The sequence below is a fragment of the Coptis chinensis genome, chromosome 9 (genome assembly GCF_015680905.1).
Source record: "Coptis chinensis isolate HL-2020 chromosome 9, ASM1568090v1, whole genome shotgun sequence".
NCBI lineage: Eukaryota > Viridiplantae > Streptophyta > Magnoliopsida > Ranunculales > Ranunculaceae > Coptis > Coptis chinensis.
This window is the reverse complement of record NC_141464.1, coordinates 79,945,649-80,089,827: the sequence shown is the minus strand read 5'-3', so window position 1 is coordinate 80,089,827 and position 144,179 is coordinate 79,945,649. Positions and strand designations below refer to the sequence as shown.

Here is a 144,179-nt window from a genome sequence, read left to right as displayed (position 1 = left end):
CGAACCACAGGTTCAAATCCAATTGGGCAACGCTCTAGTAGTCACAATTACCTCCAAGATGATTTTTGTGATGCATGTGCTTTCTAAATACTATCATGCTATTATATACATGAAATCAAACTAAACTTAAAACAAATAAATATTTAGGTGCGTGGAGCCCTTAAGTAAAATACGTTGTTTAGAACTTTAGATAGGATGGACATAGTTGCGCCGGCGGTATACGTAGTTTAGAACTTTAGGTAAACTCCGTGGGAAGCTCTTCCTAATTTTTAGAAGTGGTCTTCTTTTTAAAAAAAAAAAAAAAACGTTTAGAACTTTAGATAGGTTACTTAAGTGGCGGTCCATTTGTTGTTGGGTCGCCCACTCGCCCTCAGTAAAATTGGTGGGTCAATATGACCAACTAATTTATAAAGAATCACTTCTATTTATACCCTCATCCGGCTCAGACAGTGACACGTGTCAATTTTCTTGCTAAAACAAGTGAAAATCTCTTTTTTGTTGGTTTATGCATTGTTCTAAAAAACGCTAAGCGGTAGTCAGGTGGTAAGAGAGCACCTAGCGCCTATGCCTTCTAGGCAGTGCCTAGACGGGCTAGGCGCTAGGTGATTTTTTTTTTCTAATATATATAGTAATACACACCTATACTACAAGAAATGAATAAAGTCATTTACCATAACTCAAAAAATAAACACAAACAAAAATACTTATTACAAAAATGTGTAATAGTTGAAGAATATCAACTTCATATAAAAACATACTCTTTGTTATAGTGTCATATAATTTACATTAGACTTTAGTCTTTTAAACTCATTCAAATCTTAAGCCTACACAGGCCTTTAATTTTCGACATTTAATCATTCAAAAAAAAATAATAATAAATTGACTGGACCGCCTAGCTCGCCTAATCGGTCCACCAATTTTTTAAACAACTTGGGCCTAGGCGAGTCGGTTGGGCACCGCCTAGCGCCTAGGCAGCCGCCTAGACTGATTTTTAGAACAGTGGGTTTATGTAATAGAGGTTGGATCAGGATTTGAGTCTGCAACCCATATTCTCTTAATCCGAGCCCAGCACTACTCGGGCCTGAAAAATACAACCCGGTATTTCAAAATATATTTGTCGATCTCAATTTCCATTTTCTAGCTGCCTTAAGGTTTCTGGGATTGTAAAATTTCTTGTACACAGTCACAGCAACATACACTACAAGAATGAAGAATCAATAAGAACATACACCACGTTAATGGCCACAGTATGTAATCATAACTGCGATTCTGTTAGGAATGAAGAATAATAGACTACTGCAATAGGAAGAACTTTTCTTTTAGTATGTCGGTCCCTTTGGAATTTAACAAAAAACACCCTAAACCCTAAACCCTAAACCAAATGTCTGGTATCGTATAAAGACATAATCTTTGTTATTCATATTCGACAATGCATTATTATTGCAATATTTTACATCCAACCTGATCCACCTGACTTAACACATTTAAATGTAATTTCCCTTAAGCAATAGGTGACCTCGTATCCACGTCCATGTTCCCTTGTTTAAACACTAGATATTACCCGTGCCTTCGACACGAATTGTTATGAAGTGCTTAATTATTATGTTGTTTGTGCTTTAATCTTGGTACATCTAAATTTCTTCAAATGTGTGGCCTATATATACGGGAGTTTGTTGACATTTTATTTTAAAGTAATACTGCATGTTGGTTGACATACTTACCTGTCGGTGTTTATTTGGAGGATGCCCAATGATGCATAATAGTATGTGGTGATGAATGCAATTATTAAAATATTATAGATCTTGCTATATTTATAAAACCCAATTTGAAGTCATGAATTTATGGCAATTACGTTAAATTGGGTTAGCTTGTCAAAACCACACACGCATTCTGGTAAATATGTTAGTCGGGACCTTTTCTTCACTGTTTTTTCCAATATTGACAATTGACTTTAGGGAGCTTCAGAAATGTAGTTGTATAGTGTTAAGACTGCTTGATGGCTTGTAGTGCCCTTGTCGAGAGTGGATATGTGCTTATAAACTGGGAATTTGTCTTAATTGGAAGTAAAAACTTTATTACATGCCTCACTGGGTAGTTTGGAAAGATCATCCATTTTGAAAACATACCATTATATGCCAATTGAGAGAAGAACGCATTCAATTGAGACATTCAAACTATAACTAAGGAGGAAAAAAAAACATAAAACACAAAGATTGTGAATGAATTAATGGATACAATTGAGTTGAGGATAGATGGTTGTATTTTTTTAATTTTTTTTTATGTTATTTTTTTTGTATGAACATGAAGCCAGTATTGGTAGAGCTAAAATATCTATCTAATAAAAAGCAATGGTGTGGGCCCACAGGGCCTCCATCCAATGGTTGTCATTATTTTTTACCAAGTTGTGACATGGCATAATCAACCGCTCCTAAGGAGTATGCTTTCTTACATCCAATACTCGGACCTACTGGATTTTCATTCCTCATATTCTTGAAGCAAAACATTTATGCCCTATTCTTCTTCCTGCCGCCGTCACTCCCTCACCAACTGCTGAGCACCAACCACCAGTAGTCGTGCCTCCACAGCCAATGCTTCATCTTTGTTAGGTTCCACAAGGGTCCCCAATGCCTTCAAAATGTCTTTCTTTCTCAAAGAATGCATCTAAAACCGAGCCTGATAAATTTTTCTCCCATCTGCTTTTCCAATAAATCTCGTACACTCTATAATCCAGCAAGAGTGGGCTCAAAAGGTTCTATCACCTTAGTTGCTTACCACTTTCAGAGGCAACTCTGCTCCCACAAACCAGCAAGAGGCAACTCTGCAACTCTGCTCGCACAAACCAGCAAGAGGCAACTCTACAACTTTGCTCGCACAACGCACAAAGGAATTTCCTCAAAAGGTTATTACCTGATTGCGCCACTCCTTTTTTTTTCTTTCAGAGCTCACTCTCAATGGCTAAAGCAAAGAATACCTTCCAGACTTTATCGAAGTCAATGTCTACCAAATGTTTTTGGATACATCTGCTCTATTTTTCTATTCAGGCTAAAGCAAATGTTTTTTCACTTTCTTTTACTTTTATATACATGTGTCATGATCAAGAACATACCCAACAAATTCACGTATGAGTTTACTCAATTTGTCTGTTTTTCTTGTTTAATCTGGGAGAGATTGGTTAGTGTTTTATGGTTAGTGTTGATGTGTTTATATACACTTTTACTTTTATATACACTTTTATATACATGGGAGAGATTGTCGTAGGGTTATGGTTAGTGTTGATGTGGTTAAAAAGGGCTACTGTCTTTTTCCTTCAAATGGATCGGATGGGTCTCTTTCTGTTTTTTTTTTTTTTTCAATCTCCCTTTTGAAAAGGTTTCGCCAGCTTTCAATCTGAGATCTCTTGGTTCCATTTTCCCTTGAAGGTTAATATTTTTTGGTGTCATTTTTCTTTTGCTCAAATTCAAAACACTTGTGTTTTTTCATTTTTTGTTTTGGTGTAAAGTTGGGGTTGGGGGGCGGGGAATGGGGAAGACGACCTCCACTACCCCACTAGTTTTATATATGTGGCATGGACCAAAATATCGCCGATATATATCGGTATTTTGGTACACCGATATCGATATTTCCGATATATATCTACCAAATATAGAACCTTTTTTTCTTGATACATATCAGAATTTCCGATATAAAACTTTATATCGCCGAGATAATTAATATATCCGATATTTACGATATATATCGTTTGACTTTTTGATTTCCAATATATTTCTGATATTTTTGATATTATATTTCCGATATTTTAAATAGTTTGGACCAATGACCAAAATATCGTCGATATATCCGATATATCGCCGATATATATTGGTATTTTGGTACACCAATATCGATATTTTCGACATATATCCACCGAATATAGAACCCTTTTTCCCCGATATATATCGGAATTTCCGATATAAAATTTTATATCGCCGATATAATCGATATATCCGATATTTACGATATATATCGGTTGACTTTTTGACCAATTTTTAATATAAATCCGATATTTCCAATATGTTTCTGATATTTTAAATAGTTTGGACTGGTCATCAAAAAAATAGATATATCCGATATATATCGGTTTTTGGGTATACCGATATATTCATCGATATCGATATTTTGGGCCTTGGTTTGGACTGGTCACAAAAAAAATAGATATATCCGATATATATCGGTTTTTGGGTACACCGATATATTAACCAATATCGATATTTTGGTCCTTGATATGTGGTCCTTTCGGCTTTTAGGCTCCTCCCACTTACAATGTTGACTTGTACAAGATTCAAAAATCACCAAGATTTTTAGAGAAACTTCTGTCCTTCAAAAATGCATGAGGATATTGGATTGTCTTCCACATGCTCTTCTTTGGGGTCCACCTTCTTTTAAACTCGAACAAATGGTGAGTTGTTTTTTGTCTAGCTTGAAGATTGGATTGACTTTTGAGTATAGTAATCAAAGTTCTACTATGTGTATGCTGAAATGTTAAATGCAATGTTAAATATGTATGTATCCCTTATAGAGTGGACTTCCAACTAATAATTATTCGGAAAATATTCTTTAACGTAATGTGTGATTATTTTGTTTTATCAAACCTGTTCAACCCTTTGTAGTTTGGGACTTCAACTCATTATACTCACCGGTTCTCCAAAAAGTCTCATGGGCGCATAGGAGCTAGAGTTGGAAGGTAAGCAAAGAAACCTTTTAGAACCTTTAAACGGTCAACATTTATGTTAGATCTCCTAAAGTTTGAAATGTATTTTTTGTCTTTGGTTAAAAAAAATGAAACTTTGAGTTGGAGAAAAGCAAAATAAGAGCAGATGACACCCTGAATAGTGTCCTGTGTGTAGTTATATGTTTTTAGTACTCAATTTAGTCGTATTTTAAATGTGTTAATTCTATTGTTTTAAAATATAGGGGGTTAGATGTCACTCAATTAATCTAAGTAAAACTCTTTCTTTCTTATGGAGGGAAAATTTTCCACCGTAAGCAATGTGATGATTGAAATTTAAAAGAGAGAGAAACAAGAATTCTCGATGGGTCGTTATGATGAAGCAAGTAACTTACATGGGATGTTGATGGACTTTTTCCGAAAAAATTTGCCCGTGCTTAAGCCCAAGTGCCAACTAGCCTACATTAATTGAGCTTACAACCCGGTGGAGTCAGTGCTACTGTTCTATATAAGTTAAGAAGCTTACCCCTGTGGAGGAATGTGACCGTGGGTTTGGATAGGGGCCACAGTAATTCCACTCTACTCCTTGGGGGGTGTCTCATGGTGGAGACATAGGTGTTAATACTATTCGATTGCAATATAAGAGATGATGGTTATGAACAAGAAAAATTCTTTTCGTTTTATCTATGATTGTTCGGATAGAACATGTACTAATCAATTTACTGATTTAGTGTGTTTTTAAGTTGCCTTTAGGTTTTGATTAAGCTGATCAAGTACATAATCACTGCTGCTTTGTCTTTTTTTTTAGGCACCATTTTTTGTTGCAGATTTTCCTCTCAATGGTATGTTATCCCTACCCATCCTTTTTATGTTTGTTTCTACAAATTTTATTGAGTATCTAGCTATTTCTATTTGTTTCTACAGGATCCCATAGATAAGGGTAAACGTCCAATGGACCCTTGCAAGAAAAACAATAATTATGTTCCAGTTCAAGATGGACTCTACCTTCAGCCACCTACTTCTCAACGACCTGCTCGCTCCCAGGTATTACAATCAACAATATACGTTATTGATAACTTCTATTAACATACTTTGAGTTACCCAAATTATATTAACACTCTTATTAGTTTCACATCATGTTTTTGAACTCTCTTTCAAATATTTATAGCTTCCTACGCAACCAATTCTTGACAAAGGAAAACGCCCTATGGACTCCTTTAAGGAACCTTCAAACCAAAACAAACATGTCTTTGTTGCCCCCCAAGATAGGCTCAATCTTCAACCGCCTCTTGGCTTCCAGGTATTTCTTGCTTGCATTGTCTTATGCTAAGTTGCATTGCCTTATTTATTTTTCTACACTGTTGCTTATGTATATTGCATTGTCTTATTTCTTCTTTTGCTTTATAAATGTGCAGCGCCCATCAGATAGTGTTCCTCTATCTCATCTCCCGCCATCCGGTTATCATGTAAGATGAGCTTTAATTAAAATGTAATGCTATAATTGCTCATGCATTGTCCAAAACGTGTTTTTGTACACTATAATTGTAGTAAATTCACTGCAAGTTAATGCCTGCTTATATGTATACTATTTACCCACTAACTGTGTTTCATGTGGTCATCCATCTATTCATTTATAATTTGCTTTTGTTTTTGGGTCTTCGATTACTTATTATCCTTGACTACTTTATTCATATATTTACATTCCACTAATACTAACTGCCATATTTGCTATTCGATTGATTATACTTATAATTTGGTGCAGATAACAAATAGAATGCTAGGACAGCGTGCTCGAAGGGAAAGAGAAAGGAGCACTAAACTAATTAGCAACTCAAACTTCACCATCCAAGGTGCATAAGTAGTCACACGTCATGTCATTGACCACCAACTAATGGGTTCAACATTGAATGGCTCTCCTTCACTTCCACAGACTCCACTTCAAACACTTCTCCCGCCATCCGGTTCTCATGTAAGATGAGCTTTAATTAAAATAATACTATGATTGCTCATGCATTGTCCAAAAGGTGTTTTTGTCCACTATAATTGTAGTAAATTCACTACTATTTAATAACTTCCATTTAATGTCTGCTTATATGTATAATATTTACCCACCAACTGTGTTGCATGTGGTCATCCATCTATTCATTTATAATTTGCCTTTGAGTCTTCGATCACTTATTACCTTTCACTACTTTCTTCATATCTTTACATTTCGTGTTTTCTAATTTTAATACTAATAATTGCCATCTTTGCTATTATCCATGCATTCCTCTTTCTCCCAATCTATTCGGTTGATTATACTTATAATTAGGTGCAGATAACAAATAGAATACTAGGATAGTGTGCTCGAAGGGAAAGAGAAAGGAGCACTAAACTAATTGGCATCACAAACTTTACCATCCAAGGTGCACAAGGTTCAACATTGAATGGTTCTCATTCACTTCCACAAACTCCACTTCAAGCTGACAAGCATCAAACACATAATAGTCCAGTTACACCTCATGCAACACCATACCGACGTCTTTCTTCTTCAGAGTCTCTTCGGAAATCTCTATCATTCCTTAATCCCGTAAGGATATTTACGCTCCCCGAAGAACGTGTCACATCAAGTACCCATGCTGATTCATAGGATCAAAATAACACGTGAGTACTTCACTTAGCAGTTTTCCTTAATCAAAATCTATATATAACTCACATTGCAAGTTTAAGTTTCATTGCGATTACATGTATCTTTTCTCGCTTCCTCATCCTTTACCTCATGCAATTCCACATTCAACCAATGAGAACTTTGTACCAACACCGTCTCACCAAAATGCAAGGTTAGTACGTGGTTTATTACATCTTTCTCTTGGTTCTTTGTGGTTTGGTTATCATAAGATCCTACCTAACATCACAAGGTTCTTCAAGACGCTGTGAATCGCGGGTTTTCTACCTCATCTTTTGTCCATCCAATATCACATTCGACAAATGCGTTTCGTGATCATCATCAACTAACCGAAATTCACGGTATACTTCTTCACACTTATTGAAATTGGAATACCAAAAAAATGGCACCTTTGTCTAAATATATACAATTATTTCTCTTGTAGACAACAACCATTTGGGGATCCTGCGCACAATATTGTGAGGAGGTTCACAATAATGGTTTTGACCGGCCCAATTTACGCTAATAATGCCGACATAAGTGATGATGAAGACAAAGTTGACAATATTGTTTCTAACCATCCGATTGAACAAGGAAGACACTCTTCGGGGAGAATGGATGTTCAGTGTCCATTTTGTAGTGCACTCCATTGGATGGATGAAGCGACTAAAAGATTCACCATTATCACGCCCTCGATTAGGGACTTGTTGTTTGCAAGGGAAAGTCAAATTGCCACCACTACGCCATTACCTCCAGCCCTTAAAGCTTTTATATGATGGAAATGATCGCAAGTCAAAGTCATTTCGAAGTACATGAGACAATACAACCAAGCTTTCGTGATTTTTACGAGCCTTGGAGGAAATGAGCGTGTCTTTATTGGACGAGGTCCAAGGCCTTTTACTATACATGGGATTCGTCATAGAACTGGATCTCTAATTCCCGATAATCGGGCGGCAGCCAACTTACTCTCGGCTTTTACATATATGATCCCAGTCTGCATTGGATATACATCAACTTCAGAATCCCCATTTGAACACGATGTTTCAAGATAATTCATGCAACTATGCTCCAAAGATAATTGTTTTCTGCTACTTTTCGCCACGATACGATGTTCTTAGATCTGCCTCTCTTCAACATGGTGAGAACTTCAATGTACCCGCTTATTTGCATTACTGTGCTACTAGAGACAGACGTCGTTTACAACTTGCCAACCATTGGATGAGATTGTTGTCATTTTACCCGGGATGGCAAGCGGAATAATATGAGGGATATTGTGATATATCTTAAAGGAGGGCAAGAATTCATGCAGATCGGTGAATGTCATCCAAACCTTTACTTGCCTTTGCATTATGTGTTAATGTTTCCTTACGGAGGGCTTGGGTGGTCACCGATATGAGGCGTTCAAATACTAATGACCCGATTGACACGGATGGATTTCTACTCTTATCGGATATTTGAACGCGGAGAATATTTCGCAATCTTACACGGGCACAAACCGTTTCAAGACTTTTTGGTGGATGGATGGGCGTTGGATCGAACGTAACAAAATGAGATATTATAGGTTCTGACAAAGACAAGCTTCGGGCTGAACTTTATCAAGGTATCATCGATGTTGCGGTGAAGCTTTTCGACCCAAACCAGATTGGAAGACGAAAGTGATCTTACCAAAGATCTTGTGTCGGCCCCTAGGCACATGTTCAAATTTTTCGTGATTCAATGGCCATCACACATTACAATAAGCATCGATATATTTCTCACAATGACCGCAAATCCATGCTTGGGGACGAAGTTGTTGAGGCATTGTCCGAGCACCAACCGCAACTCATCGACCGAGGTCGTGGGCCCGTCTTTGAACTAAAGCAAAGGGCCTTGATGAAGGAAATTAAAAATAAAGGTGTGCTTGGTAATCGCCGTTGCACATGTCTACACCATTGAGTTCCGAAAAGGCGGGTTGCCCCATATGCAAGCACTTATATATCTTCGACATTCCAACAAGATCCGTGATACCGCTTCAAGTTGATCGATTGTATGCGAGTTTCTCGATCCAGAAACCTAACTCGAAGTTATTTCGACCCCTCACATGTATGGTTCATGGTCCATGTGGACTAAATAATCCTAACTCTCGTGCATGGTAAATGGTAGATGCAAGCATCACTATCCCCGGACTTTTGCGATGCTACCACCATGGATAAAGATGGATATCCTATCTACCGTCCGCCGTGACAATGGTAGATCATATATTAATGAGGGGCATACGGTTGATAACAGGGGATGTTGTTCCTTATAATCCTTATCTTTCTAAGATGTTCAACTGCCATATTAATGTCAAAGTTTGTGCTGGGATCCATTGTGTTAAATACATTCACAAGTATATATTTAAAGGGCATGACATGACAACAATAGTGTTGAATGAGTTGGATGAGATCCAACAATACTTGGATGCGAGATACATTGGCCCACCGGAAGCAGTTTGGAGATTATTAAGTTTCCATCTACATGAGGAGATTCCCACAGTTGTGCGCTTGGCACTTCATCTCCCTGGAATGCACCGCGTAGTTTATAAAGCTGATGAACCAATACATGATATACTATCAAGGGCGGAGCACCAAATGTCAACTTTGATTGCCTTCTTTGATTGTTGTGCATCAGATTTAAGAGCAAGAAGCCTCACTTATCAAGAGTTCCCCAAATACTATGGAACAAACAATCTCGGACTTGGACAAGAAGGATCTGAGGGAAAATTTGCTATTGGTAGAATGTATTTCGCCATCCCTAATTTCGGTGGCGATTTTTACTAACGCTTACTTCTAACCGTTGTAAAAGGACCTCAATCATTTGATGATCTGAAAAGGATTGGTAATGGTCCTCCCTTCCAACTTTTTAAAGATGCATGTGTTGACGTGAACTTCGGAAGATGACAAATGAATGGGTGCAATGTCTAGGGGGAAGCTTCACCATGCAGATGGATATCATCTTCGCCTAACTATTTTGTGTTATTCTTGCAGAGTGCAATCCTTTGCAACCCCAAACATTGTGGAATGATTTTGGGAAAATATATGTGATGACCTTCCACATAAGCTTCGCGACAATGTTCAACATTCCGAACCTACCCCTTTGAAGTGCAAGATTATGGTTTATTTCTCTTAAATGAGATTTTGATAGAGTCAGGGCCAATCGGCTAATTTCCCTCTAATGCCGTTGCCTTTGTTAACTACAAGATGGAACTTAGTTGTTGCAAACCGACTCATATGGGACCAGCGACAATTTCAGTTTGATCCTCAAAATGCAAAAGCATATGGCAACAGGGTTCTCCTAAATGTAGAGCAACGCTTTTCATATCAAACAATGATAGATTCCGTTTCCCAAAATCTAGGGAAACTCTTCTTTTTGAATGGAGCAGCAGGAACAAGCAAAACTTTTGTTTACAACACAATCGCTGCTACGTGTCGTGCTGAGGGGCATATTGTTATTATGGTCGCTTCATCTGGAATAGCTTCATTACTATTGGTCGCGGCGGTCGATCGTCTTGCTCACTCGACCTTCGTGATCCCACTAGATATTCTTGATACCCTGTTTTGTGGGTTTAGTAAGAATTCAATGCATGCCGAATTATTCAAAGGAAGCTAAACTTATTATTTGGGATGAAGTCCCAATGCAAAATAAGTTTTGTGTGGGCAGTTGATTCGCGACATTGCCGGGATACCGCGACAATAATAAACCTTTTGGTGGAATAACAGTTGTACTTGGTGGTGACTTCCGTCAATGCCTTCCAGTTATACCCAAAGGGGTTCAAGAACATATTGTGCATGCTTCCTTGTGGTCTTCCTTCCTCTGGAGTCACATTCATGTTCTAACTCTTGTCCAAAACATGCGATTGGAAAATGGAAACTCTGCAAATATTGCGTTCGCAAATTTCTTAATGGAGGTACCAAACTGTGTATTTTCCTTTGTACTATTTTTCTTAATATTGATATTCATTTACATCATTCTTTGTACTATTTTTATTCGTACTAATATTCATTACTATTTTCTGGTTAATTAGATAGGAAGTGACCCAAGCGAGACAGTTGAACTACCATCAACAATTCATCGATGTGCAAATCTTCAGGATCTCATTTCTACTACATATCCTCAGCTAAATCAACCTACCACAATTACACCGGAATATTTAACTGAGCGCACAATTCTATCTGCACGCAATGATGATGTCAATGATATTAATGCAGCAGCTTTAAATATGTTCCCAGGGGAAAGTGCTCTCTTTCTAGCTGCAGACAAGATGGCAGACAAGGATGCAACGAATCCAGCCAATATTAATCAATACCCAAATGAGTACCTAAACTCACTTAATCCAGCTGGTCTACCACCGTTTCATCTCAACCTAAAAGTTGGTTGTCCTATAATGTTGTTGCGAAATATTGCTCCCAAAGATGGATTATGCAATGGAACCCGATTGATGGTGGTCCACTGTCGACCTCACGTTCTTTTCGCAAGAATTTTGACTAGTGAAAAAGCGGGTAATCATGCATTTATTCCAAGAATATCTTTGTCACCGTCGTCTTCTGATTTTCCTTTTCATATGACAAGAAGACAGTTTCCTGTGCGTGTTGCTTATGCAATGACTATAAATAAGTCACAAGGACAATCGGTGAAGTATGTGGGGATTGACCTTCGCACTGAAGTTTTCAACCACGGTCAATTATATGTCGCACTATCAAGGTGCACTTCTTCAGACAGAATCAGTATTCTCCTCCCTCCAAATTCGGAAAGTCACACCCCAAATTTTGTTTACCCAGAAGTCTTACTATAATCCGTAAGTTCTTTTCATTTATAGTCACGTATTAAGTAGTTACTCATTAAATTTATAGTCATCAAATTGATACATTTGTATTTGCTCTTACTTGGTTAATTTGATTCGTTCAAATTATGTAGGTTTTGCGAATTGGTGTGTAATTACATTTTGTCAGTATTGCGTTGAAGAACTTTTTGCGAACCTTGGTTAGTTTTTTCCCCCTAATTTCTTCTTTTTGATCTTACAACACCTGAATACATAGTTCTATACAAATCTATTTCAATTCCTACTAAATGGTGACGTCTGTTTATATGGTATTTAGCTGAACGAGGAAATTTCAATTCTCATATCTTCAAACTTAGTGATCTCTGCTGATTCTCAGGTATGTTCCTTTTCATTTTTTCATTTTTCTTTCCCTGGTCTTTCTCTACTTATTGTGTTGTTTAATTTTTTCATCCGTGAACGTGGTGATGGGACCTTGGCCAATCACTATAACTTAGTGATCTCTGCTGATTCTCAAGTCAAGTGAAACAGGTAACATCTCTTCTCTTATAATTCAATCTCTTTGATTTTCCATGTAAAGATTCAGTTCGTTTTAAAATCGTTTAGCCAGAGATGAATTAATTGTTTTCTTCTATGTAAAGGTTTAGTCTGAGCTTCTTCTGGTGTTGTTACAAGTATTTATTTTCTTATTTATTAAGGGTTCTATTTTTTGGTTTTGGGTTTGTCGAAAAGTATTAATTTTGATTGATTTGAGCTTTGATTTGGTTCTGCTGTTTTTATAGGTATTTTAGTGCAGGTAGCATTTCGGTGGCTATTATTTGTTCTTTGATTTATTAGTGTTGTTACAGAAAGTCACGTTTATGGAACTACCCCAATGGAAACTTTAGGAAATATGGTATATGTATACATTGTAAATATCATTTGTTAAGGGTGTAGACCTTTTGATAGTTATGGGACTCGAATATGTGTATTTTACTTGTGTTTTCGGTAATTACTTTGTACGAGGTGCTTTGATGATCTGGCATTATTTAGACATTCAAATACTTTGGCGTACTAAGTCATAATGTTGAAGTGCTCTCATTTTTGTAAGCCAATTATTTGACTGCTCTGTCATCTGTTGAGACGGTTAAGTAACTGGATTAACCAATGAGAAATATATGATTGTGATTTTCAGGTTATGACATGTTTATATTTATGAAATGTCAAAAATACAGAGGAGATGCTGCCAAAATTTTACTATAAAAACCACGTGTCATAGGTTTGTAATTGTTTGAGTTTTGGGGCGTTACATATTTGCTTGTTCCAAAACTTAAAAAGAGTCTAGAGGTGAATACAATCGTTCATTGTTTCACTTCTAAATTGTCAATTTCTTCTTCCCTTCATTATATATAGTATTTTCTACTCACTCTATTTAACGAATTTAAAACAGATAATTACATACTTCTTCGATGAAGTTTCCTTAAGGCTTGGGATTTATGATAATGACCTTGACATTGGCGAATAAGGATGGGGTTTCTGGAAGAGTTATGATTGTCAACAATGTTATCTGTACTTTCGCTACTTTTTTTTGTACTTGGCGTACTTTTGTGGGTGCTCTTTTGGTATGCTGCTTTTGATGTCCTCATTCAAACCACTTGTGGGGAGTCCGATTATGTATATGTTTCTCATATTGTTCTTATTTCATTTGGTTTAATTGGTGTTCTTCTATGTTTGAGTCCATTTAGATGAATGAGTCTAGAGCATCCGTGCAAATCACTACCGGATTTATTGAATGAGAATTGTCTTCTGACCTTTTAACATGATCCAAAACATTGGAAAGTCATAAAATAATGGGGAGGTTCTATCCAAATTACCCCTTAGGTGGTTCAAGTTAGTTTGATGTCGAGTTTCTCAACCTAATAATCATTCTTGACCATAAATGGAACAATAGCCAGTATAATAGAATCAAAACGGGGGAGGGGGGTGTGTTCAAGTTTAGGCTGCTTCTACAAAGTTAGCGTCGCAGGCGACTCTATCAGTGTCGTACGACACGGGCATACCCTAGTGATGCAATAAATTGTATGGAAACGTAAGCATTGATATCAGTCGTATCTTATGGATTGTTGCAAAAATTGGAAACTGAAGAATGCTAAGCATTGTGCTTGATATTGTTATTTGTAAGAAGTATCGTGTGTCTCATACCTTACAGCATAAGAGAAATGACGCAAAGTATTATAGTAACAAAAGTATATAGTATGTCAATATATTATACAATAGAAATAATATATAGTATGGGAAAATTCACAAAAGAAATAAGATAGCAAGATATGTAGGTCATCTTGTTTTTTAGTCTGTCATTCTTACATACCATTTGTTCTCAACACTCAGTTATCCAGGGTAGAAGTAGTTTTTGTTAAAACAAATGGTTCCAAGGAGTGTAGTATCGTAACGTAGTTCCTTGTATTTTAGCTAACATAAGATGAATGTTAACAAATGCGTACAGTTAGTATTCCCTTTCCTCAATTTTTTTTTAAGACGTTCTGCTCGGTGCTGACCTCATCTACATGTTGAGTCTTCCATTGGGCTGAGCTAATTTTAAAGGCAAGGACATCTTGTGCTTCAATGTGCAAAGAAAGCTTTGAAGTCACATGAGAAATTGGCCACAAAGCATAAATACCATCATTGGATGAGGTGTATGTTTTTGGATTTAGAATAACTTTAGGAATTGGTCATAACTTGAACCAAAAAATCTATTTTCATTTAAGTTACGCTACCTAGGTAGGAAAGGACGGAAGGCAAAGTGACCACACGCTATATAAATAGCTAGCATAATATCCTTACTGAAGTCTCTCATTTGTAAAAAAAATAAGCCACAAAATAAAAGCTCAATGCCTACGTACCATTGGATAAGACAATGGAAATTGCTTAATTTCATTATTGGGGCATCGCAAATCACTACACTATAATTCTATTGGAATGCACTTGAATATGATATCAATTTATTTCTTGAATGGGGAGAAAATATACAAATGGAGTTCACAAACATAGTTCCATAGACAGTTAAGTACATAGACTTCCTTACAAAGTTAAGTACATTCTTGTGAAATAATCTAATTGAATGTCTTGTACGGATGTTTAGCTGCTTGTCGTGCATCTTGCATTAAGTATATTTAAACTCTTAAAGTAGTATGTGTGTGGACCCTCATAAATGGTCTGCATGGAATTATCTGATCCTCCTATTCTTGGGCTTCGTTGTACCAATTGTGGGTATTGAGACTTCCAACTCGTTGGCATGCTCAACAGCACATCGTCTCTATGGACCAGCTGGGCATGTCCTCTAGACATGGCACCCAGACTCGACCTTTCATATCTGCAGGGTTTAGCCCAGGTTCGTAGCCAGGGCATAGAATGCTCAGCAGCACAACGTCTCAATAGACCAGCTGGGCATGATATCTGGACATGACACCTAGACTGGACCCTTCATATCTGCAGGCTTTAGCCCAGGTTCGTAGCCAGGGCACATAATGCTCAGCAGCACAACGTCTCAATAGACCAGCTGGGCATGATCTCTGCACATAACACCCAGACTGGACCCTTCATATCTGCAGGCTTAGCCCTGGTTTGTAGCCAGGTCACATCATGGCATGTGGGCCAAGCCTCACTATAAGCCCGTAATCACCTGAAAACAAGGACCAGCTGGATCTCACAGAATCTAGAGATTTTGACTCTATCCAATGTAACTGAAAACTAGGGATAGATTTTGACTCTATCCAATGTAACTAAAAACTAGGGATAGATTTTGACTCTATCCAATGTAACTAAAAACTAGGGATAAGAATCCATATCCAGAGATTCTATAGTTTTTCGGATGGTTACATATTGAAGAGTTTTTCAGCAACAGAACTACATTGAAAGTTCTATACTCCGTAGACTTTTAGAGACTTGATCCCTCTGGGGTATGTAGGCAGCCACTGAACTAAAAAGTGGTTCAGTCTCAACATCTCAAACAAACCAATTCATCATTACTTAAATATTCTGGGCATAATTTTATAGGTGGTGATATTTAGAAGGTCAGTTTCTCAAGAGTGTTTTGGTAGATCTGTAGCTTACAATTTTTGCCCCGACATCTTTTGGCACTGTCTGTGGGGAATGAACCCACGACTACGTTCTTCTCTTTTATTATATTGAATATCACAATCAATGGCTGCTAGTAGACCCAAAAGAAATCAAAAGGTGGTTGACACCAGTCAGGCTCCAGAAATTGCATAAAACCTTCCTCCTAATACTAAGACAGCACAGCACACAGTTGATGACGAGGCTCATGCTCAACATCAGCATACGCGTCAAATTCCCCCACAGAATTTGGATGCCCAGCATGAAGAAGAAGATTTGGTGGAGAACCTACGAATTACTGTTCCAGTAGGGGAACAAGATGCAGCTAAGGATACTCAAGTCGTCACACACAGAGACGGATTTGCATCTACTGGGGCAAGACCATCGATGCTGCCTTAGCGTCTGTAGAAACGCCTTGGGCCTAGGTCAGGTGTTATTTCCACCCAATCTGGACCATCCATATTGCCTAGGTGTTTGCAAGGCTGCCTTGGGCCTGGATCGGGCCCTCAGGATTTGAGCCACAATGCTCACCCATCTGATGAAGAAACTCAATGTCTATGTTGCTTAGGCTGACCAGAGAAAACGATCAACTTAGGAGAAATTACGACAAAAGGCCTAGGGAAGAAAACTCTCAGCAGGAATCTTTCGTACCAAGGGAGAGCAGGTCTCAAAAGAGGAGGCATCATCCAAGGAGCCACGCCTCCAGCCGCACCCAAAACCATAGAACTCCAATTATGGAGCGTTTAGGTGGTACTGACGCTGTATTAGGACGGGTTTGTAGCCCACAGCGTCACCGAAGCAGATCAGTATCAAGACGTTCCCAGTACTCCAAGGAACAATCAATATCAAGACGTTCCCAATACTCCAAGGAACGATCAGTGTCAGTTTTTGAATATTCCTCTTCGGATCAAATCGATCTAAAGCGTGACATGCAACGCTCTTGCAGTCCGGTACCATAGAGAGGACAATACAAACCAGCTCGAGGTAACATAAGATTTGATCGTAGTCCTAGAGGTTCAGATTCCTTAGAATCTGGATACAATGGTTCGAGGAACACTCGCCAAAGGACTAATGGAGGTTATCAGAGAGCTGGAGATAGAAGAGGTAGACAACAATGGGCCAGAAGCCACATAATCAGAGCCCTCCATAATTTTGTGGGTGGTTACGCTCGAACTAGAGAGCTAAACCCACGCAGGGCTGAAGCAAATTTCAGACGATATAGGCACGACTCTATTGAGCCAGGCTGGAGTTTGAAAGGAGAAACCGTACCCACAGAGTCAGCACGAACAATGTCACTGCAGGAAAATAGTGACAACTTGAATGAGCAGCGAGTCCAAGAACTCATTAGAAATGCCATGGATTCCAAAGCTACTCGGGAAGATAAGCAACATAAACTAGCAATCAAAGGACCTGAAGAATCTCTTTTTATAGATGAAATCAGAGATTACATTTCACCTGGTTCTTTCAAACAACCTTCAGTTCCAACCTACGATGATGTAGATGGTTGTCCAGATGAGCACTTGATAAAGTACAGATCGTCTATGTGTCTTTTTAACAACAATGATACGTTGATGTGCATAGTGTTCCAAGCTACCCTTATCGGAGAAGCTTTGACATGGTTTAACGAGCTCCGCCCTCGTTCAATCCATACATTTCCACAGCTCGCTGATAAATTTTCAAAACATTATCGCTACAACAGGAAGACCATCAAAGGTTCTGGAACTCTTTTCAACCTCTACATGGAGAAAGGAGAAAGCATTCGATACCTTATCAAAAAACTCAGGGTGCTGCTTAAGGAGGTTAATAATGTCCCAGATGACGTTGTTGCGCAAGCTTTCAAAAATGCTCTTCCTTTTGATAAGTCTGGTATGTACAACTCACTAACTCTGAAGCCTCTAGAAATGGTTCAGGATTTGCAGGTGCGAGCAGATAGGTACGCTACTGTTCAAAGATATTGAAGCTAGAACTTTGCGCACAGAGGAATGAAATGCTTCAGACACTTTCCGAACGCCGTGGTAAGGGTTTTGGAGTCTGTGGAGGGGAAACCAATCACTTGGCATCTAAAGATAGTTATGATTTGGACGGTGATAGTTTTAGTAGTAATCTTCAGGCAGTAGAATATTGCGAGGCTTCTTTGTTCCAAAACGGATGCATGTGCTTGAGGTGTTGAGGATGTGTTAATACAAGGAGGACGACCTATTGCCTTTTTCAACAAAGCCTTAGGGACTAAGGCGTTAAGCTTCTCGACTTACAATAGAGAATTACTAGTCATCGTGATGGCGGTTAGCAAATGGAGATCTCACCTTTATGGGCATCCCTTTGTCATACATGAGCATTCGTTATATATATAGTCAAGTTCTGCAAAACAAAATTAATCCAAAAAATTTATCTTTAGATATATATTATAGATATACCCTCTTGGCTCTATTTTCCAAGCCTTCCCAGAGTCTCCAATTTTTTGTAAACTCTAATACTAATTACGAAAAAAAAAATGAATTCCAAATTAGGAGTTTCCATTATTCATGTAATGGGGGTTCAACAAGAAGTCCCACAAAAACACTATTTCTCAAATTTTTTTTTTTTAAATTAGAAATTTTAGCTAGATAAACCCTAGAATACTAATTACGAAAAAAAAAATGAATTTCAAATTAGGAGTTTCCATTATTCATGTAATGGGGCTTCAACAAAGAGTCCCACAAAAACACTCTTTCTCAATTTTTCTTTTAAATTAAAAATTTTAGTTGGATAAACCCTAGAAAACCCACATAGAAACTAACCCCAAAGAAACAAAACCCCCCATATCAAAGAGTTACAAGATTTTTTTTTTTTTTTTTTTTTTTTTTTGCAACTAAAAATTATTGTTAACAAAGTTTGATCAATTATAAACGAGTTTCGAGTACCCAACTTTTAAGTTATAACAGTAATAGGTAATACGGTTATAGAAGTTAAGCAGTATGCTGGAGAGACATTCAACCTAGACAGTGTTCACTATTTAAATATTAAAGCCGAGTTCAATAACATAGATAATCATGTTTGTGACATGGTGATTTCACTGTCCTGATACTTATATCATATTTCACTGGTGATTTCAATAACTATTTAAATATTTTCAGCAGCAATATCATGTTTTATATCCTCAATGTCAAGGGAAAATGTCAATCATGTGTTTTTATATGATGACAACCAGATACGATAATAATGAAAATAACTAATGATTGTTATGAGAAAATGATAACTTCTAAGACATGTAGACCTTGTAAAACATATATTAGGTAAAATACGAAACATCATTATTCTCAAATATATAGAAGGCCCAAATCTCTTTGTACTGTATAGACTATCGATACTAATCTTATGTTACTATGTAGTGATAGTCCATAACCTATTAAAATATTAGACCAAAAAGAGAACAATCACGTCACATAATGCTCCAAGAATGTTTAGATTTGTGTGTAAGGCTTTTATTTTGGATCAGTGAGAAAGGGAAGGGTTTCTTGGAAGATCACTCTATCAGTGACATGAGCAAGCTAAGTAGGTGATGCAACTGCATTGAACTAACTTCAAAGAATAATTAATGGGAAATCAGAAATTGGATGTGAATGCATCGATCTAACCTCTAAGAATAATTAACAGGAAATTGAAAACTAAAAGCAAACGTATCAAACTAAACTAAAAGCATAATTAACGCCAAATCAGAAAATGGACCCAACTGCTTGGAATTAACCTCAAAAAAATAATTAATGGGAAATCAGAAACTGGATGCAAATGTATTGAACTAACCTCACAAAATAATTAACGAGAAATCAGAAATTGGATGCAATTGTATTGAAATATCCTTATAGAATAATTAACAGAAAATAAAAAACTGGGTAAAAATGCATTGAACTAACCTCGAAGAATAATTAACGTAAAATTGAAAACTAGATGCAAATTAATGAATCGAACTAACCTCACAGAATAGTCAACGAAAAATCGACAACAATATGCAAATGCATTGAACTAATATCAAAGGATAATTAACGTGAAATTGGAAACTGGATACAACCGCATTGAACTAACCTCAAAAAATAAATAACATTAAATCAAAAACTTGATGCAATTGCATCAAATTAACCTAAAAAAATAATTAATTGGATATTGGAAACTGGATGCAATTGCATAGAACTAACAACAAAGAATAATTAACGGGAGATCGAAAACTGGATGCAAATACATTGTACTAACCTAAAAGAATAATTAACAAAAAATCAGAAATCAGAAATTCTTTGATGATCATACTTAGTGAATCATGTATAATATTTTTTTTTATGTCAAGTTTGCAAAGAAACTACAGAAGAATCAATAGAAGTTGGTATTACACACCACCTTGAAATCTTGAATAACTAATGGGAAATCACAAACTGTATGCAAATGCATCTAACTAATCTCAAAAAATAATTAACAGAAAATCAAAAAATTAATGGATGCAACTGCATTGAACAAATCTAAAAGAATGATTAACGAGAAATAAAAAAACCATGTGTAACTGCATTGAACTAACTTCAAATAATAATTAACGGAAAATTAGAAACTTGATGCGAATGCATCAATTTAACCTCAAAGAATAATTAAAGAAAAATAAAAAATTGTATGCAAATGCATCAAACTAACTTCAAAGCATAATTAACGGAAAATCACAAACTATACGCAATTGCATGGAACTAACCTTAATGAATAATTAATAAGAAATTGGAAACTAGATGCATCGAACTAACCTCAAAGAATATTTAACGGAGAATTAAAAACTAGATGCAAATGAATTGAACTATTCTAAATAATAACTAACGGGGAATTGGCAATATGATGCAAATACATTGAACTAACCTCAAAGAATAATTAACGGAAAATCCGAAATATGATGGAAATATAATGAACTAACCTTAAATAATAATTAACTAGAAATTTTTTTATGATCCAACATTGTGAATCATGTATTTATATGATATTTTTTAAAGCCATGATTGCAAGGTAACAACAGAAGGATTAATAGAATTTGATATTACTAATCGAAAATCGAAAACTTGATGCAATTACATCCAACTAACCTCTAAAAATAATTAAGGGAAAATTGGCAACTAGATGCAAATACATTTAACAAACCTCAAAGAGTAATTAATGGAAAATATATATATATATATATATATTTTTTTTGCTAAAGATAATTGTATTGATTAAGAAAATATTACAAGTTTCAAAAAAGAGTTAAAGTTAATATAGGTATCATGTCTTTATTTCGACAGATAGCTAATTTACAAATCTATAATATATATGTAGGTCATATTATTGTCTTCTATCCTGTATAGAAAATTAGGAGTACCAACCCACCATTTGTTTCCCCCTTTGCCAAGGTGACAACAATTTTAGAGCAAATGTCTACTCCAAAGTTACCTCTTGACATATGTTGGTGATTAGAATCCAATCGGTTAGATGCTTGACTTTTTTCCATGCCGCTCGCACTCACCAATGCATTTGATTGGCTGTTATTAAATGACTTCATTGCAGCAGTGGAATCCGACTCCACCCATATATACTTCCATCACAGTTTCACTACCTTGCTAATGCATCCAACTAACCTCTAAAAGTAATTAACGGGAAATCAGAAAATAGATACAACTGCATTGAACTAATCTCAAAGAATAATTAACGGGAAATCAAAAATTGAATGCAAATGCATGGAACTAACCTAAAAATATGATTAACGGCAAATTAAAAACTGGATGAAATTGCATTTATCTAACTTTAAAAGATAATTAATGAGAAATCAGAAATTAGATGTAAATGCATTGAACTAACATCCGATCAAAGAATAACTAATGAGAAATCGTAAACAGGATGTGAATGCATCAATCTAACCTCAAAGTTAAGAATAATTAACTGGAAATCATAAATTGAATGCAAATGCATAAAAGTAACCTAAAAGAATGATTAACGATAAATTGAAAACTAATTATAACTGCATATAACTAACTTCAAAAGATAATTAGCGGGAAATAGGAAAATTTGATGCAAATGTATTAAAAAAAACTAACGGAAAATCGGAAACTGGATGTGAATGTATCAATCTAACCTCAAAAAAAGATTAACGGAAAATTAGAAACTGATAGCAAATGCATCAAATTAATCTCAAAGCATAATTAACGAGAAATCGAAAATTGGACGCAACTGCATGGAACTAACCTCAAAGAATAATTAACGGGAAATCATAAACTGGGTGTAAATGCGTCATATTAACCTCAAAAAATAATTAACTAGAAATCGGAAACTGGATGCAAATGCATCAGACTAACCTCAAAGAATAATTAACAGGAAATCAGAAACTTGATGCAAGTGCATCGAACTAACTTCAAAGCATAATTAATGGAAAATTGTAAACTAGATGCAACCGCATGGAACTATAATGATAAGTACAAGAGTTTTTATGGAATATTCACAAATCTACATGCAACCAAACTCGAGGACGAAGTTTCTTTCAGCTTGGAGAGAGTATGATGCATGGGCATAAAAACTTCAAATTATATTATTAGTAGTCTTATATAATTTATTAGTAGAGTTTCTTATTTGTTCTAGATCTAGGTTAATTAGTAAGGTTTCTATTTTGGTTTCTAAATAGAATTAGAAACATTGGTTATTATATAAAGGCAGCTAGGCCTTCATTGTTAGATGATTGTTATTAAATATTTATTCTAAAGAATTTGTTCTTCATGATTGAAGGTTTATTCTAACCGCAAATAATATAAAATAATATAATTAACGGGGAATCGGAAACTTGATGCAAATGCAATGAACTAACCTTAAAAAATATTTAGCGGAAAATCATAAACTAAATGCAAATTGATCGAACTATCCCCAAAGAATAATTAACTGGAAATTGGCAACATGATATAAATGCATCGAACTTACCTCAAGAAATAATTAACGGGAATTCGAAAACTGGATGCAAATGCATCGAACTAACCTCAAAACATAGTTGTATCATATATAATGAGAATATCTTGACAAGTATAGTTTTGTATTTAAAATGGTGTTTATCGTAATGTTTTGCTATTCAATTAGCGTCAATGTGATCTTTGCCTCCTTGGGCATTCTCCCAAAACTTCAAACAAACTTATATTACTAATTAAACAACAACAAAAAAGTCGGTGAGTTTTATCAAGTGTAGATTCTTTCTTTTTTTTTGAAAGTGGGATTTTCATATTGCAAGAAATTTAGATGAGTAGTCAATATAATATTTATATCTCATAGTTATGCATAGTTGCTAATACTTTTATAACGGCACCCGTTTGTATGACGGGTTCGAAAGCTAGTATATGCTTATAATGGTATCTTATAATCAACTATACACTTTTGTAAGCTCATATGCATTAGTATATCATCTAAAATTCTGGTAATGCATATCCACATTTCAAAGTTTATACTTATGAACATCGTATTGGCTTATCAGGCATCACCAGAAGTAGCTGGGAATACCGATAGTCGAAGTAGCTAGGAATAGAGATAGTCGCTTATTTATATATTGGACGGTAAGCACGAAATTACTACTACCGTACCAATAACAATATCAAACAAATTACTATCCCTACTTCTTATCTGTTTTACAAATAAATAGAATGACGATAAGAAGATGGTTCGTTGCTACAATCACCAATGCCCTGGATTCGTACAAGTTCACCCGAGCATGGGGCCTGGTAGCAAGATTATTGAGATATCAACATTTGGTGGAAGTCAATATGAAATTGAGGTTTCGATTTTTCAGGTAATGTCTTCGATCTATGTATAAATTATCTGTTGTTCTTCACTTGGTATATTGATTAAGAAGTTAATTATTTATCTCTAAACAAATTATTTGTCAAGTTTATATTAAAAAAAAACATACCATGTAATATCTTAGGGTATAAGTTTATTGCAATGCAATCGTATGTTTATTATTCGCAAAAATAGAACAAGAAAATCATTATATAATTTTTAATTAAAATATTATACCTTTGGTAGCATATCCTTGAGGGGAATGTATTAATGTAGGGTAAAATTGTACAATACATCCATGTTGGTGATGCTATTCGTATTGTCAAATGGAATACCAGGTTATGCAAATTTTGCTAGACAATGTATTTGAGGTCTTTTTATTGGTTCACCTTTTCTAAACAAGCTGAAATACTTCAATTTTTATTCATTCAGTTGTTGCATTTCATGTATTAATATTTCTTTTGTTTTGTTTGTGTTCCTTCTTCTTATTTTGTGATAGGATAATGCCACTGGAAATTGGTGGGTTACATATAATGGAACAATACATTTGGGCTATTGGCTCAAGTCTATAGTTCCAGACTTAAATGGCGGTGCTTCAACAGTTGGATTGGTGGGGAAGAGACACTACTCCTAATGGTGACTTTAAAAAGGCTTAATTGCTTTTTCCGAAAGATCCATACTATCGATGCAACAAATCGTTATGTCGAACCTAATAAGAGGATGTGGATTACTAATGACAGACCCAAGTGTTATGCTATTCAAAATTATCACCATACGAGTGCAAGGGGGGTTCACATTCATGTTTGGTGGACCAGAAGGAAAGTGTGAGGTGTAAAAATAAATAAGTTTTCCTAACAATCAATAAATAAGACAATTTTTTGGTAAGTGCCCTATTAAGATGTTTCCTTTAAAAAAAAGAACTTCAAAAATTGTACTGAACTATTAGGGTCCTGTTACTGCCAGACTCCAATTTGTGTTGGGTAGACCCCAAGTTGGGTCGAGTTGGGCCGGGGTCTGCCCATTGTGTTGGGCACAATTTGGACTCGTACACCCCCCAACCAAATATCCAAGAAACCGGAAAACCGGCTACCACCTTTATCCTTCAAATTTCTCTCACCAAAATCAAACCCACGATCTCGATCAAACTCGACCTCAATCAAGATCAAATCCACCAATTAGCTGATCAAACCCACCAATTAGTTATCTTTCAATTACTATTGGTAAGCTCGATCTTTTTTTCAATTGCCGTTCAAATGCCAAAAAAACAGAGAAATCTTTTTGCCAAGTTCAGTCATAACCAACAATATTATGGAACTTGGGTAAGACCATCCACAGAAACCTACCTATGGTTAAGATCAACTGCAATGGGATCAGTAGCTCATAATTCAGGTAATGGTGGGTGGAAGGAGGCATGAAGGATCATCAAAGGTGTTCAATTTTGTGCTAAAGCTGGTCGTCATGTAGAGTTACCAACTTTCTGGAGAAACACAAAGCTATTGTGCGAGGTATAAGGTGAGGCATTACAAAAATGTAGAATCAATTAGGATGAGTTGGAGAGAAATGATGACATTGATATCTCTCTCTGGAGAAAAAAAAAAAAAAAAAAAAAAAAACAACTAGAGCTGATCAGATCGACTTAGGCAAGAAGTCATCTAATCAATAGCCATTTAGTTGTACAAAGAATTTATAAGGTTGTATAACACCACGTTACCCACAGAATAAAGAAGAATATGTCGTTAAGTTGTTCTAAAATGATTTATAGCAACTACTATGTAGCACTCAATTGTACATTTCTCAAATATGGTTTACCATTTACCTCAACAACTTCTGTTCCACCATTCTGTATGCGATCTGTTAGATAGTTAATTTCTTCTGCAGTGAAAGAGCACGGAGGTTTCACCTGCGTAAACGGATAACTAGTCAATGAGAGTTCAAACACATCCATCTAAGGGTGGTCGTGGCTTGAAGACATATGCGCTGATGAGACCATTGACACGTTTGGTTCAGATTCATTATCCCCTCTAATTCAAGTCTTCTGAAGGCCTGAGGCATTTTGAATTTATAAATTGCAAAAAAATATAAAAAATGTACGGACTGAAGGTATGACAACAGTATATCTCCACTCAGTGTATCTTTTCACACAATTTCCAAATTTTCTTTAACTATCATGTTTGAAACAAAGTTATTCTATCTAACCTGTGATAAAAGAGGTAAAATGGTTACTCCCGCATAGGGGTGATAAAAGGGCGGCTAGGCCCGCCCTCAAATCCATAAAAGCCCCTCATGATTGAGTAGAGTCAGCCAGCCTTATTTGATATTGAGGGGCGGGTCGAGTAGTGGTCAAGCATGAAAACTCGAGCCCTTAACTCGCCCTCGGCCCTCATTTTTGGGCCAAATGAGGGGCGGTCGGGCCCGGTCTAATTATACTTCACTAGTTTACTATTTTTATAACACCCCGTGTTTTATTTCTTTGTTTTCCTAATAATAATAATGATAAAGATAATAATGAAAATAGATAATGATAAAAACGGATATAGGATATCCAAATAGCTTTGGACGGATAAAAGCCCGTAGATAAATGGATAAGTATTGTCCTTGTTTTTGGGGAGTTTTTCACGTAGAGTTTTTGGGAAAACACAAATGAGGGTTTTAAAAAAAAAAAAAATGGGAGTTTGATGAAGGAAGGAAATGAAGGTTTTCCCGGTAATTTGGTTGATAATCGAGAGAGAGCTGGTGAGTAGCTATTTTGCTATTTCACCAAACTTATGGTTTTCTCGTGGTATTGATAATCGTTCATTATCCGTTGTATTGGACTTCGTGGTCATCCTGTTTTATTAAACTTTATTGAAATTTCGGATTTGTAATTAATGAACTGTCTCTTGTCTTTGTTGAATCTGTGGAGCTCGTTCAAACTTTGAACAAAGGCCAATGGCGTCGACCTCACGAAAATCATCCAACATAGTTTTAACTCTTTGTTTTTTGTGTGGGTTTTAAACTCCTATGGTTATGTAGTGTTGGGTATATTGTATTGAAGGTGGATTGTTGATTGGATGATTGGGTGAGGTGGGTTCAATTTTGGAGGTCCGTCGGCCGAGAAACGATTTTATGGCGTCGCCCGTCCGGTTATTAATTCGGCTTGAATGGGTTATTGTTGTTTTGTTTGGGTGATGTCAAGGTGTTGCCAAAGCTTTGAGGGAAGCTTTAATGGCGCCGAACGCCATTACTGAGATACTGAGAATTTGTTTTTTTATTGTGATTTTCGTGTTTGAACTGTGTTTGTGGTATTGTGGGTTGATGGGATGATGTTTGGTGGTAGTGGGGATGGTTGGGGCTGTCGATTTGAGCTTGGAACAAGCTATAATGGAGGCCGAAATTCCAGATCTAGATTTAGGAATAGTTTTTGGTTTCTATGATTTTCGGTTTTCGCTTTTGTTAAAGTCGGTTGGTTTTTTATTTGGTATAAAACCGATTTGATGGAAGAGGAGAATGGTGGCCGGCGGTTTTTGGTGGCTGCTGGTGGTAGTAGCTAGGGAGAAGATGAACAGTGATTTCGGTGTGGGCTTGGGCCTTATCTGTTTGGCTGGGCCATAAACTTTATATGTTATGTTAGGCCCGATTCTATTTTAAGTTTTAGGCCCGATTCTATTTTAAAGTTTTTGGGCCCGATTTTGGTTGTTTTGTTTGGGCCCAATTTAATTAAGTTTTGGGACCAGTTCTAATATTAGTCTATGGGCCCGTTTCATTTGAAATTGTGGACCAAATTCGATCCCAAAGTTTTTGGGCCATTCTTAATATTGTTTTGGGGCGACCCATCTGACTTAAAATGGATCTATTTGGGTCTTCCAATTTTTAGACTTTCGGGTTCTAAGTTTTGGGCTTGGCCAGTTGGGTCCGAACCATTACCTTCGTCATGAGCCCTTGAGCCATGCACCTTTGACTTTGACCATGATGAGTTGACTTTGACCATGATGAGTTGACTTTGACAAGAGTTGACTTTTGACAAGGGTTGACTTTGACCAGTTAACCCAATTTGACATTTTAACTCGGATTATGATTTGGGTTATTAAGATAGATCTAGGGCTATTAGCATACTTGACTTTAGGCTAAGACCTCTATATTTACGTGTGTATGTGTATTAACTACTATGTGATTGTGCAGTATTTTATGATATACAACGTTATGACACTTAGACATCAATCCAATTAATAACGTGTAAACCAAAAATACATGAATCAAGATACTACTTCGTTCTCGGAAATAATACATGCAATCAAGTTCAATAATGCGTAAACAAAATTACCCCCTCTTTTAGAACTCTCCACGCCTAAAATTTCATAATTGAGTTTTATGACTATTGATGTCATATGTTAGGTGGGCATTTATTGAATGTGTCATAAATGGCCCGTTAGCGTTATATAGGGGTATTCATTGAATGTGCCATGAATGACCGGGTATTCATTGAATGTGCCATGAATGACCCAGATTGTTTGGACTGCCCTAGAGAGGAACTAAGGTATTCGCCTTATGGATTAGTTGTATTCCTTGAGTGTCTGAGGAATGTAAGGTTGGGTATTCCTTGAATGTGGCGGGGAATGACCTAAGGTACATAGGTTGTGAAATATGTGTATAAGAAAAGTAATTGATTAATTAATAAGAGAAATTAATTTGATTATGCGAGTGTGTTTTAAGGTTTACTTTTGAATACCTATAGGATATCGACAAATGTTAGAAGTTCTAACTTTCTTTTCTGCGGGAGGGTAGGACTTAATAACATTTTGTGCGTGGACGCAATGGTCCTACCCTTATACAAAGAAATGGATATCGGTAAGTTTTAATTAAATGATTTAGTTATTAAAACGAGTGATTTGAATGAGTGAAAATAAATGGAAGTCTTGCTTTGGGAAGAAGCTATGCGGTTGAAATGACGGAACTACCCGCCTTCCAAGCCGTGAATGCTTAAGTTATGGGAAAAATATAAAGTGATTGGTTGGAAAATTAAAGTATGATAATGTTTATATGTGGTTAGTCTACTCATACCAAAGCCAAATTCCATTTTTTGACCCCATGTTTGCTTTGTTTTGGCAACGTGGGTGTGTTCTTGGGAACATAGGTGGAAGGCAGTGGAACCATGGCGTGTGATTGGGATTCTCGCCTGGAGCAGTCTGGGAGTTTAGTTTATTAGGTCTGATCTTTTGGAAGGATGTAATAACGTAGGTTACATTTTTATATGACATGAGAATACGATGTTGGAAATTTTTATTCTTAAAGTTTGTTTATGTTTGTATTGGGATGGAAGAAACTTCTGAATAAAGTGATAGTTGAGAAATTTGGAGATTTTTGTTGTTAAGTTGATCCTGTTGTGATGTGGGTTTTAGGTTTTGACATGTGTTGTATCACCCCGTCATAGCCTGGGTTTTTAGACAATTGAACATAATGATGTTTGAGATATTTATATTTCAAATATTCATTATTTTTAATTATTTAGAAAATCGGGCTGTGACAATTTTTTTTGTAATTTTTTTTTTTTTTTTTTTTTTTTTTTTTTTTTTTTTTGTAATTGATTTAATGATATGTATATAAGTATACAAAACTAATTCTTATATCTTTAGAAAAAAATAGATAGAGATGGTGGAAGAGATGATATTCTTAAAATATCTACATTTTTTAATACTTAACTATGTTGTTAGGTTGGATTTGCTTTTATGTATGACTTATATACATATCATTAAATCAATTACAAAAGTGGATATATTATATTATGTTATAATTTATCCCCTATTGAAAACTAATTTAATAATTTTTTTTATACAATTTAGATAATTATAGTATAATACATAAATATAATGTAAAATAACAAGAAAATATGGTTTTCTTTTAGGGTTTACACAAATATATAGTATAATACATAAATTATCACCTCTATTTTGGGTTTACACAAAATAATCATAATTCACTTTTCTTTTTATATTTGAACTCTTTTACTCAAATTACAAAATACCTCATATGATATGTGGTAAACTACTATTATTAAACATCATTTGTAGTGAAAATATTTAGTTCAAATAGGGATAATTGTGGTACCTTACATATATAATGTAAAAAAATAAAATATATCTTATCGGAAAAAAAAAAACCGAGGCCAAGTGAGGGCTTGGAAGGAACCAAATCTTGGGCGGGCCTATGCTCCAGAACCTAGACCCTAGCCCGCCCCTAACAAGCATGAGGGCCGGGCCAGCCCGCCCCTCAAATCTGTGAGGGCCAACTTTTGAGGGTTTTGACGCGCATTTTTGAGGGTCGGGTCGGGCCGGGTTGAGGGCCTGAGGGCCAAATTATCACCCCTACTCCCGCATGACCTCCAACGACTGGAACATTAACTTCCCTGGGATCAATGCCAAAAAATGACTTTGCTATTTTTTTGCCACACCGTCCAAGAGGCAAAAAAACAACAAAGTCATTTTTTTTTCCAAGTTTTAGTCTCAAACGATATGGCCACACCGTTTGAGACTAAGTACAAACGGTGTGGCCACACCGTTCAAATGCCAAAAAAATAGAGAAATCTTTTTGCCAAGTTCAAATCTCAAATGACATGGCCACACCGTTTGGGGCCTAGTCCAAACGGTGTGTCCATGCCGTTTCAGACTAATTACAAACAACATGGCCACACCGTTTGGGACCTAGTTCAAACGGTGTGGCCACACCGTTCAAGAGGCAAAAAAACAGCAAAGTCATTTTTTTTTCCAAATCGTTCAAGTCACAAAAAAACAGACAAATCGTTTTTTCCAAATTCAAATCCCAAACGACATGGCCACATCGTTTTGGACACAGTCTAGACGGTGTGACGAGACCGTTTGGTGTGAAATACAAACGACCTAGCCGCGTCGTTTAATTACTACATGCATAATTATTACATGTATAATCACTGTACACATCAATAATTCCTACATGCAAAATTATTACATGCATAATTACTACATGCATAATTATTACATGTATAATCACTATACACATCAATAATTCCTAGATGCATAATTATTACATGCATAATTACTACATTCATAATTACGTTTAATTTAGATTTACCTTATTCTTATTAAATGCATTATCATCTATTCCTCTATTTTCTTCACTTTGAACTTGTTCTACATTTTTTTCTTGAATGAGGTCACTTGGAACTTGTTCTATATTTTATTCTTGAATGGGGTCATGATGCATTACATTTTCTTCGTCATCTTCATGTTCTAAAATGGGGTTGGGCTCTTCTATTAGTGTTTAGTGTTAGGGTTTAAGGGTTTAAGAATTTATGGTTTTTTATGGTCGAAGAGAAGAGAATATAAGAGAAGGGCTGAAAAGGTTGCAACAAATCAAATTCACTTTGGTTTGGAGTCTGCCCAACACAAAACAACTTTTGGGACCAATGACACATTTGTAATAAGTGTTTTAGTTTTTGGGGTCTGCCCAACACAATATGGGGTCCGGCAGTAACAAGTACCAACTATTAAGGTTTCTTCAAACACCTTGTCTCAAAAAAATATATACAAAAGAAAATATAATGTATGTTTGGTATCGACAAGGTTTAATATAAAGAAAATTTAATATACGTTTGGAAAATATAAAGAAGAATAGCGAAAAGAAACTTTCACAAAAAAAAAACGGGTCCAAAAAACAAAAGACGTGTTATTATTATTATTGTTTTAAATCCTTTTGCCCCTATTTGGAAATACCCGGATTAATTTGGGTACATTATTGGATTGAGTTAGTTATTGGGTATGGCAAAACTTTAAGATAGTTATGAGGTACGGGAGTGTTTCTATGGGTGTGTCCAAGATCACCCTAAAATTATTTGTTTGTTTAAAGTTGTTTATTTGTTTCTTCAATTACAAATTTATCTGTTTAAAATTGTTACCCCTAACGTAACTAGCTAGTTACTACTCGTGATAGAGAAGGCTCCGTTGTTGAATTATTCTCTCAAATGGCTTTGAAGTTTATGAGACTGATCGAAAGGGGGAGAAAATAGTGTATATTTAATTTGTTTGCCCAGTTAAACTTTGGATCTTAAGGGGAGTAGGGGACAGATGCAGGATGCAGTGAGCATGTTTTGATATATATGCTTCCTGACATCTTAAAATGACTTGTTATAACTGTTACTATAACAACAAACATACCCATTTCTAAAATATTGGTCTAATTTCATGTCCCAAAACTCTGCTGAGACTCAAACTATTCTACCTTTTGGCAGTGCACATTCTTAAGGGCAGTGCACATTATTCTTGAGAATCATGTTGCCAGTGCCAATACTAGTTTTCATGGGTAAAATAACTCCTGACTGAGGGAATCCTTAACAACCCAAGCAGAATTCTCAACTACAACCAATTGATTTATGCTATACTTATAGTGTATCAGACATACTCTTGTTCTTTCTCAAATGCAAATTAAGAGAACTTCACATTTACTACACCAAAATCTATGACATACAGTGAACTAAATTGTTGGAATTTATCTTCTCTGATACACTAATGCCTCATCTGTTGGGCAAATTACCGTCAAATCTTAAGCCTCAGAATTCTCACTGGTAAAAGTTTCATAATTCATAATTGGTAAACTGCAAGGCCTATTCTTGTCATTCTTTCTAGGAAAAAACTATAACATATACATAAACAGATAAACAACAAAGATGCATCTCCAATTCTCCACAACTTAAAGTGAAAAGCTGGCATAGTATTCATATATTAAAAAGTACTGTCACCAAAACTATTACATGCCTTTCTACAACCATATATTGACACAGCACATTACACTCACTACTACAAGTAGTGGCAGATGAGTATTACTTATAAACCTACATACAAGTTCAATTGGTTGTGTACCCCTCTCTTTATGGGAGAGGTTGCAAGTTCAAATCCCACCAAGTGTTGGTTGAAATTTCTTTTTTGTGTAATTATGTGATGTTGCTACGTTGGGTGGATCAAGGAGTGAAAGTGGGGCATCAGCGAGAGCCTTCGGGCTAGGTTCTCTTTGGGGTTTATGAGCCTTCGGGCAATGTAAGCCTTCGGGCTAGGGTCTTTCAATGTAACCGGTGTGGGGGCACATTGGCGAGAGCCTTCGGGCTAGGGTCTTTCAATGTAACCGGTGTGGGGCACATCGGCGAGAGCCTTCGGGCTAGGTTCCCTTCGGACAATGTAAGCCTTCGGACTATGGTCTTTCAATATAACCGGTGTGGGTCTGCCTTAACTCTCTAAATATTTCAAAAAAAAATCCTACATACAACCAACACTCCAAAAGAACCATACCAAATCCATTATTATGGCAAACATTCGTTGGCAGTGAAGGATCACAACAACCTTTCCCTTTGTCAGCAACACAAGAATTCTTAACTCCTATCTGAGCAAACACATTCTGTTTCACCATTTTAGGATACGTAATTTTAGACGCTTGGGAAAGAACACTGAATCCGTTATAGTGAAGACAAAGCACAGCGTCTTTCAACATCAATATTAAAGAAGCAGAAGAAGTTTGAGGAATTAGATTGGAGGATGACTGTAAAGAAACACTAGGATGTGTTGAAGTAGGGAGAGACAACGAGTTAATATTTTGTTCACTGTTACATGAAAGCAAATTTTAACTTTCAAGAACTGAAACTACATCTTGTCTGCTTTGAATCACAAACTTTACTATTTTGTGCATTCCTTATCGAGGGACAAGTATATGTCCAATTGTAAAAAAATGTTTGTCAGGAAGGCATATACAGCAATATATAACGGCAGTTGGTCATGACAAGAAGTACCAACTTTTCTGTTCATTAAACAATGACTATACGTCTACCCCTCAAGTACTTGCACTTTTACCAGTTTACACGACACATTCCAAAGAAATACAATGCTGCACATGGTCAATTATGTAAACATATTAAGTAAACTCTCACACAAATTGACATAATTATCAAACAGCGAAGAGCGTATATGCATCATCAGAATTATCAGAAAAAAAAGTATATGCATCATCAGACAGAAGCCCAAATCAGCTCCTTAAAGACCACCAGTCATCAGCTCCCTTCGTTAAGCCAAGAATTACAACAATTGTAGCAAGAACAGCCTGCATAAACCAAAGCACATGTTAAGAACAATTATGTCGCTTCAGTAATTCCACAAGACTAACTTAAGATGCAAAAAAGAATGAAAAATAAACTCAATTATTAGAGATTGTAGCTTGTGTTATTTGAGTGGCAGCATATTACAATCGGTTTTTTGCGCCATATTTTCTTCTCACAAAGATCAATATTTAAAAATTAAACTATTACAAAATTTCTTTCCCCATTAGATAAATCCCGAAAAACACAGCAGAAGTAGAGACCATAAATATATGGAAATTCACTCAACATTGTTACGTCAAACATGACAAGGTTAGAAAATGTTACAATGAACTAATTCTTGGTCATGGTGTTTTACATGAGAATGAGATCATCTTGCCCAAAAATCAAAGCTAAAACAATGTCATATTGTAAATACAAAATGAACACTGTCTGCACCTTTAAAATACCTGACTCTAAGTAGTAGAACTAGCTAGTGCCACCACCACCACCACCACCATTTCAAATGACATGCATGTTGGGATATTTGGCCTTTACAAAGCCAATGAACGTTTATTAATTATACATGATAATGTTTAATTAAATACATGAATCTTATTATTATGCATATGGGTGAACTAATATTATATGATAAAACTATAAGTTCCATAGGTAATAGAATTAGAACAATCAAGCATATGAAGAGTCATGTGCGGGAGATTTGATTGTATCTATTTACCTAGAATACTCACAGTTAGGGGTGAAGTCGGACGCTTCACTTATAAGACTGTAATATACATAACTGCTATATGATAGGATGATGATATCTCAATCATTTGAGTATGACTCTAAGTTTGTATATTGGTGTAGTCACATGACTGATACTGAGGGGATCAAAGTGAGAACACACTATAAATTCACTGTTAAAGTTAGTGTGCAAATCTCACTTTACCAATTAATCCCTAGACTTGAGGAATTGTGAAAATTCATTGTGTCTCAAATTTATTACTTTGAGACGTTAAAAAGTAATGTCTATTCATAGACTAGACTTAACGTTTTGGGTAATAAATGTAGGACGTCTTGAATCACGAATTCTAATAAATGATCCACCACTCTACGGAGTTATGTATTAGGAAATTGTGACATAACTAATTGAGCTCAAAACTTAGGCCGGTATAAGAAATAGTTTCTTAATGCTCAATTGATGTTAAATATCAAATTTGGTCAATTAGACATGGGTGTGACAGTGAAGAACAAATTCCCAATGGTCTAATTGTGAATACAAGATAGGTGGAGGGACTTAGATATAATTAATGGTAGGAAAGGACTTTCTTGAAAGTTTCAAGGGCCTTATTGTAAATATGGATTTGTTAATGAGCACTTTCCATATTAAAGAGATATATATTAAAAGGGTTTTAATATATCAAGTACAAGTACTTGTATGACAAGGACTTGTCTTCTTAAGATAAGACTTGGAATCCTAAGTGGATCCCACTACACACATCTACGAATTCTCAAAGTTTCTCTATATAAGAGAATGACTTTTTAGAGAAAGAGATCATTAGTCTTTCCAGGAAAAGTACAAGTAAAAGTAGGAGAAAAGCAAAAGTATTTTGTGGTGTGTTGTGTGGTGAATACTATTAGAAGGCTGAAGACTACATGATTTGGATTCAGTTTTGGAAAGTTTCTATTTACTGTCAATCTCCAATTTCGGCGGCTTTGAAGGTATTTTTCCTTTAATTATTTTTTGATCAATACTACATTAGCATGTTAAAGATGTAGGATTAAAGTAATCCAACAACGCGCTCCACAGAAAGGACACGCATTTTGACCTCTTCGCAGCCAGCTCTTTATGCAACAGAAGTGGAAACTGTGATGACAATTTGCTAGTTTGGAGATTGCTTCCCACGCCGAGAATTCAAACAAGCATATGGAGTAATGCATTAACCAAAATGAGAGCTCTTCATTCTAATGATAAAGGATCGGAAGGCCAGTAAACATCTTCATGACCCTTCCATAGAGCCGCTTCATTCTCCGGAATCCCAATGCCACCAAAGTAATGATCAGAACAAGTAGCACAATTGCTATCCTAAAATCTAATGGGTTTTCAAAGAATGTAAACGACTAGAATAGAATGTATGCGACTTTGAAAATGAAGTGGAGCCATACTCCTAGGGGTTAGCAATACTCCAAATAATTAAGCAGATAACTCATGAATCAAATTTTTGAAAGTCTAAACATTTAATAGTTCCGAACCTTTCAATAATTCAGAATAATTCACGGTGAACATATAAAACACGAATTCCGAATTATTCAAAAATTTATTTCAAAAATACTTCATATAAAAAAAAAATTGAAAAAAAAATTCTTGTAAAGATGAGTAGCATAAAGAAATATAAATAAAAAACAAAAAATAGAGGAGAAAAAAAATATGGGATTGACCATGACTTAAAAACTTTTGTATATTTATGAAAGACATTATTTTTTCTTTTTGCAGATCAAATGATCGAGTAAACTAACATAAAGACATGAATAATATGTCGTTTCTAATTATTATTTTCCGATACAATTTACAAATCTACATTCTAAAATATATATAAATAGAGAAGAGAGAGACATATTGACAAATATATATTATAATTGTACTAGAGTAAAATTAGTGGAACATAATAATAAGTATAACATTTTACTCTAATTATATATTTGTAATATATAGTTATAAATAGAACATTATAAGTAAAACATTTTACTCTAGTTATAATATATAATTATAAGTAAAATTATAAGTAGAACATTATAATATAGTTAGAGTAAAATTATAATAAGTTGAGAAAAATTAGTGAAACATTTTAATTATATTGAAATCCGAATTTTACTCCGAATTTTCGTATTCCGAATTTTAATTTGGTACAAGAATTTTCGAATTCTCCTAATTTTTGAAATCCGAATTTTTATTTCAAAAAGTTTAATACTCGTATAAAACATACTACGTACTATTAACGTATTGCGAATTTTTGACCAAATTGTTGACCGAATGTTTCTAACATGTAAACGAATGAAATTCGAATTATTCTTGTACCAAATAACTCCCATATTTCGAATTGTTAACAAGGTATGAACGTAAAAAACATGAATTACCGAATTATTCAAAAATTTATTTAAAAAATACTTCATATAAAAAAAAAATTAAAAGCCAAATTCTTGTAAGGATGAGTAGCATAAAGAACCATAAATAAGAAACAAAAAATAGAGGAGAAAAAAAAATATGGGATTGACCATCACTTAAAAGTTTTTGTATATCTATGAAAGACATTATTTTTTCTTTTTGCAAATCAAATGATCGAGTAAACTAACATAAAGACATGAATGTGTTGTTTCTAATTATTATTTTCTGATACAATTTACAAATCTACATTCTAAAAGAGATGTAAATATAGAAGAGAGAGACATATTGACAAATATATATTATAATTATACTAGAGTAAAATTAGTTGAACATTATAATAAGTACATCGTAAGTTTGGTCCTCTTGAAGTAGTTGAGAAGATCAACGCCAATGCCTATCATCTCTGTTTACCTAGTCATATCCGGACTTCGGATGTTTTCAATGTTCGACATCTCATACCATTTTTGTGGTGATTAGATTCGACGATGAGGATGATTTAAATTCGAGGACGAATTCCTTCCATCCAGGAGGGAATGATGCAGTACAGGTTCTTGCTGATAAGTACCTAGATGCACATGATGGTGTCGTGAAAGTCTATGAGTGTTGTTAGTGGAGCTGCGAGGGTGTGAGGGCCTTCTTTTAGCCCGACGAAGTGCATGCTTCACAGGCTTTTCTTTGGGCTTTTATGAAAACAGTCTTTTGTTTCGTTTGTTTTCTGTAGAATTGGTTCGGTGAACTCACTGCTTGTTTGTTTTAGGTTTAGAACACCTATTTAAAGGCTTAGGAGAATTGTGACAAGATTTTTAGAGATTTTATTAAATTTATTCCATCGTTTCTTGGTTAAAGAGCGATTATTTGATTGTTCGTGAGCTAACACACTTAGTATTATATTAGATAGTTATGATTTGCACTTTTGGGGATATTTAGTTAGACTACATGTTTTGTTGTGTCAATTATTGGTAGTGACAAGAATAATGAATTAAGTATTGCATTAAGCATTACTACAATTCTCAATAGCCCATTGTTGTTTCCACTTCAAAGGTAAATCTGAAAGCATAAATATTCTCTCACAACATTATTTTTACTGGGTTTTTGACAAGTTTCTTACATTTTTTTTGTAGGGAGGGAATGAGGGATCAATGGTGAAAGAAGGAGCTTTCAGTCTAACTCCACAAAGTTGAAGGAAGTTTGATCGATCAAGTCAGCCCTATGTTGGAGTTATCCCTCACATGAGGATGAGGATGAAAGAGAGAAATAGTATTGTTCGTGTGTAGAGGTCGAAGCGCCCGTGCGTTCAGATTGGTCATGACCAAGGCGCGCCCGCGCCCTTGCCGTGAAAAAGAATATAGTTTTTTTTTCAGCCTCTCACGAAACAATGTTACTGAACTTTTGAGGGCGCACACGCTAGAATTGGCATTGCCAAGAGCGCACCCACGCCCATGCCTAAACTTACAGTTTATATTTCTACAGTAACCACGAAATTGTAAAGTTTATTATAAAAACAAAACAAGGTTTTGGAAAACCTAAGTCACGAATTGAAACCCAATTTTGAGAGCAATCAAAATTGAGAGAGAACCCTTGCAAAGAGAAAAACTTGTAAGGAGAAATGAGTGATCTAGTAAGGTGGAGAGACTTTAGAGGAGTGATTGTAATCTTTATTCCCACACTTATAAAATGATTAGCTCTTGTGGAAGTAGGCATCATTGGCCGAACCACGTTACATCATGTGTTGTAGTATATTTTACTTTATTTGCATTATTATTATTTGTTTGTGATAGTTGTTTAGAAAGTTGGGCATGCTAGGCTAGGGATGTCCATCTTGCCCAAAACCTGAACAAAATACCCACATCGAACTCTGCTCGAACTCGACAAAACCCGAACCCAGACCAAAATACATAGGGTAGGGTTTGGTCACACTCTCTAAACCCGAACCGACCCGAGCCGATAATTTACCCCTAAACCTGTTAAAAAGGCTAAAAAATCCAAAATCGAACCCGGACCGAAATCGAACCCCAAATCCGGTTTCAATTGCATACTACTAATCTCATATAAAAGAATGAGTTACATAAATATTTGGATTATGATCTCATTCATGTTTTACAATGATGAGTTATTTAATATATTGGATTATGGAAAATTTTATATCGGAATTTCTAATTTTTTCAGTAATTGCACGTGATCATGTGTCTATAGTTCATTCCGATCGAGTCTATCTATTTTTAAATCACATCAAATAATTATGTCTGAGTATATGTGATAATTACTTCCAAGTTTTATTTTGTTTGAAGGATTGATGGATAGCTGAAGAAAGAATAAAATGTAGATATATATTTCAAATAAAGTTTCTTATTGTCTTCTTTCTTCATTTATATCGGGTTTTATCCTACCCGAAACCCGAACCCGAGCCCAATGGGTACCCGAAATATAAGGTTAGGGTAGGGTTTGATCACACTTCTCAACAAAATACCCGACTCCGAACCCAACCCGCTAAAAACCGGTTCGGGTTCGGTAGCCTGATACCCGTTCAAAACCGAAAAGTCGGGTTTGGGCCGGGTCGGGTACCCATTTGGACATCCCTATGCTAGGCTGGTTGTAGTGAAAGTTTAGCTTTTTGTCTGGAGCTTGTAGTTAGTCCAATTGCAAGTTATCTTAGTAGTGGGGATTGATTGGTGTCATTATCCCCAATAAGTGGTATCAAGAGCCAGGTTAAATTAATCTAGGTTGTTATCCAAGAGGCTCTTGAAGGTACATACAAAGAGAAGTGGTTGAAGGTCATGTATGATGAGATGGATTCTTTGCATAAGAATTACACTTATGACTTAGTTGAGAAACCGAAAGAAAGAAAAATTCTCAAGAATAAGTGGATCTACAAAGTCAAGCATGAGAAGAATAATCCACATCCAAGGTACAAAGATTGCCTTGTTGTGAAGAGATTTGGTCAAAGAAAAGGTATTGACTTTGATAAATTTTTCTCTCCTGTGGTTAAGATGACTTCTATCAGGGTGGTATTGGGTATGACCGCAAGTATGAAATTAGAGTTGAGCAACTAGATGTCAAGATAGCTTTTCTTCATGAAGACCTTGAAGAAGATGTCTACATGGACAAGCCAGAGGGGTTGGAGGTCAAAGGCAAGGAGCACCTAGTATGCAAGCCGAAAAAAAGAGTTTGTATGGGTTGAAGCAAGCACCAAGACAATGGTACATAAAGTTTGATTCCTTTATAGTGAAACATGGCTACATGAAGTCCGCTTCCGATCATTGTGTGTTTGTTTAGAAATTTCCAGATGGGGATTTCATAGTGCTCTTGTTGTATGTGGATGATATGTTGATAGTTGGCCACAACATCAACAAGGTATCCAAGCTGAAGAAAGACTTGAGTAAGTCCTTTGAGATGAAGGATTTAGGTCAAGCAAAGTAGATACTTGGTATGCGGATCACTCGTGACAGAAAGAGTGAGAAGTGGTGGCTTTCTAATAAAAGCTACATTGAGAAGGTGTTGAAGATATTCAACATGGATCAAGTGAAGCCAGTCAGTTGTCTGCTTTGTGGCCAGTTCCGCGTGACCAAAGATATGTGTCCAAAGGGTGAGCATGACTAGAGTCAAATGAAAAAGATTCCTTATACATCCGCAGTGGGTAGCTTGATGTACGCAATGGTGTGTAAAAGACCGAATATTGCTTTTGCCGTTGGTGTTGTAAGTCGATTTCTGTCAAATCCAGGTAAAGAGCATTGGGAAGATGTTAAGTGGATATTGAAATATCTCAAGGGCACTTCTAAAGCGTGTTTGTGTTTTGGTGGAAGTAAGACCTTGCTTGAAGGCTATACTGATGCAGACATGGCAGGTGATGTTGACTCTATGAAGTCCACCTCCGGTTATCTGTTTACTTTTGCAGGGGGGGGCAGTTTCTTGGCAATCTAAGTTGCAAAAGTGTGTTGCCCTCTCCACTACAGAGGCAGAGTATATTGCAGCCACTGAGTATTGCAAAGAGATGTTATAGATGAAGAGGTTCTTCGATTAACTAGGGCTAAAGCAGAAACAGTTTGTAGTTCTATGTGTGATCGGCGCCATCCATTTAAGCAAGAACTGAAGTTTTCATTCTAAATCCAAGCACATACATATGCGTATCATTAGATTAGAGAAGTTCTCAAGACAAGCATTTGAGCATTGAGAAGATCCATAACCGACATGAACGAATCGGATATGATGAGCAAAGTCTTACCGAAAAGGTAAGTTTGATGTTTGTTGTGCTATCGCCGGAATGGTAGCACACTTCTCCTGTTGATTTGGGAATGCATGGAGGTATCCACCCTCGCTATTCGGGAGGGGAAGATTGTTGGAGTTATCCCTCACATGAGGATGAGGATGAAGAAAAGAAACAATACTATTCGCGGTGAAGAGGCCGAGCGCCGTGACTAGATTGGGTTGCGGACCAAAGCGCCCGCTTACCGTGAAAAAGAAGATAGTTTTTTTTCAGCCTCTCACGAAACAATGTTATTGGACTTTTGAGGGCACACGCGCTTGAATTGGCCTTGCCGAGAGCGCGCCCGTGCCCATGCCTAAACTTACATTTTCTATTTCTACAGTAACCGTGAAATTGTAAAGTTTAGTATAAAAACAAAACAAGATTTTGGAAAACCTAAGTCACGAATTGAAACCCAATTTTGACAGCAATCAAAATTGATAGAGAACCCTTGCAAAGAGAAAAGCTTGTAAGGAGAGATGAGTGATCTAGTAAGGTGGAGAGACTTGAGAGGAATGATTGTAATCTTCATTCCCACACTTATAAAAGGATTAGCTCTTGTGGAAGTAGGCATCATTGGCTGAAACACGTTACATCTTGTGTTGTGGTATGTTTTACTTTCTTTGCATTATTATTATTTGTGTTGTGATAGTTGTTTAGAGAGTTGGGCATGCTAGGTTGGTTGTAGTGAAAGTTTAGATTTTTGTCTGGAGATTGTAGTTGGTCCAAGTGCAAGTTATCTTAGTAGTGGGGATCAATTGGTATCGTTGTCCCCAACACCCTACTGGTATGTTTCATAATGCTGATCGATTTATAGAGGTTAATATGCTGAATCATTTGTTTTTTGGAACAAATGTGAACCCCATGTTGAAAAACTTAATAACGTTACATAATAAGTTGACATAAGTTGAGGTTTTAAGATGATGATATATGATGGGATGGGTTTTTGAGTATAGAGTAAGAGATTGTTGTGCAAGAACCATTTTTGTTTCTCTAGCGAAAGAGAAAGGTTCTGTTGCATGTTTGTTGAGATAACAAGCAGGTTCTCTAGAGTCTAGACTATATCGTCTCGCCAACTCGATTTCGTGTGCGGGTGTGTTCGTATGCGTGTGTGTGCAAGTAGCTGTGGGCTACAATTTTTGAATAATTTGCAGCAGAACCTGAATCAATGATAACTGAGGAAATGATCATGACTTCAAGAAATGAATTTGATTCATACTGTCTTATGTGCATGTACGGGCGTACGGCTAAGTGCTAACCACACTTAAAAACAAATGGTAATTTTCTTTGTACTTATATGTGCATGCCTGTAATTCTGTATATGATTGTTTTGTGCCACAGAGCTTCATCCATAGAGTAATAAGAGATTGAAATTACTAAGTGAGATATGCATGCTGACACAAATTATAAGAGAGACAAGAGTAGTCCTAGTTTTACAGATTCAGAAGCCTCAACTGTCTTTGAAAGCCCTATTGCCATAAAATCAAATGTCCACCAAAATTTCGAAGCAGCCAAGTCTGACTCATTTTCTGTTCCTAATCTGATGAAAAAACTAGATCGTGAGATTTACGGGAGTGTTACCAAAGATACTGAAGCTAGAACTTTGCGCACGGAGGAATGAAATGCTTCAGACACTTTCCGAACGCCGTGGTAAGGGTTTTGGAGTCTGTGGATGGGGAAACCAGTCACTTGCCATCTAAAGATAGTTATGATTTGGACGGTGACAGTTTTAGTAGTAATCTTCAGGCAGTAGAATATTGCGAGGCTTCTTTGTTCCAAAACTTTGTTCCAAAATGGATGCATGTGCTTGAGGTGTTGGGGATGTGTTAATGGAAGGAGGACGACCTATTGCCTTTTTCAGCAAAGCCTTAGGGACTAACCGACTAAGGCGTTAGCTTCTCGACTTACAATAGAGAATTACTAGTCATCGTGATGGCAGTTAGCAAATGGAGATCTCACCTTTCTAGGCATCCCTTTGTCATACATACATATCAAAAGCATAAAGTACTTTATGGAACAAAGGATCACTACTCTAATGCAACAATAAAATTGTGTTCTTGTTATGGAGAAGAAGTTTGGGGAGAAAAAGAGGTTACGGCCTTGTATCACTTCAGTATCATATGAAAATAAGAGTTTACAATAATAGGAACTTCTGAAAAAGTTCAGGTCGATGTCCCTTAGAACTCTAAGAAACGGTGGCTCAACAAAGTATTGGGGTTTGAATCTGCACTTGAATGCATCCGAGAAAAGATGGATGTGATGGACTTGGAAGATGATTCAATAGATGCTCAAATTCTGAACTCCATGGCCGTGACAAATGAACACTTCAAGATGGCCCTTGGGACAATCAATGAGTCTGCGTTGCATGGAACAGTAAGTATACTTACGAAATGATTTTCAACTACACGTTCTATTTGCCTATTTGGATATATCTACTTTCTCTTTGGGACTTTTCTCAGTATCAACTTGACTTTTGCTTTTCGTTTCTCAGGTTGTTGAGGTGCCCAATGTCAACTGGAAAGATATTGGAGGTCTTAAATGAGATCTCAGGTCAAACATGCAAATCATGTAAATATGCTTATACTATTGTAAAATCTAATGGTCCACTCTATTTGTCTTTGTTGGTGTAGGATACTTAAAAGGAGACGAGGATAAGCGTGAAATCAAGATGTTGATGATCAAGTGTCTGAGATTTTGAAGAGTCAATGAAATATGCTATGAGTGGAAGTGATGACCAGGCCTATGAACAAACATTGCAACAATTAAGAGGCTTTGGGATTGAGTTTAGCTAGATTTGCCCAGGCCCGTCGACACTTTCTGGGCTATCGTTAAAAGTCCAATTAGGAAACCAATTAGGAAACTGACTACAAATTCGATCTCTTTTTTCTGAATAAATTGATTCCTCAACTTTTGTATTGCTATTGTCGATTAGAATGAGTTACGACAGTGATGATGATGATGATATTTTCCCGAGTGACTACAGTGAAACAAACACGAACACGAACCCAGAAGACGAAGAAGAAGTAGTCATTTACAAGAATAAGTTTGGAGATGGTGAATTTGATTCCGAATGGGATTCGGATGATGATGGAAACAAGTATGAGAAACCCGAAGGTGAGAATTGGGTGAAGGAGATGGATAGGCTTAATAGATTTTTTGCGGATCCAACTAATAATAATGTTATTATATGGGATACCATTAACCAGGGGCGGCTCAAGGCAATCGGGGGCCTAAGCAAAGTTCCAATAAAACGGTTACATCTTATAGATCGATATGATTTATTTACGTTATTTCACATGAATGCAAATGCTTAGTTTATTTAACAAAAAATTTAGAAGATAACAATTATTGTAAAAATTGATCATAACATTTTATTTTTTTCTTTCTTGAATAGTCTCCTCTACAAATATTTTTTTTTATAACAAAAAATTTAGAAGATAATAATTATTGTAAAAATTGATGCTAACATTTTTTTTTTCTTGAATAGTCTCTCCTACAAGCTTTTTTTTTTTTTATAACAAAAAATTTAGAAGATAACAATTATTGTCAAAATTGATCTTAACATTTTATTTATTTTTTCTTGAATAGTCTCTCCACAAAAAAATTTTAATTGAATTTTATTGATAAAAAGAACATAAATACAAAGTGAAGTAGAAACATAGGAGTGTTGTGAGGGAGATCCTCACATACATAGATATTTAAGACAAAACACCATAAATACATGAGGAAGAGTGGAAGAATAAAAAAAATGTCCTACACCTATATCATCGTAGCAGATTATGACCAAACAACAATGTCACAAACTTGAAATTTCAATAGATTTATTTAACAAATAATTACACAAGAGAGAGAGAGAGAGAGAGAGAGAGAAAATTCTACATCAAATTAAACAATATAGAAAAACCAAATAAGGCAAAAGAATGATAGAAATAATATTGAAGTGTGGCTCCAATTTGATAAATTGTCATAGAGTGTTGAAGAAGTTTAATTAGTTATGGAGACGTACCTGTTTATTTATTGGAGAAGGCGAAAACGCTAAGGAAACGAAGGAATTTAATGCGATTTTCTAATTTCCAATTTTCCAATATAAAACCGTTTATCTAACAAATTAAAATAAATGAAAAACAAATAGCGAGTTTTTTTTTTCACAATAAAACAATAATAGACTTATGACTGTAGGTGGGTTAAGATATATTAGGCCCCTTGGACTGCGGGCCCTAAGTGGCTGCTTATTTTGCTATAGGGTAGAACCGGCACTGCCATTAACAAGATGTTCAGAGCCACTGCTGGTCGAAAGGGAAAGGGGATGCTTGAGGAGATAGAACAACTAACATTGTTGGCACATTTTGGAAAAACTCCTGTCCAAAAACTTGAAATTCTTGTATATGTTATTTCGGTGGTTCAGCTTAAACTGCTTCCTTGTGGACATGTGCATGTCGCTATGTTGAAAAATTGTGTGCAAAACATGCTTGTCGTAATGGATATCCTTGAAGATAATCTCAACATTGTGTTAGATGATTCTTTGGAATTTATGATAGAAACAAGTGATAGGGGGGAGTGGTTCATGTTTAGAGGCGAAACTTACCTGAATTATATGCTCAACCTCTTTTTGAATACTCTATTACTCTAAAATCTGTTAAACCTTTTTTTCTCCAGCCTATAAGGAGATGCTCCGCTGTGACCCAGTTTTCTTTCTTCTTTCTCAAACTGTGTTAGACTACTTACAACAACGGAGAAATGATTTTGGGGCAGCTGCAATTGTTGCATTTAGAATGCTACAAGTTTTGTACTATAAGCCCCACCAGGCTTATGACGCGATGAGGAAACATGTACAACAATCAGGAGATGTGTATTGGTGGGCAACAACTTGTGTTAATTTCAAGCATGTGTAGGGGGCGGCTCAAGGTAATCGAGGGATCTAAGCAAAGTTTCAATAAAATCGTTACATTATTTACGTTATTTCATATGAATGCAAACACTTAGTTTATTTAACAAAAAATTTAGAATATAACAATTATTGTAAAAATTGATTCTAACATTTTCTTTTTTCTTTTTTGAATAGTCTCCTCCACAAACATTTTTTTTTTATAACAAAAAATTTAGAAGATAACAATTATTGTAAAAATTGATCATAATTTTTTTTTTCTTTCTTGAATAGTTTCTCCCACAAACATTTTTTTTTATAACAAAAAATTTAGAAGATAACAATTATTTTTTAATTGTTATCTTCTAAATTTTTTTTATTGATACTAAGTGTCTCTCCACAATTTTTTTTAATTGAATTTTATTGATAAAAAGAACATAAATACAAAGTGAAGTAGAAACATAGGTGTGTTGTGAGGGAGATCCTCACATACAGAGAGATCTAAAACAAAACACCATAAAATAAATACATGAAGAAGAGTGGAAGAATAAAAAAATGTCCTACACCTATAACATCATAGCAGATTATGACCAAACAACAATGTCACAAACTTGAAATTTCAATAGATTTATTTAACAAATAATTACACAAGAAAGAGGGAGAATTCTACACCAAATTAAATAATATAGAAAAATCAAATAAGGCAAAAGAGTGATAGAAATAATATTGAAGTGTGGCTGCAATTTGATAAATGTAACCCTCAATATGTTTAATGCGATTTTCTAATTTTATTGGAAAAGGCGAAAACCCTAGGGAAACGAAGGGGTTTAATACGATTTTCTAATTTTCAATTTTTCAATGTAAAACCGTTTATCTAATGGATTAAAATAAATGAAAAACAAATAGTGAGTTTTTTTTTCACAATAAAACAATAATAGAGTTAGTACGGTAGATGGGCTAGGATATACTAGCTCTTGGACTGGGTAGAACCGGCACTGCTAGTCACAGCTACCATTCTGAGTTATATGCTGATGGAAATGTAAAGGAGCTACTTTATCAATGTGTCTCAGATAGTAGGTTCCAGGGAAAGACTCGAAAGCAGGTAGACTACTGCCCTTATTACATTTTTTCAGTACCTAGCATACTATCTACTCTGTTGCTTGATCCTGATGAAGATCACATTGGTCAATCAAAGTGTCCAGTAATTCTTCGTGTTAGATCTTAGACTCTTTACTTTTTGACAAATCAGGTCACATATGCGATACACTACATGGTCTAGATATATCAGTTTTGAGTGAAAGTGTTGGAATTTTATTGATTTCCCAATGATTTAAATTCTGTGACTATTGTCTTTGTCATATGGAGAACATATTGTATGGTTAGATTTTCTCCTACAGGTTTCATCTCCCATAGCAGGGAGTATAAACTGGCAGTAAGAATGGGAAGTAAATTTATGCCAATCCTTATTGCAGTGTGTTTTTTAGGCTCTATATAGTGCTTGTTATCCTTGTGTGACACAAACACACTTAGTTCAATTTGATTTCTTAATCTAGCTTTCTGTGGTTAGGTGTCCAATTATTTGTGCCTTCCAAATATTATCTATAAGGTGTTTGTACTTTATTTTTGTATGAAGATGGGCTGTCATGTTGTAATACTTAAGACCTTGTACTTAGATTGTTTGAAGAGTTGTTGGATAGTGTAGTTATTGAGTTTTAATCCAACATTGTAGGGATAGATGGTTTTAAAAGAGTTAATTTGTATTCCTGCTTATTAGAAGTTGAAATTGTTGTTGTTGCTGGCTAGGATTTTGAGTTTCTGATTCTATTGCTCTGTTGATAATTTCCAAAACAATTTGGTTTCCCTATATCTTTATCTGATTCTATTATCAATCTTCTTGCTTTAACCAGGAAATTATGGAAAGGAGGAGGCAGATGCCTTACCACATGCACATAAATCTTGAGCTCTTGGATGCTGTCCATCTGATATGTGCTATGCTTCTGGAAGTTCCTAATATGGCAGTGACAGTTGGTGATGCCAAAGGGAAAGTTATAAGCAAGACATTCCGTAAGCTGCTTGAGGAGAGTCAGAGACGAATTTTACGCCCTCCCGTGAAAATGTTCGTGATTGCATAATGGTTGCCTCTTCGGCCCTTAGCAAGGGAGATTTCCAGACATCCTTCAATGTCATCCAGTCTTTCGGTTTCTGGAGTTTCCTCGGGGATCGGGATAATGATGTCCTTGAGATGCTGAAGTCCAAGATCAAAGAAGAGGCTATGAGAATATGCCAGTTCACTTATTCTCCGTGTTATAGTTCAGCGAGCGTGGACCAGCCTACAACCACACTCAACTTATCCAAATACTATAGAGCATGGCATGGTGAGCAAGATGATGATCATATTGAGGAGCCTTGTGCAAACTGGGACCAGCATACCCGTCACACTTCTACAAAGCTACCGGCTTTGTTACATAGTTGACTAAACAGTTACCAGTACTTGATGAAAGTAATTGTAAAGACTTTGAAGCCAGGACGTGGAGAATTGGATGCAATGCCCCCATGTCTTGGGGATGGTTGACACGTAATTTTTGTCGTTATAATCAGTATATATATTGTGCGTTCTCTTTCTTTTGTATCTTTTTGAGTTTTATGCATGATGCACTGATGCATGGGTAGTGTTTCATTTTTGGGAGAATGATTTCATGAAAGATAACATTATGAGTTTTTTGTAATCCAAAAATGTGTTTGTTACAGTGCTTATGCTCTACTGCACTAAAATTTGAAATTACTTGCCATGATCATTTTCTATTTTGAAAGTAGAAATCCCTCTTCTCGCATTTAAATAGTTGTACAAAATACTTTTTGTTGCACTACTTGGTACAAGATTGGAGTTTCCTGCTGATATAATATTAAGTGAAAAACCTGTAGGGCTCATGGAAATATGATTTAAAATATTAACTGAAAAAATATAAATAGGGCTTCCTATTTTATGTATTTGTATTTCCATGGAATCACAATTTTCAGAGAGAGAGACCCGCTATACAGTATTTTCCGCATGAAGGGTGGTCAGCAATCACTCTCTGTTTAGGCTGAGCCACCTTTTTCTGGTAATTATGTTGGACATCTAATATATTTTGAATTGGATGATATTTACCACCTTCATTCTTCCGGTCTTGCCTCTGGGTGTTATACTTTTGTGCTTTTCTATTGCTTAAAATTTATGAACTTGATACACTGATGATCAATAAACAACTGTTATTTTTTTATTTAACATTATGTTGCTATTATATTAGAATGAGGCATAGGCGATTTGGAGAACTATAATGATTTGAAAGCTTGGTATTTGGTTTGTCTGTAACAGTCGAACGTCAAAAGTGATACAAGTAGTCAATTATTATTGATAGTTATATGAGTAAAATTGTATTGTTGTTAATAGAGAGAAAAGAGAAAAAGAGTATACGACCTTATTACTTCTGGCTTTGTATCACTTCAATATATTTATATATATGAAAAATAAGAGTTTACATTAATAGAAACTTCCCAGAATATTCAGGAGATGTCCTCTTAGAACTCGAACAATATGTACTATGTATAACAACGACTGCTCTTCGGGAAAAAGGTTGCAAGTAAAACAAATGACTCTGCTTAGTGATGGGACAACGACAGCATAGGTTCTTGTCCGAGAAATCTTTAAATTAGGGTTGTTGATTGTTACATCCGGTGCAAATTTAGAGAAGACTAAGAAAGTAAGTGATAAGACTATACAGGGTCTACTGGCAGATTTAGAGAAGAAAGCAAAGCCCATTGAAGGTCGCGTGGTGTTTTGTAGTAAAGAAGACTAAGAAAGTAAGTGATAAGACTATACAGTACGTCTTTTCATATTATTTGGATGGTGTAATAAAGATTTAGTTTCTTTATATCTAAATCTAATCCCATTGCACTTATTACTGTTATCTGAACGGTCCACTGTGCTAGTATCTGTGTTTCATTGATCATTTTCTCCCTGGTGCATTTCAGCTGTTGCCACTATCTCTGCTGGCAATCATGAGACTATTTCTTGATTGCTGATGTTGTTGACTGGATGGTGTTTTGTGTATTGACCCTTCATCATCCTTGGTGACAACAGTTGACGTTGAAGGAGTGGAGGTTTGTATCTTTGCACGGCGTCCTTGCCTATAAGTTTTTCTATCCATGCGTAAATGGTGCATGGCTTTTATGTCATGCTGTGGTTCCCTCAGATCTCGCTATCCTTTGGTGTATTATATTAAATTGGTAGAGGCTACATCTTCCCACAGTTTGTGACAAGTCCAGAGAAGTTGATTGCTGTGTTTGAAAATGCAAAGGTTTAGGTGACTGATCAAAATATTTCATCGACAAGAGATATAAATCCTTTGTTGGAGAAGACAACCCAATTGCGATCGCTGCTACTTATTATTGCTGAAGATGTCACTGGGGCGGCTTTGGATGCCCTTGTTGTGAACAAGCTATGAGGTACCACCAATGTTGCTGCAATCAAAGCACCATGTTTTGATGAGAGGCGAAAGGCTCTTGTTCAAGATATTGCCATTCTAACAGGTAAGACATTTATTGTTTCAAGAACAGAATTTTCACATTGTGAATATGTATTCTGTTATTTATTGAGTTTTTCTTTTTATAAATTGCTCATAAGCATTATAATCCTGTGAGTCTGTGACGTTAGGCTTGTCTTTATGTGTTCTTAAAAGGACACTTTGGAGCCCAAGGCGCCCCGGTGTCAAATCTGTCAAGGCGGTCAAAGGCATTAGTTAGGTGGTGCCAATGCTGCCCATGGCTTTGGTTGGGAAACATAACGCCTTGCTCCTCACCTCGCCCCTGACAGCATAGTTTCAGTTGATGGAGCATGATTACGTGACTTGAATTGTCTTTTTCGTGTCATAGGCTTCTTGACTTACATTCTCGTACTTGTATCTTAGTATGCCTGTCTCAATGTTTTTATGCATTTCCTTTGGGAAAAGAAAAAAAAAAAACTAGTCATTATAAAAAGTTGTTAATGCTAAATCAACATCTTCATATTCAATCCATTTATTAATTTTCTTTGAATTATGATTTGGGATTGTATAAATTAGATTTTGGAAGATGACTTCTGAAGGTTGCAGGTATCCCTTTGTACAAGCTTATTTTTCGTTTTGAGAACTAGAGGGATGTGTGCAAAATGATTGTTGAGGTTGTGGAGTACCCACCTAGTAGGGATGCCTTTCAATCTTGGTCTCCCCTCAGCTTGTTAATTATTGATAGAAAAAACTCAAATTAGCAATAAAAAAAAAAGACAAATACTCCTCAAGGATGTCTGTGCAAGTCAGTAACTTCGGAAGTTTGGGGGATCTCCTTTTCCCCATTTGATCCACCTTAAGATGGTTGCATACTTGTCTGTTTATGATGGGTGTTTTTGCTTCGGAACTTGGTCACCTCAAGCACTCCTTTTACTCCTTTTTCCTTGGAAAATGAGCTCCCGCCCCCCCTCATGGTAAGAACTGAGATATATTTCAGCATATATTGGCTGATGTGAACTATGCTGTTAACGTTTCGGACTTAAGTTGTATTTATTTGCTGTATTCCTACTATTATAGGAGATGAGTTCGAAGCCAGTGATCTGGGTTGCTGATAGATAACACTGACGTTGAGCAGATTGGAGTTGCAAGAAAGGTGATGTCAGCATGGATTCAACCAAAATAATTGCAGATGTGGCATCAAAATCTGAGATCTAGGCTAGAAGAGAGATATTAGAGTAAAGAGTTTTAGATGCACAACAATTGGGAATTCTAAACATCTCATATAAGAGGGTTTCGAGTTCGCATGTACCATCCAGATAAGGTGCAGCATATGGTCATGTCAACCAACATACTCTTCAACAGGGCAATAGCACAGCCTGTTTTATGTGCATCTAGAGCTGGACTCATAGCCAAAGCTCACAGCTACCTATCCAAGTTATATGCTGATGGAAGTGTAAAGAATCTACTTCATCAAGGTGTTTCAGATGGAAGCTTCAGTTACAAGACTTGAAAGCAGGTAGATTCCTGTTGATATTACATTTGGCTGTACATAGCATACTATCTTTACCAAAGTATCACATTCCTTTTTTGCATGACTCAGTCTGTCACCCCTTTTCTTGCTCTGTTGTTTGAATCTAATGAAGATCACATTGGTCAATTCAAGTGTCAGAAAATTTTCATTTCAGTAAGATCATCCTCCCCAAAAATTAATTAGATCTGAGACTCTTACTCTTTGACAAATCAGTTCAAGTAAGTGGTATGCTTGAGCAGTCTAGATGTTTTGAGTGAAAGTGATGTAAATCATCTACGGAAGCAAACATCGATAATAAACACAAATTGATTATAAGAAATGAAACACCTAAATCTAGGGTTCAAACCTTTGACTAGATGAAACAATTCTCGAAGGATAAAATTCAATAATAACCGTTCAACAATCAAGGCTGGGATGGATTTTGTAATATCCTGTTGGTGAGCCACTTACAGGATAAGGTTCAACATATGGACAATTCAACCCCATTTGATGGAATTAGTATTGGTTAGTATATAGTAATATAGTTTATTTAGTAATTGGTTTCTACTTAGGATTCCTTGGAGCTTAAGGATTGGATTGTATAAATAAGACCTTTGGTCTCACAAATTAGTTGGTTGATTTATTGAGGTTAAAAGTGTGTTGATTTTAGGATTTACTAAAATCCCCTTTTTCCATCAAATTAGGGTTAATTTTTAAATGGTGTGTTGATTGAAGTCGCTTCCGCCTTCAATTCACATTACAAATACTCTCAACAGGGCAATGGCGCAGCTTAGTTTATGTGCATTTAGATCTGGATTCATATCAGAAGCTAACAGCTGCCTTTCTGAGTTTTATGCTGATAGAAAAGTAAAACAGCTACTTCATCAAGGTGTCTCAGATAGCAGTTTCCATGGCAAGATTCGAAAGCAGGTAGACTACTGCTCATATTACATTTTTCAGTACCTAGCATACTTTCTTTACTTAAGTATCACATTCCCTATATTGTATGAGTCAGTCTGTGGGATTCTTTCTCTGTTGCTTGATCCTGATGAAGATCGCATTGGTTGATCCAAGGTCCAGTAATTCTACATGTCCGATCTGAGACTCTTTACTTTTTGACATATCAGTTCAAATAAGTGGTACACTTCAGTGGTCTAGGTGTATGAGTTCCGAGTTAAAGTTTTGAATATTTTTGGAATTCCAAGTTTGATTTATATTTGTGACTATGGTCATCGTCATATGGAGAATATGTCATCGTCATATGGAGAACATATTGTATGGTTAGATTTTCTGGTACAAGTTTTATCTCTCTTAGCAGGGAGTGTAAACCGCCAGTAAGAATGGGAAGTAAATTTAGGCCAATCCTTATTGCAATGTGTTTTTTAGACTTTGTATAGTGTTGTTATCCCTGTGTGACACAAATGCACGTAGTTCAATTAGATTTCTTAATCTAGTTTTCTCTGGTTACGTGTCCAATTGTTTGTGCCCTTTAAATGTTATATACAATATGTTTGTTCTTTATTTATGTGTGAACATGGACTGTGAGATGTGATTGAATTGTTTGTGCCTTTTAAATGTTGTATATAATATGTTTGTACTTTATTTATGTATGAACATGGACCGTGAGATGTGATTGCTTACATGTTGTGATATTTAAGACCGTGTGTAGATTGTTTGAAGAGTTGCAGGATAAGTTATCGAGTTTAAAGCCAACATTGTAGAGATAAATGGTGTACAGGAGTTGATTTCTTTTCATGCTTATTGGATGTTGAAGTTGTTGTTGTTGTTGGCTAGAATTTTGAGTTTCCAATTCTCTTGGTCTGTTTGATAATTGTCCAAACAATTTGGGTTCCCTATATCTTAATTTGGTTATAATATTAATCTTCTTGCTTCAATCAGGAATTTATGGAAGGAAGGAGGCAGATGCCTTACCACGTGTAGAGAAATCTTGAGCTCTGATATGTACTATGCAGCTAGAAGTTCCTGATATGGCAGTGAAAACTGAAAACTGGTGATGCCAAAGGGAAAGTCGTGCTGCAGGCTCTTGCATCCAGTTGACTGAAAAATTAATATTACTAGCAGAAAGCTTGTGTCGTACATGAAACTTTGTATATGATCAAGGACTTTTAGTGCAAATAATTGCATGGCTTCACGGGGATCTTTCGATGATAAAGCATATGAAACTTGTTTTGCTGTTGTACTCATAATCAAGAGGCATTTCCTGTAACAACTTAACAAGTTAACATAGGTGCCGACAGTTCTGCAGCCCTTGAGGTTAGGTCAGTTCATATTCTTTTGTTCCGAATCCAGTTGACTTTCCAGCAGCAGTACTGTTCGCAAATTCATTTTTGTTGTTTTCTTTCTCAACATGTCTTAGATTTTTCTGTATATTTAAATACACGACATTGGGATAAATAATGCAGAAAGTAGGCAACTGTTTCAGATTTTCGGAAGAATCTCTCCCTCTTTGAATTATAACTTTGATACTGAATGATTTGATTCAACCTGAATGATTTGATTCAAAGCATTTGATTTGACGCAAACAATTGTGATTCGAGGTGATATATTTCTAGGGAAGAAATAGTTATTATAGTCGAATTTCAGATCAATACTTGCAGGTATGGAGATGTTTCAGGAGTATGCATTCAGGTTGCACTTAATCATAGTTAGTTACGAGTATACCACAATGCGGTAGGCATCGAACGAAAAAGAAGGAATGCCTGAAGGGTATGGAGCAAGAATGGTATAAGCATTGACGTGACCATGTCTTATAGTACAGAGTAGCTACATTTTTCTTAAGTCTTGTTGGATCCTATATAGGGTACCCCTCTGCTGGACTGTTTTTCATCCTTGCAAGTGTACCCTCACTTATATTTCAAATGCTGTCATGTACCCTCTCTGAATCTTGCTAGGGGAATATTGGATTTAGAGAGGCTATCTTATATAGAATCCAAATTGGGTCTAGGTACCTTCATGGTATCCTTTTATCATAATTATCTGTACTGTACTTGTTAGTTACTATCAATTCGGTTGAAATAAATTTGATCATTCTATAGGTGGATTTTTGAAGTTGGTGAACGGTGATCAGGCAAGTGCAGAATACCCCCTCTCCTCACCCTTTTCTTTCTCAGGATCATATTAGCATCATATCAAGGATAAAAGTAGATAACAGGATCTAATTTTTTGGCTTTGCAGAAAACTTGGTGTGTTGGTAAGCCTTCATCTGATCAAGCAGCTCTACAAGCAAACATAGACTATGTGTGCGGCTCTCAGGTATTTGACTTCCATAATACACGATTTAGATGATCTGGTGATTAATCAGTTAATGAGTAGTACACCAATATTATTTTTAGTTCACAATGATTTTTTACTTTCTCATGTCAGGCATATCATCCTCAACATTATTATGGTTACACTGAATATATCCCCTGTACTTTGTGTTATCAGGTTGATTATAGCATTGTTCTAAAAGTTGCTTGTCCATGCTATACACCAGACACTGTTTTAAACCATACTTCCATAGCCATGAACCTCTACTACCAGTCTAAGGGAAGAAACAAGTGGAACTGTTACTTCAACAACTCTGGTCTTATTGTTGTAACTGATCCAAGTAAGTCCTTTTTACAAAGCTCAGTATAATAATTAATGCAGATGATGTGAATTTAGAGGAACTAGATTTTTGAAAGGGTTGCTCATTTTGTTGCAGGTTATGATGCAGGAAATGGTGTGTGCAACTATGCATGAGTGGAATTGAGATTAAAAGACCGTCTTCCTTCACATAATTAATGACTCTTCACTTCACTCTTCAACCTTCACTTTCTTTTCACCATTCCAGCTTCAATCTCAAAACTTGAAGCACAGGAAGTTGGGTTTTCTTAGTTTCTACAAAAAAAAGGTTTGGCTTTTCACATAATTTTCACTTATTTTGAGTATAAATATCAAAACTTGAAGGGAAAACATATTAAGATAGTGAAAAGAATAAAAAGGGGCTTAAGGAATATTGAAGGAAGGAAGAAAGTAAGATTCTTTTTTATAGTTTTAGTGTTTTATCTTTGAAGGGACAGCTAGAAAGGGGTGAAAGTTGTGGTAGGAGTTTAGTTAGTTGTACATTGGTGGGAATACATTTGGTTTTATTTGAAAGGACTGTATGATGGCTTGCATTGCTTCAAATAGAGTGGCATTTTGGAGTTGTATTGACAAGTCAGTGTCAAAATCTTTTTGTGTGAATCGGCCTGCTTCGGGTTTATTTTACCCCATCGCACAAGTTTCAGCTTATGGAGCTCATGTCAGCTATTTAAGTGTTTTTCCCAGATTTCTGAGCAGTCTGGTTTCAACACTGGCAGTGGAGGTGGCAAGAGCAACAATGAGCGTGTTAGGATAAGGAATTTTAATGATAACTCAAATGTTGAAAAATAGGAATGGTTCTTTTGTTTACTGATACTGAAATGTCTTATTAATGTCATATGGTGTACATGTTGTGAACTCTAAAATTGCATGTTTTTCAGTCTTCTAGTTTCTTACACGTTTTTTTATTTCCAATGTATAGTTTGGAAATAGAGATTTTTTTCCTTTTGTTTTATAACTGTGTTCAAGTTTGTATTGTATGACTTGGTTTGTGCTCTGAAGTTGTAATGCTTTTCAATGCTTTCTTCAACTTTCGACTACTGGGGATAGTTTTTCATCTGATGATATTATAGTTGTCCAATGAAAAAGAGGGTTATGGGATGAGATATCTTATGAATCCTAAGAGGACACATCCATAGATCAAAGTCCTCCTCCACACAGCCCAACTCTGAGTCCTCCATCTGAGGCCTAAGCTGCCAAATGCAGTACCCCTCCACTCCTCCTAGGTTTTCAACAAAAGAAAATTTAGCCCTACAATCGACATAGTCGCCTCCTCCATAGCTTGTAGTCTACCCACAAAACGTCCCCTACATACGACCCTTATGATTTTTCGTAGGCTTTTGTTGATGCAAAGTCATTGCCTTTACTATGTCTTGTTTCAAGGAAAAATTTGTAAGATGTTGTAAACTGCTTGAAGCTACTTGATATCTTCTTAGTTCTGTATATGGTTGTTGAATCACTCATGATTTCCCCTTGTGTTTTATAATTTACGATTGAGAATTTCCCCGACTTAATGTCAATTTTTCTTCTTATGTTCAGAAGAGAGGCTGGTAGTGTTGGTCATCGGTTTGGTGGGGAAGGGAACACGCAGTTTGCTATGCCTTGAAGCGATCACCATCCTGTGGTGCTGTCTTTTTGTGCTACTGGTAATGCTGGGATTTCTAACTTTCGGGAGATGCCACTTGCATATCTGACCTTGACATTTCTAATAGCTCAGATGTCATATCTTTTTGCCAGAGGTGGGGAGTTGGATTGGTTGTGGTGGGGCCAGAAGTTCCGTTGGTTGCGGGCCTTGCAAATGATCTCGTAAAGGCAGAAATTCCTACTTTTGGCCCATCAGCGGAGGCTGCTGCTTTAGAGGGCTCAAAGGACTTCATGAAGAAGCTGTGTCACAAGTATGGAATTCCCACTGCTAAGGTCTGTAAAGATTTATTTTGCAGTATGATAGAGTTCAATCTTCTTTTATTTGTGGCTTATTTTGTCAATTTGAAGGCAGTTCCAAGATACATATGAACATGCTAGTTTTGTCTCTGGGTCTAGTGTTCCCAGTTGCAGAAAAAAATATATTTGTGCCTTAGAATGTAATTATGACAGAGTTTTACTGATTTTCTTTCTCCACTTTTATGAGACTCAATGCAATTCCATACCTTTTAAACTTCAAAAGCTTTTGTTTTCAAAAAAGTGAAATGAGAGAAAAGGATAATTATTTGTTCAATGATGGGGAATATTTGCAAAGAATATTATTTTATTTTCAATAGCATCTTCAAAAGTGTTCTCCTGTATTGGAATTACTGTCTTGAAAGTACACAGTAAGAAACGTTCTTTTGTTTCACAATTTTGTGTACAGACTTTGCTGTAAGTGACTCTATTTTTGCTTATTCAAATGACAGCCATATTGTACATCGTACACCAGTGCGATATACTAACACGTTCTACTATCAGGCACCAATTCTCTCGTATTAGTGATGCATCATGTAGCAGCAAATCACGATTTTGCTAGTCCTGCACTGGGATCGTCCTTTATTCTCGGAGTTGTTAGTATATTGGGAATGCTGTTTCTGTATAAAACTTTAGTTGCATCATTTCATGTTAAAAAGGAATTTCAAGACGACTTCTACTCTTGCCTTGTTAAAATGGTTGCAGAATATATTCTAATTCTTTGCTGATCATACCTGCAGTATCAAACGTTTACAAACCCATCTGATGCAAAGCAGTACATCAAAGAACAAGGCGCACCCATTGTTATCAAAGCAGATGGACTTGCTGCAGGAAAAGGAGCTGTAGTTGCAATGACTTTGGAGGAGGCATATGAAGCTGTTGATTCAATGTTGGTTGAGGGTATATTTGGTTCTGCGGGTTGCTCTATGGTTATTGAGGAACTTCTGGAAGGAGAAGAAGCTTCGTTCTTTACCTTGGTGGATGGTGAGAATGCCATACCTCTTGAATCAGCTCAGGACCATAAACGCGTTGGGGATGATGATACAGGACCCAATACGGGTGGAATGGGTGCATACTCGGCAGCACCAATATTAACAGAAGAGCTGAAGTCTTTGGTTATGAGTTCTATAATCCTACCAACAGTGAAAGGAATGTCTGCTGAAGGCTGCAAGTTTGTTGGGGTCTTGTATGCAGGGCTCATGATTGAGAAAACAGGAGCACCTAAACTAATCGAGTACAATGTGTGTTTTGGAGATCCGGAGTGCCAGGTTAGTCATAACCCTAAGTTAACTTATCTCATCCAGGTTATTGTCAAGGTTCATGAAAAAGTATTAATGTTAGAGTTGATGCCACCACACATGCAAGGTAATGAACATGCTGTTTTATGGGCTTGGTCCAGGAATTTCCCTTGGTCAAAAGGCAACTTATTCATATTCAAAATCCATCATAAGTATGAATCAGTTGTCTATGAATATCCATTGTCTTGGGTTAATATCCGTAACTGGCATGATAGGATGCTCACAACCCTCTCTCTGCGCAAAGAAGTTATAACAAATTATATGATCGATTAGTTGCTCTAACTTCTAACTGTGATGGCACTGTTCCCATCAGAGAAAGAGCCTGACATATGCCAAGGTGACACATCATGAAGACGTACTGGGAATTGTACTTCTAGATGTTTTCTCATCGCCCAGCAGACACCAAACTTTAAAAGAAAAAAATTATACAGATTACAGTGTCTATTGACCACAATTTCCTGCCAAGCCAAACACAATCACAGCCTCAAATGAAAGTGATCATATTTCATATTCGGAGTTTTCATTATATATATGTATCTGCCGTTCCCTGATTCTTTCTGCATGGACTGTTCAAACAGGTTCTGATGGTCCGGTTGGAATCTGATTTAGCACAAATACTACTTGCAGCATGTAAAGGAGAGTTAAGTGGTGTATTAGTAAAGTGGTCCCCTGGTACAGCTATGGTGGTGGTGATGGCAAGTCAGGGCTACCCTGGGACCTACAAGAAGGGAACAGTAATCCAAAATCTCGAAGAAGCAGAGAGTGTTGCTCCATCAGTTAAAATATTTCATGCTGGAACCTCACTAGACTCCAGTGATAACTACATTGCCGTTGGGGTCTTGTGCTTGGGATAGCAGCAAAGGGAAGGGATATCGAAGAGGCATGTGACAGGGCATATCAAGCAGTTGATCAAATTGACTGGCAGGAACGGTTCTTTCGGCGTGATATTGGTTGGAGGACGCTTCCCAATAAACAATATGCTAGCCAAGGGTAATTCAGTCTGCTTTGGATTTATACAGTGAGTTTTGTTCATCTAAGATCCCTTGAATGGCTCATATAGTCATATACAGAACATTTTTGCTCCCCACTGAGGGTAAAATGTTGTAAGATCATTTCACCTTTGAAGAATCTGGAATGAGTATAGAGTTATATTATATTAGAAAACTGATCATCCAAAAACTTAAGGATATCAACATGTAGAAGTTTTTGCATTACATCATCAAAGTGAAGCTTATTATTGCCATGGTCTATTTACACTGGTACAAGCGTGTGGAGTTTAGAGCACACTAACTCTCCTTAGCTTGAAAGGAAAAGAAACTGCACTGTTGTCTGGAGATTGAAGTTGTGTGTGAAGTTGATAAACTTAGTAATGAAAATCCCTTCATCTCGACTCATTTTCTTGTACCTACTTATTTTTTTCCTGATTGTTATTGAAATTTCTTTGTTACCTACCGTGACAAAAAGAAAAGTGTAATTAAAGAGATGGGGTCCTAACACCAACTCACTATCACGTACAAAATAGCCTTTATTCAGCTAGTTGTCTGAGAGTTGAGTGACTCATATGGCTAAACACTCGGTGGTGAAAGTTGTTCAGTTGAGAAAGTGGCTGTAACTCCATTCAAAGACAAAGGTTCCAATGTCCCATTCATTTTTCTTATTTTTGGATACTATGTTATCTGTGAACTTTTGATGGACAGCATTAACACCGCAACTGGTAACAAGACTGGTGCTTTGAGCTGGACTTCGGAATTATTTGACATTAGGCACATAGCAATATTTTGGTTGAGGGCGCTGCACTACTTTCTGTGGTAGAAGAGGGACTCCCAAGGATGTGCGTACGTACGTAACTCGTACTTTCATAAACCCACACTTAGATGAGAATTTCTATTGTATATTTAATGATGCAAACCAAGTGAGGTTCACTTTTCTTTACTTTTCGAGAGCATTTTAGATAATGGTGCGAAAGACCCGGGAAACGTCACGACCATCTGATTAAAAATTGTAACAGAAAGAACAAAACATTGAATGCAAGCACTAATACACAGAAGAGTGATAAATATTCCAACTTTTTCCATTGAAGAAAACCTATGGTTGCCAATGGTTTCTCATACTAAGATCGTCTCATCATGAAATTAAATCATATACAACATTTGTGCATCTAACGAAAATTCGTAGCCAAGTTTTCTAATTACCTAGGAGGGGCTAGGACATGTATTAGAGAGCAACAACTAAGAATTATTAACGTTACATGAAGAGAAAAAGACCAAACAAAACAAATGGCCCAGTATGTCTGTTTGTCTTTCTGTTTTTATCAGTGTCAGTTTCTTCTTAATTGATTCTTTCACCAAGTACTACCACCCCCTTCAAATATAACCGTTGCTGACTATATGCTGACTTTGATGATTCGTTTCCCCTCTTTAAATACCACATTCTCTGCCATTCTCTCTGTGTTCACATAAACCATCATCAACTCTGTCCTTTTAGCTTCTACCAATCATTTTTCACAGCAATGGCCAGTGAAAAGCCAGCTTTTTCTCCTCCACTTTTCTTTCTTTTCATGCTGATCTTGTCCTCCAACTCAGGTACTTTTTATTCTTCAAGTACAGAGTTGCTACATTTTTCTTAAGTTTTATTGGATCTTATATAGCCATATAGGGTACCCTCTGCTGGACCTTTTTTTCATCCTTGCAAGTGTACCCTCACTTATATTCCAAATGCTATCATGTACCTTCAATGTACCCTCTCTGAATCTAGGGGAATATGGGATTTAGAGAGGATATCTTGTTTAGAATCCAAATTGGGTCTTGGTACCTTCATGGTATCCTTTTATCATGTGGTTAAGCGAAATTTTAACATAATTATCTGTAATGTACTTGCTAGTTACTATCAACTCGGTTTGAAATAAATTTGATCATTCTATAGGTGGATTTTTGAAGTTGGTGAACGGTGATCAGGCAAGTCCAGAATACACACTCTCCTCGCCCTTTTCTTTCTCAGAATCATATTAGCATCAAGGGTAAAAGTAGATAACAGGATCTATTTTTTTTGGGCTTTGCAGAAAACTTGGTGTGTTGGGAAGCCTTCATCTGATCAAGCAGCTTTACAGGCAAACATAGACTATGTGTGTGGCTCTCAGGTATTTGACCTCCATAATACATGATTGAGATGATCTGGTGATTAATAGGTTAATGAATAGTACACCAATATTACTTTTAGTTCACAATGATTTTTTACTTTCTCATGTCACGCATATCATCCTCAACATTATTATGGTTACACTGAATATATCCCCTGTACTTTGTGTTATCAGGTTGATTGTAGCATTGTTCTAAAAGTTGGTTGTCCATGCTACATACCAAACACTGTTTTAAACCATGCTTCCATAGCCATGAATCTCTACTACCAGTCTAAGGGAAGAAACAAGTGGAACTGTTACTTCAACAACTCTGGTCTTATTGTTGTAACTGATCCAAGTAAGTCCTTTTTACAAAGCTCAGTATAATAATTAATGCAGATGATGTGAATTTAAAGGAACTAGATTTTTGAAAGGGTTGCTCATTTTGTTGCAGGTTATGATGCAGGAAATGGTGTATGCAACTATGCATGAGTGGAATTGAGATGAAGAAAACCGTCTTCCTTCACATAATTAACATTGTCTAGAATAAACTATGTTTTTTAGTTTTTTTTTGGGTCTTCATATGAGATGAACTCATCTCCTTGGTATATTCAGGGATGCCTTTGTTCATAACAAAAAACAGAAAGAGTACGTATAGGGATATAGGCCTTTGTTCATATCCTTGGGATTATTTAAGTAGAAACTAGAAAACAATTGGATGGGAATCTATATGTCTCTCTCTCTCTCACTCGTGCATTTATCCCCCGTTCCATTTTATGTTGCCAATCTTAATTTTTTCCATAATATATCTAACCTTTACTATCATATAAGACTTCAACTAGGTTTACTCTAAACTAACCTTTACTATCACAAGACATAGGCTTACTTGGCTTCTCAAATAGGTCAATGCAAGAGAGAATTACTCTACATATCGAATATCTAGGACAACTTCTTGAAGATGGAAGGCTAAACTCCAATAATAACCGACTTTCACACCATTGCGCCTTGTACCTTGTCAGCGCACATTTGAGGATTATATCATCTCAAGATACCACACTGTTGGACCTTCACCCACAATAACGTTCCAGCAACCTTGTCTTTAACATCAAATGCATAATCTGGAAGCATTGTTAATTGGGTACCCTTGTTAATTACTTGGAACATTCGCAATGCAAGCAGCCATACTAGTCAAATTTCCACGATATTTTATATTTTGGGCCTTGCATTGGCCCTTTTGCTCTCTGGGTAGTAAAATGGGCCTTTAGCCCAGTTAAAATTGAAATAAAAAATTAAAATGGGCCCTAATCTGTTGAATTGGCCCAAATCCACCTGGTTTGCAATTTCTAATTAATCTACTATCTATATACTAAAGCAGAGACCTCTCATGGAGGATTTTCTCTCTCCTATGTGGCACTCTAATATGAGAGTTAGTTTTTTCTCTCACCTATGTGGCACTATAATATGAAAGATAGTCTTTTCTAATAGCTTACAATCTCATGTACATGGAACCTCTTTGAAGAGTTTGAGTGTATTTCCAATTCTTATATATTTGATCAAATAAAAATAAATTGCTAAAAAATAGGTGATTTGTAAAAGGTAATTTCCTATTACGAATCAAACACTTTTAGTGTTTCAATTCTTATATATTTGATTAAATAAAAAAATTGCTAAAAATAGGTGATTTGTATAAACTAATTCCCTATTACAAATCATACAATTTCAAGATCTATATGATAAAGCACCGAACTTATTTGAATATATCCTTAACACGGCCTCAAAACATAGTTAAAAACAATTATACAAAAACTAACATCACAAAATATATAATATAAAATAAAAAAAAAAATAATAACGGCAAAACAACAATGACAAATATTTTAAAAAAATATAAAATCTTTGAATGAAACTAACGCCAAAAAACAATTAATGGGGAATCAAAACTGGATGGAAATGCATCGAACTAACTTCAAATAATATTTAATGGAAAATCGAAATTGAATGCAAATGCAAGCATTAAATTAATCTTAAAAAGTAATTAATAGAAAATTGGAATATAGATACAACTGCATTAAACTAACCTCAAAGAATAATTAACGGAAAATCAAAACTTGGATGCAAATACATCAAACTAACATAAAAAAAATAATTGTCGGAAAATCAGAAACTGGATGCAAATACATTGAACTAACCCTCAAAGATTAAATTAACGGAAAACGAAAACCTGGATCAATGCATTGAACTAACCTCAAATAAAAATTAATTATAAATTGGAAATATGATGCAAATGCGTGGAACTAATCTTAAAAAATAATTAATCGAAAATCGGAAACCGGATGCAACTGCACTGAACTAATTTCAAAAAATAAACTAGATGCAAATGTATTGGACTAACCTCAAGAAATAAACGGGAAATCAGAAACTGGATGCAAATTCATTGAACTAGCCTCAAACAATAATTAACGGGAAATCGAAAACTAGATGAAAATACAACTTTATCAAATAATAAACGAGAAATCAAAAACTGGATGCAAATGCATTAAACTAATCTCACAGAATAATTAACGGGAAATCAGAAACTGGATGCAAATGCATTGAATTGACCTCAAAGAACAATTAATAGAAAATTGGAAATTGGATGCAAATGTATTGAACTAACCGAAAAGAATAATTAACGAGAAATTAGAAATTGAATGCAACTGCATTGAATTGATCTCAAAAATAAATAACGGAATTGGAAATCGATGCAATCAGTATTGAACTAACCTCAAAATATAACGGAAAAATCATAATTTGGATGCAAATGCATTGAACTAATCTCAAAATATAGTTGGGTTATATGTTATGGGAATGTCTCGATAAAGTATAGTTTTGCATTTAAAATGATGTTTATCTTATCTCTTTCGTGTAATTGGGAACTCATTGCTATTCAAGTAGCTTCAATATATATGAACTTCACCTTATTAGGCAATCTCACAAAACTTCAATCAAACTTCTTTTATTAAATAACAAAATGAAATTGAAGGGTTTTATCAAAGGTGAGTTCTTTTTTTTTAATAGAAAGTGAGGTTTTCACGTTATAAGAAATTTGGTTGAGTGATCAATATAATATTAGTATATAATAGTTTCGCATATTTGCAAATATTTTTCAGAATAATTAATATAACATCACCCGTTAAGTAGATAAGCTTTGAAGATTTCGTGATAGTGAGTCATGCATAATTTAAAGAATAATTAATGGGAAATCGGGAACTGAATAATCTTCGATGATCCCACATAGTAAATCAAGCATAATTTACTTTTTATGTCATATTTGCAAGGACACTACAGATGGATCATTAGAAGTTAGTATTACACACCTCATTGGATAATTAAAAGAAAATCGGAAACTGGATTCAAATACATAACTGAGCTCAAAGAGTAATTAACGAGAAATCGGAAACTTTATGCAAATGCAATAAACTAAACACAAAAAGTAATTAACTAAAAATTGGAAACTGGATGCGATTGCATTAAACTAACGCCAGATAATAACTAACGGGAAATTAGAAATTGGATGCAAATCTTTGAAAAATATCTAACGGGAAATCAGAAACGGTATGCAAATACATCAAACTAACCTCAGATAATAATTAATGGGAAACCAAAAACTGGATGCAAATGCATTGAACTAAACTCAAAAAATAATTAAAAGAAAATAAAAAACCGAATGCAACTGCATTAAACTAACCTTATAGAATAATTGGTGAGAAATCGGAAACTAAATGCAAATGCATTGAAATAATCTCAAAGAATAATTAATGGAAAATCAGAAACCGGATATAATTGCATCGAACTAACCTCAAAGCATAAATAATAAAAAACTATATACATATGTATTGAACTAACCTTAAAGAGTTATTCACGGAAAATCGGAAACTGGATCCAAATGCAATGAACTAATCTCAGAGACTAATTAACGAAACATTAAAAAATAGATGAAACTACATTGAACTAACCTAAATGAATAATTAACGGGAAATTATAAATTTGATGTAACTGTATTGAACTAACCTAAAAAAATAATTAATGGAAAATCGAAAACTTAATGCAAATGTATTGAACTAACCTCAAAGAACAATTAACATAAAATCAGAAATTAGATGCAACTACATTGAACTAACCTCAAAGAATAATTAACGAAAAACAAAAAACTGGATGCAACTGCATTAAACTAAAATCAGAGATTAACTAACGGGAAATCATAAATTGGATGCAAATGTATTGAAATAACCTCAAAAAATAGTTAACTGGAAATTGGAAGTCGGATATAACTGCATCGCACTGATCTCAAAGCATAAATGTCCGCTTTTTTAGCCTTCTCACATGAGTATTTACGAGTAATTAGGAACCTAAAACGAAAATGAGTTTATAAAAACAGACTCTTACATGTATGCAAACTGTATAGAAATAGTAAACTATCGAACTAACCTAGAAAAACAATTAACGGGAAATTAGAAATTGGATGCAGATGTATTGAACTAACCTCAAAGAGTAATTAACAGGAGATTGGAACCTGGATATAAATACAATGAACTAATCTCAAATACTAATTAACGAAACATTGAAAATTGGTCGGATGCAACTGTACTGAATTAACCTTAATGAATAACTAACGGGAAATCATAAAGTAGATGCAATTGCACTGAACTAACCTCAAATAATAATTAATAGAAAATCGAAAACTTGATGCAACTGCATTGAATTAACCTCAAAGAATAATTATTGAGAAATTGGAAACTGGATGTAACATACTACATTAAACTAACCTCAAAAAATAATTAAGAGAAAATCAGAAACTTGATGTAAATGCATTGAACTAATAACCCTAAAATATATTTGTATTATATGTAGAGGGAATAAATGTCTCGACAAATATAGTTTTGTATTTTAAGTAGTGTTAGTCATAATTCATTTATTGTGATTGGGAATGTCTTGCTATTCAAGTAGCTTTAATATTATCTTCGCCACATTGGGCATTCTCATAAAACTTCAATCAAACTTTTATTGTTAAGCCTAACAATAAAAAGAAATCGATGAGTTTTATCAAGGTTTGATGCTTCCTTTTTATAGAGTGGTGCAAGAAATTTAAATTAGTAATTAATATAATTTTCATATCTCATAGCTATGCATAGTTACTAATATTTTTTAGAATAATTTAATATAACGACACCCGTTCATAAGGACACGTTCATGTGATAAATATTTTCAAGTGGGAGTAGTGTATTCTTTGAGGATATGGAAACAATCAATCTATTTTAGTGATTTGTACACATTAGTAATGTAAAGTTTAACGGTGATGATTTACTGCTAAATTACCATAAATCTAATAAAACTATTAAACAAACTAGATCGAGTTTAAGATAATTCCATTTGAAAATTACGGATTAATATCCTAAACCACAAAGTGAAGAAGCTATCTCAATTTGACCCCTTAGTTTTCAAGTACTTATACACCATAATCGCTGCTCATTAACGTATTTTGGTTTATTTTCAATAAAAATATATTCTGATTCGAAAATTTGCCAGTAAATCACCATAAATATAAGAAAACTATTATATAAGCTAGATCGAGTTTAAGATAATTCTATTTGAAAATTACAGATTAATATCCTAAACCACAAAGTGAATAGACTATCTCAATTTGATTCCTTAGTTTCCAAGTACTTATGCACCATAATTGCTACTCATTAACGTATTTCGATTTATTTTCAATAAAAATATATTCTGATTTGAAAATTTGCAGCTAAATCACTATAAATCTAAGAAAACTATTATACAAGCTAGATCGAGTTTAAGATAATTCTATTTGAAAATTATAGATTAATATCCTAAACTACAAAGTGAAGAGGCTATATAAAGTTGATCCCTTAGTTTCCAAGTACTTTTGCACCATAATCGCTGCTCATTAACGTATTTCGGTTTATTTTCAATAAAAATATATTCTGTTTCGAAAATTTGTGTGAGACATTTTGTAAAGTCTTTTCAGCACACAAAATATTTAATAGATCCCGGGCGTATGACCGGGTTCAAAATCTAGTATTGTTCTAAAAACCGGTCTAGGCGGCCGCCTAAGCGGTCTCTAGGCGCTAGAGACCGCTTAGGCGGTGCCCAACCGACTCGCCTAAGCTCAAATCGTTTAAAAAATCGGTGGACTGACTAGGCGAGTCTAGGTGGACCGATTAAGTGGGCCTAGGTGACCTCTAGGCGGTCCGATCAAGTTTTTTTTTTTTTTTTTGAATAATTAAATGTCGAAAATTAAAAGCCTGTATAGACTTAAGATTTGAATGAGTTTAAAAGATTTAAGTCTAATGTAAATTATATACCACTATAACAAAAAGTATATTTTTATATGAAGTCGATATTCTTCAACTATTATACATTTTTGTAATAAGTATATTTGTTTGTGTTTATTTTTTGAGTTATGGTAAATGATTTTCTTCATTTCTTGTAGTATAGGTGTGTATTACTATATATATTAGGGAAAAAAAAACCGACTAGCGCCTAGCCCGTCTAGGCACTGGCTAGAAGGCCTAGGCGCTCTCCCACCGCCCGACTGCTACCTAGCGTTTTTTAGAACACTGCTAATTAAGTAATGAACATGAACGTTTCTAAATTAGTGAACGCACCACAATTTCGATCGCCATTTTAATTCGTTTAAGCTGTGGCAGTGCGGAACTTAATTCAAACTTTTTAGGAATAACATCGGTCTCAAGGATACTAGAAACTTAGAAGTGTAAATGTGTTGTTGGTTACATTGCAGTGGTGGTACTAGTTCATTGAGAATTCCTACTGTCCAACTAACTTAGTAGACCAAATATATTTAGGAATCGGAAACCAAATTAGAGCTAGTTTTATATTTTGCACATTATAAATACAACCCACTACAACTTTTTGGCATTACTTCATTCCTTCACAACTATTTCAAACTAGCCAGAGATGAGGATCCGAAATAGACCAAGGAACGTTTATGCTCATGAACATGATAACGATAACAATGTCATTCACGCGCTGCCATTGCATGAAGATGTTGTTGAGAAGACAATATCAGTAAAGAAACTGCATAGGCTAAATAAACTAGTTGCTTAGTCGCTTAGATGAGGAATATTAGGATATGATGGAGTTCGAGGAAGTGGACAAGAAGGCACCGATGAGGAATGCAATAGTAGTCTCAGTAACAATGAGGTGAAGAGTGGGACGAAAAAACAATGAGGTATTGGCCTAGTGTTAGAAGGTATGTTTTTGTTAGAGGTTGGTTGAAATTTGCTAGAGAGAACGAGAATACGTACACCTAAAAAACATGTCGAAGAGATTTGGGCATTCAAAAAAAATGATGCACAAAAATTGTGTTTTGCTCTCAATATTGAAGGGATGGCATATGAAGGAGCTAGTACTAGTGGGGGGGGGGGGGTGTAGCACCAGCGATACTGTGGAAAATGTGGCCGATGACTGTAGGGGGGAAAAATAGTAGCAACAATGTGGGTAATGGCGCTGGCACAATTGTGGGTGCCGAAACGGTTCATATCTGCACAACTACATGGTGGTGGCACCAGAATATTGTCATTGAAGAGGAGAATAAGGGTAGATAGATCGAAACCAGCAGTGTGTTGATTAGAGGTGGAATTTGGGTTGGGTTAGCCCAAGTCCGATGGATTAAAATCCGATTTTTGTTGGTATAGAGGTAACATGTCAATCCGTGGTCTAGGCTTGGGTTTGTAAAATCAAAACCTGATTTGGTTTTGGGTTAGGTTTGGGTTAAAAAATAAAAAACCGAAAAACCGGAGCCAGTGTGTGTATATATATATATATATACCAATTATTCTATTTTTGTAAAAAAATATAAAGTTGGAAATCTCTATTTTAGAGAGAATAATATAATCAACAAGTTTAGTTTCCCTTTCAAACAATCAAATCCCTTTGATTTCAGTAGAAGATTTCAATTTTAGTGTTTTTATCTCATAATTTAAAAAAAAAATCCGAAAAGTTTGACCAATCCGACATAATCTGACCCAATCCGAATTAGTCCGGCTAGGACTTGGGATGAAAATTTGAGGACCAAATAGGACTTAGTCTCGAACTCGGGTTGAAACATTTAAAACTCGAATTGGACTTGGTGGTTATGTCTCAACCCGAGCCAACCCGCCCAAATTCCACCCCTAGTGATAAATCAAGAGAGTTAGAATAGAAACACACTTTTAATAGAAATAAAAAAAAAAAAGAGATAAGAATAGAAATAGAAGCTTCCTAAACAAGTACGAACGTATTTTTCCCATCCCAATAAATATTAGAGATGCATTGCGATGTTGTCATTGCTTCCTACACAAGTAAACTATATTGCTCTCCCCCTATAGTTACTAGCTACGAGATGCAACGATCCCAACTTTTGCGTGCTATCCTACACGTTGCAAAGATGGAACAAGACAATTTAATTCAAGAAAAGCAAGATAATTCGGACTGTGTATCATCGTGTTCATTATCATGTTCACTAGAGGAAGGAGAAGTTACGCCCTCACCCGAACGGTCACCACAGCAAGAGGAGGAATCTAGCTCACTAGCACAACCACCCCAACTAGTAGAGGAACACGAGGACAATAAAGCCACGATGAAGAAGAAGAAGAGAAAACTAGAAGACGACGAGGAAGAATATAGGACTACCAATCGGGTTACCAACAAGAAGGGAACGAACGACAAGAAGACGGACAGACCAACGAAGAATAAAGGAACAAGAGCTCCAGAGCCAAAGATGCCAGAAAGTATGAAGACTTCTATCATCAATGTATTGAAAGGAAAAAAGATTGAGTGGGTAAACACGAAAGATATGTTTGAGAGTGATATATTAAAGACTCAGAACCGTCTTTACCTGCCGACGGAAGTGGAAGAGAGCCTCACAGAAGACGAAAGAACACGTGTACGTACCTTCAGAGAACAACTACCAGTGCATGTTTTAGGTCCCCGGAACAGAATATGGAAACTTAACTTTACTCGTTGGCAAGGGTGTCGCAGATGTGTTTTGCTCACAAGGTGGTTTGAATTCGCACAGGCAAACGGTATAAAAAAGGGCGTCCATACAGCAGAGATTTGGACGTTCAGAAACCGTGATGACACACTTTGTTTTGCTATTAACATTCGAGACAGGAACGGGACTAGCCCGAATGATAATGACACCTCTGGAGGTAGTAGTGACGGTGGTGATGGTAGTGGCAACTATGGTGGTGGTACTAATTTCACTGGTGAAGGTAATGGTGGTAATGGTAATGGTAATGGCAGTGGTAGTGGCAGTGATTGAACTAGTATGACTGCATGAAGTTGGTCTTTTTGCAACCTCATACATTAGTTGCAGGTTACAATCTTCTACAGTTATTTAGTTAAAGAGAGGTTGTGATGGTCTGGTTAGGTACCTGAGCTGTTAATAGCACTCAAGGAAGTTGTTACGCGTTAGTCTTAAGAACCTTGTTTCTTTGTTCATATATATACTCTTTTGCTTCACCAAACTTTGTCTAATAGCAAGGAAGTTAAAACCATCTCCAGTACCAAAGAACGATATACTTGAAGTAACTCGAACTTCGCAATAAGTAATAACTGCCTACAAACAACTCATATTCAGACAAAGGTTTTTTATTTCCTTTAAAAAGAATTACTAAATGGAATTGAACGTTTTTGCTGAATCTGTGTTCTCACCCCTTGCGATATATAGTTTATGTACATGTCATATCAATATTTCTCAAAGCAAGCCGCTTGGCCGTGCTGGGCTGCTGCTCTAATCTGACATGTGACATTCAAATTCAGAATTCCCAACTATAAGAAACGAGAATAGGTGAGCAGAACAAAGGGTAGACCTCAAGAGACCACGTGGAAAAGGATGTGAAATATTTACATGTATCGACTGACCACAACTCCACAAGCCTTGCTGCAAAATAGAATGTCTTCATGGAATAAGGATATATTCAGCCCCGTCTGGAAGCATATCTGCAGCAGTTGGAGAAAGATTCCTTCTTTTAAATTCGTGCCGCAATTGTGCATGAGTTTCTGCCTCATGTTGGAACATCTTAACCAGCTGTTCAAGCTCCAACTTTCTTACTTCAACCTGCTCCTCAGTTACGGGTTTCTTCAATCCAAGGTACACCAGTCCAATAGCAATCAGCACAATTCCTATAATGATGAGGATGATGGTAAACAAACCAAACGCATATGGTGTATTATCATGTCCCGGCATCCCATCAACATTGATCCCGAAGAGACCGGTGATGATAGAGAGGACAAGGCCACATCCACCAAAAACAGTCAAATTGTGAGTCACACGGAGGCTCCTGTCCTGTAGGTGAAGTGGCAAAAGCTTTTAGAAATTCTGATCTTCAGCCTATGTTAAATAATGCAATTGACAGTGTCGATCATATTTGGTATGTGGTGAAAATGAAACGAGATATAATATGAAATCAGCGTGTTAAATGCACCATCCCAGCAGCAAAATCTAGGTTACAAAATCACCATTCTCGACTGAAGACAACAGTGAATTTCTGACATTGACAAAATATTATTCTTGAACGGAAGTTGCCAAAGACTAAAATGAGCTCATCTACATAGCAATGTTTGGAAAAACAGCTTACTTGAAAATCATTGACATATTGTAGCTTACACACATCCCTAGGGCATTATACCTAAACCCCAACCTGATATGTAGGTGTATGCATGTAAATAATTCAGATATGCATGTACATAGTTATAGTGTGGTATACCTGCAACCACGCACGAACAGTGCTCTGCATAACATCTTGAATAGTAAACAAGCTGCCACTTAACTGCTTCTTGTTCTTCAATCATTTCCCTGGTATTCTTTCTTATTCCATCTAACAAGCTCCTGGCTGCATTACCCCTCAAATGTTGTGAAAGCTCAAACACTATCTCTTCTCTTGCATGTAGTGACCATTTAACTCTAATCACCTGCCGCCAATATGGAGAAAAGATGACTCAGACTTTCATCATATAGAATCTTTTTCAGATCCTTTGTCACTTAATGGTATATTTTAAAATGTTGGCCTAGTCATCAGGGTATTGAGGATTCACAACAAAATGTCTTTGCTACTTTGCCATTGGGCTGTGTACTTGACGTCCAAATGCTTAAGTCACTCATACCAAATGAGCTCTTGGGGCAATGAGTAAATGATTGATTTTCAGAAAGAACAACATTGCCTGGGAGAATATTTTTCTTTAAAATGAGGCCATGTTAAATGCCAAAGTGCACTAAAGTTAATCGTGAAGTATAAATTAATAATTGTATCAATCCATAAAACCACTCAAATAAAAGCACAAATTTGTTTTTTATTGATGTGATTTTCCTATTTGGTCTACAACTTGGTTGTGGCGTTCCAAGTTTGTGCTCTCATGTACTGACATAATGTATCCCTCAATTCTTCTACTTGTGTCCATCAAGAGATAACACACATAAGTCTTCTTAGTCAGAATTACCAAACAACAGGAAAGAAACAACTCACAGTTGCTTGGTGAACTTATTCATCAAGCAGGTCACTCTAGATGCTCTTGCACCTTTTGTGTGTGGGGGTGTGGGCTTTTTAAAAATGATGTTTCGAGTGACTAGTATTTATTAAAACAGATACCAATGCATAAAGAAAGTTGAACATTAATGAAACATATTTTACTGAGGGGAAAAAAGAGAATTTACAAAAGAAAAATAAACAGTGGATGTAGAACAGGCTTCACTATACTAAAGAGCTTAAGCAAAAATATGGATGAGCTCTATTAGATAAAAATAACTTCAATTTATTCTTTGTACCTCCCATGATTATTTAATTGAATTCATAATATTAATTAAATTACAGACATGCAAACTGCATAAAACTTAATTATCACATGTGAAACAATACACAAGAAAGAAAAATGTACAAAACTTAGCATGTCCTGCATGAGTATACCTGTTTGGACAACCATCTGATTTCTTGGTTCATAATTACACTGAATAGATTCATATCCTCATGATTTCTCCTATTCATAGGATGAAAAAGTTTTCACGTCAATGGAAAGCATATTAGTAAACAGAATCGCCATAGACTGGCAATTTCGCAGTTGGGCTAAAATTGCTGGACGAATACGAGAATACCTACCTATTCATAAACTTCAACTCAACTTCATCTGCTGTGCCAAATATAGATTTGCGGAATAATCTTGAAGAAAATGACAAACAAAAATTAAAGTGAAGAGGAGGAAAGTTAAAAAGAAAAAAATGAATGAGAGAAACAAAGAGTCTTAGGCATTATAATACCTTCAGATCATTCTAAAAATTTGAACCCAGAAAACAGTTTCATCCAGAGAGATCAAAAATAAAAAGAAAAACAGTTTAAAAGGATACAAAAGCAGAGCAGCAGAGGGAGAAACAAAAAAATGAACATAATAGAGTAGTTGAAGTAGCATATGCTTTCAACAACATAATTCTTGAAACAGAAATTTGGCAAAACTAATTAATGGGCCTATGAAGAGGATAATTGAGACGTTTTAACTTAAGGTCAAATCATGAGTCTTCAGTGTCAATCTGAGGATTGATGAAAAGGAGAGATTTGAGGATCTAATGTTTGATAGAAACCCAATATTTGAGCTATAATGGTAGCCATTGGCCACCATTGACGATATTTCTTCTTAGTAAAAGTTCCATTAGTCCATCAGAGGAAACAAATAAGTAAAAGGTGTAATACTTTTCAAGAAAAAGGGAAACTTTAAGGAAGGATGTGAGGTGAGAGAGGAAAGATTTGCAAAAATACAGTAATAATTATTTAGATAATTCAAAAGAGAAGGCTTGCAAAAATCATCACCTATCATCCCAGCGAGAAAGGCGTGACGCTAAATGAGCTATGACTTCGTGAACTGTTCTGGGTGCATTAGCGCCACCGGCAGAAAGAAGTTCCTAAAAAGTTGCAAATCAAACAACATAAATTTCAAGGAAGAATATAAAAGCACATCCAAAGTGTAAGTATGTATTTGTCTGCACATGATTGGGAATATAATGAAAACAATTCTAAGCACACACCTGAACTTCAGTGATACCTAGTATATTTATTTTTGATGCTGATCCTTTAATGTGCAATGCAGTGACTAGAAAATTTTGGGCTTGCCACGAACGAAGCACAACTGGTATGTCATCCTCATTAACAAAAGGATCGCCAGCTGATTGCCCTAAGAGCTCAAACAGTAATCCTCCAGCAACCCTAACAGGAACCTGAACAATTAACAGCATGCTGCGTCAGTCAATTTACATAAGAACAAAAATCAATAAGTATGGAATAACAAGAATTGTTGAAAATTGACATCATAAAAGTTAAATTTGCATCATAACGATAGAGTTGCTGAACAAGAATGATACAGAAGAAAATCTTTAAATAATAAGATGGAAGACAAATTGCGAAGACATCAAATACATAAAATGAGTAATACGAAAGTTTACTGCAAGTTGAAGTCCCTACATGGTCGAAAAAAATTGATGGAAGTACATTTAGTGAAGAAAAAAAAAAGGTAAAAACCTTGACCTGTATTGTTTAAAAAAGGAAATAGAGTAGCAGATGGACTACCAAAAAAAGATTTATACTCTCAACCCAATTGAAGTGTAATGTTTAAAGATAGGAGATTATGACCAACAGAGTTGAGTAAAGGTCAAGGATTCATTATTTCAAATGGAATGGAGGCATGGATATCTAAATGCAACAGTAGCATATATGCCTGAGTAAGAACTGGTCAATGAACCTTGGGGATAGAAGCCTTGACGTTGCACATTTGATTCTTCACATCAAAGGATTGCTTTTTCTTGGTGTAAGCAGTGGAAGGAGATCAAGGAGATACCATTCGGATCCTTTGCATTTTCTTGGGAGGATATCTTTCGAGATGTTTAATCACTGTTGTATTTTTGTTTTTCCTTGTTGTTGTCTTTTTTTTTTCGGTTATTAGTAGGATATCTCATCCTATATTGTAATTTTCGCTATTATATAGTTTATATATATATATATTGATCATGTACCTCTTCAAAAAAAATGAGCCTTGGGGGCACTTATTCGTGAGTCAATGAACCTTGCAAATGCATTACGTTCATGCTACACACATACAGGCATCCCCATTTAGTCCATCTGCTACTCTATTTCCTTTCTCAGAAACAAAGTCCCAACTAATAAAGATACAAAAACCCAATAATAAGTTTGAAAGGCTCGAAAAAGTAGAACTTAATATTACCTCGTATAGAAGGTGTTTCATGCGCTCACTGATGAGCCGACTTTCATCTCTTAAAGCAACACTGATGGCTGGATGTAGCCAGTGAGCATTATTCAGCCATGCATCAATGGAAGGGTGACCTGCACTTACATGACACCACCATGTTGGTCCTGCCGGTTGTTGCCAGTAAGGAGCTGCTACATCTGCAACAGTGAGCTCATCATCATCCTCTGTGAATTCAATGGGCTGTTGCCCCCAGCCAGCATCAACTTGCACATTTTGGACAAGTTCAGAAATTCTGGCCCAGCCAATTGGTACCCAATAACTTCCGGCATGCCTATCCATGGGATGGAAGTTTTCACTATCCTTTTGGTCATTCAAATGAACAATTTCATTGCTTTTGGCATCCATCAAAGATACGGAGTCTGCCGACCCGTTTGATGTCATATTATGGTTGGAAGCATCCATCAGTGCACATTTAAGCTGCTCCTTCTTTGGATTGTTTACATCTATTTGCTGCGTAAAATGGACCCTTGACCCTGTTTTTGAACGAACTGTTTTTACATGGCCCCGAACAAATTCAAAAGCACATATTAACCCATCTTTCCAGAGATCACTCCCAAGCATGACATCTCTGCTAAAAACCCTTTTGATATTTCCCTTGGAAGCAGAGTGCTCATCTCCCATGCTGTTTAGCTTTTGTTGCATCTAATAAAGGAAGTATAAGCATTCCAAATACAACACATTCAAGATACTTCTTAACAACCAAATAACAACAGAATAGAATCATCATGTGATTGGGAAAGAGCCCGTCATACTCGCAGAGGTTCACTGACCACTACCATACACAGATTCAGTCAACTTATGTTCCACAAACGTTTCAAACTTCAAAGTGACCATAAAGTTGAATACTTTACCTCAAAATATACGTAAGATATAAACTGAAAAACTATAATGCCATAACTCTACTAAACCAAAAACAAACCTTTAAGTGTAACAGATTATAATGTTATCCAAAACAAAAATACAAGTCACAAGCAAGAATAAAAAAAGGTCAAGTAATTAAAGAAGTTGCCTGCAAAAGTTGCCCAACAAGTCCAGCCAGAACACGAAAAGAGTTGTAAACTGAGAGAGAGAGAGGACTGTTTGGGAAGAAAGGTGACAAAAGTTTATTTTTTTATTTTTATCTATTGTGGGCTCCACAGATATGTATTTGTGGGCTCCACAATACGTTCGCACGTGTTTGCTTTGCTAAAGTCAAAACCATTCGGGTACAAATATTCTTAATGGATCCGGCCCATTTCGTTAATTTAAGAAGTATTCATTGAAAAGTAAAAGAAAAACATTGTGATTACGTAATTGAAAACACAAGAGTTACAAGATGATTAGAATTGATGGTAGTAGGTAGAGGATAGAAAATATGTAAAAAAGAGAAAAACATTGTAGAACAGTTGTTGTCTCATTTTCCCAAACCATGTTTAGCTCTTGGCAAGTTGGCGGCCAGGTGTCCAAGAGTAGACCTCATGAGGCAAATTACCATTGGTGAGCAAATTTGGTGACATCCCATATATGCTAGACATGTCTGCTGCATGGTGGAAATGGTGATGGTTGTTTTGGAAATGCTGGTTATTATGAACCACGGAAACTTCTTCATCGTCTAGGGGAAGACGGTCAAAAGTTGCGTTCATGAAGGAGGCTGCCATGATCACCACAGGACCTGAAGCAATTAGAGCACCAACAACTCCTCCTCCCACTACTTGGCCTTGAGCTCCTGCTAAGTAAATTGTGAGGCCTGTCATCCCAGGAGGAGCTGGAGGTGGGTAGAACTGATCCAAGTAAGGAAAGGATCTCAAACCTTCCATGGAGAGTCACAATTGCACCAGATGAAGAAGGTTGCCGGAGGGTAACATTCATCACATACCCAGTCCCGCTAAGAATGCATACGCCCCTTTGTTTTCTCCTGGCAAAGTTTGCAATGCTCTCGCTTATATCACATCCAGAGCTTACCTCCATAGCATGGGCGCGGAATGCATTGGCACTGTCTCTGATGATCAAAGGTGGCTTTGGCTTGTTTTTGGAACCTGCTGGTCTGCCACGAGGACGCTTCATTGATTCTCCCTCTGCCCCCATAGCTGCTGCTGCTGGTTTTGGGTTTCCTATTGAGTCGAAACAGGACCTCTGCTTATTGCTCGCGTTCACGTTGTTAATACTATCCACTTGAACTGTCTGATCACTAGTACTCTTAGAAACAACGGAAACAGGAGCTAAATCCTCACTGGTCATTCATGCATTCCTTATAATCCCTTGGCGTAAAGAAATGACTATGCCTTGAATACAAAATGTGATAGGAATGGCAGTATAAGTAGAGGGCTTCTGGCCTTAAAAATACTATAAAAACTTAAGAAATGATTGGGCATATAGAGAAATAGAGAAAGGGTGAATTAGGAGATGGTTAAGTAAAACAAACTTTCTGATTACCAATGGTAAAGTAATCCCCTCACTGCCTAACTTTCAACAGCTGCCTTCATGATAAATGTCTTTCCCAACAGACACCCAATTCTTCATTTAAAATGTCATTGCAACAAATCACCCAATCTCAACCTCCATACATATATAAACAATACTGAGAACAATCTTCAATGGTTGCATATAAAATTGCAAGCTGGACAACCATTATCACATTTCTGATTTCTCACTAATGAGTTAATCATAGAATCACAGGGAACCAACCACCCCACGGCCCCACCCCTCCTTTTACTCCAAACAAACAAGTCCGAAATATAAATAACCGCCGGGTAGAACTGTGCCGCTCTGATCTACATATGTTCTCCAGAAAATTAAAGTTCAAATGAAAATGAAAAATCATAATTAGACACAGAATACGAAGCAATAATAGAGCTTTATGGAGTTGTTTGAAACAATGAGAACAGAAATGGGGAAGAACTGTCTGTTAGATAATTTAGAAATGTCACTATTACAAGGGGGAAACTGGTCCAAAAAGAGGAAGCGCCCACTAAAAATTAGGGGACAAGGAAAAGGAAAATAAAAAAGAACTAAAAGAAAATTAGCAAGCAACGTCCTAGGTTAACAAAACACACTGCGAACTTGATAGGTAGAATACAACCTCAACCTCGAGGCACAGGGCAGTGGCCATTCCAGGTATTTTTTTTATGGCTAGTTGATCAAATCCACACAAGAAAACATAAAACTTGATCAAACTGTATCAATACTTTCGACTGACCACTATCAAACTCACTACACGACCCTGAAAAACCAGGAGGGAGATAATCAGTAGCTCTGTTGCCAGATCTGGTGTGATTGCTTATTTGGCTGGCCTTGGGAAGCAGTAAGTGTCCCCTCGTTCGGGGGTGGTTGCTGATGTTCTTGGGAGACCCCAGCTTGAGAATGGTAGAAATTCTGGTAGCCTAGATTTCCATAATGCTGTGAGGGTTGCTGACCTTGTTGTCGATATCCACTATGTTGCTGACCTTGCCCCTGGAAGCTGTAGTATGTGCTGGCAGGAAGAGCTGCCATTGTTCTTGAACCAGGGCCCTGAACCCACACCGTGGAATTATCATTCTGGCAAACACGAAAAAAAGTAAAGCCATTTAAATATGATTAAAGGAGGATTCACAAGAATGAAAATGAAATGCTATCACTATGTACCTGCTGAAGAGGGAGAAAATGATTGTTTTCCTTGTACTGAGAACTCATTAGATCGTCATAGCCAACGGTTGTGCTTGCAGGAGTAGTAGAGGGGTTCAATGGAAAGCTTCCAGGAATGTTAGCCGAACTTCCAAAACCTCCATAGCCAGATGCAACAGAAGCGGATGGAGGTAAGCTGCTAACTGGAGCATTACTTTTATATTGTGGGAGTGTATATTTCATGCCATTATTGTGGACTGCTGCTGGAGATTGATGGTATGTGCTACTACCTCCATACGCTTGCTGATAAGCGGAGGGCATATACGCATAGCTTTGGGGCAGGAAGGGATAGCCAATCATGTTAGCAAAAGGTCCAAGAGGAAGAGTTGGCTGTGAATAAGGATGAACCGCGAGATGCTGAGGAAGTGCTGGTCCCGTGGCAATGTTGGCACCGGGCAGCGTCTGCGCACTTGGATGAGGCATAGAAAACATACCAGGCTTCACAGACTGCAAGTGAGCATAAACGGAAAAATTTAGAACATCAGCTGAATGTATCATACTAATTGCAGGCACGTTACCCATTTATTCAATGCACTAGAATACTGGATAACTCAAACGATTAGAAGAACAAAAAGTGAAGATGATTTAGCAGGCTGAACACCTCTCACAGCTAAGCATCACAAATATGAAATATCAATTTCTACAGAGTCATGCCTTTGAAGACTAATATAATATACCTCTGGCATGGAAAGGCTAGTACCACCGATGGAAGACACCGCCGTGCTGTATTTTGTGGGCATTGATTGTGAAGCGATGAAGGCTGAGTAAGTAAGATCAGAAGAGTCCCTTGCAGGTTGAACCGTTGAAGCCAATAAATTACCTTGTAAGGAATTTGAATAGGCTTGCTGTACAACAATATCCATGCCAACTTAGGTTAGTAAAACAGACTAGTGCACATTGAATGGCTAAAGTAAATAAGATACTGAATATGAGAAGAAAAAATACACGATAATCAGATGCACACACAATATGTCGAAGATATAGTACTCGACAAAAGAAAGGATATTTATCTGTTATCATGGCGTCGTTAGCATAGTTATCATGTATTTTACGATACATATCGTATCGAAAGCAAAACGATACTCACACTACTGTATTGAAAATTTTGTGCCTAACTCCTGTATCGGAGATACACTTCAAAGCTCAAGTGCATGATATAGTGAAAAAAATCGAAACGAATCTTTAAGATTTATTCAAGTTTATTCTCTTCTCTTTTGTAAGCTTTCTAAAGCCACCGTAGGTTTTAGTTATGATAATCAACAACCCTAACCCAAAGCAACCTTTACATATATCCTAAATTGGGTACAATAGTTAGAAGTGATTACGTTTTTACAGTACACTAGCGCCGTTACTATCTGCGCAACTGTTTGAGAAAGTCTATGCGCTTCAATTCAGCTGATGTGTATGACGGATACACATAATTAAGTAAATTTATAACTCTCTTAAAACAAATAAGAGCCTGTTAGACCACTTAACCCTGATCAAGGAATTAAGCTAACTATGCCGCGTAGACTGCAAAGTAAAACCATTAAACTCGTAAAAGGGAGCAATATACTTCATTAGAAAGACATTACACATAAAATTACTTCAGAAAAGTTATTCCCATTTTCGATGAAACTATACCCTGACAGCACATTACCAATTAACCATGGTCAAGAAATCTATATGACGATGAAACAAGTAGATAGAAGTATAATCCATTACCATTACAGATGACAAAGGAGCAAGATTGTGCATCTGAGAATTTTGTTGTTCGTAAGAGAATGCAGCATTCAGTTGTGCACTGTTGTCCAATGCATAGCTAGGAACAGAAGTTGGAAAGCTGTACTGGTGCTCATGCGTAGCATCACCAGCATCCTGTTTCATGGCATCTGGGTGTGATGGCGTGTCATAACTGCCAGCAACAGCATTCATTCTCGGAGCAACATTCCCATCAGAGGTAGATTGTAAATGCTCATCTCCAAAATACTGTGGATTCCTGCAAGGAATACGGACATAATATATTACAAATGTCACAGATGTATGGCCATAAGCACATAGCCAAAAGATAACTGCAAACCTAGTTTCTGAGTAAGTAGATGATGCCGTATTCACTGCTGCAGTGTTTTCCTCCAAGTTACTTTTCAGGGATTTAGATGCAAAGGGCCCAGGATAACTTGTATCAATACCAGATCCAAAACTACCAAAGGTCAGATGCGAGCACTCTGCAGAGGGGATTTGCAGGTGATTTGCTGCAGGATTAACCTCTGAAGATGGCACCCGTTGCTCCTCCTGTAAGTTCAATTGTTGCAAGTCTGCAGCAGCAGATGATACTGCTACACTGGCATCCTCTATAGAAGACACAGAGTAGTTTGGAACAGATAATTGAGTGCTACCACCACCTCCTGGAAAGAGTCCATCTAATTTCAGGAATTAATAGAAACAACTACTAATTTTCAGAGAAGATAAAAGAAGTAAAAGGAGCTATTTGAGTACTACTTGATACAAAAACTGCAAATAGTAGCCCAAGTGTTGTGGGATGAATGGATGACCTCGTTTCGATATAATTCTTATTGCACAAATCACATCCTCAATTCGTAATCCCGGGATCGACAATGAAAATACACATGGATGTATGTACGTAATGTAACAAAAAAGTAACTTAAAATATTCGTTTTTCTACCTATTAAAGTAGTGTTTACAGGCTTTACAATGTTACAAGTAAATTATGAGGTGTATCTCTTTGCATTAAAAAGTAAACCATATACAAGTGTGCAATTTTGTAATAATATAAATGTACTGTCAACTATTAATATAACAAAATATAAAAGTATAGAGAGAAAAGACAAAAAATGGTTGATCTTTCTTCCAAACTGATACTACCAAAAATATCATATAGATAAGTAGATAACAATAATACTACCAATAATGACGTGAGATAAGAACATTAAACACACCCTCATCAGTCCCAAAGTGCACTGGTCTTTGTTAAGTAAAACGTAAGATTAATTAAAAGAATGCTGCAACAGAAACTCGGCTCAAATGAGACACAAAGATCAATGTCTCATGAAGATTGTTATGACAAAATATTATTATGAGACTTCCTTCGTATTGCAAATTGGGCAAGAGCTTTAAGATGGTGCAAATTCTTTTGAAATTGGTCCTACTAGTGTTGTATCAACTTATTCATATAAGCTTCATAGAGTTGAACAGAGTGTATCAAATTGGTATGGTAACCGAATAACCCGTAATAACGTGTTCTGTCACCGAAAGACGAAAGTATATAGCTTGATGAAATTGTACAATACCTTCATGATGCTCAAAAGCATAATTTTCAGGTTGGTAAGAATTCATGTTATTGAATGAGTCCTTGTCAAAATGTGATGCACCTTCCGAATAATCTGCCTGAATCTGTCTGCCAGATGCAGAAGCAGATCCAATGTAACTTGTATTAAGATGTTCAGCCGTAACATCTCTCTCTGTTCCTCGAACCTCATCTGACCACGAATCCTGATGGAGCTTAGTTCTATCAGCATGTAAATTAGTAGAAATAGATGGATCAGTATACTCTTGAGAAGTGGCAGTAGGTTCCAAAACAGATGGCCCACTTGCATCAATGCCTGCTTCGTGAACCGACTCTGAAACTTTAGTGCCAGATTCATGGGATGTCTCCAAACCATGTGGTGACTCGAGTGGAAGAGTCGCTGTAGGGTTACTGACATTGTGGTAGGATGCAGTTGGTGTAACAGAGCTATGTGAAGATCGATATGTGTCAGTTGAAATGTATGGTGCACTGGAAGGTTTCGGTCTTCCCTTCTTCACAATGTCAGCCATTGAAACTTGACCAGGGGCCCCCACCCATGCAGGTCCTTGAGAAGGTTGTAATGATGGAGAGATGACATCAGTGGTGTCTGTTATCTGTGGTTTGATTTCAGCAGTAACAGAATCACTGCAAATATTCAGAAAGTACACTTCAACTAGTAAGTAATCATATTCCCTTGAGTCGGTCTCATCACTAAAGAATGATAAACTAATAAAAGCTGCAAGCCACTTAGAAAGTTCAATTGCATTCCGTTCTTTTAGCAATTTGTTAAGTGTCTTGTGTTGTTCTGATTAAACAAGATTGTTCGCCATTGAAAGAACTTTGCTGTTTGCAAATCTAGCCATGAGTTAACAAAGCTTCTCTGTGGTTAGTTAAGGAAAATTTCTCATTTCTCATAACCTTATAACTGTCGAAAACAAGAGAATTTTTTATTGATAGTCTATGAGAATTGGAGTATTGCGTTCTGAGTATTTACTTCCATGGTTCCGCATTTTGAAGCCTTTGTAGTCATACATAAAGCTATATTACTGTTTTCACAGTCTGTATTTAACTCTTTATATATAATAACCAATTCATCAACGTCTTTACAGAGTCAGACAAATTTATGGGGTATAAGCTGAAGGCGTAATATATGTACATAACTAACCTGTAAGATATAGGTCGGCGATTACTGTTAGACCTTGGCATACCAGATGCTGAAGTGAAGGAATTTGACAGATCAGCTGTGCCATTTTCTTTCTTGTATGCCGGTTTACCACGTAAAACTCCTGAGTCTGATATGAAAAACATTAAGAATATTGGAAACAAAAAACCATAATAATCAAGACTGCGCTCAACGTTCCACCAAAACTATATTGACCATTTAGTTTTGTGTATTTTCAAGTACATACCAGAAGAACTGAACTGACTAGATCCACTACGTCCATCATAACGGGTTCCACCACCTCTACCTCCACGATTAGAAGTGGTACCAACTCCTCGAGGTCGAGATTCAGATGGCTCCTTAATCTGCAAGCGTTTAAAGAAAATATAAACAACAAGATTCCACAAAGCATCCTAAAGGGAATAAGATCGACATAGCATTTTCTAGAGAATCTGCATCGAAATGTATCGTACACATTTTTAGGCATGGTTGATGATTGATGACTATACGATAGTACTAATTCATCCCTACCAGAAAACAGAATTGAAATTATTCTGTCAACTAGTCAAGATGTGTTTTAAACAATGATAGGAAACAACATTAATAACAAAATAAAATAAAGAAAAATGACTGATAACTTGTGTCTACATTTGATATCCATTTCGACGTCTGGGTTTTTCAAAGTCTTCGGCTCTACATACCGGTGTCAGATAAAGACACATTGTTAGTGAGATCCTACCTAGTATGCACCTTAGCTAAAGTAAATTTAACAAGTTATCTTAGTTATTTTACGATTAGAAGTAAAACTAATTCCAACAACCGCTGCAGATCAATTAAACAAACTAAAACAATTTCACAAACATTTACGTCCCAAGATTAATATCCAGCACTGTGAGATTCTATGCAATGAATATGAACGAGAACCAAATAGGAGCCTATAAAATAAACACCAATAGAAACAAGAAAACCTATTTTACAATATCTACGGATTTAGGCACAGTTTTTAAGCACGTACCTCCTTTTTCTTATCTTTTCGGCTCTTCACCTCTTGAAAAGTATCTACACAATAGACATGAATCAAATAAGTAGGCATTATATACATAAATACTATATGGGTAGAAGCTTCACATGCAACCTCTTTGAATTGAAATACACGTTAAAAAAGAAAAAACTTTCTTCAGTGATAAACATACTGCATCAAGTTAAAAAAAAACTTTTAAAACAATTAGCAAGAGTGCTATCCATAAGGGTGGCAAAAAAAAAAAAAAAAAAAAATTAATTGTCTATCCAACTTCGAAGAAATCTGTCTGTCTGTCCCTCACCCTTTGCATTTCCCCACCCTACCTGTGTTCAACCATGCCCCTACCACGCAGCCCATAAATCTATTCTTCCACCCAGCTTGTCATTCACATTCTCTCTGTCTCCATCTCCATCCCCATCTGTTCTCTTAATCAAATTGTGATGTACTTCCCAATAATACTAATGCTACCAATGGATCATGGAGCTAAAATAGCCACTTCGAAAATGACACTGACATTGAGAACAAGCACTCACAATACACAGGTTGACTAAGTGCAAAAATGGCAAAACTGTTTCACCTTAAGACAAAACCAACAAAAAATTGCACCTTTAACACACAATTAAAGCTTAAAAACAAAAGGGTAATTTTCAATTCACCCAATAACCAAAACCCACAAACAAACACACCATATAACCCTAACTATAATAAGTAAACACAATAAAGATCATATTTTTACCATAAAAATTAAAACAATAATAAATTTCAATCTAAATTTAACCAAAATCAAGAAGAAAACCTTGAGAAAGTAGTCTCTGAACAGCATCATTAGCATCCATATTACACTCTTTAAGCATATAATAGATCTCATCTTCAGGACAGTTAACAATTTCTTTTAAACTTTTTACCATATTCCTTGATGCTTGTGGTATATTAGCCATAACATTACCACCTCCTCCATTGTGATTCTTATTACTTCTTCCACTACTCATTCTCTTTGTCTTTCAAATCTCTTCAACCCCTTTATTTTTACCAGATCAGAAAAACAAGGTTAAGTCTCTTTTTTTTCAAATCTCTGTTTGTTTTAGTTAGTTCTTGAACAAGTGAAAGAGATGAAGAAAGAAAGAAGATTTTTTTTTTTTTTTGGTTTTTATGTAATTTTTTTTTAATTAGAATTAATAAAAAAACAGTTTTTTTTTTTTTTTTCTAAAAAGTGGGACTCTAGTTTTTCTAGTTCTAATCTTAACTTATATATATATATTATTATTATTACTATTATTGTGATGTGAGGACACGTGTAGATTTTCTGTTATATATATAGTAACACAAAACCCTAATGTGGTTAGGTTTCAAGATGGAATTGGAAAGTCAGTTGACTTTGATGATATGTTTGGTGTTTGTTTGAGTGCGAAAATTTTACATAAAAGTACAAACAAAATGTGGTTTTGCTATTTGATTTGCCAATATTGTGGTGGTGAAGTATGGGCATACCAAACTTGGTAGGGACTTTGGTGTTTTATTAGTTGCTATTTGACTGCAACTTTAATATAAAAGTTGGTTTTGCATCATCTAATCATAACACAAAAAATCGAATTGCTCAGAATTTTGCAATATCTTTACAGATTTCATCAGTTCCAATCTTCAGGTAATGGATTTCTTAACCATTTTGAGGAAATTTTTGCATATGACCAGAAGTCCAGAATAACTACACACTAGACACTACTACACTAGTGGTCTAGTGGAGTAGTGGCGTGTTGAAAATCAGTCCAATGCGCTGGGCTAGGCACCCACGACCATCAATCAGCCAGAAGGGGGCAGAGCTACTAACAAGTTGCATCTGCACCTTACGATCAATGTGGTGAATTGAATCTCCCATGCAAATATTAGTCATTTATCTTGGGAAATATTAGTCATACTCATCGTTCTCTTGGTTGTCAAAATCACAAGACTTCAACGACCAAGAATAAATTAATAGATAGTTGTTGTCGAAGGCGTATATGTATCAATTATGGTTAGCAAGTAGCAACACACTTATCAATCATTTATCCTCAAATATGACAGTTTGCAAGTCCAGGAAGAATAGTCTTGGTTTCAAATATGACAGAGCGACTATTTTCACATCCAAGACTTGGTTTTTCAGGAGACCAGTATGGATGAGCGGATCCATGGGTAATCCTTTAAAAACCTGCTTAACATTTTATGAATTTTCACATAATATCGTTTTGAGTAGCAATAAACATGCTCGCTCAGGGGGTGCCATCAGGATATTGGCTTGATAATCTCAGCTCGGCATCCTTTGAACAGAATATTAAACGTGGAAGCATCAGTAGCCCCTCTCCTCATCTCATTAGCTAGGTAAATTTTGAGCTTTAGTTAACAATAATGACACGGTGATAGTCACTATCATCCTTCAGTTCATTTAATTTGTTTCCATCAAATGAACCAGTTCCTTTGCTTCTTCGGACAAAGAGATGTTAGTGCATAAAATATAAAAGAAATGTTGCTCTTTCGTCGTATAGGTATTGTAGAAGGATGCTTATTAAGTGATAAAGGAGATTCTCAAAGCAAAAGAAAAATAGCAAGCTTGCGCACGCACCCACATTGTAGGGTGCCTTGAGGGAAGAGGAAGCTTCGCATCATTTCATTACCCAGAAGAATAAAGTAAAAGTAGCAAGGATCCCAAATGATGAAAGCTACATGTATATGTATATATACATCTACTGAAACTAACAAACAACAAGGATTAATTCCCAAGCGAAGTATTGAACAAATTTCAGATCAGTAAAAATGGTTAATAATTTCTGCGTTAATGGAACTATGGTGAACACGGACAACTATTCCTCTCCAGTCCCTTGGATTGGCTTATATGTTGCAGTAGCGAATTTGGTATGTTTTATACTTATCATGTGTGATGTGTTCGCTGGAATTCTTCACAAGAAATTCTGGTTTCCATGTCGATTCTTTTCACTTAACTCAGTTACATTAACTCTGTTATCAATTGCTACAAAAATTCCTGTCGATCTTACTACTCCAATGCCAAGTGCTCAGGACCAACTGTCCAAGCTCAGTGGCACTGTTGTTATATGCATAACAATTGTTTTTATGATGCCATCTCTTAGAAGTAATGGGGAGTCCGAATCCTACACAAACATTACAGCGTTGAGCATCTTTGTTATTACTGTTCTGGTCAATATTGTTATACAAATGACCACTGGTGTGATTTTCTCTTTCTTTGTAGAACATTTCATTATTTTGGGCTCCATGTTGTTTCTGCTGATAAGGTTTTGGTTTTTTGTTGTTGATGAGAAAGGTTTTAAGGGTGCCGCTTATGCCAACAAAAATAAAGATCTCATGAAAGAGGGTGAGAATAGTATGTTGCAACGCCTGGAAATTTGTTATATACATGGTTTTACCACCAACCCACAGTTCTTATTGTGTAAACACATATTTTTTAATAATGCATCAATGATTGGCACAATTTCTTCAGTGGTTCTAGTGCAAGCTGTGCTCCGATCCCTTATTTTTAAGGATTTGAAGTTTTGTGAAGGAGTTTCTGATTATCGCTGGTCAATGTGGTTGATGGTGGTGGTCCAAGTTCTAACTATTGTCGTTGTTACGGTAGCCATTGGATTTAGATGGCTATCGGCCGCCACAATATTTTATATTGATGAAGTAGTGAATGCTCAACATTCTTATCTGCAATTTCTACATTTGTTCTCTTGGTTAAATGCCCCGAAATGGTTGGCAATGAGCATAAGATATGTGATTTACCTTCCACTTAGCAACATTGAGTTCTTGGTAGTTAGTTTTTCTTCCATTGTGGTTACAGTAATTTTGCACTTCATTCGGTTAGCATGCTGCACATCCGAAGAAGCAAATGAAACATCCACTACGGAATTCAAAATTTTACTTGAAGCTCGTAAAATGGAAGTAGAAGAACAGGTATTGACGAAAGTTGTGGAAGACATGGAACAATGGATGAAGAGGAATAAAAATGGTTGCCCTGAACTCCTTAAGATGTTATCTGAGGTTCCTCCATGGCAAGAAGATCTTGTGGCTGCTTTAAATAATGCAGGGAATCAATTGTCTTCTCTTCACATGTTGTTGCTTGTGGAAATAGCCAAACTCTCTACACCAAGTTCTTTAAATGTATCTCTAACCAGGGCATTTGATGAAGTCTTTGAAATCATTCATTTCATTGACAGCAAAAGAAATCTGGGAAGCGACAAACATACAATAAGATCCATGTATGCAAAAGTGTTATGGAAGTTCGGGTTTCCTAAGGAGATTCTCGAGAAAGTTCAGATCATTATGGATAAAATGGTTCCACATGCTGTGATTTATGAATCAGATTCTTGTGTAAGCAGTACGAAGCAGTGCGTGAATTATGCCTGTGCAATTGCATGTGCACTTGTTTGTTGTTGTACAATGATTTATTTAATTTTCATTACTCTGCTCTTCTCTGAGTCCGTCCCAGATTTTGTGAGTGATGATGTAAGTGAATTTGTTGACTTCATCCACCGTGGAACTTATGCAACAAATGAGGAACTATACCATAACATACAACGAATATTTGTTGGCATGTTGCGTGTGTTTCTTCCTCAACTCCCAGATGCCATATTCAATCATATTGTTGAGAGCCCCATCGAAGAATACGAAGAACGGGTAAGATTCAGTTTGGGAATGATTTGCAAATTAGAATCTCTTGAATCTCATATGAGATTGTCATTTCCAGCTGGGAGTAATATCACAAGCTTGATACCAAACACCATTGGGGAAAGTGAAGCTGCTGCTACTACGGTTGCACCTGTGAATGAAGATGTCGGTCATGAAATTCAAGCCATTGGTCAAACTTTTTCTGAAGTTTGAAGAAAAAGGAAAATACTAGAGGTTAATGCTTATATATGTATCTCTTTTTTAATTGAAGATATTCGTTTTGGTATTGTTTTTGTTGGAGATAGTATCTTTGATCTTCTCTTTGATATGTTGGTGAATAAGACCATTTGATTTTGTTTCCTTCTTAATTGTATTCTCTTTCTATTAGTGAAATACTACAATTTCCATATTCTTCACACTGATCGTAATCCCCTTCTCCTAAAAAAAACAACAACACTCAGTTTACTTCTTAACCTTTCACGTTATAAGCCGAAAAGATGAATTGGTATTTTTTTGAAGAAAAAAATGTTTATGGGAGATATTGTTATGAACCCCTGCAAGGGTATGCTCAATTCTATTTGGTGCAATTAAAAGGTTTGTTTTCTAAACCCGGTTCTTTGTTTCTGTTTTTTGAAATTTTTAGCTACCGTGGTGATCGAGTAGTATTATTGATGGCTATGTTTTTAAGCCAATTCTTAACCCAGCGAAGCTTTTTGTGATTTCTTTGGAAGGTTTTACACTTTTATTGGGAGCTGCATGTCTTTGGCTTACCGTGGTCCGTGGTGATTTGGTAGCAATTTTGGTGGCTGTGGGTTTTCCAGCCAATTCTTATTGCAGCCGAATGTGATAAGCCCTCAGTTTAAGTAGAGGAAACGGAAACAAAAAAGTGGGAAAAAACAAAAGATAAAAGTGTCTCTTTAATAATGTATTGTCGAAGGATGCTTATTAAGTGATAAAGGAGATTCTTCTTAAAGCAAAAGAAAAATATCAAGCTTGTGCACCCACATTGTAGGGTGCCTTGAGGGAACATGAAGCATCAGTTAGTTCATTACTCAGAAGAATAAAGTAAAAATAGCAAGGATTCCCAAATGATGAAAGCTACATGTATATGTATATATACATCTACTGAAACTAACAAACAAGCAGGATTCCCAAGAGAAGTATTGACAAATTTCAGATCAATAAAAATGGTTAATAATTTATGCGTTAATGGAACTATGGTGAACGCGGACAACTATTCCTCTCCAGTCCCTTGGATCGGCTTATATGTTGCAGTAGCGAATTTGGTATGTTTTATACTTATCATGTGTGATGTGTTCGCTGGAATTCTACACAACAAATCCTGGTTACCATGTCGATTCTTTTCACTTAACTCAGTTACATTAACCCTGTTATCAATTGCCACAAAAATTCCTGTCGATCTTACTACTAAAATGCCAAGTGCTCAGGACCAACTCTCCAAGCTTAGTGGCACTGTCTTTATATGCATAGCAATTGCTTTTATAATGCCCTCTCTTGGAAGTAACGGGGAGTTCGAATCATACGCAAACGTTACAGCGTTGAGCATCTTTGTTATTACTGTTCTTGTCAATATTGTTATACAAATGACCACAGGTGTGATTTTCTCTTTTTTTGTAGAACATTTCATTATTTTGGGCTTCTTGTTGTTAATGCTGGTAAGGTTTTGGTTTTTTGTTACTGCTGAGAATGGTTTTAAGGTTCTTTATACTTACCAAAGTAAAGATCTCATGAAAGAAGGTGAGAACAGTATGTTGCAACGCCTGAAAATTTGTTATATACATGCTTTTAACTCCAACCCGCAGTTCGTATTGTGTAACCACTTCTTAATGGTTAATGCAACAATGATTAGTACAATTTCTTCAGTAGTTGTAGTGCAAGCTGTGCTTCGATCGCTTATCTTTAAGGATTTGAAGTTTTGTGGAGGAGTTTCTGATTATCGTTGGTCAATGTGGTTGATGGTGGTGGTCCAAGCTCTCACTAGTGTCGTTGTTACTGCAGCCATGGTAGTTAGATGGCGATCTTCCGTGACACTAGCGGCGACAATAGGGGGTAGTGTAGAAAGTACACATCCTTATCTGCAATTTCTACATCTGTTCTGTTTGTTAAATGTACCTAAATGGTTCGAAGTGAGCTTCAGATTTTTGTACTATCCACTTCACATTATTGAGTTCGTGTTAGTTACTTTTCCAGCCATGGTGGTTCAAATAATTGTTGATAGTATTTTGTGCACATCCGAAGAAACAAATGAAACATCCACTATGGAATTCAAAGATCTACTTAAAGCACGTAATGTGGAATTACTAGGAGAACAGGTATTGACGAGTGCTGTGGAAGACATGGAACGATGGATGAAGTGGAATAAAAACGGTTGCCCTGGGCTCCTTAAGCTGTTATCTAACGTTCCTCTAGATGAATCTCTTGTGACTTCTTTGAATGAAATGAATGTTCAATTGTCTTGTCTTCACATGTTGTTACTTGTGGAAATAGCCAAACTCTCGACACCAAGTTCTTTAAATGTATCTCTAACCAGGGTCTTCGATGAAGTCTTTGAAATCATTCATTTCATTGACAGCAAAAGAAATGATGTGGGAAGCGACAAACATACAGTAAGATACATGTCTGCAAATGTTTTCTGGAAGTTCGGGCTTCCTGAGGAGATTATCGCCAAGAAAAAAATTCAGAGAATTATGGATAAAATGGTTCCACGTGTTGAGATTTATGAATCAGATTCTGATGTAAGCGGCTATGTTAATTATTCTGGAGATAATGTTGGAGATGGAAGGGTAATTGTTGCTATCATGTGTTTAATAATTTTACGGATTTTCATGGATCCGCTCAACTTCTTCCCAGAGCTTGTACATAGTGATGCAGATCAGATTGTTGACTTCATCAGCAGTGGAGCTTATGCAACAAAAGAGGAACTATACAATTACATAGAGCGAGTGTTTGTTGGCATGTTGCATGTGTTTCTTCCTCAACTCCCTGATGCCATATTCAGACATATTGTTGAGAGCCCCATCGAAGAATACGAAGAACGGGTAAGATTCAGTTTGGGACTGGTTTGCAAATTAGAATCTCTTGAATCTTATATGAGATTGTCATTTCCAGCTGGGAGTAATATCACAAGCTTGATACATACTCAACTTTCAGCCTCAAACACCGTTGGGGAAAGCGAAGCTGCTGCTACTACGGTTGCACCTGTGAATGAAGATGTCGGTCATGAAATTCAAGCCATTGGTCAAACTTTTTCTGAAGTTTGAAGAAAAGGAAAATACTAGAGGTTAATGCTTATATATGTATCTCTTTTTTAATTGAAGATATTCGTTTTGGTATTGTTTTTGTTGGAGATAGTATCTTTGAACTTCTCTTTGATATGTTGGAGAATAAAACCATTAGATTTTGTTTCCTTCCTTTTTTTTTTTTTTTTTTTTTTTTTGGCAAAGAAAAGATGATTTTATTAGCAACCAAAAAATAAGATAGCACAATTATTCGCTATTAGGGACTTGGAGATAGGCGGTACATCCTCCATTAGGGGTGATAAAAGGGTTAGCCCGCCCCAAACATAAAAAGCCCCAAGAAAACTCAGCCTTAACATTTTCGGCTATCATTTTTGAGGAGGCAAATGATTCGGGCCCTAATCTAATTATCTTATTTAGTTTACTATTTTTTTGTAATTTTTTTTATTTTTTTATTTTTTGTAATTGATTTAATGATATGTATATATAATACAAAACTAATTCTTATATCTTTAGAAAAAAATAGACGAGAGATGGTGGAAAGAGATGATATTCTTAAAATATCTACATTTTTAATACTTAACTATGTTGTTAGGTTGGATTTGCTTTATGTATGACTTATATACATATCATTAAATCAATTACAAAAATGCATATATTATATTATGTTATAATTTATCCCCTATTGAAAACTAATTTAATAATTTTTTGTATACAATTTAGATAATTATAGTATAATACATAAATATAATGTAAAATAACAGAAAAAATATGGTTTTCTTTTAGGGTTTACACAAATATATAGTATAATACATAAATTATCACCTCTATTTTGGGTTTACACAAAATAATCATAATTCACTTTTTTTTATATTTGAACTCTTTTTCAAATTACAAAATACCTCATATAATATGTGGTAAACTACTATTATTAAACATTATTTGTAGTGAAAATATTTAGTTCAAATAGGGATAATTGTGGTACCTTATATATATAATGTAAAAAAATAAAATATATCTTATCGAAAAAAAAAATACCGAGGGCCAAGTGAGGGGCTTGGAAGGGCCAAATCTTGGTAGGGCCTATGCTCAAGAACCTAGACTCACTAGTCATAACAAGCATGAGGAATCCGGAAACCAAATCTGTGAGGCCAATTGCGGGTTGAGGGCCTGGGGGCCAAATTATCACCCATATCCTCCATCCAATAGTTATGGCCAAACAAAAAGCCCCAAGCAGCGAGATGATGAGAAGCAGTATTACAAAAGAGAGGAATATAAACAAAAATAACCGAAGAGAAAGACTCCACTAGTTTGAGGATATCATGAACCAGGATACTATTCATCTACGACAAGTCATCCAAATTCCCTGAAAGCGCATTAACTAGTGATAAGCAATCCGAGGCTACCACAACTTTGTTGATGCCATGGTTAAAAGATGTTTGTAAACCATTGAACACAGCTAAAGCTTCGGCTTCTTCAGCTTCAAAGACTTTAACCTTGTCATATCCTGCAAAAGGGGTGCTCTCATGAGAGTCATACACAATGAATCCCAAACCAGCATCATGTCCTGATGAGTAGAATGATGCATCAGAGAAAACCAACAAATGACCATTGCTCAAGAGTGGATGATGTTGGAGTTATCCCTCACATGAAGAGAAAGAGCTGGAGAGAAACAGAGCTGATTCGGCGTTGGATATGTCAGGCGCTGTTTCGGAGTAAAGCGCACCTGTGCTCCTGCCTTTGAATCAGTCCAGTGTTTTGGGCGCGACCCGCGCTCAGATGAGGCGCACCTCGCTCATGGCTCCAGTGTTTTGGGCGCGACCCGCACTCAAATGGGGTGCACCTGCGCCCAGGTCTAATTTTCGTGGGCTTCGCTACAGTAACCGCAAAATTTGGTTTTTGGATATAAAAACCAAAATCAAGATTTTGGAAAACCGAACCAAGTTAGAAGGATTGGAATCCAGACTAAAACAAAGAGAGAGAAACCCAATCTTGAAAGTTATCAAGATTGAGAGATAACCTTTACAGAGATACAACCCTGTAAAGAGATAAGAGTGATCTAGTAAGGTGAGAGACTGAAAGGAGAGATTGTAATCTTCCTTCCCACTTTATAAAGAACTGGCTCTTGTGGAAGTAGGCATCATTGGCCGAACCACGGTAAATCTCTGTGTTGTGGTTTGCCTTTGCTACTTTGCATTATTATTTGTTGTTGATAGTTGTTTAGCGAGTTGGGCATGTTAGTATAGGTTGTAGTTGATATTTAGATTTTGTCCGGAGTTGAATTGTTTCCATATACGAGTTATCTGTGTAGTGGGGGAATCGATTGGTATTGGTATAATCCCCAACAAGTGGTATCAGAGCCTTGGTTAGAATAGCTTAGGGTGTTATCCAAATCTTGGTCAGAAGGTGTTTGACGAAATTCCTGAGAGAAGATTTGAGGTTAAATAACTTGTAGAGATGGACCATTCCGTGAACACTCGCATGATGAGTCTGAATAGGAAGAACTACACTATCTGGAAAGCCAAGATGGAAGACTTGCTATACTGCAAGGACTTGACACTTCCTATTGAGAATGAGGGAGTAAAACCGAGGAAAAGATCGCTGATGAAATTTGAGTGGAAAAAGCTTGACGTAAAAGCGATTAGATACATTCGACAACGGTGGATTGACGGCGGTGTCTTTCACCATGTGTCCTAAGAGACTACGACCCCGATCGTGGAAGAAACTCGAAGACCTTTATGAGAGGAAGTCGGGTGGAAACAAAGTGCTAGTCGTTAAGAAGTTTGCGGAACCACGAAGTACCAAGAAGGTTCTTCAATGTCCGAAAGCATCTTAATGAAGTACGAGAATATCATCAATCGGATGCATTTGATGAAGATCAATTTGGGAGGCGAAGTTGAGGCTTTGTTTCTATTAGGCTCTACCCAAAAGTTGGGAGACATTAGCAATTTTTCTACATGGAGCGCCAAGGATAGAATTGTTACCATGGAGATGGCTACCACGTCTTTGTTGAATGAGGAGACTAGAAGGAGTGCAAGAAAGCTCCTCTCACCTCGAGATCCTTTTTCACAGAGAAACGGGGAGAGGTCGAAACAAAAACCATCTCGTTCTAGAGGTGATGATGACAGAAGTAAATCTAGGGGTGAAGCTAGAACTCAAGGCGAGAGGCAATGTTACTATTGTGCCACCCAAAGGCCACTTCGGATATGAGTCGCGCGAAACAATGAAGAGGATGAGAAGAATAAGCGTGTACATGAAGACATGGTGCGGAGGAGCGGAAACACAAAGCAGAGATACTACCGCATTAGTCGGCGACCGACCCAGGGGAATTGTGTCGATTGTGGTGTGTCTTTGTCTTAGTACCTCATGTCGGGGATCTGAGTGGGTGATAGATACAAGAGCATCCTATCCGCGTCACACCGCATTGGGGATTCTTCACTACCTACGTGTGGTAAATATGGTGAAGTAAGGATGGGTAAATAAATGGAATCTCAAGATTATAGGCATTGGAGATGTTCATGTAGAAACTAATGTCGGGTACACCTTGACACTTTCAAGGATGTAAGACATGTCCCCGACATATCTGGTTAAGCCTAATTTAATTTTTGGGAAATTAGATGGCGATGGCTTTGTAAACTTCGTTTGGTAGCGGGTATGAAACTGGAAAGCAGAGGTTCCATTGTAGCAGCCAGAGGAAAGAAAACTTGCTCTCTTTACAAAACACATGCTAGTTTGTGTAAAAGAAGTAGTTTAACGAATCTGGCCGAAGAAAAAGCTTCATCCGAAGCTGGTGGCACGAGAGCGTGGTCACATGGGCATAAAAGGGATGGAAGTTCTTGTTAAGCAAAAAGTCGGGCCAAACATTAAAGGTACACATTTAAATACATGTACTCATTGTTTGGTAGGAAAACAACCGGTGTCTTTCCAAAGATTCCATCTCACGAAAGGACAATGTCCTTGAACTAGTGCAATACCGGACTTATGTGGTCCTATGAGAGTAAAGTCCCACCGGGGAGTTTACTTCTTGACATTCATTGATGATCGTCAAGAAAGATATGGGCCTATAGTCCGAAGACCAAGGATGAAGTACTTGGCGTGTTTGAGAAATTCCACAAACATGGTGGAAAAGAGATTGGGAAGTTGTTGAAATGTATTCGCCGGATAATGGGGGTGAGTACATTGGGCCATTTGAAGAGTATTGCGAGTCATGGGATTCGTCATGAGCGCACCGTTCCCAAGACACCGCAAATGAGAATGGAATATCGAGAGAATGAACCGTACCATTGTAGAGAGGATGAAGATGCATGTTATCTCACTCTAAGCTACCTAGAAAGCTCTTGGGTAGAAGCAACGCGTCTCTGGCCGTGCATGTGATCAACCTGTCGCCGGCAAAGCCTCGAATAGTGATTATCCGGAGAGTATGGTCGGCGAGATGTTGATTATGGATACTTGAGGGTATTTGGGTGCGGGCATTTGTGCATATTAGAAGGATGAGAGATCCAAGCTTGATGACAAAGCCAAGCGGTGCATTTTTCGGGTTATGGAGATGAAAAGTTTGGTTACAAACTCTATGATCCGATTAACAAGAAGGTAATCGAAGTCAAGATGTTGTGTTCTTAGAAGACCAAACCATAGCAGACTTTGAGGAGGTGAGAAGTTTCTGAGGCTTTCACCAATGATCTTGTTGATTGAACGAGAAGTTCCTACCGTGGAACGTCATTGAAGGCATTGAGAATGCAGAGAACCATGAGTTTGAAGCTCATGATGAGAATCTATTGCTCATGATGGGATAGAACCTATTGGTATAGAAGATGCGGATGAGATGCATGAACCACCACCGAGCAAAGTAGAAGTGCATCCTCCAAAGGCACCGGCAGAGATGGGGGCAAGGAGGAGGTCCGACAGAAGGGAGACTAACTTCAACCCGGTATCCACCACATAACGTGACGTGCTACTTATCGGATGGTGGAGAACCTATGTACTATCAAGAGGCACTTGAAGGTACGACAAAGAAAAAGTGGTTGAAGGCCATGCATGACAAGATGGATTCTTTGCATAAGAATCACACTTATGAGTTAGTTGAGAAACCCACAGGGAGAAAAGTTCTCAAGAATAAGTGGATATACAAAGTCAAGCATGAGGAGAACAATCCTCACCCAAGGCACAAAGCTTGCCTTGTTATGAAGGGATTCGGTCAAAGGAAAGGGATTGACTTTGATGAGATTTTCTCTCCTGTAGTGAAGATGACTTCTATCCGGGTGGTATTGGGTATGGCCGCAATTATGAACCTAAAGGTTGAGCAGCTAGATGTTAAGACAACTTTTCTTCATGGAGACCTTGAAAAAGATGTCTACATGGACCAGCCAGAGGGGTTTGAGGTCAAAGGCAAGGAGCACTTAGTATGCAAGCTGATAAAGAGCTTGTATGGGTTAAAACAAGCACCGAGACAGTGGTACATAAAGTTTGACTCCTTTATGGTGAAGCAAGGATACAAGAAGTCCGCTTCCGATCATTGTCGCGTTTGTTGAGATTTCCGGATGGGGATTTTCATAGTGTTATTCTTTGTATGTGGATGATATATTAATAGTTGGCCCAAACATCAACAAGATATCTAAAATTTGAAGAAAGACTTGAGTAAGTCCTTTGAGATGAAGGATTTGGGTCAAGCAAAGCAAATACTTGGGATGCGGATCACTTCGTGATGATAGAAAGAGTGGGAAGTTGTGGCTTTCAAGAAAGCTACATTGAGAAAGATGTTGAAGAGATTCAACATGGATCGAAACCCGGTCGGTTGTCCGGCTTGGTGGCGGTTCAGCATGACCAAAGAGATGTGTCCTAAGGGTGAGCATGGCAGAGTCAAATGGAAAAGATTCCTTATGCATCCGTTGATGGCGGTTTGATGTATGCCATGGTGTGTACTAGACCGGATATTGCTTTTCGCCGTTGGGGTTGTAAGCGATTTCATCAAACCGGGTAAAGAACATTGGGAAGGTGTTAAGTGGATATTGAGATATCTCAAGGGCACTTCCAAATCATGTTTGTGCTTTGGTGGAAGTAAGCCCTTACTTGAAGGTTACACTAACGCGGACATGGCGGTGATGTTGACTCGATGAAGTCACCTCCGGTTATCCGGGTTACTTTTGGGGGGTTTCTTGGCAATCTAAGTTGCAAAAGTGTGTTGCCCTCTCCACTACGAAGAGTATATATTGCAGCCACCTAAGTGTTGCAAATAGATGCTATGGATGAAGAGGTTCTTCGACGAACTAGGGCTAAAAGCGTAAACGGTTTGTAGTTACATGTGGCGATCAAAGCACCATCCACTGAGCAAGAATCCGAAGTTTTCATTCTAGATCCAAGCACATACACGTCGTTATCATTGGATTAGAGAAGTACTTTCGAAGACAAACATTTGTGTATCGAGAAGATCCATACCGACAAGAACGGGTGGGATATGATGACCAAAGTCTTACCGAAAGGTAAGTTTGATATTGTTGTGGCTACCGCCGAATGGTAGGTAGAGACTCCTCCTGTTGATTTAGAAATTGCATGGAGGTATCCTCCCTCACTGTTCGGGAGGGGGAGATTGTTGGAGTTATCCCTCACATGAGGAGAGAAACAGAGTTGGAGAGAAACGGAGCTAATTCGGCGTCAGATATGTCAGAGCGCGCCTACGCTCAGAGTAGGCGCACCTGCGCTCGTGCCTTTGAATCAGTTCAGTGTTTTGGGCGCGACCCGCGCTCAGATGAGGTGCACCTGCACTCATGGCTCCAGTGTTTTGGGTGTGACCCGCAAAAATAGATTTAACGCCGCGCCAGTCTAATTTTCGTGGGCTTATTACAAGAATCGCGAAAATTTGGTTTTTGGATATAAAAACCAAAATCAAGGTTTTGGAAAACCGAACCAAGTCAGAAGGATTGGAATCGGACTAAAACAAAAAGAGAAACCCAATCTTGAAAGCTATCAAGATTGAGATAACCTTTACTGAGATACTGACCACAGTAAAGAGATAAGAGTGATCTAGTAAGGTGAGAGACTGAAATAAGATATTGTAATCTTCCTTCCCACTTTATAAAGAACTGGCTCTTGTGGAAGTAGGCATCATTGGCTGAACCACGGTAAATCTCTGTGTTGTGGTTTGCCTTTACTGCTTTGCATTATTATTTGTTGTTGATAGTTGTTTAGCGAGTTGGGGATGTTAGTATAGGCTATAGTTGATATTTAGATTTTGTCCGGAGTTGAATTGTTTCCATATACGAGTTATCTGTGTAGTGGGGGAATCAATTGGTATTAGTATAATCCCCAACAGATGAAGCTTGGCAAAAAGTTCAATAAGCATGGTTCTATCAATTGTAGTATTAGAGTTTCTAGCTTGTGCAAAGATGATAGGGATATATTCCTCCTTCCTTTGAATATAAAGCAATATCTGCTTAACCAAATAAAATAGGCATTAAGGGCAAAGTCGGTAAAGAGAGAGATAAAAGCTGACTAGCTTTGATGGTGAACATTGCTTCAATTTTCTCACAATCCCAGAGATAGAAATGTCATGATTCCAAAATTCAGGTCTCCAACTAAACGAAGATGCGAACCACACTCTACTTACAAAAGGACAAGTGAGTAAGGCATGAGCGACAGTTTCTGGTTGACTCGTGCACCTTGGACAGATATTGTTAGAACTTATTAATAGGATATTCTTGTAGATTGTGGAAATCTTGTATATTGTGGAAAGATTCTTAGCATAAGTTTAGGAGTTAGTTTGGTAGTTTCCTAGATTAGCTAGGTCTTTGTTATTGTATCTATATATATTGAGGTGAATAGAAAGAGAAGAGCAAACCGTTTTCTCAATTGTTCTTTGTTGTTCTCTGTATTTAACATGGTATCGGAGCTATTTTCAATCCTGTGATGGTGGGTAAATTTTTTTTCAATTCGTTTTTCTTTTTTGTTGTGATACCATATCATGTCTGGTACTGATAAATCTCCAACGTCTATCTCTCGATATGAACCGTTTACCCCTTATTATCTTCATCCATCGAAAGGTACGTGGTCTGTGATTAGTCCTATTTTATTGCAAGGGAATAATTATGATGAGTGGGTACGTTCCCTTCATAATAATTTGCTTGCTAAAAATAAATTAGGGTTTGTCGATAGAACTATTCCTACACCGGATGCAAATTCTCCGGATTATGGTCAATGGGGAATCATTAATTTTATGCTTGTGGCTTGGATTTTTAACACTCTTGATGCTTCAATTAGGAAAATTGTTCATTTTCCTGATCAAGTTAAAGTATTGTGGGATGATCTACGTGATAGATACTCTCTTCGTAATGGTCCTCGTATTCAGGAACTCAAAAATCTGATTGCTGATTGCTGATTGCAAACAACGGGGTAGATCTATTGCTGAGTATTATGGTGAATTGCGTACTTTGTGGAAGAATTGGCAAGTGCCATAAAGTTGCCTTCTTGTACGTGTTCGCTGCTGGTGAGTACCGTATTCTTCTAGAAAATGAAAAATTACGTTAGTTTCTAATGGGTCTTGATTCTAAAAAATATCATGACGTTGTTTCTGGTCTATTGATGCTTGATCCTTTGCCTTCGCTCTCCTATGCGCATGGTAAGGTGCTCTTTGCAGAGATACACCAATCTGTCACTGCTGCTCAAATTCTCGCAATAATGTGGTAGGGTTTGCGATTGATGGTGTGGCGCAAAGTAGGGCGCAGGGTAGTGTTGATGTTTGTTTGTGCTCTCATTGTGGCAGCAAAGGTCATGAGAAAGACAAGTGTTTTCAGTTGATTGGGTGGCCCGAGTGGGCTGGTAATGGTGGTCGTAGTGGTGGTAGGTCGAGTGGCCGAGGAAATTATGGTTGTGGAGGAAGTCGTGGGCAAAGTGGTTTTCTTCTGCTATGGACAGTGGTGCTAGTGGGGTAGATTGTGGAAGTGTGCCTACCCTATCTGATGTCCAACTACAGCAATTGGTAGCTGCTTTAACTTCTTCTAAAGTCTCGACTTCGACTCCACAGTTGCATGGTAAGAAATATCTAGACCAATGGATTATTGATTCAGGTGCAACAAACCATATGTCCGATAACCTTGATTTATTTTTTGATGTGCATGATATTTCTTCAGAACCTGTTGGTCTTCCAAATGGTAAACATACTACTGCAACTAAAGAAAGTCGTATTAAAATAAGTGAACACCTCATTCTGGACAATGTGTTATATGTTCCAGGTCTAAATTGTAATTTGCTGTCTGTGTCTCAATTTTTAGAAAAGCATAAATTTATATTCCTTTTCACTGACAAGCTATGTACTATTCAGGACCGGAGTTTGAGGAACCTGATTGGAGCGGGGGAGCAGTGTCATGGGGTCTATCTTTTTCATCTAGTTCGTTGTGTTCAAGCAAATTGTTCAACAGTTGCAGACTCCGCTTTGGTATGGCATAGGCGTTTGGGTCATCCATCTATGAAGGTGGTGCGGTCTTTACCTGGAGTACTCAGTAGTAGTAGTTTTACTAAGTTTTCTGATGACGATTGTCAAGTGTGTTTTTTGGCTAAGCAGCCTCGTAACTCTTTTCCTTTAAGTACGAATAAAGCTTCTGATTTGTTTGATTTGATACATTGCGATATTTGGGGGCCGTATCGTGTTGCTTCTAGTTGTGGTGCTCATTATTTTTTGACCATTGTTGATGATTGTTCTCGAGCTACATGGGTGTATTTGATGGTTGGAAAGTATGAAGTTGGCCAATTGATTAAAAAAATTTGTGCAATGGTCAACACTCAATTTAGTAAGTATGTTAAGGTGTTATGGAGTGATAATGGGCAAGAATTTTTATGTTTACAAGATTTTTTTGCTCAAATGGGAGTTTGCATCACATTTCTTGTGTGGATACTCCATAACAAAATGGTCGAGTGGAGCGGAAACATAAACATCTTCTTAATGTTGCTCGTGCTTTGCGTTTTCAAGCTCAGTTGCCTATTGATTTTTGGGGTGAATGTGTTGTGACTGCTTGTCATCTTATTAATCGGACACCAACCCCTATTTTGGATGGTAAAACCCCTTATGAGATTCTTTTTGGGAGTCCAGCTCCTTTTACTGCTTTAAAGGTATTTGGATGTTTATGTTATGATGCCAATAGGCCTCGTGTTAAAGATAAATTCGAACCCCATTCTAGGAGGTGTGTTTGTGGGATATCCATTTGGTCAAAAAGGTTGGAGATTGTATGATTTAGATACCCATGAGTATTTTGTTAGTCGAGATGTGAAGTTCATGGAACATGTTTTTCCTTTTTCCAAACCTGAACATACACATAGTTCTACTCCTGTACAGCTTAAAAAATATTTGTCACCTAATACTTGGATTGATGTCGTGAGTGAGTTGGGTGGTGCTGAAGACGTGGGTTGTGCTAGAGTAAGTGGTGATGGTGTTGTAGACATGGGTGGTGCTCTGTCAGGGAGTATGGCGTCTGCTAGTGCAGATTCTGGGGGTGTTGTGACATATCGTGATGGTTTAATGGCTCCACCGAGTCTGAGTACGGTGATGGTTGGTGAGGTACTATGTGACACTATGACATTTTTGCATTTAAGGGGGAGTCCAGAAATTCTTGAAACTGGAGATACTACTGTTCCATTGCCAAATAATGAGGAAATTGGTAGGGGTTATCGGGTTAAAGAACCTTCTACACGCCTTCGTGGTTTTGTTACCAACACTGTTGTTCGAAAGATAGACCCCCCTGCATCATCTACTGCTTCTCGCTTCGTCTCTTTCCTCAGGTAAACAGTTCAATATAGCTTGTTATGTGGATTATAATAAATTTTTGTAAGACATAAACATTTTTTGGCAGCAATTACTAAGCATAAAGAGCCTACTTCCTTCAAAGAAGCAATTCAAGATTCCGGTTGGCGTCAGGCTATGAAAGAGGAGATTGATGCCCTTGAAAATAGTGGTACGTGGACTCTGGACGACTTACCTCCTGGTAAGAAGGCGATTGGTAGTGGTTGGGTGTATAAAATTAAATATCACGTAAATGGTGATGTTGAACGCCTTAAGGGACGTCTCGTTGTTTTTGGTAATCGTCAGGTGGCCGGTATTGATTATAATGAAACTTTTGCTCCTGTTGCTAAAATGGGAATAGTTCGTCTTTTTCTTACTGTTGTTGTCACCAAAAATCGGGAGTTGCATAAGATGGATGTTTGCAATGCCTTTCTTCATGGGGATTTGAAGGAGGAAGTATATATGCAACTCCCTCCAGGGTACAGTAGTCTTATTCCAGGGAAGGTGTGCCAGTTACGTAAGTCTTTGTATGGCTTAAGACAGGCGCCTCGACAGTGGTTTGCTAAGTTGTATGATGCTTTGAGAAGATTTGGGTTCGTACAGTCGTACGCAGATTACTCCTTGTTCAGTTATCAGCGGGGTAATGTCTCTCTGCATGTTCTTGTTTATGTGGATGATTTGATAATTGTTGGTTCCACTCATGATGTGGTTTTGCGGTTCAAGAAATATTTAAGTTCTTGTTTTCATATGAAGGATCTTGGTGTGTTAAAATATTTTTGGCGTTTGGTGTATTTATATGTTACTCGCCCTGAGTTGAGTTATTATGTTCATACTCTCGCTCAGTTTCTGAGCAACCCACAGATAGCTCATTGGGATGTTGCTATTCGTGTTTTACGGTATCTGAAAGGACACCCTGGTCAGGGAATTTTATTGCGTCCTAGTGATATGCAGTTGCATGCTTTTTGTGATAGTGACTGGGCGGCTTGTCCCTTGACCTAACGGTCATTGTCTGGTTACTTTGTACTTCTTGGTAGGTCTCCTGTTTCTTGGAAAACCAAGAAACAACATACGGTGTCCCTTCGTCCAAGGCGAGTATCGTGTTATGGCTATCACAACCTGTGAGCTTAAGTGGTTAAAGTCATTGTTACGTTCTCTTGGTGTTCTTCATTCTCAGCCTATGCGGTTATTTTGTGATAATCAGTCTACCCTGCACATTGCGAAGAACCTTGTCTTTCATGAGCGTACGAAGGATATTGAGGCAGATTGTCATTTTGTTCGTGATGAGTTGCAAGCTGGGAATATTTCCACAACATATGTTCCTACTGGTCATCAGGTGGCTGATATTTTGACAAAGGCCCTTGGGCGTCAGCAGTTTGGTTATTTGTTACGCAAGTTGGGCATTTGTGATTTGCATGCTCCAACTTGAGGGGGAGTAATAGGATATTCTTGTAGATTGTGAAAAGATTATTAGCATAAGTTTAGGAGTTAGTTTGGTAGTTTCCTAGATTAGCTAGGTCTTTGTTATTGTATCTATATATATTGAGGTGAATAGAAAGAGAAGAGCAAGTCGTTTTGTCCATTATTCTCTGTTGTTCTTTATATTTAACACTTATGTTCCTAACTGAGAGAAACTCTTTGACTGGAAGACAATTGTGCATTGTTTTCCAGAGGAACAATTTCACTCGATGCGGGGCACCGATCTTCCAAATATGCTTCCAAAGGGGTTGCATAACTGAGGTATGTGTTGGAGTAAGACTAGAGGAGAGGCCATTATAAGCTGCTTTAACCGAGAATTTTCCATTTTTCTCATAGAGCCATACAAGCTTGTCACGACAGCCTGAACCATTGCGAGGCAATTTAATTGCAAGTATAGCATGTAATTCATGAGGTAAGAAATTGCTTCAAATAAATGGTTCATCCCAAAACTCAATGAGTTTTCCTTGATGAGATCAGAAACATATTGAAGACCAAGCTTGTTGGGATTAGGTCTCATAGGTCTTCTATGATCAAGAGACGGGATCCAATTTTCGTCCCAGATAAGTATATCACGCCCCGACTTAATCTGCCAACATATGAATCTCTGAATTTCATCTTGAATAGTAACCAACTTGCGCCAAAATCTGGATGTATTTTGCTTTAAAGGAGCTCTTAGGAAAGGTTTATTTGGGAAATACTTGTGTTTTACCACAGTACACCATTGATTTTGTGATCGTTCAGTAAGCTGCCAACATAATTTAGAGAGTAAAGCAATATTATGGAGTCTCATACTTCGAATACCTAAGCCGCCAATGCTCTTCTTAGAGCATATTGTACTCCAATTGATTAGATGAAGATTGCACTTTTTTCCGGGTCGGACTGCCATAAGAATTTCCTATTAACTTTGTCTAACCGGTCGTACATATCCTTTGAGAGCAGAAAAGTTGACATGGAATAAGTGGGTATGGCAGACGAGACACTCTTAATGAGGGTGAGCTTACCCGCCTATGAAAGACACTTGCTATGCCAGCCTTCAATTTTGGAAGACACTCTGTCTATTATGTGATTGAAAGATAACTTGGAAGGTTTTGAAGGATTAGTAGGAATGCCAAGGTACTTACTTTCTCTAGAAGAAACAGGAATATTAAAGAGATCACTGATGCGTTTCTTAGTTCTTCTAGGCAAGTTATGGCTAAATATGAGAGAAGATTTTTGGTTATTGATAGACTGCCCCGAAAAAGCACAATACAAGTCCAATAAATCTTTTACATGGGCTGCCTCTGAAAGGTTAGCTCTAAAAAACACAAAAGAATCATCTGCAAACAATAAGTGTGATACAGGGGGGCACTTCCTACCCACTTTCACTCCATGGATAAATTTTTTCTCTTCAAGAAGTAGGAGACTCCTGGATAGCAACTCAATGCATATAATAAATAAAGCTGGAGAGAGTGGGTCTCCTTGTTGAAGACCCCTTGACGGTTTAAAGAATCCATGCGGGCTACCATTTACCTTCACTGAGAAGGAAGTTGAGGAAATGCAAGAATAAATCCAATCACACCATGTTTGGCAGAAACCCAAATGGCCTCACATCCAACATCTAATACCAACACTTCTGGAAGAAGAGAGGGGTGAGGCCATTAGGGCCAGGGGACTTATATGGGCCCATATCAAAGACTGCAGCATGTATTTCCTCCATTGAAATTACCCTTGTCAAAATCTCATTGTCGTCGTGTGAGACAAGCGGTTTAATTTCATCGAAAATCTGCAGAACAACAGGAGTTGTAGATGTGAAAAAATCATGGAAGAAGCTCACAATATGGTTACCAATATCTTATTGATTATATAACCAGTCACCCTCTTCATTTTTTATGCAATATATACCGTTTTGCCGCTTCCGATCAAGTGTCGACAAATGATTTTTTTTTGTCGATTGGTCACCACACTTCAAATAACACACTCCTGATTTATCACGCCACTTCATTTCCTCATAGAGCATAAGTCTGTCCAATTGGAGTTGCAAACAAGCTTCAGAGACGGTGTTATGAGGGTTGGGTGGAAGAGACTGTATCCAGTTTAATTGAGCGAGAGTGGAAGTCATGGACTCTTGCAGCCTCCTGTAATGTTTTTTATTCCAAATCTTGAGAGATTCTTTCACTTGCTTTAGCTTTTGGCAAAAGATAAAGGATGGAGACCCTGTGACATGGGTGGCCAAGAGCGTTGAATAGTAGGCGCACAAGAAGCATCTTCAAGCCAAGAAGACTGAAAGTGAAATTGATATGGTTTTTTGCACTGTACGATGTCAGTGTTCAGAACAATAAAACTGTGATCAGATACTGCAATAGGTAGATTCAGCACCGTTGTGTTAGGGTGTTGGGAGGACCAATTAGGACATGCAAAGGCTTTGTCTAGGCGAACTTTCACTAGATTAGGGAAGGTTTGTTTGCATTGTTTGACCAAGTATAAGGTACTCCATTGTAGCCTAAGTCAACAAGACCCTTCTCAAAATTCAGATCAGAAAAAGATTTACAGGGTAATCTTTCAGGTCCACCCCATTTCTCCCAAGGATGAAGGATTTCATTGTAATTAATCACCAATTAATAGCCAGGGAGAGGAAATACATGAGCTCCAAGATGTGAATCGATTCCAAAAGTCCTGCCTCAGAGTTTGTGATGGTTCCCCATGAATAAATGTAATCTCTTGATGCATATGAATAGGTGATGAGTCGACTGTTGCATGAATGAATCTATTATTAGAAGTATGAATGAGGAGATTTACATGATTTGCCCAAAGTAGCCAGAGACCACCTTTAAGACCAACTGACGGAATAATGAAAGAATTGGAAAAGTTAAGTTTTTTTATACGTTTCCTACTAGCAAAGAGCGAAGCCTTGGTTTCCATTATGAAGACAATATCAGGTTTATGGTACAGGCAATGGGCCACCAAAAGTTTCATTTTGGATGGCTTCCCGCTTCCTTGACAATTCCAAGAACTGATGATCATCTTGAGAAAATAGCACCACACACCAGTATGAATAGTTATGCTCCAGTGAACTCCTTCAGTCCAAAGACCAAGAAGGAAGCTAAGAGCTAACAAAATTACAACGTTGGTCGAAACCACACAATGAGGTCGCGAGAAAACAGTTGCAAGAACAGTAATTGGGTTGAACTAATGAAGTGTCTCATGCGCGACTTGAGGATAACTTGAAATCCACCCCGAACAGAAAAAAGGGACGATACAAGAAGAAGAGAAACTTGAAATATAGATTTGGTAAGTCAAAGTTACACAATAGAGAACTTTTTCCACTTTACCCGAACCAAATTCGGTACCAAACACATGAAAATTGTACTTGAGTGGACAAAGAAGATGTGTATTTGAGTGAATATGGCAAAGGTAAGATCTTTACCAAATTCCGCCCAAGACTACACCGCTTAAAGTCCGACTCCAAGAACACAATTGAGATGTGTTATGATAACCAAAGTTTGGGTCCAAAATAAACGGGATAGCAGTCACCAATTGTTTCCTTCTTATTTGTATCCTCTTTCTATTACTGAAATACTACAATTTCCATATTGTTCTTACTAAGGCCCATTCTCCATCGAGTAGTTCTCCTCAACTCCCTTGGTACTCCATTTCCTACATGGCATCAAAATCCTATTGTCTTTCCAAAATTCAAAAAACAAACATAGAAATAAATTAATACCAAATAACATATCTAATTAAATTACTAAAACCAAAATAATGAACAAATAAAGAAAAATAAACTTTAACTCCCCAAAAAAGATGAATTGGGTGCACTTGTGAAACAAATTATCATATTTTTTGACATAATCATACAAACATTTGTTTGAGTCAATAGATAGATAATTATGTGGATTTTTTTTCTCCATTCAAAATTAATGTAAATTAAAATGATAAAAAAGGAAATTTTGAGACAAGAAAAAGAGTGAGGGGATTGAGAATGATGAATGTGAATTTTTTGGGCGCCCAATTTTTGTAGGGCATTGTTTTTTTTTAATGTTTCTTTATCTTATTTATTTTTTTGTTTAATTTGTTTGTGGAAATATAAACTAGATTTTTGTTATTTATTTGTTACTATTTCGGGTGTTAGTTATTTAATTGGATAAGTTATTAGTTATTTTTTGGGTGATCTTGGACACACCTATAAAAACACTCTTTTACCCCAACTTTAAAATAAATAAATAAAATAATTTTAGATGCATTTAGGTTCATAAATTACCATTTTTTTTTATTAGGTGTACCCAAGACAAAACAAATTATTTATTTAAATAAAATAATTTTAGATACATTTAGGTTCATAAATTACCATTTTTTTTTATTAGGTGTACCCAAGACAAAACAAATCATTTATTTAATATACATCGTGGGACTCCATACGTACTAAACCCTAGATACTCTACGTTTTTCACTTGTAACTGAAAAAGAACGTGTTCATCCTCTTATTCTTTTTCGTGTTAGTCAAAAAAAAAAAAAGTGTTCTTGATTTCTTCTTTCGATCAAAAGAACAAGTACCCAAAAAACATGTTGTTTTTATTATTATTTTTAATCTCATTTTGCCCTTATTGGAAATACCCCAAATTAATTTGGGAGATATTTTTGGATTGAGGTAGTTATTGGGTATGGCAAAAACTAAAGTTAGTTATGGAACACAGGAGTGTTTAATGGGTGTGTCCAAGATCACCCTATTTTTTTGTATCTATTTTTGTTTTTTTATAAGGTCGGATCGTCTCCACCCAGGTGAAAAAACTTTAGCTATTACACCTTACAAAATATTTTTGACATGTGTCACTTATTTAACACCCAAAGTAACGGTGTTACTTAAAACCAAAAAACAAAATCAATAAGGCCCTGTTTGGCAGCATGAATTGCCCAACCTGTAGAAGGAATAAGACCCTGTATAACAGGTTTTAGTGTTTGGTCCCATCCATTTTATGAATTGGGGCCACAACTAATGAGTAGGGTATAAACCAGATAGATTGTGAAACCAAAAAAAACGTGTATAGTGGATCTTTGGGTTTAGGTGAGATAACGTAATACACGAGAGAAATACAGGAGAGAGAAAACATCCTTTTATTATTTATTCAAGTTATACACTGAAAAAATTGAGCCTCTTCTTCACCCATTCATTTTCTTCTCTCACAAATTTCTCCCTTCACCTTTCCAAATTAAAATTAGATATCATAAACAGGAGGAGCAAGCAACAAAAAAAACATAAATAGTCTATGATTTCTTCTTCTTCACCATCTCCATTCCAATCGACTGACCATCACTTTGATTCTTCAATGAAATTATGTTGAATTGAAGTTTGGTTTTTCTTTTTGAAGTTATTGATACAGGTTTTCTTTGGTCGATTTGTGTGTGTGTGTTTTTTTTTTTTTTTTTATTCCATTCCAGGGGGAGTTGAAAAAAATAATAATGAAAAATAGTACAAGACAATCTCTCTAAAGAAAAAGGGACCAAATAGTTTCTAGAATAACTACTTTTTGAGTATCCACCACTTGTTTTCCATACCCTAAACATGGTCGAGTACTACCGAATTTCACATGACCAAACAGAGCCTAAAAAATCACTACAAAAAAGGAAAGATTCAATGGAAAATGGAAAAAAATCTCCACCATTTTTGTTTTCAACAAGATTCTTATTATTACTTAAATGAAACTATCAAATTTTCCATTGAAATAAAAAACCACGTTTGGGTTTGAATGAAAGTCGAAAATAAAATCATAGATTATTATGTAACTTCACAACGCATTTGATTAATACACAAGAAATAATCCAAAAAATTGATTAAAACCCAACTTGATGTAAAAAAGATGAAATTATTCGAAAATATGATTAAAGCTCAAAACCCAATCATCAAATTACTAATTTGTAAAGATCGAATTGATCTCATAGAAATGAATTTAATTAATTTTCAACCCAATATTGAACATCAATATCAATCAAAAGTTATTGATGTTTATTGCAATTAATGTTTTGATGACTTGATTTGGTATATAATTAAAAGTGATATGTCCCATGGAAACTCCTCAATTAAGTAATTAAAAAGAGATTTAAAAAATGTATGAAGAAGACACATTAATGGTGGGTGACGAGGGAAAGTAAGAAGAAAGATTTCTTTCTTATTTTATTCTCTTTACAATTACACTCTTTATTTTTTTCTTGGGTTCCTAAGACAGGTGTGATACACTTTGACTAACAGAATCTCCTTTTTTTGTTTTTGTAATGATTTTTTTTTGGTTTTTAGTAACACAATTACTTTGGGTGTTAAATAAGCGGAAACGTGTCAATAATACTTTGTAAGGTGTAAATGAGTAATGACTAATGTTTTCCACCCGGGGTGGGGTGGGTGGAGAAGATCCGGCCTCTTTATTTACTATTGGAAAGAGAAATATAATTTGGATGAACAAGTACCATATGGGAGTTTGAGTTATTAAGGGAGTCTAAATAGATTTTTTGTTCTACATATTCTTCTCATAGAAAAGATGAATTGGTATTTTTTTGAAGAAAAAAAATGTTTATGGGAGATATTGTTATGAACCCCTGCAAGGGTTATGCTCAATTCTATTTGATGCAATTAAAAGTTATGTTTTCTAAACCCGGTTTTTTGTTTCTTTTGTGAAATTTTTGGCTACCGTGGTGATCGAGTAGTATTATCGATGGCTATGTTTTTAAGCCAATTCTTAACCCAGCAAAGCTTTTTGTGATTTCTTTGGAAGGTTTTACACTTTTATTGGGAGCTGCATTTCTTTGGCTTACCGTGGTCCGTGGTGATTTGGTAGCAATTTTGGTGGCTGTGGGTTTTCCAGCCAATTCTTATTGCAGCTGAATGTGATAAGCCCTCAGTTTAGGTAGAGGAACGGAAACAAAAAAGTGGGAAAAAAAAAGATAAGTGTCGCTCTTTAATGTGTTGTCGAAGGATGCTTATTAAGTGATATAAAAGAGATTCTTCTTAAAGCAAAAGAAAAATAGCAAGCTTGTGCACCGACATTGTAGGGTGCCTTGAGGGAACATGAAGCATCAGTTAAATCATTACTCAGAAGAATAAAGTAAAAGTAGCAAGGATTCCCAAATGATGAAAGCTGCATGTATATGCATATATACATCTACTGAAACTAACAAACAGTTTATCAGGGAAAAAACAATCGAACGAACAATCAGAAGAAGAAAAACTCTGCACAGGAACAATGGTGGATACAGACAAGTATTCTTCCCCAGTGCCCGTAATCGGATTATACATCGCAGGAGCAACTTTGGTATGCTTTATACTTATAGTCTGTGATGTGTGGGCTGGATTTCGCCGTAAGAAATCATGGTTACCTTGTCAATTATTTTCTATTAATGCAGTCACATTACAACTTCTTTCAATTGCTACAAAACTTCCAGTAGATCTCACGACAGCAATGCCAAGTGCTCAAGACCAATTATCTAAGCTCACTGGCACAATTTTTATATGCATGTGTATGGGTTTTTTTTTGCTGTCACTTGGTACTAACGGAGAATTTGAATCTTATGCGAATATGGGAGCCTTAACTATCTTTGTAATTACTGTTGTTGTCAATATCTGTATGCAAATGACCACAGGTCTGATCTTCTCTTTCATTGTAGAACATGCCATTATTTTGTTCTGCATGTTTCCACTGCTCGTATCGTTGTGGCTTTCTGCTCTCTCTATTAATGGTTACAAGGGGCTTTCCGTCGATAGGAATAAAAATCTCATCACAACAGGTGAAAGCAATATGTTACAACGACTGAAAGGGTGTTACTTATATGGTTACGATTCCAACCCTCAATATGTTTTGTGTAAAGGCCCAGATAGTGGCCTTGTGAGCTTGATATGCACTATTTGCTCTGTAGTTCTATTCGAAGCGGTGCTTCGATCCCTGGCTTGCAAGGAATTGAAGTTTTCTGAAAAAGGTTCAGATTATAAATGGTCAGTGTCGTTGATTGTAATGACACAAATCCTCACTATTGTAGTCATTGCGTTAGTCATTGGACGAAGATGGATCACATTTGCAAGCCACATAGAGGAGAACTTTAATTTTGAAGAGGCAGAAACGCTTCCATCAACCAACTATCTTCAACTTGTATATTCCTTCTACATGGGGTATTTACCGAATTTGCTGCAATTAATTGCTCGGTATGTAATTTACATTCCTCTCCACAGGATTCATTGTTTGATTGCGACATTATCCTTCTTCATGTCAATTGTTCTTGGATCAGTAATGCAAACTATATTCAAGCGTCAAAATATGGAAGTTAAAGAATGGGCATTAAGGAAAGGTGTCGAAGACATGGAGAAATGGGTGGAAAAGAATCAACAGTATCATCCACGACATCTCGTTACACTACTATCCTCAACTCCTCCATCACAACCTTCACTTACCAAGGAACTTGGTTCGTCTGCAGGGTATGAAATGTCTTGTCTTTCCATGTTATTACTTGTAGAAATGACAAGACTTTCAATACCCTTGCCCCTTAGTGCACCTCTCGTCAACATCTTAGGTGAAGTATTTGATACTATCTATTTCATTGATGGCAAAACAAGCGTTGGAAGTTTCAAAAACAGAACAAAACTTGTTGCTGCAAAAGTTCTTTGGGCGCATATCCGCTACAACAAGGAGAGAACAACTATGACTTGGCTCCATAAACATAACCTGGGAGAAATTCCAACTCCTCTTGAAGTACGCGGAAGGTACAGAAAAGAAGGTCGCTCTGGACATGAAGTAGAAGATACTCTTGAGATCATGTACACTTTTCTTCGGTTTCTCCCTCATAAATTCATTGTTGATGTTGTAGATAATGAAGCAGGAGAAATCACAAAGTTCTTTGCGCGTCGATCATATGCATCAATAAAAGATATATATGACCACATAGAGCAGCTCTTTGTTGACATGATGCATTCATTTCTTGTCCAACTCCCCAAGGCCATATTCAATCATATTGTTGAAAGCCCTGTTGAAGAATACGAAGAGAGAGTAAGACTTGGTTTGAAATTCATTTGTCAATTCAAATCACTTGAAGCTTATGTAAGATGGTCATTCCCCACTGATGGTCATATCACTAGCTTGACGGATACTCCACCTGATGCTACACACTCTCCCAACAGTACCCAAGCACAAGACAACATACATGGTACCAATGCTACTGTCACTGCAAATGCTGCTGATATTCATGTCATTGGACACGGTGATAACAGCCTTTGATGTCTATGTATGTAAACTTTGTGTGTGATGAATACATATCGTGAGTTGGCATTTTCTCTCGAAATTTTATAAATATTCCGACATTTCAGAAGTTGGCAGCGAAATTTAAACTTTGTATATCTACTATCTATATACTAAAGCAGAGACCTTTAAAGAAGGATTTTCTCTCTCCTATGTGGCACTCTAATATGAGAGTTAGCTTTTTTTTCTATCTTATGTGGCACTCTAATATGAAAGATAATATTTTCTAATAGTCTTCCACGTACATGGAACTCTTTGGAGAGTTTGAGTGTATTTCTAATTCTTATATTTTGAGAGTTTAAGTGTATTTTCAATTCTTATATATTTGATCAAATAAAAAAAAAATTACTAAAAAAAATAGGTGATTTGTAGAAATACGAATCAAACACTTTTAGTGTTCCAATTCTTATATATTTGATCAAATAAAAAAAAATGCTAAAAAATAAGTGATTTGTATAAACTAATTTCCTATTACAAATCATACAATTTTAGTATCTATGATAAAACACCGACTTATTTCGAATATATCCTTAACATGGCTTCAAAACATAGTTAAAAACAATTATACAAAATATATAATAGAAAATGAAAAAAAAAAAAACAGCAAAGCAATAATGATAAATATTTTAAAATATATATAATATTGAATGAAACTAACGACAAAAAACAATTAATGGGGAACGGAAAACTGGATGCAAATGCATCGAACTAACCTCAAATAATATTTAACGGGAAATCGGAAACTGGATGCAAATGCAAGCATTAAACTAATCTTAAAAAGTAATTAATAGAAAATCAAAATATGGATACAACTGCATTAAACTAATCTCAAAGAATAATTAACAGAAAATCAAAACTTGGATACAAATACATCAAACTAACATCAAAAAATAATTGTCGGAAAATCAGAAACTGGATGCAAATGCATTGAGCTAACCTTCAAAGATTAAATTAACGGGAAATCGAAAATTGGATGCAACTGTATTGAACTAACCTCAAAGAAAAATTAATTATAAATTGGGAACATAATGCAAATGGGTGGAACTAATCTTAAAAAATAATTAACGGGAAATCGAAAACCGGATGCAACTGCATTGAACTAATCTCAAAAAATATATTGGATGCAAAACCTCAAGAAATAATTAACGGGAAATCGGAAACTGGATGCAAACTCATTGAACTAACCTCAAACAATAATTAACGGGAAATCAGAAACTAAATGCAAATGCAACTTTATCAAATAATAAACACGAGAAATCGAAAACTTGATGCAAATACATTAAACTAATCTCACAGAATAATTAACGGAAATCGTAAACCTGGATGCAAATGTATTGAACTCGACCTCAAAGAACAATTAATAGAAAATTGGGAATTTGATGCAAATGTATTGAACTAACCGAAAAGAATAATTAACGATCAATCGAAACTTGGATGCAACCGCAATGAACTCGATCTCAAAAAAAATAAATAATGGGAATTGAAAAATTGGATGCAACCGCATTGAACTAACCTCAAAATATAAATAACTAAAAATCGAAACTAGATGCAAATGCATTAAACTAACCTCAAAACATAGTTGGGTTATATGTTGTGGGAATGTCTCGATAAGTATAGTTTTGCATTTAAAATGATGTTTATCTTATCTCTTTCCAGATGATTAGGAACTCCTTGCTATTCAAGTAGCTTCAATATATATGAACTTCAGCCTTTATTAGGCAATCTCACAAAAATTCAATTAAACTTCTATTATTAAACAAAACAAATGAAGTTGAAGAATTTTATCAAAGGTTTTTTTTTTTAATAGAGAGTGAGGTTTTCACGTTATAAGAAATTTGGTTGAGTGATCAATATAATATTAATATATAATAGTTATGCATATTTGCAAATATTTTTAGAATAATTAATATAACAACACTCATTAAGTAGATAATATTTGAAGATTCCACATAGTGAGTCATGCATAATTTAAAGAATAATTAACGAGAAATCGGAAACTAGATAATCTTCGATGATCCCACATAGTAAATTAAGCATAATTTACTTTTTATGTCATGTTTTCAAGGACACTACAAATGGATCAATAGAAGTTGGTATTACACACCACATTGGATAATTATAAGGAAATTGGAAATTTGATTCAAATACATAACTGAGCTCAAGGAGTAATTAATGGGAAATCATAAAGTTTATGCAAATTGCATTAAAAGAGAGTAACTAACGGATAATTAGAAATTGAATGCAAATCCTTGAAAAATATTTATCGGAAAATCGGAAACGGTATGCAAATACATCAAACAAACCTCAAATAATAATTAATGAGAAACTGGAAACTGAATGCGAATGCATTGAACTTTACTCAAAAAATAATTAACATAAAATCAAAACCGAATGCAAAACTGCATTGAACTAACCTCATAAAATAATTGGTGGGAAATCGAAAACTAAATGCAAATGCATTGAAATAACCTCAAAGAATAGTTAACGGAAAATAAAAAACTGGATATAATTATATCGAACTAACCTCAAAGCATAAATAATCATAAACTAGATGCAGATGTATTAAACTAACCTTAAAGAGTTATTAACGGGAAATCGGAAACTGGATCCAAATGCAATGAACTAATCTCAAAGAATAATTAATGAAACATTAAAAAAATTGATGAAACTGCACTGAACTAACCTAAATAAATAATTAACGGGAAATTATAAATTTGATGTAACTGCATTGAACTAACCTTAAAAAAATAATTAACCGGAAATCAGAAACTTGATGCAAATGCATTGAACTAACCTCAAAGAACAATTAACATAAAATCTAAAATTATATGCAACTGCATTAAACTAAAATCAGAGATTAACTAACGGGAAATAAAAAATTGGATGCAAATGCATTGAAATAACATAAAAAAATGGTTAACTAGAAATCGGAAGTCGGATGTAACTGCATCACACTGACCTCAAGGCATAAATATCCACTTTTTTAGCCTTCTCATATGAATAATTACAAGTAATTATGAACCCAAAATAAAAGTTAGTTTATAAAAACAGACTCTTATATGTATGCAAACTGTATAGAAATTGTAAACTATCAAACTAACCTAGAAAAACAATTAACAGGAAATTAGAAACTGGATGCAAATATATTGAACTAACCTCAAAGAGTAATTAACGAGAGATTGGAATCTGGATGCAAATGCAATGAACTAATCTCAAAGACTAATTAACGAAACATCAAAAATTGGATGCAACTGTACGTACTAAATTAACTTTAATGAATAACTAATGGGAAATCATAAAGTGGATGTAATTGCACTGTACTAACCTCAAATAATAATTAACGGGAAATCGAAAACTTGATGCATTCGCATTGTACTAACTTCAAAAAATAATTAATGAGAAATTAGAAACGGGATGCAACATACTATATTAAACTAACCTCAAAGAATAATTAATGGAAAATCATAAACTTGGTGCAAATGCATTGAATTAATAACCCTAAAACATATTTGTATTTTATGTAGGGGGAATAAATGTCTCGACAAATATAGTTTTGCATTTTAAGCAGTGTTTATTATAATTATTTTTATTGTGATTGGGAATACCTTGCTATTCAAGTATCTTCAATATTATCAACAAGATTGGGCATTCTCACAAAACTTTAATTATTAAACCTAACAATAAAAAATAAAAAATAAATAAAAAAAATAAAAAAAAAAAAAATCGATTAGTTTTATCAAGATTTGGTGCTTCCTTTTTATAGAGAGTTGTGCAAGAAATTTAAATGAGTAATTAATATAATTTTCATATCTCATAACTATGCATAGTTGCTAATATTTTTTAGAATAATTTAATATAACGGCACCCGTTCGTAGGACACGTTCATATGATAAATATTTTCAAGTGGGAGTAGTGTATTATTTGAGTATATGGAAATAATCAATCTGTTTTAGTGATTTGTACACATTAGTACGTAAGCCGAACAGTGATGATTTACCGCTAAATCACCATAAATATAATAAAACTATTATACAAGCTAGATCGAGTTTAAAATAATTTTATTTGAAAATTACAGATTAATATTATAAACCACAAAGTGAATAGACTATCTCAATTTGATCCCTTAGTTTCCAAGTACTTATGCACCATAATGCTGTTCATTAATTATTTGGTTTATTTTCAATAAAAATATATTCTGATTCAAAAATTTGCCGCTAAATCACCATAAATCTAAGAAAACTATTATACAAGCTAGATCGAGTTTAATATAATTCTATTTGAAAATTATGGATTAATATCCTAAACCATAAAGTGAATAGGCTATCTCAATTTGATCCCTTAGTTTCCAAGTACTTATGCATCATAATCGCTGCTCATTAACGTATTTCGGTTTATTTTTAATAAAAATATATTATGATTCAAAAATTTGCCGCTAAATCACCATAAATATAATAAAACTATTATACAAGATAGATCGAGTTTAAGATAATTCTATTTGAAAATCACGAATTAATATCCTAAACCACAAAGTGATGAGGCTATCTCAATTTGATCTCTTAATTAATTTCCAAGTACTTATGTACCATAATCGTTGGTCATTAATGTATTTCGGTTTATTTTCAATAAAAATATATTCTGATTCGAAAATGTGTGTGAGACATTTTGTAAAGCATTTTCAGCCCACAAAATATTTAATAGATCCCGGGCGTATGTCCGGGTCCAAAATCTAGTATATATATAAGGGTGGAACTCGGGCGGATTGGGTCGGGTTGAGGTATAACTCGTGCCTGGGACCAAGCTCTAGTCGGTCCTTAAATTTTCAGCCCAAGCCTTAGTCCGACCAATTCAAGTTGGGTTGGGTTAGGTCGGGTTGGTCAAACTTCTCTGGTTTTTTTTGGAATTATAAAATAAAAAACACTAAAATTAAAATCTTCTAATGAAATTAAAGAGATTTGATTGTTTGAAAGAGAAACTAACCTTGTTGATTATATTATTCTCTCTAAAATAGAGATTTTCAGCCTTATTTTTTACAAAGATAGAATGATTGAAAAATATACGTACATATGCACACGGGCTCGGGGTTTTTGGTTTTTTGATATTCTAATCCGAACCTAACCCAAAACCAAATCGAGTTTTGATTTTACAAAACCAAGCCCAGACCACGGATATAACATGTTAGCCCAGTACCAACAAAAGTAGAGTTTTAATCCATCGGGCTTGGGCTAACCCGCCCCCAAGTTCCACCCCAAATATATACCAGGTAGAAAATTAGACGTTTGAAGACTCATCTCAAAAAACCAAATGCACACCAAGCAAAAAACAAGATGACACTCGTTTACTGCACTTCATCACTTACACCACCACCACCAAAACAACTACTTACAACAGACACTGCTTCAAAACCAGTTGTTAACTTCACCACTACCTTTGCATGGCCAAAAAAACTACTACTTCATGCATTCACTAACACACTTTCCTTCACTCTACTCTTTTCATCACCATCTACTTCTTTTGCTTCAGTTATACCTCAACCATTAACACCATCACTTCAAAGTTCTAGTTCAGAATATTGTACAGAAGAAGAAAAAGAAGTAGTTGAAACGGCCCCAGAGTTAGTTACTAATGAAGGGATTGTAGAGGAAGCTTGGGAGATTGTTAAGGAGACTTTTCTTGATTCTACTAGTAAACATCGTTGGTCTCTTGATGATTGGATGGTATGAAATTTTTTTTACCCTTTTCTTGTTTTTTTGCTTATATTTGATATTTGATGTTTGATTTTGGATGTTTTAGTATTTTTGGTAACTTGTTGGGTATTTGCAATTGAAAAAGATTGAATATTTTCTCTTGAAATTGTAGAATTAATTGATTAAAATAAAGGTTGTTGGAATAATGGAGACGAACCGAAAATTTCGGACTATAGATGTAAATGGCAAATGGCAAATGTGGAAATGTAAATGTAAATCGTGATATGGGAATTATGTGCAGCTGCACCATCTTTTCCCCTTATGATACACATAATACGAAAAATAATCTTTGGGATTGAGGGTGGGAAACTGATATTCCAAGCTCCTATTTGGTTGTGTTCCAGAATGGATTGTCAGCAATGCTGTATGTCAGTATGTGGAATGTTCGAGGATAGCTGAATTAATTTGGGAAGTAGGCCAAATTCCTGAATCCTGTTGTAATATGAAATTACGATTTAAATAAACATGGATTACAAGACTTGGTCTAGAAATAGCATTATTTGTTTGCTAGCAGCTTAGTAATTTCAACTGTGTTGTTCTGTATGTGGGCATTTTCCTTGTTTTTTGGTTTGTTTCCATGTTATCTGTGCTCTTAATTTGTTGTTTGTGTTCCTAATAAGCATGCTCATTAAATTTCAGCAAAGGAAGAACGATATTATTGGTAGCACAATTTCGACTAGATCTAAAGCTCATGGTATAATTCGTCGGATGTTATCTAGTCTGGGTGATCCTTATACACGCTTCCTTCCGCCTTCTGAGGTTTGATTCATCACTGTTCACATAATTGTCTACATTTCTCATAATTAACTGCTGTATGGTTTAAGATTTATTCAAAACCAAGTCCGTTGTTTGCATTATTTGCCCTCAACACCCCCCTCCTCTGAAGTGATGTTCATTGAAATTAAATGTACTGAAAAGCGACAATGGATGTTTCCACGATAGGAACACTGTGATATCTATCTAATATAGAAGAACAGTATGATTTCCCATCAACCTTTAATCTCACGGCTCCGTGGGTGTCTTTTAAGTTATTCCATGTGTTTGCAATTCAACACAGTCGCTATCGTCAAGAAAACCGGCTGAGTGGTTGCACATGGGCCTAATTTACTAGGGACCAGGGTCCCAGGCAACCCACTCGTCTCTCATATATTACAATTTGATAACTGGTGCTCTTTTATCTGGGAGAAAAGGTTTGCAGTTTAAGGGGAGCTGCTATAATATACATAAACAAACATATAACTCAAAGTACTCTCTTTATAGACTTCCTTAATGCATTTGAGAGCATGCATCCAAATCAAAACCATTTCTTCTTCAAGTTCTTCCTTGAAAGAGATAACCCTTAATCACAACCACCCTAGTGAAATCCATTAAGTTGCTGGCCTTCCATCTTTTTCTTAGATCTAATTTGAGGAGTATGATTACGGAGACACATCCCTTCAGTTTTTCTTAGTTACAAGACTTATGTCTTTTGTTCATTAATCCGTTGGTACACTCTTTTAGTCTTTTTCATACGTGAAATTAGTTTTGGTCAGGCTACCTTTTCCTCTGAACTATGTTTTTATTTACATATTTTTTAGCTGTAAGAATGCCACTAACAATGTCATTCTGAACCTTTCAATTGATGACTTGCATCAATGTGTAGCTTCTACTTGCAGTTTTCTTATTCCACGTCGTGTGTTACTTTCATTGTTGATAAAAGTTCTCGAAGATGGCTCGGTATGATTTGTCTGGAATTGGAATAAACCTTAGGGAAGTTCCTGATGACAATGGAGGGATCAAGTTAAAGGTTCTCGGCCTCATATTGGATGGCCCTGCTCATATTGCTGGTGTTAGACAGGTATTGCAAAGCAAGAAAAACTTGTTTTTTTTTTTTTCTTTTTTATTTGTTATGCAATGCCCTATTGCTTAATGTCTCGCTAAGTAGCTTACATGTATCTGTCTCTATGTTTGTGATCTTGAGTCTCTGGACTTCTATAGTTTATATTGCTATAAGTTTGTTTTGCGTAAGAAGTTATCTACTCACTAAACCAATCATATGGTCTACGTTTCAATTTTTCAATTGGCCTCTTGCTTGGATTTCTTATTTCTTGGTAGGGGGATGAAGTTTTATCTGTTAATGGAGTCAATATCAGAGGGAAGTCCGCTTTTGAAGTATTATCTTTGCTACAAGGTCCAACAGAAACGTTTGTGACTATTGAGGTTGTATCTCTAAATCATGTCACATGAAGAACTTCCATTTTAATTTTGGTTTAAGTTGCTCAATAAATATTGGTGCTTGTAGGTTAAGCATGGCAACTGTGGTCCTGTCCAATCTATTAGAGTTGAGAGGCAACTTGTTGCTAGATCACCAGTATTCTATCGTTCGGAAGAAATAGAGAATGGAACTGCTTCTGTTGGGTATATACGATTGAAAGAGTTTAATGCTTTGGCTAGAAAGGATTTGGTCATTGGTATGTGCTCACCTTCTATTATTAATTAGATGACTTGATAAAGGCTAAAAGTGAAGAAGAGGGGAGGAATAATTAGGGCCATAGAACATCTGATGTATAATATTACAATTGCGTATTGTAGTATAAATTCTAAAACTATAAAGATGAGAAATAGAATAACCAGATCGTGCTAAGGCATAAACCGTGGTCAAAAGTGCAAACAAGGCATATGTGTCTTGTTGACATATATGAGTGTTCTCGAGCCTATTCTAATATATTAATAGAATTGACCTTTCACATAAGTTCGAGCTTATGAAGAAATTGACAATTTAACATGGTATTGGAGCCTCTGGTTTCTGAGTGGTCTCGGGTTCAACTCCTGCCGGGTGAAGATGTCCCGTCCTTCTACTTGTGTAATTCCAGCATGTCCCGCTAAGGGAGAGTGTTGACATTATATGAGTGTCCCCAAGCTTGCTCTAATATATTAATAGAATTGACCATTTACATAAGTTTGAGCTTATGGAGAAGTTGTCAATTTAACATGTCTTCCTTGTAAGCCTTTGAGCGAAGACAGCCTAATATACATCTTATAGGGATGTACTGTTCAATTCGCTTCATCTTGTAGACATAGCATTTGTGAGAAGTCTTGTCTGATCGTAGAAATTTGGCCCATCATGCTTCCTCAATATGTTACGTTTCAAGTGCTGAATTGATAGGGATACATTGGGACTACTTTTCTTGCACTAATTGTTTTCCGTAACATCTAACTACATTGAGAATAATACTAAATCCTTCAGCAATGAAGCGACTTCAAGACTCTGGTGCCTCCTACTTCGTCCTGGATCTAAGAGATAATCTTGGTGGACTAGTGCAGGTTTGTTATAACTGCATATTCTTTTCTTTTTCTTAATCAAGTTGAACCTGTTAACTCTATTATTTCCATGAAATAGATTTTGATAAACATATACATTCTTTTAAGAAGGTTTATCCACAAACATATATCACTTCCATGATTCCATCCATCCCCATGGTGTATGTTATAGCAAATGATTGACTGGAAAGTGAATTTAAGTATTTTACTAAATGTTAAGTGCAACTTTTTCTGAGGTCACCAATAAGTCATAAATGATATAGTAGATAATCTTCTCTTATCACATTTTTTTTCTTGTTCCCGTATAATACTTGTTCCAAGTTTGTTTTGTTTCGTAACATCTGATCATCCACCGAATAATAAAAAAATAAGTACGGTCTCTCCCCCCCCCCCCTCTCCTCTTTTTGCGTTCTGATACAACCATTTTTACTCATCTCAGGCTGGAATTGAAGTTGCTAAGCTTTTTCTGGATAAGGGGGATACGGTATGCATCTTGTTCAAGTATTCTTTATTCACTTCCATGAGTGATTTCCTGTTTTCATATATTGGACTCATTTATGACACATCTTATGTGTATTAGTTCCACATTGTGGTTTAGTGGTCCTGCTCCAGGGATGTTGAAAAGGTCAGTGCCCCCAAATAATATATTTGTTGATCTCTCCAACTTCTTGTGGATATTATGTTATTAGAGTGGTGGGTTCTGATGAGGGTCATGGGTCATACTTTCAAGTCGTCAGTATGGCATGGGGTATTTGGGGGTTGGGGTTTGGGGTTTCTTGGTGTGTCTGAGAGACCATGATTGCTCTGATATACACCCTTGTAACTTTTTCTAAAAGGTTAGGTATTTGGAGTAAGTAGTGTTAGAGTTCTAAGGGACATCTTCCAAATTTTCTAGGAAGTTTCTATTGGGTTTGTAAGGAAGGGATAGAAGTAGGAGAACCATAAAATTCCGTAACTGCTTTTTTGGACCGATAGAATCGGAGTACACGTACTTTACATTGATCAATTATATCTGTTAGCCAGTACACGTACTTTACATTGATCAATCCGTTTGCTTTTATTACGTTAATTAAGTATTTAATCATGTACCTTATTCTCGGGTGATATACGTTTACAGGTGATATACACAGTTGGAAGGGATCCCAAGTACCAGAATACTATAGTTGCTGAGACTGCGCCTCTGGTTACAGCTCCCCTAATTGTATGCTAACCAACAATAATATGTTGATTTTCATCCATTATGTGCTTTAAGTTTTCAGTTACAAAATTCATTTGTAATCTCTCTTTGTCGATCGCTATTCTGAGTATGGCCAGATAAAACTTTGTAGCTACATTTGGGAATGTCATTGCTTGAACCATGAATAAGCTTTTGCTTCGACATTGTACTGCTTCTAAGCAATAATCGATTGGTTGAGGGGTTTAATTAACAGAAGAGAGTAAAAAGTTGTTGCCATGTATCAGCCCTTCTTGCATCTACAGTTTTTGGGACTTCTTTTCAAGGCTAATTGTGTAGTATCAACTTTGGTGCAGGTATTGGTCAACAACAAGACTGCTAGTTCAAGTGAAATAGTGAGCATTATCATTCTATTTTGTTGAGTTTTATTCCTCGGAGTTGGTATGCTAATTTGAAGTTGCTTATAGGTAGCTACTGCACTTCATGATAACTGCAGAGCTGTTCTTGTTGGGGAGAAGACTTTCGGTAAGGTATGAATAGACGGCAATGCTCAATCATTCTTTTAGTAAGTTCATTGCTTGCTTCATGTTTGTTCGGTGGAAGTGATCTTCGTCATCCTGTATGAACCATTCTGTATGTATCACTGTATCCAATTGGTTTTTCAAACCAAGTCAGGTTGTTCGCTGGGAATTTGTGAGGAGACTACATAAAAAACAAAAGGCTCTTTGTTATTGTCTTAATTTTGTTATCTAAGCAGCATGTTTTAGTCAAGTTTTTGGACAAATTGTTGTTAGTAATGTCCCATTCAAAAAAGGGCCATGCTGTTGAGGGTCCAATTCATGCATTCCATTTTCTTTTCAGGGTCTAATTCAATCTGTATTCGAACTTAATGATGGATCGGGTGTGGTAGTCACTGTTGGGAAGTATGTAACGCCAAATCATATGGACATCAATGGAAATGGAATAGAACCAGATTATCAGCGTATCCCTGGTAAGGACTTTATACTTTCTATTTTGCAATGAAATTCAACAGGCATAAAGAAGTGCAATTTTATTTGCAGACTGGGACGAAGTTGCAAAACATTTATTGCAGTGCCATACCCGAAGAAATGGATCATCACAGGTTTGGTTTTGGCATTTTATTCCTTTTTTGTGAAGTATACTCATCTCAAGTTTAGATGCTTAATTAAGTTATATATTTCCTTAATTTTTCCCTCTACTTCGCACATGATTCACTTAAAACAATTTGTTGATTTTTATTATTAATATTATTATTTTCAGAGCAAAAGAGAAATTCAAAGTAGTGCATTGTCTTAAACTAGAGATGACCTGATAGGTTTTCATGTTAGGGATTCCGATAGCTTTCTTTTTTTCCAGGTTTCTACAGTGAGTTTCCCAGTGAGATAATGGTTTGAGGATTATGAGAACTTTTGACTGTGTCTGCCCTCTGCAGTGGCTATCTCCCCATTGTTTTCCCCCCGAAAGGGACCAAGATGTAGTGAGGGGATTGACTTTGGTCAGTTACTTGTTCTTCCTGCTCATGTTGCAATAAGTGCCCATCATCCATTTTAGGGCGAGGCGAAGAAGCAACAAAAATACCACAATCAACTGATGCAGCAAAACTACAAAAGGGAACTGTGTAGACAAGATATGAAGATAGGCTCTGTTGACTAATTGGCCTTTGGTTTGAAAATGTATAACAAGCTTCTTTTCCCTGTTGGCTGTCTGTCATTAGGCTTGAAATTCTAACCGTATAGAAGATGTTATAAGTGATTGACAAATTCTGCTAATTATCTCTCTAGACTGAATTGTAATACAGCAGATATTTGTATTTCAAGTATAATGAAAGCTAACCATTAGGCTCTCTTGAACATTTGGAGATAAATGTGTTATGATCCAACCTAGTTGATGCTTCAATTGTGTTTCTCGTCCTGCCGCGCAACTTCACATCGTCCTACTATATAAGGTGAGGGAAGTGGGATGGAGCTTCAAATAGCAGCCTTATGTGTAGTATAACTGTATAAGTTTTACTAGGAGTATATATATATATATATATGCGGGGCTGTATATCAGCCCCGCTCTTAAGCGGACGTCTGTAAACGGACTCAACTTAAACACTGAAATATCGAAAACGATATATACTCACGAAGGGTTTTAAAACCCCAAACCTCCTCCTAGTCTCTCTCTCTTATTCTCTCTCAATATTATTGCGACTCTCACTCTCTCTCCTATTCTCTCTCAGTATTATCGCGATGACTCTTTCCCTAAGGATGCCACTAAGATCTTCTCAGGCTGCCTGCTTCTTGAGTCATTGAGCTTAACCGATATTAATGGTATTCTTTTCCCTAATCTGTTGGGTGTATTTGTTCTTTGTATCTCTGATTAACATGAGAATGCATTTTTCTAGATAACCTGTATTTGCAATTGTTCTATTTTCCGACTTGTTGGATGTAATTCAAAGGTTTATGTTTAATGAGTATTGATTAGTATTAAGCTATGCTTCTTCCTTATTTTGTGCCAAACAAGAATTGTGGTTTTGCTGGTCTATTGATGAATGGAATACAAGAGTATAAGAAAGATTCTGTGTTGAAATGAACGTGAAAATGAGCATATGGTGTAATTTCGTATCTGGTAGCAAATGGCAGTCCTTTCCCTATTCTATTGGTTGTGCCTCTGACAAATTTGTTTTTTTTTTTTTAAACAACAACACAAAAGAGTGAGAGTAGAGTGAGAGCCAGTCTTAAACCATCATGTATCAAGTAGTATAGAGTAGAGTTTATAACGAAAAACAAATGTTGATCAAACAGAATATATTGGCTACAAAAGGATAACATGTTGAAACAAAGGTACAACTGCTATAAATACCTTTTTCAATATTTTACATGCAAGAGTGATAGTTGCCCTCTAGAACAATCTAAATCAGACGCCTACACCCCAAATGCCATGAGCCGCACCCACTTTGTTGTTAGGTCTAGATGTCAATTCATATAAAATCCTGGCAAAGTTGTCTGAATATTTTCCATCGGGAGAGAGGATCTCTGCAAAGGCATTTTCAAAAGCTAGAAGAAGAGCTCTAGTTTGTGGCTCTGAGACCAGGCTCTCCAGTATCATTGCTGCTTCCCTGCAGACTTCAGGTACAGGATGAGGAGCCTTAATCACTTTCAGAAGCCGGTCGACTGCCCATCGCTCACTTGCAAGCTTCAGCCTGCAATCCATACTGACTTCTGAAAGGTTATAAAGTGCTCCAATAGCTGCGGCTTGCGTATCTATTGCTGGTAGACTCAAGAGATCAACTAAGCGCTTATATATCTGTGGCGCAAAAGCAATAGAAATGGTTCATTGTCAGGATTTATTATTAAGCGACCAAGCAATTCAGCAGCTGCACAGTGCCAGGCCTTGACAGAGGATCCTGGAATCCCCATGATAGCTTGGACTGCACGTTTCTCGTTTAATTTGATATATGACAGCTTGGAAGAGCTGAAGATCCTGAGGTCCAGCAGTGGTGCTAAATTCACAATTGTCTCAAGAGCATTTGTTACAAGCTCCTCACCCTCAGTGGAATGATCTTTTATGCATTGGAACACGGTTTCTAAGCAATGCCGATGCCGAGCCATAATAATTTCATTTTCTGGCATAAAAGAGAAGTTACGAATGATATTTGAAGCAGCAACAGCACACTGCTGCTTTTCTGCTCGGCCTTTTTCATCTAGATTAAACAAGCCATCTTCATCGAACCACCATTCAGAGGGATGATGATTTATTGAGTTTTTACGTCCTACGCTCGCGGTACTAGATGCGGATGGTCCTAAGCCATGGTGAAGATGCGCTTCATCCTTATCTAATGCCTCGTATTCACTTCTGAACCCAGAAACAACAGAGTTTGCACCTAACAATCTCACCCTAGGAGTTCTTTTAAGCTCGTTTGGAAGAGCTATGTCACGCCAATCATCTACAATTTGAAGAACTGCAACCAGCAAACCAGGTATTTTAGCAAGAGGGATAGCATCTCTTCTCACTTCTTCTTTCTCTTTGAAAGAAAGCAATGTGAGTGTGTTCAATGCCCATGTCAACTCACTTTTCAGTCCACTCTGAAGTGCAAGAACAATTCTTTTGTTATTTTGATCAGATAAGGAGTTATGAATTTGAAGTGAAGGACCAAGTAACAGACTAGCTGGAGCTATTGCATCTGCTCCCGAACCAGAACCACCTGATGCATTATTCAGGTTACCACTTCCTATTGGACGTCCTCTTTTCCCTGGAGGTGCTGATGCTGACCCGCTTCCTACTCCGCCTATTGCTATTGCTCTGCTCCTATTGCTGATGCTGACCCGCTTCCTATTGCTCTGCTCCCTCTTCTGCATATATCTCTCTCTCTCTCTATCTGACAAATTTATTAGTTAACCTGTATTGGTTATTTCTAGTTTCTGACCTGTTGGATGTAACTCAAAGTATTGAATTCAGTACTGAAAATAGTATCACGCAATGCTTTCTTATTTGGTGCCACTGAAAAAGCAAAAAGTACAACTGAAGTATACAGATAATTCCAATCAAACACATGATTAATATGATACATATGCAACCAAATGGGTGCTACATTTCTCGTTCATATGCATTATTAACTACCTTCTTTCCTCGCGACATTGCTCTGGATTTCATCTGGTAACAGTTTGTTTTTCAACTGTGTACTGCTCTAAACATGAAGAGGAGACTGCATCATAACTATGCTTCTCAATGTGAAGAAGTAACAATGCTTTGGCAACACCACCTTAAAGGAGAACTGCGGCATGTCAGGCCAAGCGAGCAAGCGTGTGTCTTTATTACCATTGCCTTCTGATACAATCACAGCATATTCAGAATGAACCAGAGAAGGATGATCCACACTCTACTGAATTCCTGATCTCACAACCCAAATTTTTGTTCAGGTATGAGAATAGGCCTTGTAGAAAATTGAAAACTGTTTCCTCATTTACCTCATCAATTCCCATAGTTTATCACTGTTCTTGAAACACTTCTCTTTCCATTTAATTTTAAGGAACTTCAAAGACTGAAACGAGTATAAAGCTTCCTCTAAACTCAACTCATACTGTTATGTATCTTCATTGGTCGTGATATCGATAATGGCACAACCAAAACACGCTCAGTTGAGTAGATCAACCTGCTCACTTTAAGAAGTTCAACATGACCCGTGAGCAAGCCACACCTACCATCTTTAAAGATGAGGAAGCCAGGGAGAGATTCTGACGCGTTGAAAAGTTATTGAAATGAGGAAAGCTTTGGACACGATGAATAAACATAAGAAGACTTCCCGACCCAAAAAAAAACAGTGAATGTCAAAGAGGAACCCTCAATAATACAAATAAAAGTGGATAACTCATAACTCATTAGTTAACATATATCTAAAATCAATAGAAAGACGGATAGAAGAAGCAGATACTTATTGCTTCTCAAATAAAAATAACGCAACAGGAATTATGCTTCCAGAATGACCAGTGAAATACTCTAACATTCAGATCCTCCATTGAAAATTTTCTCATTGACTAGAAAATAAAATGTAATAGAACTTTCTTCAAAATCCTTACTCGGTTCATATATCTACTACTATATATTCCTCGTGAGATTGCTCTGGATTCCACCTAGCAATCATTAGTTCCTCAACAAAGTAATGCTCAAACAAGAACATGAGATTGAATCAAAAGAATTATTCCTGATGTGAAGAACCAACACTATTCCCCATGAGAGAGAGAAAGAGAATAGCAGGAGGGAGGGAAATAGTCACAGGTAAGTTTGGACTTTGGAAAGAAAGAGAAGGAGCGAGTCACGAGAAAACCCTATATGAGTGTATATTTCTTACTTTGAAATTTTGGTTTTTAAGTAAAAGTCCGTAAAAGGCGTCCGTTTAAAAGAGCGGGGCTGTATATATATCTTATATATAATGGGAAAACTAGCCGCCGTTTATTAGTTCCGGTATCCTTGGTTTTAACCCAAACTTTTAAATCACAAGGGTACTCAAAAGTTTCACCCACAAAATTTTCTAAAGTTCACATTCGAAGGGTAAATTAGTTATTACGTATTAGTTCACGTATTCTCCTAAATTGGTAAGTTAAAGCATCCTCCCGACTATAAAACTCAACGTCTTCGTAAAACAGATACACCGTTTCGCGGTTTCCCAATTAAAAAAAAATAACCGTTATCGTCTTCTCTGTTCCCAATCATCCGGTGAGATTCTTACATTCTTCTTCTTCTTCTCTTCTTATTATCTATCTCTATCTATATATATGTGATTCATTCCATTCATCTAATTATCTATCCTTATTTATTATCTAATTATCTAATTATTTATGTTTGGAATCCTTTGTGAGTCGAGAAACAAGTGGGAAAGAAGAGCTCCTCTCACCCCTTCACACTGTGCGCGCCTTCTACACGGAGGAAGGGGTAAAACTGGTGTCACACGCATAATCGTCCAGCCATCCACTAAGCGCATCCATCACGACACTCTTTATGAGGATATTGGCTATCATTTATCACATGATCTATCAGAATGCGGTCTTATTTTGGGCATCAAACACCCAAAGGTGCATACTTCAATTCATTTGCCCTTCTACTTACTATCAACAGATCACTACGTAATTTTTTTCTTTTCGGGCGGTTATAGATGATTCTTCAGAGAGGGCTTTACACTTTCTTCTCTCACACCCACAAGGTGCGAGAAAGAAAGCATGCCTTTGCTAGATAAGGTACCTCCTTATTCAGGCCCTATCCATGAGTATGGATGCTTACATTCATTTTTTTATGAAATTCTATAAACTGCAAATACTAGATGAAAGGGTCTTTGTTTGACTATGAGCTTCTTGTTGGAGACCATGGGGAGAGGTTGCTTGCATTTGGAAAATTTCTTTGGTAGATTTGGATTAATTGACTTCTTACATGGGTTAGGAAAACGTAGGTACCATCTCTTATTGCCCCAAACCTTCTCAGTTTCTTTACTGCTGTATTATATCACTCTCACCATACTTTTCCATCCGTGTGCGTCACCTAATATTGCATTCTTTAAAATCTTCATTTTTCTACTTTAAATACTTAGGCTCAGGTTAATGTTGTGAAGTAATTGAAGCCACATAGGGGATTCCTTACCAGCTTTGTTGTTTGTATAGTCGAATGGACCCATGAATTAAGCATTCTCAAAGAACAATTTTCAAGGTTCATGAATCCATATTGTGTGATGATTTTTCCTAATCAAGAAACACAAATATTTTGTTGATGATCAAAGAACAACTAGAAGTATTGAAGTATTGAATCAAGAAGAAGAAGAGATTTAGAAGATGATGAGTTGAACCACGTTCTTTAATGGTTGCCTACGTATCCTGTGTATAGGAATCAAACTCAAAGCGTAGTTCAACTATTCTATTTATAAGAATAGATGAGGTTTCCCAATTAGTGTTTAACTAGGAGACCGTCTCTTGTTAAGTATCATCTTGATGAATAGATGAGGTTTCCCAATTAGTGTTTAACTAGGAGACTGTCTCTTGTTAAGTCTCATCTTGACTCTTCTAGAAGCCCCATGTTTCCCAAGTCAAATAGGTCTCCTTTATTGACTTAAACAACAATGAGAAAAACATGTTTTAGGTTGGATTGGGAGTTGGAGTTTCAAACTTAGTAGTTTGATTTGGAGTTCCTAGTCGGGGAGTTGGTTCTCGAGCCTACAACTTCGAACTAGATCCGAACCTCCAGTTCTCGAGCCTACTACTCCAACCGGTTCGAACCTCTAGTTCTCCGAGCCTATTCCAACCAATTCGAACCTCCTCTTCTTATTTCACTTCGAATCTAGGAAGTAAGGCGATTGGACTTGAAGTGTGTTACGGTACTTTCTACCCACACCAAGACCATATCCGAGCCTTCGAAGATGCTACCACGTGCTACATATCTATTTGCTAAAATATGCACACACCGAACCTCAGTTCTCGAGCCTACTACTCCAACCGGTTCACGAACCTCTAGTTCTCGAGCCTATTCCAACCAATTCGAACCTCCTCTTCTTATTTCACTTCGAATCTAGGAAGTAAGGCGATTGGACTTGAAGTGTGTTACGGTACTTTCTACCCACACCAAGACCATATCCGAAGCTTTACTGAAGATGCTACCACGTGCTACATATCTATTTGCTAAAATATGCACACACGGATGCCCCTTTTTTTATTCATGGGTTGTGAATCAAACCCCTTAAGGAAAAAGGCGGGTAAAATGTATCGGCAAAATTTCTCGCATTACTTTAGTGCAAGGAACGTAAATTCGGACCTGCCATGACCATGCCCCGAACCTTGTATATTAGGCGAACACGGTGAAAACCGGTCCTACCATGCCTTGTGATGATCGGATTTGAACATTAGGAACTTGGTGAAATCGGACATACAATGCCTTGTGATGACCGGACTTGAACTCCTGCAAGTGCAACTTTGGAACCCGAGCCTTGCGAAACTTGAATTGTTGGACATGAAACTCTTTTAGGTTGAGACGCGTTCATATTATATAACCCGTAAGTGTAACTCTTTTTAGGTCCAGACATGTGACCCGGAGCTGTAACCTCTTTTTTTTTTTTTTTTTTTTCTTTAGGTCCGGACATGGACCCCTGAACTTGGGCTCACATCCCATAAGCCCATAACGGAATCAGAACTTGTCAACCGGGCTGGAAGTGAAACCCGAACTGGGCCTTGCGAAACTTGAGCTGGGCCTTGCGAAATTGAGCTGTTTAACAAATATAACAAAAGGATACCCCGTTAACTTCTTCCTTCATCCTTTAAGTTTTGCCCAGCCTTGAATTCTCGCCAATTTTCTTCTTGCAGTACAGTTTTCTCCGAGTCAGGCTGCTGGTCTATGCTTAAAGGGGGCCTTACGGTTGATTCCTCAGGTCCTGCTGAACTTTACTTTGAGAGCAACAACACTCGTGTGGAGATATGGGCAGATAATGTCTCGTTACAGCCGTTCACCAAGGAGCAATGGAGATCACACCATAACTAAGCTGTCGACTCTCAAGCATATCAGAACTGGTTTACCTCCAGAGATCACACCAAAATCCAAGCTGTCGACTCTCAAGGTAAAATTCTTGCTGGAGCAAAGGTCGCAATCAGACAAAACTCAGCAAGTTTCCCCTTTGGATCAGCCATAACTAAGGATATCTTGACCAACCAAGCATATCAGAACTGGTTTACCTCAGATTCACCGTGACCGTCTTTGAAAATGAGATGAAATGAGTGCGATCTGAAAATACCCGTGGCAAGGATGACTATTGTTTTACGATGCAATGGTTAAGTTTGCCCAACAACATGACATTGCCGTTCGAGGCCATAACATCTTCTGGGGTGATGAGCGGTATCATACGGTGGGTCAAATCTCTTACAACAGATCAACTTAGACAAGCGGTGAAGAATTGCGCTAAAGCGAGAGTTGGGTCTCATCGCGACTGCGTCTCATCAGGCGACAGCTTGCAATAACTTCAGAACCACACTCATTCATCCGGAGTTGGGAATACTTGAGCAGGAGATGTGAAGCCCACCAATCATCCGGAAGTCATCTGAAGAGAGAATAAAGGAGAATCTTTATACTTGTGGAAGGAGTCGTTTCCTTCTTTGAACTTCTTTTCTCTTTCAACTAGAATTCGTTTCCTCGGCTGAACTCCTTTTCTCTTTCTATTTGTATAGCTCTTTTATAGTTCGAACATTATATAAACCTCCTGTGAGCCTCCATTACCACCTCAAATTTATAGTTAAACTTTTACGTGATAATTTCTCCATTAGTAGACTGCGGACACAAGGTGTTGAAACTGTACTTTCTTTGATTGATTGAGAGATTGAGTCCAAAGTGTGCTAAGGTTTGTGTAGAAGAACTTGAAGTTTTGGGTGCCAACGACCATGTTTTTCTGTCTAAAGTTTTACTTTCAATGTCTCACCCATCAACCCGAGGTCCTTTAAATAGCAAGGCAGTTTGGATTGATCTTGGGCAATGCCCGTTTGAGTTCAATTGCTATAGCAGTTCAGGTTATAAAGCAATTACGGCTGTTTCTCTTTCGACCCCGCGCCCGAAAACTAAAATCCCCACTTTTGATTGGAATATTATCCCATTCGGTGATATTTGGTTGGAAAAGATCCGTAACACATTTGCAATTCAAAAGAAATCAACATTGAATATCCATGAATTTGCCGACCTTGGAACCGATGAAAATTCCTTGATATTCCTTGGATGGCTGAAAATTTGGACTCAAACTCCCCTTGCCGCCGTTTATGGCGGATGCCCTTGAGTACTTCAAGTCTCGATCAACAGAGTAATGCCTTGGTTTGTTCGCAATGTCACATACATGCACATATTGGGACGAAAGCACAATATATTGGTGACTTGCGGAGTGATATCATACTTCTATAAACTGATGATCCTAAATAATGGAGACTGCACTCTTTACGCTAAACCCGGGGAGTTGAGCGCGTCATATTATCATGAAGGTAAAACAACGATGACTACTGGCGTAAATATGCTATCCGTGTAACTGGTGGTGAATGGGGTGATGTCACCTTTGATAATAATCGAAAGAGGATCCGGTCCGGCTTTTCTTTGTCAAAGGAGAGAGTGGACGTGGGACCCCCCTCTCTAACTACTATGGAGCGAGATCTTTGTGATATCCCTTATTGCACTCCCAAACTCGGAGAAAAGCATACTGCGTCCATAGTTCGGACCATTATTAATCTCGAGTATCGACTATGTCACCAATGGAGTTGCAAGCTTTGGAGCCGGAGTTGGGTATATGGGTGGGAACCGAAACTGCTACAACCGTACCCCGAGGGAGGCCTTTATGGCAAAGAAGGTCCTTGGTCTTATTTCCAAGTCAAATTCTATCATAAAAAGGGAGCTCCGAGCAAATCAAATAAACCTCCTCCCGAGGTTGTCGAGGGTTTCTTGAAGGTGAGTAAAGCCGAAGGTGAGTAAGGCTATAAAAAAACATACCGAACAAGGAATTGGGCAAGCTTCCAACGCTATCATTCTCGATGAAGATGAAAATCCCATTAGAACTGAAAGTCTAGAGTCTTTGTCAATCCTCGGGGAATCAAAGTACGGTGGAAACACCGAACCTTCAACTTTACGTTTATGATACAAATAAGTCAAATGTTGAAGTGGGTGGTGACACTATGGGGGTAGATAGTAATGTCGAGGTCCCTTTGGTGATATTGAAAATGTGGACTTCATGCAATCCGATCCGAATTGATAATGAACCTCGAAAATGTGGAACAAACCTACTCTACCAAGATTGTATCCGACAATAACCGTGTTCCATCCATTGAGTCGAATAAAAGGAAATCTCCTTCTCAATTTCCCAAGATGAGGACATTAAGCTTAAGGAAAAAGACTAAATCGACATTTTGAACTCTAAACTTACTCCAAACCCATTTGTTCCGGTTCAGAGTGCTTGGATTACGAGGAGAATCCCTTGATTCTTGACCAAGATGTTGAAGGACCACTGGAGTTGCTTTGGGATTGGTTGAATCTATGAGGCTTCCCAAAGAGAAAGCAAAACATAAAAGAGTACTTGCCAGCCTTGGCGGGCACGGAGCGAATGTGTCGACATATGTTGAAGGTAACCATTTTGTACTTCAATTCCTTACATCGTTTCGGTTGTCTTTTTGTTTATATACACTAGCTCGATACATAAATTGTAATTCTTCCGCACTGCAGGCTAGCATGGATCGTCCACCACTTATGCTGCATTGCGTAAGAATCGGGATGCGTGGATAAATTCACAAGAGAGAAAAGTGACTTGACGAAGCAACTCCTCATATCCAACCAAAAGATTAAAAGATTAGAAGGTGATTATGATATAAGCAAGAGGAAGAATGAAAGACTAGCCGATGAGATTGAAGGCGGTCGAGCCGTTCGGAGAGATCTTAGAAAGACCGAGGAGAGAAGAACAAGAATCTTGAAAGAGACCTTGAATTCACCAAACTTGAGCATCAAGAAGTTCTTAAAGTAAAAAACAACTTAGCCGAACGAGCTTCCCACTTTGACGGCTGTCGTGAGGCATGTCAAGCTGATCGAAACCGTTTGAATGGCGAGTTTGCAACGTTGAAGAATCAGAAGATGTATTATGAGGATAAAGCCACGGTTTTACAAAAAGAACTGGACCCTTTAAAATCCGAGCTAACCGAAGTTAACAAAAGTGCCGTGTTGACAGAACTAGAGTTGATAGACTCTCAGTTGATAAATAGGGAGTTGGGAGAATCACTAAGCAAAGCTAACGCAGAGCTTGAGCTATTGAGAGATCAACTTGCATCTCCTTCCAATTCCTTGCTTGCCCGGTTCGATTCGCGAAGTTCACGAAAGGAGGCGTAAAGGAGGTGAACGCAATTCTACACCGAGCTAGTTGATGTGGTGGGTTACTGAAGCATACAAGAATGGTATCTCCACCGCTTGTCGGCGTGCTTGACATTCTTGAACGAGAGTACGACAAAGCGATATGGTGAGAAACTTCGATCAAGCTTGGGCATCCGGAACCCTCCCTCATGATGATGGCGTCCTATATCCCGATCTTGAGATTGATGTTGACAAACTTCAAAGAGAAGTTAGAGGATGATTTGGCCTCACAAAAGTATCAACAAAGGTTTCGAGGGGAAGGTTTGGAAGTAGGTTCAAGAAGACCATGATGACGGATGTGCATGAGGCGAGGAATTGATCGATAACTTCGCTGTAGCTCTCTGAAGAAACTGATTACGTCGATAAGTAAATCCTTAAAATGCTATTAAGTTGCAATTTACTTATCTATTAGCAATTGACTTTATTTTGATTAGCTATACTTGAGTATTTATTTTGAGTGAAACTTTGCTAAATTTGATTCAAAATAATCAAGTATCGCGTGCAATCAACGTGGAGTTCCCGACTAGCTAGGAAATGAAATTCGAACTTGGACAAGTTCGAGCGTGGAGTTCGGACTAGTTAAGAAGTAGAGTTTCGAGCGTGGAGTTTCGACTAGCTAGGAAATGGAGTTTGGAACTTGGACAAGTTCAAACGTGAAGTTCGAGCTAGCTAGGAAGTGGTGTTCTTTTCTCCTTATTTGCATAAATATGTATACATAATTATATTTTATACAAATTCATATTCGAATCTTAGAAAAACAAGGTTTTGTAGGAAAATAGGGTTTGTCCCGTGTCAATTCTGTAAAAACCTTTAGTTTTGTTAAGAAATAAGACTTTGTAGGAGCGTAGGGTGTGCCCCTGTATTATTTTCTGTAGAGTCCTTAAATGATCGATATCTAATGCATAAAAGCGACACTTATAAGCATAAGGCATTAGAATTAAGCTTTAGCTAGATAAAATCCAAGCTAAGTGTAAACTTTCTTAAGCACACACATGGAACAACATATGAGATCTTTCACTCATTATCCAAAGAAAGCTTTCTTAAGGTTACGATACAAGTGTGGCCAACATATGGGATCTCGACCCAACATCCAAAAAGTATCCCAACATAAAAATAATAAATTAAAAGAAACCACACTCTGAAAAGAGAAATATAACTTTTATTAAAAATACTTGCGGAAATTCGCAGTGTTCCATGGGTAACACTCTAACAAAGAGAAAGATAACTACTATTGAAAATACTTGCGCAAGTTTGCAGTATTCCAAGGTTTAACAAAAACTTCACCATCCATGGATTTAAGATAGTAACTACCATTGCCAACTATCCTATCAACAACATACGGACCTTCCCAATTAGCTCCTAACTTCTTAGGCGCGGGGTCCACACGGAGGACCAAATCCCCTTCCTTGAAAGATCGAGGTCGTACTCTTTTATCAAAAGACCTTTTCACCGGTGTGGCGATAAGATGCCGTATCGTAAAGGTCTGCAGATTCTCTTTTCATCCAACAAGTCCAATTCGACAAAGAATTTCCTCATTGTCGAGGGTGAGTACTAAATCGACTTACGGGTAGTGACCCTCATCTCGAGAGGGAAGGACGACCGGTACCATAAGTGAGAGTGAAAGGTGATTCTCGGTCGAGCGTCGAGGAGTTGTTCGGTGGGCCCAAAGTACTTTAGGCAACTCCTTTAACCCAATAATCTTCTCTCCACGAAGTTTCCGTTTTAAATTATCCAAAATAACGCGGTTAGAGGCTTCCGCCGACCGTTACCTTGAGGATATCCAGGAGAAGAGAAAAGTTGCACAATGCCCCAATCTCGGCAAAAGCGTGTGTTTTGGTGCCCGAAATTGTGTCCCATTATCGAGAAAAGAATGACTTTAGGTAATCCGAACCCGCAAATGATATTGTTCGGATGAACCCGTGACATCAACCTCCACGATATTCGCTAAAGGCGCCTCTATCCACTTAGTAAAATAATGCATTGCAACTAAAAGGAACTTCATGTTACCGGGAGCTATAGGTAGAGGACCAACAATGTCCATTCCCCATTGAGCAAATGGCCACGGAGATGCGGAGGATGGAGTTCTTCGGCTGGAACATGGATGTAGTTAGCATGTTTTGGCAAGCATCACACTTCGGACATAAGCGTCCGCATCTTTAAGCATATAAGGCAAAAGTACCCTGCCGGAGTATCTTGAGTACCAAAGATCCTCCTGAGATGATTTCCACATTCGCCCGAGTGTATCTCTTCAAGTAAAGTATGAGCCTCGGCATGAGTAACACATCGCAGGTGAGGTCCTAAGTAAGACTTCTTATACAAGTTCTCACCAACAAGTAAATAACGTCCCACTTTGGCTAACAACTTCGTATACGTCTCTTCTGCGCGGAAGAGTGCCATCTAAAAGATAAGAACGTCACGGATCCATCCAGGTCCCCACTGGAGCTCGCAAAATTGGAGCCACAAGACAAACTAATTCTTTTTCAATACTAGGCACTGACTGATATTCGACGGGAATGGAACGAGCTTCAATATCCCCAAGCAAAGAAGCTAAGTAGGCAAGTGAATCGGCATGCCATTTTGTCGGTCTAGGCAAATTAATGAAATTTAGATCTTCAAAATGAGAAGTAAGAGATCTAACCAACTCCAAGTATTGAGCCATACGAGGGTCTCGAGCTTCGTAACCACCCTCAATCTGTTGCACAACTAATTGAGAGTCATTTGAATCTTGTGAGATGTCGACTCTAAGTTTAATGTCATAGACAATCCCGCTTAGCATAGCTTTACTCGGTTTTCGTTGTTAGATGCCTTGAACCCTAAATGCACCGATTTTTCTAACTTAGTGTTATCACGGAGTCAAGAGTACCGCACCAATACCTCGCTCCTTGGTCATTGGAAGATCCATCTACGAACAACTTCCAACTGGGATATGACTCCAAGGTCGAAACGACTATGAGGAAGTGAGTTAGGTTCGATCTAACTCCATAAAAGCAGGAGGTGACTTTTCGAATCTGCTACCGTTGCGGTGCCGAGGTATCTAGAGGAAAATCAATCAAGAACTCAGCCAAAGCTTGCCCCTTCTCGAAATTCTCGGCACATAAATAATGTCAAATTCCCCTAATTGAATGGACCATTTCAAGAGGCGTCCGCCCTATCTCTGGTCTTGCCAAGACCGACTTCAAAGGATACTCGGTGATGACTCGATGGTGTGTGCTTGGAAGTATGGTCGTAGCTTCTCGCCGACAAAGATTAGAGCTAGAGCTATTCTCTCAATCTTCGGATATCGTGTTTTGGCATCCGGAGGGCTCTACTAACAAAGTAGGCGGGCTTTTCGATATTCCTCTCATCAATTAGGTACTAATCTGGTGCTGATGCCATGCTCGGAAGAGGCTAAGTATAACCCTAAAACGTCTCCTTGCTTCGGGGTAGTGAGCACGGGAGGGGAGGACAAATAATTTTTAAGTCCTTAAAAGCCATCTCACATTCACGGTCCAATCAAAGCATTATATTCTTCCTTAGTAACTTGTACTGTAGGACACGACACTTATCGAACTTCTACTAATGAACCTCGTTAAGTCGCGGCAAGACTTGACCAACCGTTGTACCTCTTTTCGGAGACCTTGAGAAGGCATATCAAGAATAGCTTTGATCCGGTCCGGGTTAGCTTCAATTCCACGTTTAGTAACCCGGATGTCCTAAGAATTTCCGGAGGTAACACGAAGGTACATTTAGTTGGGTTAAGTTTCATTCGATACTTCCTCGGGATCGGAAAGACGACGAAGGTGTACAAGATGATCGGACTTACATTTTACTTTTGATCGGGGAGGTCGTCAACATAGACTTCGACAAAATCACCGATATGATCTTTGAACATCGTTGTGACAAAGCGTTGATGCGTTGCCCCGCATTTTTAAACCAAAAGGCATAACCCGATAACAATATGTTCCCGCGGTGCGTGATGAAAGTAGTATGCTCTTGATCGGGGAGGGTACATGAGTATCGGTTGTAACCCGAAAATCCGTCACGTAAAGAGAAGATCTCATGTCCTGCGGTGGCATCGACCAATGTGTCAATACGAGGAAAGGAAAACAATCCTTCTTCACTACGTGCTTGTTCACATCCATTATAATCGACACCACACGTTCGCGGTTCCCATTCTTTTCTTAACAGCTACAACGTTAGAGATCCAAGTAGGGTATGTGATCTTTCAGTATGTACTTAGCCTTAAGCAATTTATCCACCTCTTTGTCGATAGCCTCGATGCGTTCGGGACCCATCTTTGGAGTTTCGCTTAACCGCACGACGTTAGGATCCAAATTGAGCTTATGGCGGCGACGGAGGGATCAATTCCAGGCATATCCTCATAACTCCAAGCAAATACATCTTGGAATTCTTGTAAGAAATTTATCAACTCTTCTCTAGTCTTCGGGTCCAACATGGTGCCAATTGAGACTCGTCGAGGTTCGGAACCATCTCCTATGTCGACCGTCATTAAGCTGGTTCTAATGTTGGGGAGTCCTCCTCTCATCCGGCCGTATAGAATTTAATGGAATTATATCCAAAGGTGCCAACACTATGTCTTGAGAGGAGACTCGCTCGTAATTGCTATTTGGCGGTACCAAACCTGCCCCGATGTTATTGGGCAGTTCACGAACCATTTTTTTTAGAAGAGCTGCATAGCATCTCTTGGAAGCTTGTTGATCTCCTTTGATCACCACGATATTGCCTTGGTGAGGGAACTTCAAGGTTTGGTGGTAAGTACTTGGAACTGCTTTCAAGCGATGAAGCCAACTCCTACCAAGAATAGCATTATATTGCGTAACTCCCCTGACAATCGTGAAGTTGACATTTAGAGCGACGTCAGCAACTTTGACTGTCAATTCAATCTCTCCTACTGCATCGGCCATGTCACCATTAAATCCATACAAAGAAGATTTCACGGGATGAAGTTCCGTTTCTAGAATCGGCATTTGTTTGAAAGCATGATAGTAAAGTATATCTGCGGAACTCCGTGGTCGATGAGGATCCTATGCATATCACACCCAAAGAACTTCTAAGGATAGAACCAACGATCCGAAAGTGTGGAAAGAAAACCCTTTGCGTCGTCATCGGTGAAAACAACCGCGGAGTTATATTCCTTTGGTCGGGTTTGGAAGTGACATTGTTAATGCTCATAAATGCTTCGCTGTCTTTCCGGTACCTTTGCCCTCTACTCAACTCTTCAAATGGCGTTTAGAATTGCCCCGGCGATCGTGTGAATTACTACCTTATCCGTTCTGTCTGCATTGTGTACATTGGTGTCGAATTGCGGTAGTATTCTGAATCGAATAGTACCCTTATATTCATCTAGTAACCCTCGGCTCTACGAGATCCGAATTCCATGTTTAAGAGACCTACAATTCTTAGTTCCATGACCCGCCTGTTTATGGAACTTACAAGATATCGTTGTATTCCTAGCTCCAATAGCACCGGGTTTCATCTTTGTAGGGTTCTTTAACATGTTCTTGTTCTTGATGGCATCGAAGATGTCCTCGTAAGGATGAGTTAAAGTGGTAAAGTCCCTATCCAGGGGTAGTTGCTCACTTCGACGTGTCACTAACCTTTTGCCTCTTGGACTTATCGGATAGAATTCTGTCGACCGACTTGTGGTCCATTGTGGTTCCTCGGACTTCCTATGACTATCAGAACTCCTACCAACAGAGGGAGGTGACACTGGTTATCACTCTTTATGAGAAGAGTCCCCGTCAATAGGTCTTCTTCGGTTTCGCAAGATACTTATCAATCCGAGCACGCAACTCTGTCATGTTTGTAGGCTTCTTTTTCTTCAAAGGCGTGTATAGACCGTGGCGGGATCTAATCCTTTTCTAAAGGCCACAATGGCGAGGGTCTCATCAGCGTTGTCAACATGCAATTGAACCTCGTTAAATCTTTTGGTGAAATCCACGACACTTTTCGTCCTTTCGGATTTTCATATCAAAGCGATTGCATCGGCCGGTTTTAATGTAGAATTAGGTTGCAACTGAAATTCGCAATGAAATTGATGGATAGCACCTTAAACTCATGAATGCCCTGGGTAGCCGTGTACCGGATGAGTGCCGAAGTCCGGTCAAACTTGAAGCAAAATACCGACACAAATAATGATCTTTTCGTGAGAAAGACCCACCATTAGCAGCGATAACCTAGCACATGAGAGACTGGATCTCCTTTGCCATTAAATTTAGAGAACTTCGGTGGTTTATAATCATGGGGGATGTATCCACTCATAACATGTCGTGAAAAAGGGGTTCCAATGTCACCCTCGATTGCTGACCGAACAACTGACTCATCCATCTTAGTTGGTTTTGAACCTCGTAGTTCCTCTAGTATTTGCGCCTTGAGTTGTGCAAGAGTAGTCGGTTCATGAATTTGAGTTCTCT

At 36.9% G+C, this 144,179-nt stretch overlaps 9 protein-coding genes, 1 long non-coding RNA gene and 2 pseudogenes across 26 annotated transcripts; 8 read left to right on the top strand and 4 right to left on the bottom strand.

The window, feature by feature from the left end:
- Positions 1-5,871: 5,871 nt before the first annotated feature.
- LOC147478504 (uncharacterized) lies at positions 5,872-13,091 on the top strand. Of its 3 annotated transcripts, XR_015208543.1 has the most exons (9): positions 5,872-6,005; positions 6,121-6,171; positions 6,468-6,674; positions 11,392-12,162; positions 12,282-12,347; positions 12,464-12,523; positions 12,642-12,675; positions 12,786-12,818; positions 12,927-13,091. It is a non-coding gene; the product is annotated as an uncharacterized LOC147478504 (long non-coding RNA). The 3 variants fall into 3 exon arrangements; XR_015208542.1 differs by having other exon boundaries at positions 12,786-13,091; XR_015208544.1 differs by lacking the exons at positions 5,872-6,005; positions 6,121-6,171; positions 6,468-6,674 and adding an exon at positions 10,995-11,274 and having other exon boundaries at positions 12,786-13,091.
- A 4,434-nt stretch (positions 13,092-17,525) lies between these two features.
- On the top strand, positions 17,526-18,194 carry LOC147478503 (uncharacterized). Its single transcript, XM_086586252.1, has one exon. The coding sequence runs from the start codon at positions 17,526-17,528 to the stop codon at positions 18,192-18,194; it is 669 nt and encodes a 222-aa protein (XP_086442378.1).
- A 38,340-nt stretch (positions 18,195-56,534) lies between these two features.
- On the top strand, positions 56,535-60,638 carry LOC147478502 (phosphoribosylamine--glycine ligase-like; annotated as a pseudogene). Its single transcript, XR_015209879.1, has 4 exons — positions 56,535-56,706; positions 57,548-57,925; positions 58,687-59,214; positions 59,823-60,638. The product of XR_015209879.1 is annotated as a phosphoribosylamine--glycine ligase-like (transcript).
- Positions 60,639-61,671: 1,033 nt separating this feature from the next.
- On the top strand, positions 61,672-63,094 carry LOC147478501 (Carbohydrate-binding X8 domain superfamily protein). Its single transcript, XM_086583172.1, has 5 exons — positions 61,672-61,826; positions 62,167-62,198; positions 62,303-62,380; positions 62,555-62,717; positions 62,814-63,094. Exons 1-5 carry the CDS (start codon positions 61,754-61,756, stop codon positions 62,849-62,851), a joined length of 384 nt encoding a protein of 127 aa, XP_086439298.1. The 5' UTR covers positions 61,672-61,753; the 3' UTR covers positions 62,852-63,094.
- An 8,900-nt stretch (positions 63,095-71,994) lies between these two features.
- On the bottom strand, positions 71,995-77,749 carry LOC147478500 (uncharacterized). Its single transcript, XM_086584214.1, is given in 9 exon segments — positions 71,995-72,707; positions 73,129-73,185; positions 73,187-73,333; positions 74,323-74,392; positions 74,512-74,571; positions 75,214-75,305; positions 75,429-75,617; positions 76,619-77,305; positions 77,673-77,749. Coding segments are annotated over 8 exon segments (1,689 nt in total). The 5' UTR covers positions 77,673-77,749; the 3' UTR covers positions 71,995-72,320.
- Positions 77,750-77,960: 211 nt separating this feature from the next.
- Positions 77,961-79,022, bottom strand: LOC147478499 (AT-hook motif nuclear-localized protein 16-like). The gene is given in 2 exon segments (XM_086584215.1): positions 77,961-78,423; positions 78,425-79,022. Coding segments are annotated over 2 exon segments (804 nt in total). The 5' UTR covers positions 78,881-79,022; the 3' UTR covers positions 77,961-78,075.
- Positions 79,023-79,530: 508 nt separating this feature from the next.
- Positions 79,531-86,988, bottom strand: LOC147478498 (uncharacterized). Its single transcript, XM_086584212.1, has 10 exons — positions 86,565-86,988; positions 85,763-85,806; positions 84,995-85,112; positions 84,751-84,877; positions 83,590-84,230; positions 82,362-82,686; positions 82,007-82,280; positions 80,980-81,147; positions 80,264-80,749; positions 79,531-80,176 (listed from the first exon to the last, which is right to left on the bottom strand). The coding sequence occupies exons 1-10, from the start codon at positions 86,755-86,757 to the stop codon at positions 79,886-79,888; spliced, it is 2,667 nt and encodes an 888-aa protein (XP_086440338.1). The 5' UTR covers positions 86,758-86,988; the 3' UTR covers positions 79,531-79,885.
- Positions 86,989-88,451: 1,463 nt separating this feature from the next.
- LOC147478497 (uncharacterized) lies at positions 88,452-90,785 on the top strand. The gene has a single exon (XM_086583219.1). It carries the CDS (start codon positions 88,553-88,555, stop codon positions 90,632-90,634), a length of 2,082 nt encoding a protein of 693 aa, XP_086439345.1. The 5' UTR covers positions 88,452-88,552; the 3' UTR covers positions 90,635-90,785.
- A 780-nt stretch (positions 90,786-91,565) lies between these two features.
- LOC147478496 (uncharacterized) lies at positions 91,566-93,848 on the top strand. 4 transcript variants are annotated; one of them, XM_086584740.1, is made up of 3 exons: positions 91,566-91,707; positions 92,060-93,480; positions 93,551-93,848. In XM_086584740.1, exons 2-3 carry the CDS (start codon positions 92,092-92,094, stop codon positions 93,572-93,574), a joined length of 1,413 nt encoding a protein of 470 aa, XP_086440866.1. In that variant the 5' UTR covers positions 91,566-91,707; positions 92,060-92,091; the 3' UTR covers positions 93,575-93,848. The 4 variants fall into 4 exon arrangements, with proteins under 4 accessions (XP_086440866.1, XP_086440864.1, XP_086440865.1 ...); XM_086584738.1 differs by having other exon boundaries at positions 91,571-93,480; XM_086584739.1 differs by having other exon boundaries at positions 91,581-91,707; positions 92,060-93,848.
- Positions 93,849-112,320: 18,472 nt separating this feature from the next.
- Positions 112,321-115,231, top strand: LOC147478495 (uncharacterized). 2 transcript variants are annotated; one of them, XM_086584732.1, is made up of 2 exons: positions 112,321-113,190; positions 113,543-115,231. In XM_086584732.1, the coding sequence occupies exons 1-2, from the start codon at positions 113,007-113,009 to the stop codon at positions 115,138-115,140; spliced, it is 1,782 nt and encodes a 593-aa protein (XP_086440858.1). In that variant the 5' UTR covers positions 112,321-113,006; the 3' UTR covers positions 115,141-115,231. The 2 variants fall into 2 exon arrangements, with proteins under 2 accessions (XP_086440858.1, XP_086440859.1); XM_086584733.1 differs by having other exon boundaries at positions 112,323-114,629; positions 114,734-114,804.
- Positions 115,232-120,396: 5,165 nt separating this feature from the next.
- LOC147478494 (carboxyl-terminal-processing peptidase 1, chloroplastic-like) lies at positions 120,397-127,296 on the top strand. 9 transcript variants are annotated; one of them, XR_015207648.1, is made up of 13 exons: positions 120,397-120,875; positions 121,545-121,664; positions 122,605-122,742; positions 123,000-123,104; positions 123,187-123,355; positions 124,132-124,208; positions 124,645-124,689; positions 125,323-125,406; positions 125,736-125,774; positions 125,847-125,904; positions 126,241-126,370; positions 126,441-126,502; positions 126,757-127,296. XR_015207648.1 is itself a non-coding variant. In XM_086582513.1 (13 exons), exons 1-13 carry the CDS (start codon positions 120,486-120,488, stop codon positions 126,784-126,786), a joined length of 1,452 nt encoding a protein of 483 aa, XP_086438639.1. In that variant the 5' UTR covers positions 120,413-120,485; the 3' UTR covers positions 126,787-127,296. The 9 variants fall into 9 exon arrangements, 6 of the variants coding, with proteins under 6 accessions (XP_086438640.1, XP_086438639.1, XP_086438642.1 ...); XM_086582513.1 differs by having other exon boundaries at positions 120,413-120,875; positions 125,847-125,909; XM_086582517.1 differs by having other exon boundaries at positions 120,444-120,875; positions 122,548-122,742; positions 125,847-125,909.
- A 438-nt stretch (positions 127,297-127,734) lies between these two features.
- On the bottom strand, positions 127,735-131,165 carry LOC147478493 (armadillo repeat-containing protein LFR pseudogene; annotated as a pseudogene). The gene has a single exon (XR_015207651.1). The product of XR_015207651.1 is annotated as an armadillo repeat-containing protein LFR pseudogene (transcript).
- Between the last annotated feature and the right edge of the window lie 13,014 nt (positions 131,166-144,179).

What these genes read in the sequence shown, in the direction of transcription:
- LOC147478503 (XM_086586252.1), top strand. Translation starts at nt 17,526, where the DNA reads ATGTCACTGCAGGAAAATAGTGACAACTTGAATGAGCAGCGAGTCCAA.
- LOC147478501 (XM_086583172.1), top strand. Translation starts at nt 61,754, where the DNA reads ATGGCCAGTGAAAAGCCAGCTTTTTCTCCTCCACTTTTCTTTCTTTTC. An exon ending in ACTATGTGTGTGGCTCTCAG is followed by an intron (nt 62,381 to 62,554) that starts GTATTTGACCTC and finishes TTGTGTTATCAG; the next exon opens with GTTGATTGTAGCATTGTTCT. An exon ending in TATTGTTGTAACTGATCCAA is followed by an intron (nt 62,718 to 62,813) that starts GTAAGTCCTTTT and finishes ATTTTGTTGCAG; the next exon opens with GTTATGATGCAGGAAATGGT.
- LOC147478498 (XM_086584212.1), bottom strand. Translation starts at nt 86,757, where the DNA reads ATGAGTAGTGGAAGAAGTAATAAGAATCACAATGGAGGAGGTGGTAAT. An exon ending in CGCCGACCTATATCTTACAG is followed by an intron (nt 84,231 to 84,750) that starts GTTAGTTATGTA and finishes GAATATTTGCAG; the next exon opens with TGATTCTGTTACTGCTGAAA. An exon ending in CTCCTTTGTCATCTGTAATG is followed by an intron (nt 81,148 to 82,006) that starts GTAATGGATTAT and finishes ATTGTTGTACAG; the next exon opens with CAAGCCTATTCAAATTCCTT.
- LOC147478497 (XM_086583219.1), top strand. Translation starts at nt 88,553, where the DNA reads ATGGTTAATAATTTCTGCGTTAATGGAACTATGGTGAACACGGACAAC.
- LOC147478496 (XM_086584738.1), top strand. Translation starts at nt 91,609, where the DNA reads ATGGTTAATAATTTATGCGTTAATGGAACTATGGTGAACGCGGACAAC. An exon ending in TCGAAGAATACGAAGAACGG is followed by an intron (nt 93,481 to 93,550) that starts GTAAGATTCAGT and finishes TGTCATTTCCAG; the next exon opens with CTGGGAGTAATATCACAAGC.
- LOC147478495 (XM_086584732.1), top strand. Translation starts at nt 113,007, where the DNA reads ATGATGAAAGCTGCATGTATATGCATATATACATCTACTGAAACTAAC. An exon ending in ACATCGCAGGAGCAACTTTG is followed by an intron (nt 113,191 to 113,542) that starts GTATGCTTTATA and finishes CTTTCATTGTAG; the next exon opens with AACATGCCATTATTTTGTTC.
- LOC147478494 (XM_086582513.1), top strand. Translation starts at nt 120,486, where the DNA reads ATGACACTCGTTTACTGCACTTCATCACTTACACCACCACCACCAAAA. An exon ending in CTGCTAGTTCAAGTGAAATA is followed by an intron (nt 125,775 to 125,846) that starts GTGAGCATTATC and finishes AGTTGCTTATAG; the next exon opens with GTAGCTACTGCACTTCATGA. An exon ending in AGATTATCAGCGTATCCCTG is followed by an intron (nt 126,371 to 126,440) that starts GTAAGGACTTTA and finishes TTTTATTTGCAG; the next exon opens with ACTGGGACGAAGTTGCAAAA.